Raw genomic sequence first — 144179 nt, forward strand, 5'->3', positions numbered from 1 at the left:
GCCAAAACTAACCTCCTTACCTTTAATCAGCCAATTGCTGGGAGTCCGGGTAGCCCTGCTTTTACTGGGTGACCCGGTGAACCTGAATGCAGTTCAGGGCAGTGGTGCGTGGGCTGCTACTGCTCATTGCGAAGCCGAGGTATGGTGAGGTATATGTCAGGGCGTTCTTCTTTCTCTCTAATAAATTCAAGGTGGTGAAGTAAGGCTGGGGAACCCCCTGTGCCCTGTGCAAGCACAGCCAGCCTGGAGAGCCGAGTGGCCGCCACTGCTTCTCGCTCATTTTGAGCCCAGCGTTCAATTTCTCAAAATGAGGACGGAAGGAAGCAACAAATGGGAAGGAAACGGGCCTGCTTGTGAAATCCAAAACCGGATCGGTAAGAAAAACATCATAAATTATGGATCCCCTGGAGCTGCCGTCAGCCTGTCATTGTGCATGATCTGTCTCCATTGTACTTTTCTGTGTGGGTGAAACTGTTGTAAACTAACACAGGGGCAAGCTTTTCTGCGCCGAGGATCACTGCCCGCTGCTGGAAGAGCCCTCTCTGCCTTGCAGCACAAACAGCCCATTGCGAACCAAATGTTTCGTGTAACCGATAGCGGCCCCAGTGGATAGGCAAGCCCTTGAAGAGAGTGAAGGGGAATGAGGGTTTCAGCTGATCCTGCTCACTGGAGCTTAGCACCGGTGGACGCGCCAGCTGCAAGGACGGGGACAGGCAGCCTGGGCCAGCACAAGGCCGCTCATTGTTCCCCAGTTCGCTGCTGGAAAAGACAACCGGATTAGGGTTGTTGAGCGGCAGCGCTGGGGCGCAGGACACCCATGCTGGGGAGCCGAGGGGGCTGCTCCTGGCCCTCAGCCCCCAGCTTCTGGAGGCTGTGTTGGGGACGGAGGGGGAACACCCAGGGTACACCGTGCCCGGAGTAGCAGGGGTTAAGGCGTGTGGGAAGGGGGATTTTCGGGCCCCCCAGCTGCACCAGCCTTCCTGGGATGCCAGATGCAGGCGGGCAGGGGGAGGAGGGGGGCGGGAGCAGGGGACGAACTCAAGGTCAAACGGCGAGGGGTGGGGGAGGAAGAGGAGGTGGCAGGGAGGGGAGGAAGGGTGTCCCCCACTCGAGCAGAGAATCGCTCTTTATCCACCCTTCTTCCCCCCTTCCCACACGCCAACCACAGAGGCAGCCTCTCATCAGGATATTTATGAACACACGCACAAATGGGAGGCTGAGGGGAGGAAAAAAAACACCAAACACCAACAAAACACACCACCAGCAACCACCACCCAACCCTATTTCGCTCATTCTCTTTCTTCAAAGAGCAGATGTGCTGTGGCCTGCAAACCGAGAAGGACACTCCCTTGCTGTTAGCTAATTTAGGCTGACATGCTAGGTTTTTGTGGTTTGAAACGAGAACTTCAGTAATCAGCTGCTAACATTAACCAACGCACCTCTCGCACAACCGCCCGCACGGGGCTCGGGTGTCCTTCAGTGTTACAGGGAAGAAACAAATAAATACAATTGTTTTTCCTCTTGCAGGGAAAAAATACAAAACAAAACCCAAACAAACAAACAAAAAAACACACACACACACACAAAAAATATGCTTGGCAGCACCAAGGAGCGCTGAGGAGCCAGATAGTGCTGTGGTGCCCCCGGCCGCGGGGGCCAAGCCGGCAGCCCGCTTTCACAGCAGCCCGAAAAGTAAATGAACAGCAGCAGCAGCAACGAGGAAAAAGCTGCCGCATCGCCCCAGCGCTCACCAAATGCGTGCCACCCCCATGGATTCGGTGAAATAAGTCTTACTAGCGGGTTTATATAATTTTAAGAGGTCTTGTTTCTCCTTTTAAGCCACTTCCCTGCTTATTTTTCTCTATTTCTGGCCACGGTTCAGCAGCTTGTCAGAAGGTGGGCCAGTCCCTCATTGCGGATTCAAACGCGCTTCTGTGCCAAATTGACCTGCTGTTATCCCCCCTTTCAGCTACTGTAACCAACACCACACAAACAATGAATTATGAGATTAGAGTTACAGAAAAACGGCCTCATTCTGCAGATGTTGTGTCTGGAACCGGCTGCTGCGAGGCCTTGTGTTCGTTGTGTCATCTTCCTCGCTTCCCCCTCCTCCTCCTCCCAGCCCCACCTTCCCTGGGTGGCGATTCCTGCCAGGGGCTCTGTTATGCAAAGGGTTAATTGGCAGCTTCCAACCCTGCCCCTGCCCCTGAAACAAAAAAAAAGGAAGGAAAAAGAGGGGAAATGAGTGAAGGAGAAAAATGGCACAGATAAGAGAATAGCCATTGTATAGGCAGAAAAGCAAATAATTGATCTGGAATAAAAAAGGCCATAGCAGAATTATTTTAGGATACATTGGATTTTCGCATGGCGGGGCCAGAGCGACGGTGCAGAGGTCAGAGAGGGCACAGGGTTTCTTTGTTGTTTGTGTGCTGGGAGAGGCTGCATGTGAGTGTGAGTGTGAGTGTGTGTGTGTGTGCGCACACGCGTGTGCATGTGCTGGAGCCGCACGGCACCGCAGCAGCTGGTACCTGCGAACTAAAAGCCGGTGCGCGCATCGTGGCAGAATGAGGATGCAGCACCGCAGCCTCCCAAATACATTTGCTAACCAAGCATCCGGGCGTTATGTGTTTGGGTTTTTTTATTTCACAGCAGATCCAAATTTTCAGGTTAAAAATCTGCTTTAAAGCAGGTTTGGGGATGGTAAATAAAATAAAATAAAATAAAATAAAACAAAACAAAATAAAATAAAATCAAATCTTTAAACTCTTGATGGTGTGAGAGTTTTGTTGTTGATTTCGGCTGGGTAAGGAATTTTCCCAGGAAGCCAGGAAGACTGATGTGGACCGAGCCTGGCGGATACACCTCATCGTTCTTTCCTTTCCCGCCATGCACGGTTTACACAGCTCAATGTTTATATCTTATGTGCAATTTTTAATGCACATCAGGGAGCGGTGAATGGCCCAAGGCTGTGCTCTTGGTTAGTGGTGGGACAGGGTGTTTTTTTTCAAGGGAGTAATTGATTTGGAAGAAAAAAAATGCAACTGTAGGTCAGCTGAAACTATTTGCCAAGTTCTCTATGTTTTGGTGAATAGTTTTGACAACTGAAAAAAAAATACTCCAGTGTTTCATTCGGAGTTTTCAAATAAAAATATCTAGAATTTTCAAAAAGAAAATACTCAATTCTGTATTTTAAAATGATGTTTCACTTTGGAAATTATTAATATTAAGGACTTCAAAAGGTGAAACAAAATCAAACAGCCTTCTTTGGAGTGAAATTAATCTCTAATTATTTCTTGTGTTGCTAAGCATTTTTTTCCAGTTCACTGAAACCTTTTTGTTGTTGTTGTTGAATTTATGTAAGAGGGAGAGCTGGGTGTCCCCAGCCTGCCTGGATCCCTCCCCCCACGCAGAAGGTGGTGTAATTGCTGGGGAAGGTAATTGCCCACGCACTGACAATAACTCTCTGTTCATGGGGATGCAGCCAGGAATCCCTACGAAACCACAGGTGTGGAAGTGGGACGAATGCAGTGCTGGCCAAGAGAGGAACGAGGGCCACCAAATCTGTCCCTCTGCTTTGTACCCAGCCTGGGGGACCCAGCCCACATGGGACCCCCCCTCTGCCTCCCCCAGGGGAGCCTGGTGGTCCTCTTGCACCAGAAGGACAGGAGTTTCTGCATCCAAGAGCAGGTGGCTCCTTGCCCCGAAGTGGGGCAGTTCTGTGTCCTCCAAGGAAGAGACCACAAGTGTCTCTCTGAATTGCCTCAGGTTTCATCCACCCTCCTGCTGCCACCCACGGGCACCCACTCGGGCATGCTGCGGTGCCGCCGTGTGCTTTTTTAGTAACTGGGACTGCCGAGACACTCCAGAGGACGAGAAAGCACAAAGCAGGAACAGGAAGGCAGCTGCGAGAAGAAGCCCCGTGGAGATGCTGCATCTGCTCCATCTTTTTCTTTTTGCTGGTGTTTTAATCTCTCAGCTGAAATGAACAGCAAGTTGCAGAATTTGGCTTGATCGTTTGTGTTTTCTGCGAATTCTCGACCTACCATGGCAGCCTGTTGTGCTTCAGGCTACGTGTATTTTTCTAGGCTTTGCTTGACACCAGACTGCTGGAGCTATAGGTAGGCTCCAATACATTAAAAGTACTTAGCATTCCTTGAGGAGAAACACACTTTTCTGAGATGCTGAAGCCCTGTTAGGCTGCAGGTTCAAGCTCCTTTTTTCTCCTGTGTTTCTGCTCTCAACTTGTCAACAGCATTGTTTCCCTTTCCATCCTATGCTTTTCCCCATTTTTTTTACTACCATTTCTTGAGGCAATTTCATACTGACATTCTTATCCCAGTCCTGTGCTGGTAAGGCATGCTATAAACATAAGTTTCCCTATCAGCAAATTCAAGTAATAATATGACCAAGAAACCAGTTACTAAGACCCAGCAGTGAAAGAAAAGGACCTAAGACTCCAGCAGCCTGTCGTCCTTACCCTCTGTTTCATTTCTTTAGCTGTATTCACGGAGTCTTCTACTATGCTATTAAGAAGTTTTGCATCCTCTAATCCACTTGCTTGGGACATTTTAATGGTGTTTATACCTATGTATTTCAGTGGTGCTCATCATGTTTGGAAACACTCCAGGAAAAGAAGATGAGGGGAAATAAAAATGAGAAAGGTCCTCAGAATCTGAATATGTCATAGCTGTATGCTAGCTGCTCCCCAGCCTATTAATCCAGTCTTTCCATGTCTATACAAAAAGAATTACTTCAGTTTGCTTAGAATTTGGATTGTTCCACAGAGATCTGTGAGGTTGTGCTGTGGCCAAACAAAATCTGTTTGGTTTTGTTTGGAATTTCAAGTCAAATGGTTGCATTTAGTTGAATCCCTCCATAAGAATAAAGGAAGAGAATGGATTTCTGGTTGCATTTCTGCCTTTTTTCCTCCCCTGCCCCTTTAAACAACAAGAAGTCATTCACAAGGAAAGCTCGAGTGAGGAAACCAAGAGTTAATTTGAGAAAGTCATAGGGAATGACAAAAAGGTCTAGTAATGGAAATTGCATTAACTTGAGTGCTCAAATCCACTATTATCACAATCCCAGTGTTAAGAAGGCACCATTTGGTGCTATGATGCTCTCAGCAATATCCACTGGTGGGTCAGGGGGTCACTCCCTGCAAGGGGACAGTTGTGGTAGCAAGTGTTTTGGCTGGATGGTGCCAGGGCCGCTGTGCCATCACCTCAACCCCATCGGCTTTGTGCTGTAGCTGTCTCGAGAGGGTGTATGTTTTCCTTCATGCTGGTGATATTTGAGCATCTAGGTATGTGACAGCATCCATCACTTGATTTTAAACTCTTTTTTTTATCTGCCTTTGAGTTACAGCTTTAACCTTTGCAGCAGCATCTTTTTTAACCCTTTTCAGAATCACCCCATGGCTCACACATGACATCTCTGCTATTTGGTATTCTCTCTTGTTGTTGCTACCCATACGCATTTTAATCTCTCAGTGCTGATATTGTCCTTATATAGAAGCCATACCAAACTCCTCCCCATCAACTACAGCAGTGAACACCTGTTCTCACATCATTAACTTTATGTGCTTAAATTCTTCACAAATATCACTCCTGGCCTATAGCACTGCTGTGTGTTGAACCCTGATGGATAATCTATGAAATGTGCAAAATAGCTTCAAGGATGTAATACGGAGGATTCTCCACCCAGCTTTACTTGCTGGTTCCCAGCTGTCCCATCTGAATGTGTAATATATATGCTTGTCTGTACAGGAATAGGTTTATCAAGCATCTGGGGTTTAAAAAAGCCCAGTTTATCCATCCATTATTCTTCCAGCTCAACTGGTGGTAAATCAACAGCCTTAATAAAGTGTTGCATTTTCCAAATGAACAAAAACCACTTCGGAACTCCTGGAGAACAGCACAACTATCTTTCTACAGCTCCATACAGCCGGCATCAACTTCATCACGTTCAACTCTTCCAGTATTTTTTTTTTTTGACTCGGATGACAATTTGCACAAGAGCCCGGTGCTGGCCGTCCTCATCTGACATATCTGCTTCCCATCAGCAGCAGTATGGCTGCAGATCCCGGGGCCAGACCCCCTCCCTCTTGTCTGAGCGTCCCCAGGAGGTGCCGCGTGGGCCGTCCCCACGTGACGGGGAGCAGCTGCACTCCTGCTCTGCCCCCCTCGCTCCCCCCCGCGTCGCAGCTGCAGCCCAGCCTGGCTACAAAGGACGAGGAGCTAACTTTTTGTGGCATATGCTGTTACAGTCAGCTTTGCTGCATCTTTTGTCTGGATTTGTTCTCTTCGAAATAGCTGAAGCCCCTTTGCTTTCTCAGCTTTCACTGAGCCTGAGCATTCAGCCAGCCGACACTTTAGTATTTTGTCTTCATAAGCACACATGGCTGCTATGGATGTGGTCAAGAGTCATTAGGCCTGAGACATCAGAGCACCCTCTTCCCTCCTCTCACAGCACGGCCAAACTGATGCTGCATGTGCAAAGAGCTGCCTGCTCTTGGCTAGCTGCCTACTTGCTTGTGGGGGCATGCTATCCCATCCCATCCCGTCCCATCCCGTCCCATCCCATCCCATCCCATCCCATCCCATCCCATCCCGTCCCATCCCATCCCGTCTCGTCCTGTCCCATCCCATTCCACACCATCCCATTCCACCCCATCCCATCCCATCCCATCCCATCCCATCCCATCCCATCCCATCCCATCCCCAGGCCATCGCCTGGGGTTCATACCTTCACCTTTGCTGCACCAGGGTCACTCTTGAGCCCTACAGAACCCCACATTAATTAGTGACTTGAGACCCTTCCCAGAATCTCCCTAAGCTTTGCCTTTGTGGGGTCACAAAGATGCCCAGATTAGCAACAGCAAATCTTCTGCTCTCCTTCTCTCATCTGTGCTGCTCCCTGAAAGGTTTAGGAAGACTTATTCAGAAATTATTTAGGAACGACAGACACAGCTTTGTCACAGCCTGGTGTGCAAGGGGGTTTCCCCATGACATAAAGGTCACCTTTACAGGCAGGGTTTATGCTGGCAGCCCTCTGGCCCATCCAGTGACATTTGTGCTAATGGTGGTTTGGGGCACTTGGGTGTCATCGGCCCTCGCAAGGGGCCCTGAAAGTGGCACACTGCCTGGGCTTGGCATATGTGGGGTTTTGGAAAGCTTCCACAGCCATAAAACTCACTGTGACTTCTGGTGAGATTATCTGAAATTATGATCCCAAACCTTTCTATGCTCCCGAGTATTTCTTAGACTACGTAGAAAAATATTCTTTTTCTAAACTTATGCAGTATTCAAAATACAAGCATTGCTTTTCTCAAATCTCTCTCTGAAGCCCAAGTGGGTGGGAGGGCTTCCTTATAGCACAGACAAATGTGGCTTGTCTGTAGGAAAAGAGAGACTTTACAAAATAACACCAAAACACCTCATGTGGTGTTGTCACATATGAGAATACAAACACAGCTTTGGTGCAAAACTATTTTATGCCAAGGAGTCTGGAAGTAGCTGGTGTAGATAAATGAATTTCAGAGGCGGTTAAGTATGTGCATATTAGGTGAGAAGTCTTATGCTCAAGAGAGCTTTACAGCGCTTCCTTACACACGTTAGCAGCTGCAAAAATCATGAATGTGCATTTAAAGACAGGAATTGGAGGAAAGTATGTTCTTTTCTTCAGCGTGTGTAGAGAAAATGAAACGTTTTTCATGCGAACTTTCACGCTGTTGCTATTATTGTGCATACCCTGTGCATGATACCGGTCTTATTAACCTCTGCCTCCCGCACTCACCCATCAAGTACGATAAAATGGATCCTCTGATGTCCTTGGTCTGCAGGGAGTTTCCAGAAATGGCATCTGTGCTGACATTGAAATAATCTGCAGTCCAAGGCAAGTATGCAAGTTATTGACGAGGCTGCCTGGCAGCAGTGGCTGGCTCTGTGAGCCGCTCCATTCTTGTTTACTCAAAATCCCTTTCCTTCCTCTCTTTATTTGAGAACACAGCATGCCATGCCACAACGCTATCTCATAGCAGTCCCGCACACAAGGACTGTCTGGGGACCATGGCATGATAGTCACAGCAGCACGGAGGAGTTAGCGCTCTCCGCTCCACAGGCAGAAGCTGCAGGCTTTCACCACCTCTGAAAATCAGGTTTCTGCTCTCGGTCTCCTGGCATCGCTCCCACGGCAGGGTCGCCGTGAGAGCAGATTATACCCACCGCATGACAGGAGTCAATTCCTACTGACTCCAGGTAGCCGCCGCTGCCACCGTTTCAATCAGTGCGCTGGTAATTAAAAATTGGTCAAGGTCCAGCCGCTTCCACCTGATACGGTTGGGCAAAAGCATGTGGATGATGCAGGGAGATGGAGCCTCGTGGAGGCTGTGCACAGCTCAGACCCGTGGGAGCCCGTCTCTCCCAGCAGCCTGCAGGGATGGAATGAACCCCCAAAAATGCATGTTGGGGTCCATGCCACAGTGAATGCAGTGCTGAGCGGAGCAGAGTGGGACAAGGGCAGGCTACGGGCAGGCAGTAGCAAAATGTCTTGGGGATTGTTTCAGCTGGTTGATACAGCCCTTGGGAAGGACAGCCCTATCTATTAGTAACTCCCTGTACTTTTTGGTACAACAGTAAAGATGTATTTATACAAAGACATTGGCATGAGAGACCTTTCTCTGATAGCACTCGTAGCCTGCTACAGCTGAGAAATAAAGTATCACATTTAACCCCTGCAAACATCACCAACAAAACCTAGTACTTGGCCTCTCAACACCATGGCTGGCTGTTCCCCAGTTACCCCTTACAGAAAGGGGTGCAAAACCAGCACAGGGAGCAACTGTGCCCAGATCTCCTGCAGCCACTTCCAGGCTGTCAGAAACCAGGGCTCAGACACAACATGTTGAAATAAACCTGGTTTGTGAAGAGAGAAAGAAGAAAAAGGTTAACTGTGAACAGCTGATACAGAAGTTGCTGGTCTGATATAAAAATGGCAGATTCCCTGTCACCAACCACTTCCCAGAGCAGGAGCCTTCACCAAAAAGCAACTTCTTCCCTGCTGCAAGACCTGGCTGCATGATGGGTATTTGCAGAGAGAAGAACAAACTGAAGTTACCATCTAGCCTGGGCACGGGCTCGTTAAGGATACCAAGGAAGGGGCCACAAATTGGGCTCACAGGTCTAGCAGGTGTTTATAATATAACATATGCTGCATGATTTTTCCAGCTAAGCCACAATTTGAGTTTCTGCCCCGGGGGTTACACCCTGAGAAGTTAAATGGGATGCTGAAAAGTTCATAAATACAGAATATATACTTGTCCCTCCTGTCTCTCACCTAGTTTCCATATGGGCATGTGTATCTGAGCACACACAGCAGCCCGGCCCTCGCCCATTGTTTCCCTGGCTCTTGGCACAGCTCAGCTCGGCTCAGCCAGCCCGGCCAAACCTGCCCTGCGTGGCATGTCAGCTCTGTCTTCTTCGGCTCAAAACCTTTCCCCAGCACAAGCTGTTCTCCACGCCTGCGCTGCAGCCTCTTCTCCATGACATCTTTCTGGAAAAAGGGTGGTAACTGGGGATATTGTGGAGGAGAGGGGTCAGAGCTGGGCTCTACTCAGTCTGTCATTCACTACAAATCCTGCTAAGGAGGAGAAGAACTGGACTTTGCACCAGGCTCAGGCCTTTCCCAGCTCCATCTCTGTTTGCCACCGAGGTAGGCAGCACCGGGTGAAACAAAGAAGGAGCAAGAGCAGCTGCGGGAAGCTTTTCCAGAGAATAAATATTTCTATTATTTCCCAGCCTGACTGGAAGCATTCATGGGCTGCGGGGAGATGGTTACTCCCTCCGCTGCTTTACTTATCTCAGCCGCTCTAGGTGGTGGTTGTAGCAAATGGCACGCTTGCAAGATAACAGGGGCTTTAAAGGGCTGCTGTCTCCCAGGGAAAGGGAGATGCTGACTCAGCTGCTGGAAAAAATCAAGCAAAATATGGAAAAGGCACAAAAGTTTGTTTGCAGCCTGAAGATGTGAAAATAAGGGAGGGATTCTGAGAATAGGAAGACGCTGAATTCAGGGCGCATCCGCTGGCGAGGCGAGGGGGGAGGCCAGGGAGGCCAACAATGGAGCAAAACACAACAACACAAAGGCAGGAAATGCAGAAGTTCAGGTTCACACAGAAGTTCAGATTCACACAGCGCGGCCGGGGCAGCTGCCCCAGGTACAGGACCACGTGTGGCCATGGGACCCGTGACATGGTTGCACCCGCCAGGGGTTTATGGAACCCCTGTCCCCCACCGAGCTGTTTGGTGGGTGTTTTTTCTTTAAATAAGCGTGTAACATCTAGTAAAGGGGCTGCGGAGCTGAGCTGGTGGTGCAATGCCACAGCATACAAATTATCTACACAAAGATGGTTTTTGTAGTTCACTGGAGAAGTGGAGGGTTTTTTTTCAAAGCCAAAAAATGATTAAAAATCAAAATAAAGGATGTCCCCTGTGACTTCTGCTTGCTGAGGTTTTGTTAACTCACTGGAGGGATTTTACAGTCCAGCTACTTTAGCTTTGACAAGGTAACTAGACCACTGTAAAATGTGAAATGTGTATTACCATGCATCCTCAGTGCTGGTATTTCTACAAGCATTTAGGCAGGTAATATTAAGCCCCAAAGCAGGAGCATATCAGCAGTTAATTTGCACTCACTGCTAATTGTGGGGGGCTTTTTGCTATGATGTTCATAGTAAACAACATTTACAGATGGCTTTTAATACGTGTTAACCAGAGGGTCTTCACAGGTTCATTTCCATTGCAGAAACCAGTATCACTAGATGCTGAGCAAGACGGAGGAGCTGTGGGCATAAAGGGCAAAACAGTAAGAAACTCGCCTCAGTGAGCAGACGTACTTAGACTCAAATATAAAATGGTTCGTGTAGACTTAAAAACAAAACATAGACAGGAATCAAATTCATCCTCATGACTCAGGGCCAAGTTTTGAAGGACGGCCCTTCAAGGCAGAGGGAAGGGACATGGGATGCCCTCAGGAACCACACTTGCAGAGCAGCATCTCCCTCGTCACCGTGGAGGTGGAGCACAGCTCTTGGAGCCCAAGCAAGGAAGGGCTGGTTTCCATCATGGGGCTTCTCCCTGTTGTTTCGGAGCTGCCATTCCCAGTGTTTTGGGGATTGCACGAAGCCCACAGCTGATCGTCCACCCGGCTTTGCTGCTGCCAGAACAGCTGACCTCATTAGCATGTAAAGGAAACAAAACTGCACCTCTGTCTGTTTTGGGTCCAAACTGGGACCCCTTAAAGCCGTGCAGAAGACACGCAGATCCCCGTGCATCTCAGACTCTGGCAGAGAAGCCTGTAACAATTTTTGATGGGGCGGCATCGTTTGCCGACGATTCCTTGGCAAGAGGGAGATGCTTTGCTCTCGTTTGGCTTTTGGGCTGCTGTGGGGAGAGGGAGGGCAGAGGCTGCGGAGGAGACCCGAGCCTCTCACCCCGGCCAAACCACAGCCTGCAAACTCCTCTGGGCAGGCAGGGCGTCTTATCTGGCCTCTGTAAATCTCCACGTAAATTTATAGCACTATATAAAAGTTTAAAAAGAAGGAAGAGGCTGCTGCTCTGTAAGGAAAGGAAGTGGTGGAGAAAGGAGTAGGAACAGGCTTAATTTGTGCAGTAGCCTGGAAAGAGTCCATAGGGAGTTTAAAAAGCAATTGTATTTTGGATCCTGAAATTAAGCAGCGAGCCACTTGCTGTTTGGCTGAGGGTGAAGTGGTCAAATGTCACGACACGTGAGGGAAAACAGCAGCTTTCCATCCCCCATGGGAGCTCTGGAGTGAGGAGTTTGGATGGGGAGGGAAGGTTACCACACCAGAGAAATACAAGAAACAAACCAACCAAAAAAAAACCCCCAAAACAAAACAAAAAGCAACAGGATAGGAAAGTATGGACGGAAATTTCAGCATAAGGCCCAAGACTCTGGCAGAAGCCACAGACAGAGGCTCTAGTGTGGCTGGAGAAAGGAAGAGGATGCGCAGGGGAGGAGGAGGGGCGAGGGGGAAGGAGGGCTGGGGATTATAAACCACTGTCAGCTTAATTTCATTTCCCAGGAAAATAAAAAAACTATTTGTAGGCACACAGATGAAAACAAGGAGATGAGATTCAGCCAAGACAGGTTTGTCAAGAACATATTGCATCAAATCAAATTAATTTCCTTATGTGGTAAAGTAATAGGCTTCGTGGATGTACTTGAGGTTAGCGAGGCTTTTGATACAGTCTTCCAAACATCCTCCTAAGTAAATTGGGAAGCATGCTCTAGCTCGAACTCCTGCAACACAACTGAAAATCAAATTGGAAACTGTACAAAGGGATTTAGTTTATGGTTAAAAGCAGATTCTGCAAGACATCCCGGAACTTGGTGCAAACAGTGTTTAGTAAGGTACAGAGATCACACTTTCACAGAGAGTCTTGAAATACTTTGAATAGCAATGTTCACACTTTAAAAAGTCTTGATTCAAAATGATGAAGTGGAGAAATACTCTTACAGTCCAATGAGAAGCAGCACAGTACTACAGTTCTGCAGAAATAACGCATGGAGGGACAACCAGCTAGGGGACCAGCTAGGGGACCGCTGGGGAAACGGAGCATCATCATCCAAGATGAGCGTGAACTGTTGCAACACATGGGGAAGATGAGTACCAGGAAGTCTGAAGGGGAAAAGCTGAGGTCCCATGTGAAGCAAGCTGGCTGCATGGACTGTCCCAGGCAAATCCTGCTTTGGGACAGATCGAATGGGGGAGTCTGGAAGGAGCAACCTGCAGGGGTCAACTGTGGGTCAGTCTGAAGACAAAAAGATGGAGGAGGAATACAATAATTGATTTCCAAGGTAGAAAACACTGCTGCCAAGGAAAAGGGATCCTTTGGTTCTCCTTCTTCACGGAGAATGGGAATAACAGGCATAGCAAAAACTATGGCAAGGAGAGTAAGTTGAAATGTGAGCAAAGCATGGCATGGTTTGTGGGAGCTGAAGGTCTTTAAGAACAGGTTAAGCAAACATGACCAGAAGAGCCTGAAGGGTGGTCAGACCTCTTTTAGGGCAATGGATTTTTTAGACCTCCAAAGGCACCTGCCAGGCTAATGAGAGGAAAATATACACTGAGATACTAGCGAAATAAAATGCTTGAGCACTAGCCCTTCAGCAATAACCTAGAATACACAGCCTAATAACCGAATAGCACAATTTAGATTATTTTGTTTAGGACTGGATGCTGTAAGACCAGAATCCAGATTCAGGGAGAGTTTTGTTACTGCCTTCCATACAGCCAGCTTTTCATCCTGGGATTCCAGCTCCCTCTACCATCAACCACACTTCTCAGTAATAATGTTTATATCACCTGTTTTTATTTCTCCACTGCCTGATCAGTTGTTCTATGAAATGCCTAAGACAGCCTGGCCTTTTAAAATCACACACAAACATGTAAGAGCTCCAACAGCTTTTCCCATACCCATAGGCACCACTGCCTGCACCCAGGTCAACGTGTCCTATTATCTTCATGTTTTGCTTTGCTGACATTTATGAATGCCACTGCTCAGTTAAAGAAAATTTTATTGGGCTAAGAAAGCAGGATATGGTGATGTTCATTACTGGTATAACTTCTCCTTTCATTCATCATAGCCATAATTAATTTTCTAGCATGGGTATAGGCTGAGATTTAAAGCCATCCTCATGAAATGAATTAGCCCCTTTTCTCATCTTATTTGGAGTTCCCTATTGTGAATATACTCCAAGTGTAATAGAGAGGCAATTTATGAGAATGAAATCTCATCTGTGTCCTATTCCTTGCCCTCTCTCTGGTGATTTTATTATGCCAAGGTGCCTCTTCCCATTTGTTTAGAGGGCAGGCTGCATTAGTTATTGTAAGTTCAACAGGTTGTTTAGCACACATCAACGCACAGCAGGAGAGTGGAGAGAAGCCTTGAATGCATGACATCCAACAATCAAAGCATGCATTTGAGGTCTGGCAGTGAGGGATGTCGCTGTACGTAGCATCTCAGCACCAAGGAAATCCTTAACAAGGGCTCCTGGTGGTCCAAGACTCAAATCCCTCTAAGCCACAGGTCAGTCCTGGAGGAAGAGCTGGATGCAGCAACTTGTGTGCATGAAGCCTGACCTAAACCAGGGCTGGCACCCCGGCACCAGAACACCTCCCATTGCCCCTGGTCTGATGGGCAACGCAGCTGAAAATGCAAAGATGGGATGGATCCACTGTTTTAATCCAAAAAAGAGTCTGCTGTTGCTGAATCTGCTGAGATTTAAAGCCATCCGTGTGAAATGAATTAGCCCATTTCCTCTTCTTATTTGGAGTTCCCTGTTGTGAATATAATCACAGCAGCATGTGGAGAAAGCTGCCGACTTCTGGGAATGAGCATTCAGCTTTGAGGGAGCTCAGGAAAACTGAACAGGAGAAGCAAAGGTTTTTGCAAAGCAATGCAATGCGATAATAATGCTCCAAGGCCCTGCTTGGGGACTCTGGTGTTTGCAAGCAGCTAAAGCTCCCCAGGCCTTAATAGAAAAGTTTGTACCTTTTGGTTGTGTCAGAAAACTCCAGTGCTGAAAACTTCCCTGTTCATAGAATCATTTTGGTTGGAAAAGACCTTTAAGGTGGTGTCCAACCATTAACCTAACACTGTCAAGTCCACCACTAAACCATGTTCCTAAGAACCTCACCCACACGTCTTTTAAACATGTCGAGGGATGGTGACTCAACCACTTCCCTGGGCAGCCTGTTCCAGTACCTGACAACCCTTTCTGTGAATAATTTTTTCCTAATATCCAATCTGAACCTCCCCTGGCACAACTTGAGGCCTTTTCCTTTCATCCTATCACTTGTCACTTGGGAGAAGAGACCAACACCCTCCATGCTACAACCTCCTTTCAGGTAGCTGTAGACAGCAATAAGGTCTCCCCTCAGCCTCCTTTCCTCCAGGCTGAACAGCCCCAGTTCCCTCAGCTGCTCCTCATCAGACTTGTGCTCCAGATCAGCAACCGGTTTTCCACATTGCTGGGCTCTAGGATTTTCATTTTGCAGGCAGTTCCCCAGTTAAACCAAGGTGCAACTATTCAGAAGCTTTAAAAAGGCCTGTGGCTTCAGTTGTTGACTCCAAACCTTTGTTGTTGTTTAAAGTAAACATCCTGCACAGGCGATCAGATCTTGGGTATCACACAGTTATGATAGTCCTCTTGCAGGACGACATGCAGGTGTAGCTGGAACCAGAGAGGAAACAACCATGGCCATCAGCGATGCTCCTACGAGCAGCTGGAGTGACTGCACAGGCTGGTGTCCCATGACCACCATCTCCACTGCTGCTGTGAGACTGGCATGCTGATGGGCATTGATGTCTTATCTTGATGGGCTGGGCTGCAAAGTACGGCAGCTCACAAAGCATGAAGTGCAACCGCATCTGCAGCCTAAACCATCCTGCTCTGTGTCCTGGGAAAAACATCATCCACCTTAGCACTGAATCTTTAGTGTGAAGTGACTGCTTAGGCAGTTTCCATTCAGGTTTCAGACAAGATGAAGAGGGTGTTTTGCTGGCTTAATTTCAACTGGGTTGAAAATCAAAATTAGCACCGGTAACTTTTCACAGATTTTACCTTGGGAAAGTGGTTGCATACAATATTCTAGATGTAGCTAATTAAAACTGCACATATCATCCTAACATCATATCCTTACTACTGAACTTCTAACCTGACATAAATGCATTGCATACTGTAACCTGTTTCTCCTGATTATTAACCTTGAACATGGCAACCTATAAATCATCAGTGAAACAGCTGGTGCTCAGCATTGCCCCAAAGGTGTATGATTACGATCATTTTATATATATCTTGGTATGCAGACATGAAAAATTCATTGAAGAGCTTGGTATTGTAAGACTTATTGTAATGAATTTTCTTAAAAACATAGATCATGCTTAAAATAGGTGTCTGCTCATTATAATGTAGCCATTTATATCTTCCTGAATTACTTGTGCCTAGCTTGGCTGGTTTCTTAGAGTCAAATATGATTCCTAAACAAATTCAGAGTGGTCAGTTTGCCTGTACTTCAGGGTGAGATGGTTCATTTTTAGCTTTATGCCTTTATTTTTATGGCAGCCAGGACTCAAGCTTGCAAAAATGTTTAAAGGATTATGGATTTTTCCCAGTTGGAGATTCCTCTGCAACATTTGGTGTTACATCCATCGCTACTGGGATTTCACTGGCTGCTGTCAGCATTTTAGCTGTGGGGATGATAGTTGTAGGCTCACATGAGGTTCGGTGCCAGCGAACACAAGAATTGTGCTACTGTAAACCAGTAATAAACCCAAAGTGAATAAACATACCGTAAAACAGGACATAAAACCAGAACTTTGAAATGAGCTTGTAAAAAAACACTAAATCTGCTGGCCAGGACCTCAAGGAACACGAAGAATTAGTCTGGAGGGAGTAGGTCACCTGGTGACATTTTGCTCTTCAGGACAGCATCCTCACCTTTTCCATCCTCCCAACAGCCAAGCACATGTGTAGCGCCTGCACCAGCTAAAAACGTGCTCTGTGATTTAAAGCTGCCCAGCAGCGATCTAGTGAGCACCGAGACGCCTGTGCCACGTGTTCCCTGCACACATTTTGCAGGGAGGCTCTAGCTGCTCCTGTCCAAGGTTGAGTGGTTGTTGGCAGGTGAAAGGAATCATGAGGGAAAGGCCCTGCATTTCACTACTGATTCATACCAGCAATTCATCATCTTGCAGACAAAACCCATTCTTTTCCCATAGGTTACGAGAGGCTTTTGTCCCCTCTGGCTCTCCTCCCTCCCGAGGCTCCTCTGTCAGAAACCCTGACAAGGATGGGATGTGGGGAGAAGCTTCTTGTGCCGGCCCTGTCCGTGCATTTTCCCCAGGATAACAGTGTCAATGAGGGAAGCTCTCCCTGCCCTTGCCGTAGTCTCCATTAAGAAAACACACCAATACAAGGAGGACTCCATACCCCTTCAGTCTCCACTCCACGCTGGAGGGGGGTCGCTGCCCCCTTGAACCGGGCAGGGAAATTACGGCATTCCCACAGAAATCTCCCCATTCCTCCCAGAACTCCTGGTTCTGATGTTCCCCGTGACAGTCTGTTTGCTGCCAGCAGCAGACACACAGACATTTGCGTGCAACCCCATTTTACGTTGGTCGTCAGAGAGATCAGTGAAGATTTAATTTGCTTTTGCCTGCCTATTCTTCCTTACTTATCAGAAAGAGCGAAAACAAACATAAAAAACAGCTCCACAATCGCTTGCAGATTATTCCTGTAGCGCAAACAGTAAAGGCTCAGCGAGAAAACCTGATACCACGCACGCAAACATTGCTTGGGTCACCGTGTGCATGAGGTCTAAGAAGGCATCTAAAAAGCTACCTTCATGAGGAATAAATTAAACACACAGCAGAGACGTGATTTGTTCTGATTTAGTTAAGATCCTCATGGCACGCCAACTTGCAACTGCTTTAGGAAGACTTCCATTAAACAGCGCACAAGAAAGCCTACTCATCTTTTAGCTTGTATACAATGCAAAGTGTTTCACAAATCGTATCCTAAATCCAGGTTAAAAACACCCACCTCTGAAATGGTTGTAGTCAAATGCTGTTGGTGCATAGTGCGATCCCTACTAGCCCTCAGTGCAGAAGCTGATCCAAATTCATTAGAGGCTGCTACATAGAAAGAGTGCCAAGAAGAGCTGACAAACATGAGGTATTTAGCAGCATGTACTGAAAACAGGCGGAAAGATCTTTTGGAGCTTGCCTCTTGTGGTTTCCAGCAAATTGCTTTTTTCCTTTGGATTAGATATAAATATATAGTAGGTAAGAAGTGATGGCAGCTCTTCATGTGGCAAGGGAAACTAATAGAGCAAAGAAAAAGCTTGCTCAAGTGAAACACTGAGTGTTTAAAGCCAGCAGATGCCTTTTTCTTTTCCCGAATGCTCCTTTTTAGTGAGGTTGTACAGCGCCAGTGACAGAAGGTGCTCCTTGATAGGAACGGGTACTTGGAAAGCTGGACTTAAGGCATTTGTAAAACTACCAGTTTCTGCTAAACAACATCATCTAACCACTTCTTGCTATCTGACATAAAGCAGACAAAGCTGGAAAAAAAAAACAGGAATATTATCTTGCCTCTGCCTGTCCCTGATGTGTCCACAAGCTCCCTTATTGAGGCAGCTGTAAATAAAGCCAAGGAAGAAATAAGAGGAGGGCTTTTCAGCTCTCCTGCATGCCTGCAGTATAGTAAAGCTTCAGCAATCTAACATTTTACCTTCAGATTTGCCCCATCAGTGGAGCAATGGCAAAGCCTTTTTAGACGAAGCTGTACTAACACAAATCCTGCAGCTTAAAAACAGTGTCCAAACATGCAGGTTTGGTAAACGCATTCATTAGGTGAACCAGATTCACTGTGGGATCCAGGTATGGCCAAAGAAGCATTGAAGAAACACAAATGACAACCAACCCTCCTCCTGCAGAAGCCTGAGTGCTGATCTGTGTACCCATTTCTATGATGGCTACTCAGCCAAAGCAGAAAGTGGCCGCAAGGTTGAGCAGCAGCAAGCTGCACAGCAGAAGCCGTGGCTGTAGTCAAGCCCTGAAAATGGGACTCAACAGGACAACAAGAAGCGAGACCCAGCACTTGACACGCAGTTTGGTGTGGGAGCAGGAGACAGCAGAGAGGAGTTGACAGATTTGGTATCTCGCAGTGGGGTGGCAGGTTTGCCATCGTGCAGTGGCAGCTATTGATTGAGGGGGGCTGTATTACGACAGCCCAAGATGTAATGAAGATTGTCATGTTCAAGGATGAGCTGAAGTCTCTTAAACCAGGCAGTCCTAATCAGGGTGGGTTGAGTACCGCATGATTGTTGCTAACATTAGCCTCACAACATCTCTGTGAAGAAGGCAAGTGTCACTCTCCATTCTGAAGATTGGAAACTGCAATTAAAGCAATCGCCTCGGGGAAGCAGACAGAATTAGAAATGGAATCTGGAGTCCTGGTCTGCCAACGCACCCACAGGCTCATCCTCCAAACTTGCGAGTGGGCAACTTAGATCAGTCAAAGGGCACCTTTTATGTGCCCCCCCGGACTCCAGCGATAGCTCCAGCCTAATCAGATGGGCACAAAAGAGCAAACACTGCTTACAAAACAAAGCGCGTACCCCACTGGTCACTAGAGTGCTACAAGCTGGAATCAATGCGATGATTGTGACAGCCGAGAACAAATTCAGCTATGTTTGACAACTTCCAGAAAATATTGGCAGAGGACAGGGAATCTGCACTGCCCAGCAGCACCTTTGTGAATTGATTAGCCATATAGCAGATGGCAAGCCTGCTGCAGACTGAGACAGCAGAAGATGGCCAGTCTGGTTGAGAAGAACTTGAAGACGACTGGGAAGAAAAAGCATGTCCGTACAGTGACAGCCCAAAATGATATTTCAGAAATGTCAGATGCATGGCAGTTGAGGAACAGGACTGATTTTTAACATTTTCTTCAACTATTTATTATGAGCACCTGTCCAGCTCATAAAGGAAAATTATATAGCTTAGTTTAAACCTTTTGCTTTAACCTTTTCACAAAAATCCTTAAAGAAAACACTACAAAAATATTATTGTTTAAAAATATTCTTCTAGTATAAGTCATTCAGGAATCAACTTATATATTTGAGAGAACTTCTCTGGAAGCAGGTATGGCTTGCAAGTTTGATTTTAGGAAAACATATTCTGGACAAAGAGCAAAGACTTTGCCTCCCTCCTCCTGCCACATATTTTTGGGAGGGGTTTGGCACATGTTTGGGGAAAATTCATATTTTTAATGGTTTTAGGAAATGCCTTAGGCTATTCAGAGCCTGCACAGCTGCTCATCAGTAGCCAGCCATGGCTGAAGGAACAGAAACTATGGATCGGAGAAATATGCCATCTTTGTCTGGTGCAGAACAATGCCGCTGCAGTGAAATACAATGGCCGTCTCTTATTTTCTACTAGCCCTTAGAAAAAAAACAACAAAAAAAAATAAAGAAAGGGTAGGCTCACGGAGTTTCCTTGCAGGGCCTCTGAGCGGAGGGAGCGACATTAGCTCTGTGCTCACAGATATGCAAATCCTTCCCCCGGCCCAACAATAGCGGAAGCCCCGTGGGAGGAGAGCGATGGCACAGACCAGGCGGCTGCTGCTCCCAACTCCTGGGCCTGCAGAGCCCACAGGTTCCCGGGACTTCCCAAAACCTGAAAGGTCAAAGCGTGGTCCACGGAGAGCTGCAGAAGCTCTGGTAGCAGAGCCGAGCTCTGCTACCGTGTTCGCGGGCGTTTTAAAGCGTATGGTTTGCCGGCCATCGGGTTTGTGGGTGCAACTGCACGAAAGATTGATGAATCCGTGGTTCAACATTTCTATATTGCCCCATAGGTTTATACAGCTCATGTACAGAAAGATGGAACTGAAAGAAAAAAAGTGTCTACAGTGAGAAGTGTAATCTTCCATCTACATACTCCCAGTGAACTTTCTAAATGGATGGGTTGGGTTTTTGTTTTTAATGTAGACTACGATTACCAGGATTTAATGAAGTCTCTGACTTGCAGCTATCACTGATATTTAAATTTTTTTAAGGAAAGACTGAGGGAGTACAAGTAACAGATTGGAAACTACCAGCATTGAGCTACTGCAACACAAATAGCTCACATTATTAAGTTCTGATGGCTTTACCAGTGCTGATAGCAATCTATAAGAGCTGGAAAAACAAAACCATTCAGTGGTTGCTATTTTGCATCAAATCTATCACCTAAAACTGCATGCGGACCGAGCTGGGATGTTCACCTCGTGTTCAGAAGGTTTTTCATCGCTTCCGAAATTCCTCTCAAACCTTGATCACATCAGTTGTCAGTCCTTCAAATTTCATTTCGTTCACGTATTTTCCTCACAACAGCTGACTCAAGCTAGTGATTAGAATGGATTCCTGAAACACCATCTCTCAATGTAAGAAGCCAACTTCAGGTCTCTCCAAGGCATCATCACTTGAAGCCAAGGAGGGTTACAACACGTTATTAACACAGCACTGCAGCAAAGCCAGCCACCAGCGCTCTGTCCCATTGAGAAGAGACAGAAAACGTCCATGGGGCGGCATCTTTCAGGCCCCCAGGGATGAGTCTGGAAGCAGCAGGACCGAGAGCCCCCAAATGTCCTGACATTACCAGACCCCCAGCCCTGACACCAAGGACGCAGAGGTAGCCAAAACGCGTGGTGCAGAGCAACAGGAGCCCTAAACATCCCAAGCAATTTTATATGTGACACAAAATTCAATGGGAATCTTAATATAAGGAACACAAACAGTTATCACTCCCCTGACCCAAATCTTATGCCTCTCTAAAATGAAAAAGTGGTTACTTTGCTGCACTAAATAGCAAAGGTCCTCAACAGAAACAGCGTGCGTTTTTGCAATAAGCAGTGCACTTCGGCATTTGACATAGCTATGAAATAAGAGACCGAAGTTGACAGAAGATGCTTGGGATGAGTTTAGTGGTTTGTCTGCTATTTCATCAGTGAGAGTTTTCAACACTCATGACTGGTTCTCTACAGTCCAGTTCTTTAAAAAAAAAGAGGTATGTCTTGAGTAGCCCGAGATTTGTTGTTGTTTTGTTGTTTCCCTTGGCAGGACTGCGCACCACGCACACAGAGAGGGCTGTGTTCATATGCAGAGCATTGCTGCACTTTGTGACACGGATGCTTCTGGAAAGCAACAAATAAAGTCACTTCTGTTCCTCGACAACCTCATTAACGTTTCTGCCACCATTAGGAGGTCCAGCAAAAACTGGTTGGTGGCAAAAGGCTGCTCCAGATGTGAATCAAGTGCAGAATAGTATCTGATCTAAGCATCTTAGTCACATAAGCTTTTATTCATTTAGACACACTTTAAAACTCCATCTTTGCAATAATTAATATGTTAAAAGTCTGTCTCAAATAAAAGAAAAACCTTCATATTTTCATGTAATACATTTCTTGGACATTAGATGGCAATCCCCCCACTTCATTTTTCATACCAGGGGCCCATATCCCTTCCAAAAATCGTATGTCACCTTCTTTCCAACACATAAGCAGTCCATTTGGTTTCTAGGATGCAAGGCTGTTTGGGAAGCCCAGTCACAGCACAGAGGCTCCCCCATCACCGTGGCATTCATTCCACTGCCACAGTTCTCCAGTTTTGTGTTTCCTTTGATTACGAAAGGCAGATCAGTTACACCATCATGGGGGAACACTTGTAATAGGGGTAAGATTCACTTTATTGTCACTTGGACACCCTATGCCATGACTTGGTGGCTCCCATGGCAAAAATACTGGTTACTGGAATTTCCCTCTCATTTCAACAGAGGAAAGTGGTCAGGAGAAGAAAAGGGGTTAGTGTGGCATTTAACAATATAATTTCTAGTCTTGCCAATTAAAAAGGGCCCTCCCAAGGGATATCATTAGTCTGTGTAAATCTTTGCTGGGAATTATAAAACTGAATTTAAAAAGAAAAGGCTATTCCACCAGTATGTGGAATACACACAATGGGAAGCACCCACCAACTTTTACAGTGCAAATTCTAAAGCAGAAGAAAAAAAAAACCCTAAGACACGAGGCATTTAAATGGCTTAAATAACAGCTCAAATTAATTCAACGGAGTATGTAACACCCCTGCTTAAGTTAGCGTACCTTGGCTGTCAGCCTCTCACTTTTGTCATGGTGTACGTGTGATGTTTTAGAAAGAGGCAGGAAAAACACACCTCATCAACTGCTCAGTGATGTACATGGTGGGGAAAATCCTTCCTGACCTTCATTAACTCCATAGGATCTATTTAAGTGGCAGTACAAGACATCCCGACATCTATTCAACAGTGCGTGCCTGTGATTCATTCACACAAAATTTGCTTCCTAAGCCTTCATTTCTCATCTACTTTCATCGTTCATGAAACGTTCTTTGCAGGCAAAGTGCATCCCTTTTCACATGTCCCCCTCAGGACCAAATTTTGGCCTTGCGACACTTGTCCATTCGAGCTCTCATGACAATTTGCAGCGGACTCAAGAGCAAGGTTTGCATGCTCCAGCATTCCAAAAGTACAGGTAATATTATGTCCTAAGATGGGGGTCCACCCACAGCTGGCTACTCAAAAAGCTAATTTTTCATGTACTCCACTGAAAATCTAACCTTTTATCCTCACTCTCAAGATGGTTGTGTATGTGTGTGTCAAGGTGACAACACTGTGAAAACAGAAGTTCTCCAGCGGTACATTATCTCCAATATCAAAAGGTCACAAAAGGGTACAAATCGGTAGCTCTTCAGAAGAGACACTGTTTTTTATGAAAAGTGGGTCAGTTTTAGTTTCATGTAGGTTGTTTGACACAGCGGTTTCTGGCATCACAAGCTCTGGCCTACAGGATACCACAGAGCCTTTGTATCCCTTGCTGTCACTACAGCATTGTGTTTTTCTACCCATTAACCAAGGATAAATGACCTAGATATTGTGCCTATTAAAGCCTCATTTTTCTTTTGCCCTTTTGTTCTTTAGTGTACCACATTATCACATGCTGAACACATTTTAAAGTATTCTCAGTCTCTCATGCCCCTTTGAAGGAGTAATGTAGGGGTTTTAGTGTGTATTTCTGTAGAGTTACTTAGAGTGGAAAATATGAAGGTAATTCAAGGTTTCTCCTCCTGCCTAGTCTCTCGAAGACAATCAGTTCGGCATTTACAGCCACTAATCTATAAAGAATATAGCAGAAAAATGCTATAAAAGAGCCACAATGCAAATAGAGAAAGTGAACACCGATTGTGATGTCCCTAAACACTACATTCTATAATTACATCTCTGCATATCATGGGTCACTTTTATTAAAAGCATCATTACTACAGTTGGCAGCAATTTACATCTTATCTTACATGATAGCAGTTTCCAAAGAAAAAAAAAATAAAAAGACATCACAACAAAGAAAAACAATACATTTACAAAGTCATGTCTGTAAACTTCAAGGCTAGTTTAGAGTTGAGGTAATGCTGTTTAGCTTTGTGGCTAAAGTAACAAAGTCCTTTAATTTAAAAAAGGTACCTGATTTTTTTCTTTTTGTTTATACCAGTGCATTACAAGATCACGAGACGATTAAACTGTAGCTTTATCCTGTAAGAACCTTCTCCGCGGGTTAATTTCCAAAAGGTACTCTTCACATTCAACAGCTGCCTTATTATTGCTGCGTCTCAAGACAGAGACATTCACACTATCATGAAGATTGTCAGAGAGAGAGTGTGTGTGTGGGTGTGTGCGCGCATGTGAGCGGGTGAACTCCCATACAGTCAAAATGAAGCGCGAGTACGATATGTATGGTAAATTTCATCTTGACCTTCACAGCAAAAAAAAAAAAATAAAATTAAATATATAACTTCATCCTTCCTTTAAGCAGCACTTCCTTCTATTAGTGCCACTTGATTACAAATTGCTGCTTAATTCATAATACCAATGGTACCAAAAGAAAAAAAAAGCAGAGCATTATGTCAATTTCCTTAAAAAGACATGATCACCTCTCAAATTTCATCTCTCCTAGGGATAATAAATAATGCACTGCACAATACTTAATGACCAAGATACCTTTTGACACATCTGTATAACATGACTTGAACTTTTTTTTTTTTGCTACACTATGTTACAGAACAGCTTATAAAAACTAAGTATGGACATTAACTGTGAGTGTAAACAGTAGGACTACCACTTGTCAAAAGTTTAAAACACTTTAACTGTAACTGGTACTGGTTATTCATCATTTTCATTGTTTTCTATTTCTTCCCCCCCATCAAGTGAGTCTAATTCTTCACCCTGTGCTATTTCATCTTCTAAAACGGAGGAATCTGCAGTTTTATCAAGGCTCTCCTCTGCATCGCTGCCTTCCAGATTTTCTTCATCTTTAAAGGCAGCTCCCTCAGTTTTGTCAGTAGCCTTCTCTTCAGTGGCGCCCACTGCGTTCTGAAGTCCTGCTAGTGCTGGGAAACCGGGCAGAGTCAATCCTCCCAGTCCTGGAGGTAGAAACATAGATGGATAGAAGAGGCCAGGAGCCATGGTAGACAGCAGGAAAGGATTGAAGGCCAGAGGGTTTGTGGGCAATCCAGTGTTGGTGTTGGTGGTAGTGGTGGCAGTGGCGGTAGTCGCCGCAGTAGCAGCACTGACAGATCCATTTGCAGAGTCAGTAGCAGAAACAGTGTCTGTGCTTTTCTCAGAGTCTTTGTTCTCCTCTTCATTCTCATTTTTCTTCTCTTCAGTTTTTGAAGCGCCATCCTCAGTCTCTCCTTGACCGGAAGCAGTAGTGGCATTTCCAGTAGTAGCCGTTATTGGGTTATTCAACAGTCCGCTTAGTCCAAACATATTGGGCAATCCTGCCATCCCTGGCAACATCAGAGGCAACATGGCAGCCGGATTTTTAGCATCCCCCCCAGCTGCAGCAGCTGTTGCGAGCCCTGGCGGGAAGCCCATGAGGCCTGCGAGCTGGAGAGACTGCAGGTTCTGTAGGTTCTGGAGGCTTGTGAGGTCCATTCCAGCAAACAGACTGTTCATTAGTAGTGGGTTGATTCCCGAAGTTGATGCTACAGCAGCAGCTGCTGCAGCTGCTTTGGCAATTTCACTTTTTGGCCTTCTTCCTCTTCTACTTGCTCCTTCCTCCCTCACAACAGGTCCAGTGAGAAGACGGTCAAACATGGACTCTGGAACAAAACCCTGAAAAGAGGATGCAAAAAACCAAGCTTTATTATCGATTAGCTTTTGAGCTTTCAGCAGTGAACTGATGACAATGGAAGAAATGGAGGGGATTTCAGCATACTCCAAAAACAGTTTGTTTTTCAGCCCTGGCAAATTGTGGCTAGCTAGCTACTGCAGTGAATGGCAGCAAACATGTAAGAAAAACTGAAGAAAGTAAAGTCATAGACTCTTTAAACACAACAGTAAAACACCACATTCTGAAAATCCGTAGCTTCATTTAAAAAAACCCACCCTGAGATACTGCAGTTATGGCTATATATACACCTTTGTACTTCATACTGAACTTCAGTATAGTGATATTTTATTAAAATGAGTATTTGCAGAATCATAACCTTTATTTTCAAACAAATGCTGCAAAATAAAAGGCAGAAAACCCAATCCTTTGATGCTACCTATTACCAAGATGATGAATTCTATTTGTCATACGACAAATATTTTCTTAATAGTTCCTAATGTATGAATACCTGTGTTTATAAAGGATTTTTGCTTACAAGAAGAAAAGAAGGCAAAACAAATGCTGAAGGCTGCGTTACTGTAGCTGATTTTTCGAGTGTACTTCAATCCCATTCTGCAGCAGCCTCCTATCACCACCCCCCACACTGGGTAACTCCCATCCAGACACTACAATTTCCTCAGCTCAAAACCAGCTCTGAGATAAAGACTTAATAATCAACTTACACAGCCTTCTACTTTCCGTGCTATAATCTACAGCAAAGCATAGAATGAGAGTTTCACTTACGGACTGTTTAACAATGTCAGTCCAATCTGGAGCAACAGCAAATTCAGGATTTTCTTCCAGCCATCTTGGCAAGTCCTTCATTGGAGGGGCCATAGCTCCACCCATCTAATGCAAAAGACAAGGTCAATAATTTAAAAACCAACCAACCAAACAACTATTTGTAGGGACATTTTCTATCTGTGCACTTCCATCTCTGAAGGATGGCAGTAAACACTTCCAGTTCAGACCGTGGAAAACTACATTGAAACCATCTAATGATACTAGAACTGAGAAGATCATGTTTTAAAAAATACAGTAAAATGCTGCAGCTTAGGTAGGGCTTGTAATGAAATTTGTATTTCATTATAAGGCTGTAATTCGTATTCGTATTTATTCGTATTTCATTATAAGGAGAAAAATGTGCCAAATAGTTTCAAAAAGTAAGAATTATTTATTCAAGTGGTTAATATGAACATATCAGAAGAGTAAAGAAGGAACTAAAGGAACTTGGTGGTACACTCCAGTAAGAACAACTGACAGTGCCAAATTATCGAGCTTTTCAAAACAAAGCCTGGAACAGAAAACGTGCTTTTCATGGGCAAAGACATTATTGAAGACTTCCACTGAACTAACTTCATTTTTACCTTCTTTCCATTTCGCTTATTTACAACAGGTACCCTTTCTTCTCCCGTCAAGGTGTTTATATCCAGTTTATTAGGGTTTCGACATCTGTGTCGTTTTTGTTTCGGCTTCTGAAATGGGGAAAACAGCACATCTGCACTCTTCTGGAAAAAAAAAAGAGAAATGTATTTTTTAGTTTTTCATTTTCTTGACAAAAATCACCAATCATGGAACCCCTTCTCACAAGAATTTTAAGAAGGGGCCAATTACTTTGCCCTCAGATTATCTCAGAAAAATGTGTTTATTTTATCCGATGAAGGAATTCCACAGAACCTGATGTCAGTACTGTTTTAACACATGGCTATATACAAATATTAAGAAGGGAAAAGCAACCCATACACTCTGGTGCCATCGATACTAAAGTAAATGTGTCTCAAGATAACACATCTACTGAAAACCAATAGTTACAAAATCTAATGACTAAGCCCTATGTGAAGAAAATAATTTTGATGTCTGTAAAACTAATGTAAGTATTAGTATAATACAATGACACTTTTAGAATCACATACTTACTGGTACATAACTCGGCATATCTACAGTGTAAGTAGGATGCAATTTAAGCCATTCAACTAAATCCTTGTTTTTAGGAGCATCCTCTCCCACCAGCCTGGTCCCATCCTCTAGATTGATTACAGGGATGCGAGTGTCTGGGTCCAGTTGACCAGGAGATGGAATGTTCCTTGCCGGTAGGGCTTCCATATCTTCTTCAAAAGCTTTGGTCACTTCTGCATCCTCCTGAAAACATTAACATCGGTATTAATTCTTACTTCAAGGGAACAGCTCCCTCAGAGAAATAATTTTAGGAACTGAAGCTAAATAGTTACGGAGATTTTGCATATGCAAGAGTTAATGGGGTTTAAATATTCCTTCTATGTAAAGCAATACTGTTACGTTAGGGAATTACGTAAATTTAGCATCCTTGACCATTAAAGGACATACAGCTAAAGACAGAGCACTTTTTGGGCCTTTCCAGTTAATGGCCCAAGACTTTCCCTCTTCTACAGAGTAAGAAAGATGTAGTTAAGCCTCAATATGTATGTTATAAATGCATTATGTTTTGTAAAGAAAAAGTCTTTTCGTCTTTTTAAAAGGACAAGCTACTTAAAATTCAGCCACAATTTGCTGGAGTGAAAACTTGATATGAACAATATGAACAACATTTTGTTTGGCTAAAAAAGACATCACAGCTATAAACATAAAGAAAAAGCTGGATGGGTAAAAAGTGTGCATTACTATTAGGGAGAGTGTAACACCACTTTAAACTCACATTCAGAAAGTACTAGACACAGAAAAACAAACATGAGACAAAAAGGTTGCTGTCTTACTACAGTCAATGATGTCCGTTTGTTGCTCATAAACAACAGATCAAGCCCTTCTACATTTTTCCTCCTTCCTCTCCTCCTCTTCATTGGCGGTTCTCCATCTATTAAAGAGCCATTTAGTAGATGCCTTGTGGGTGTGCGTGAAAGACCTGCTTGCAGCAGCTCCATTTGAGTTTTAAAGGCATCCGACACGGGTGTGGAGACATTAGGCAAGATAAACTTTGAAGTAACAGATGAAAAATTTGAGGTAGAACTTGTTGCCTCTCGTGAGGCCTTTGATAAATCTACAACCTTTTCTTGTCCATTTTCTGAGACCACCTGAGACTCACGTAACTGGGCAACCATTTCCATAAGATTTCTTCTCTTGGCAGCTCTCTCAGCCTCAATTTCAATCTTTCTTCGTCTCCTCCTCCTCTGACGTGGAACCGATAAATTGAGTGCATCTTCCTAATGAAAAACGAGCATTTCCAAACATTAGCAAAGCTCTGTTTGCTGTGCTGTGTTTAAAATAAAAGTCCAAACATATAACTCCGAAAACAAAGCCTTCATTTTATTACGAGGAAAAATTTCTCTATTTCTCCTATTTTAAAGAAATGCTATTTCTTATTTTTTTCTGTTATACAAAATAAGTACCCAATGATAAAACGTTTGATAGAAGGAAAAGAAAGATGCAGCCTTGCCTTTGATAACTGAGGAGAAGCAGTGATATCTTCACTGCCACTGACACTGGCTTGACCAACCATGGAGAGCTCTGCAAAGCTCCTTTTCTGTAGAGGGCTGTCCACAGCTGTCGGAGTATACCCAGGTATGAGCCCCTGGAAATCAAACATCTGGCGCCTATTTACTGGCCACTTCCCTTTCAGCACTGCTTCACAGATGTTGTCTAATCGGTTGATCATTACTCGGTCCTGCATAAAGGAAAAATACATAGTGAACCGTCAGTGTGAAGGTCGCCTTTTAAACTCAAATGAGTATAATTATGCAGTCCAGCTTCCAAAGCTTCAGAAATCCATTCACGAAGAACTATTCTTGCAGGTCAGGATAAACTGATCACCTTATGACAAGCTAATACACAATAGAATAAAACATCACTAGAATTTAAAAGCTGCATTTATATTGAGGGGAAGGAGGAAGACAGACCAAGTTTTCTATACAAAAATGTACTAAGTGACAAATTTAACAGAAACTCAATATTGCTTTACACTGCAAAACTTCAGTAGTTAGCAAAATCAACAGTTAGGAAGGGAAAATCAAAACATATGCCATCAGTATCTTAAAGCTGCAGTTCCTGAGATCCAAGAGGCTGGATCTGCAATTCTGTCCTAGGAAGTGGATCCTCATTAGCGTCACTATTAATAAAGTTCAACATTATGAATTGGGCACCAACCTAGGGACATCTAATGAATGTCAATTTTCATTCCACGCCCATTATCACTTCAAATTTCACTGAAGCGTGTACGCTAAAAATCTCTAATTATGTTTATTAGTCTACTTATGCTGAACCTGTACAGATGAGGGATTTTTTGTTTTACGCTATGATTGGAATAAGATTTTAGTCCACATTTCCAAAGCACATACTGAAAGCAAAGATGATGAGTATCATCTGATTTCTTCCACTTCAGTATTCAAGCACATTCTATACTAGCTTGCCTGAAGTAGTAGAAACTTCAGAACCACGGTAAATACTGCTGGTTAGGGAATATGAGCATCAGTTAGCTTCCTGAACAGCAGAACAGTGCAAAAGCCACTAGCAAATCTCAGCAGCTGCAACAGACTGCTTGCTTTCCCCAGGAATAAGCCTATTAAGAGCAAGATCCCCCTTCCCTGCCTCCCCATCCCAAACCAGATGGCCCTGTTATGGTGATTAGTAAGCTTAAGACTATTACTACTTTATTTCTGTTTCTAGCCTTTCTACAAAGGAGAGTACTAAATTATGTATGGATTTATTACGAGGTTATGGTTTCATACTTTTAAAAACATTTTATATTAGATAACTTTCCGCATTGTTATCAAAATAAGATACAGCTTTATCCTATATCTAAAACTGCTGCTTATGTTTGCAGGACACCTTAATACAATTACATCTGTCAACATTACATAATGGCTTAGATCATGTAGGTCACCAATACTCTTCTCTACAATCTCCTCAACCCAAAGTAAAAAGGTGATCTTACAAAATCTCTGCTCTTACCACTGCAGATGGCTCTGCAGATGAAAACCAGAATTCAAAAATCTAAGTTTGCCTCCATGAACAGAGGTGTGACTCTGCTGACATACAGTTATGGAGCCTAGTAAGAACTCATGTCTGTCAGTAGTTTGTTGTTTTACTAAATAACACTATTTACAGTAAAGCAATTCCTTTCATCTCCTCTGTTAATTTGTATGAAACTAAAGAATAAAATGTTATTCCACAAATCATTCACAGAAAAGAGTCCCTTGCCCACTATAAGTGCAGAATCATCCAAAGCTCGCTGTTATTTTGCAAACACATTTCCCATATTTTATCTGTACTGACCAAGACATGCCATTCTACCCCTAACCAACCTTAGGCCAGAAAGAGAAGGCAAATGTTCTCTCATGAAGCAGCTGAACCACTGAGGGATCTCCATCTTCCATGTAGAATCCATCGCGTGTTTCATCCCTCGCGGTACTCATAGAAGCATTGCTTTCTTCATCAAAATTCTTACCCTGAGAAACTGCTCCTGCTGAATAACAACCATAACCAGGCATTAACTACAAAAGCTCCCAACCACCCAATATCAACCCATCCACATAGGTTAAGGCAACCAGGCTCTATGCAACATTTTTAACTCAAGTCTTTGTTCAGCAATTACTACAGCAGAGCCTTCTGAATTTGACACAGAGACTGTGCTTACTGGCTCAGTAAGCTATTTTAGAGACCATCCCTTGTGGGGGAATACCCTGCTGATGCTGGATGGTTTTTGTGAAAGCTTATCAAGCCACCTGATACACGTCAGGGCAAAGGAGCTGCTACATGTAGCCCACCCATCCTGAGCTCCACAATGGCTGTGTGCCACTCACTAGCTGGCACAAGTTAAAACAGCTGTGGAGCTCATGCTAAGCACACGGAACTGGTCCGACCAACACATTACCTTCAGGTTGCGAGGATTCTTCTGATTTATCATCATCATCCAGTTTCTCCTCTTCGTCTTCTTCTGAGCCTTTCTCAGAAACAGATTTTGGGTCTACATCTGTACTCATTTCTATGTCTTTCAATTCACATTTAACAGAGCCAGGCTCAGCCTCAGCATCACAGTCTGGTTTAGTGTCCTTATCTGCAATATCTGTCTCCTCTTTGATATCAGACTTTTCTTTGGCTGCTGGATTTTCAGATCCTTCAACTTTAGACTCCGCTTGTTCTGTTGTCTTTTCTTCTTGTACTGGTGTGGATGGTACAACAGGTGGTGTTTGACTGCAGCCAGCACCCAGAGGGTTTACAGAAGAGACAGTATTTGCATTACCTGCCCCTCTGTTTTGAGCAAAGTTTTTGTGAGCCTCAAGAAAAGAGAGTTCAGGATCATTCAGAATGTGATAATCTGTCCTACTGACCCCATGTTTAGCAGCACCAATCAGCAAGTCCTTGTCATGTTTACCACACTCCCACCACTCTGGCAGGTCCAAGCTTGGCTGGCAAAGCTTTAGCCTCTCCCCCAACTGCGGGTGATGCAGAACCTGCTCACGGATTTTCCGCAACAGTTCTATGCGATATAAAGTTCTAGAAGCACGCTCTTCTGTGATGGGTTCGATCATCGTGGAAAGATCAGGCGGCTCTGCAATGACAACAATTTGTCCTGTTTAATATTAATTAAAAGTACGCCTATTTTGAATCATTACACCTGGGCATGAAGTTTCAACAGTCCCGCTGTCTCATAACAGTCATGTTGACTCCTACAGTCAGTTCAAACTCACCATCATCCGGTTTGACTGGCATTCGGCACACTCGTCTACACATATTCACAAAGCCATTAAAATACTTTTCCAAGCTTTCGTCGGACTTTTTATCAAGCCTGGCAAATGCTCTGAATTGATTCCAGTCAAATTGATGTTTTACAGGATCAAAAATAACTCCAAAAGTAGACACCACACGATAAAAATCGGCTTCTTCTCTTCTTGTCCATCTAGTCAAGAAGAAGTAAAACAAGTGAGGCCACTGAATGAATGAGAGTACAAACATAGTTTGGATGCCCCCAAGCCCCCTTCGTTTATTCTTTTAAAACAGAAGGGCAGTACTGGTGACACATAAGCTCAAATGAAATTTAAAGAAAGATATCACTGAGAAACTCACTTTTGTCGTTTTTCGGTTATTATAGCTTCCCTTTCTGCTTCTAGTGCCCTCACTTCTTCCCGAGGCCGACGTCTCCTGCGGTCAGTCTTCATTAGTGCCTCTTGCCTCATTTGTTGCCTTTTATAGCTGCGCTGATAGGCAGTAATGAGGCGGCGCAGACGGGTAGTCAGGGTTGAAGTGTTGGGCCAGTAGAGTTGGCCTAACTCGGTGTTGCTCTCACTGTGCTTGTCTAGAGAATAGAGAAGTACTTGTGCATTCCAAAACCACCACTAAAAGTTTCGAAGTTTTTATGGCTAGAACTGGATTCATGTTTTATCTGATAAGGACATATGCCTCATTAATACTGATGCATAACAGATTAGAAACAGGGTAACTACATTGCTAGGAAATAAAAAATAGAATGAAACCATCCCACTCTAAGAACTCAGAAATGCTTGTGAAGTGTTTAGAGATAATAATCAAGCATTATTATTCCATGTTATGAATGCAAACATTATGAATACTCTAAGTATTTAAATTAATGCAATGCATCTTTAAATATATTACTAAGAAGATCATTCTGCCTCTGAGGAAACACATATGCTTATGATTTCCCACTTTATTCTCACTTAAACTTGGCAATTTTTCTGCACGCTGAGAAAACAACGTATCTATAACTTCCAAGATTATCTCAGCAAAAACATCAACGGCTGCATTATGCAACATCCAGTCTTTATCATCACAATTTCGGCTATGTGATTAGAAACCCAGAAAGCCATAATGTGGATTATTCAAACACAATAAATAATTGTTTTGAAAGATGTGAAGCATGAAGACAATTGGCAGTAAAAAGTTTACCACGTTTTCCCAAAACACAACATATCCCCTCACAGGGTAATATAAACATTTTTGCCTTTTCAATTTCTTTGCTATAGCCTTACTTGGGTGTATTTCTATGGATTCCTCTTTGTCCTCTGGAGGTGAGTTTGCAAATTCCTTGGGGAGAAGAGAGAAGTTATTTTAGTTTTCAGTATTGACCATATGTTATCATTTCAGGAGAAAAATATATGTCATCTCTCAAACAGAGCAGCAAACAATCTTTGTAAGGTGTGTTTATCTGATAGCTCTCAAAGTTAAGAACTGCGTATTAAGATAAACACAGAAAATCAGCTTAATTATACATATTCATAATGAGAGAAAGTTGAAGTTCTTACATCAATTTCATCCTTGAAAGGAGTTCTGGTTGGCTTATATTCCGGATCTTCATCCTCTCTATCAAATTCACCACTATAAAATATTTAAAAGAAATATTTTCAAGAATCGTATTTTTTTTTGAGAGAGGGCTGATTTTATGGACAAAAGCCATCAGTATGGTATACCAAGTTACACATTTATATTTCATGCCCGACTGTGTAAACAATTCTAGGTACTTTTTACATCGTACGATCACTTCAGATCCTCAGGCAAGATGTAAGCAAAATATGACATATGAACTCATGCCAACATATACAGTGCCGATAAAGTTTATTAATTTTCTCATGTCCCCCTTACCCATCACCGCCATCTGCTAACATGTCTGTCCCTCTCTGTTCAGCAGCTATGGCCTTTGCATCAGGCATGCCAACCCGTTCCAGAAAGCACAGCGTTGGATCAGCTCTCATAGAATTGTACTTCTCATAACCTGCATGCAGAGTGGGAGACAATTAAAAAAAAAAAAAGCTATAGACAACTGTGAATATAATACGTTTAGGCAGTAGAAGTACAATATTCTGGATTAACTTATTTTGAAATAAAACAAAGGAGCTGTCACTGTGCTGAAAACAATCATTTCATTCATGTAATGAAATTTTTCATATTGGTGAATTCCATCAGCACAGAAACATTTTCACATCAATAACATTAACAAATAGTAGATACTGAAAGAAAGCGTTCAATTTAATGTCTTTATAAGGTAAAGTAAAAACCTTGCACAAGTGAAAGACTTAAGTCTCCTATATGGCTTTCACAGTGGTTCTCCACATTCAACACTCTCTACTGGAAAAACACAGATGTGAATGGAAATGCACACACACAGATACGCATTATCTATAGCTCCAGCCCTGCTGGAACCCTCGATGTAGGCTGCAAAAATGCTGTATACATGGGTTATACGTAAGGCCAACGAACCTGTCTTATTAGGTTTAGGATGATGCATGTCAGTAAGATGACACTGTTCCCTCTATGGTTTTCAAACTGCTGTTTGCTTTTTTACTGCCCAAGTTGACTAGATGGAAAATGGCAGATCCCAACAGTGCACTGCAGGAAAATGATTTTTAGACTAGACTTGCCTCAGCTGAGCCCACAAACAGAGCTGCTGTACATAGGCAGAACAGCACAATTCAATTAGGATTTGTACTACAACACACTGCTCCTAACTGCTGTAGAGCCTCAAGCCAAACTGTAATCATGAAAGGTTTTATAAGCCATCATTCTCCCCTTTAGTCAGGCTGGGCTGTTGAGAATACCTCTGCGACCTCTAGAGAATTGGGATTATAATCAGGAATCGCTCACTGTATATATCATGCCAGCTCTGCATCCCCAGCCTTTCAAAGTTAACAAGGCTGCATCCCACTCAAGGGAACCGGGAGTTCTCAACACTGACATTTGTGAAATATTGCTTGGAACAAAGCCCAGGAGGCACTTGTACAGATTAATAGCAGAGGTTAAGCCCACCGTCCACTTTGACACTGGTTGGCAGAGTTAGCAAGTGAAGCAGTGCTGGAAGCAAAGTTTATGGAGATCTATCTTACTATTTGGCTATTATTTAAACAAATATGGTTCTGTTTTATTTACAGCCAAGAAAGTAATGTTTTTTTCTCAAATGTTCTGCAAACATTTAAAAACAGCATCTGATATTTACAGCTCATATTAGGTTTTTAATGCAGGCAAGAAAAAAACGGGAGATACAAGCCAACAGTTCTTTGGAACAATACTTGTTAATATTATGACTGAACAGTCCCATACACAGAAAGCTTTACAACTGAGTTTTGTTCAGAGTGAGACATCACTTACCGTGTTTGAATACTCCAATTAGAAGGGATTTATCTGCCTCCTTATCCCACCAGTCTGCAGGAACTTCAGCATGGTATGGCTCAGGTATCCATACATCTATTTCACTGTAAATACAGCATTATTTACATTACAGGTATTACTCGACAAAGGCTTAAAAAAAAACCCAAATCACGGTGCACGCTATTTCATAAACGTAAATGGGGAGAGGCAGGGAAAAGGGGGAAACAGACAAAAACCCAACACAGAAATTCAAATGTCTGGAAAAAAAATTACAATAGTTAAAAAAAAAAAAAACCCAGAACAAAAACAAAAAACGCATCCAAAAACCAAACCACACACCAAAACCAACAAAAAAAACCAAACCACAACAAAACCAAACCTGTCCCACACACAAAAAAACCCCCCACAAAACAAACAAACAAAAACGAAGAACCAAAACAAAAAACCAACCACAACACTAGGCTATTTGGGGAGTGGAATGACAACAGTTATCCAAATACAATTCATTTAAGGTCTAGCATATTTTGTTTAATTTTTAAATTGAGACAGGATAACCCTTCAATATTAGCGGAACTGAAAAATCTGCTTCTGTTGTTTTCCACAGCATTCCCTCCCCAAACAAAATTACCCACGGCTCTCGACAAAATAATGAGGCTGCTTGAGAATGGACATTTAAGTGTAACAACCTTTAAATTCTGCACTATAATAGTGGGTGTATTTTATACAAGCCAGCGTCATAAAGCAAAAAAATAAACCTGCACTTGCACTAACCTTGAGTCAGCACCCTCTAAGATCTTGTCTGCTTGGTCCCCTATAACTTCTTGTCGTAGATAGTAGAGCATGCGGACACGCAGCAGGACCCTGGAGAGGAAGGCAGAGGGGGGAAAAAGTTCTTAACTTCAGGACTGTTTGCCAACAGTGGCTTTTGGCAGCTGCTGCTGTTCATCCATCATCCTGCCAAGGCTGATTAGCCATGCTGTATGGTAGGCTTGAAGCGTGACAGATGGTGGCACATAATCACCTCTGTGTGGTGCTTTCTGCTGGCTTCCAACAGGCCTGCCTGGCAACCGCTTACACTGCGCAGAGAGGGACCCAGCTCAGCCCGGCCCCGACGCATTTCATTTAGTTCTACCTAGCGCAGCTTGTGAAGTTTAGACACGTACTCTACCACTGCCTCTGAAGTATTGAAGCAAGTTTGTAAACAACTGAGCAGATGGCTTTCAGTAACTGTTCTGCTTCATTATCTCATAAAATTTCCTCAGCTGCTGCCTTAATACCATTTTTGGAAGCACATCAGAAGTTGCAGGAATAAACGAGATATAAAATCTGGTTTTACTACCTAACAATAAACCCTCAATATGGAATGTCAGGTTTTTCAGATTATACAACTTTTTGCTTCCGAGAATGGGGGGTGAAAAATAATCCCCCATTTCCCTTGGGAGATATTAACTATTTTTACTCTTTAAAGTTCAAACTGCTATTCAATTTTACTTGTGCACAACCTTACTGCTACAAGGAAGTGCAAAATCTTCATTGCCCATGCTTATTTTTCCCCATCTCTGCAATACCACAGTCATTTTTGGAAGCGCTGGCAAGTGCTGAAGCTGGCAGGAGGGAGAACGGCAGAGTCTGGCTTTTCAAGGAGACTAGAAAAGAGGTCATCTCTGCAGAAGTATCTACCTGAAAATAATTCTGCTCTCCTATGTTTACCCAATTCAGGGCACCCCCTGCTGCCTAGTTCACGAAGTAAAACCAGTACCAGCTAAAATGGAGATTACTCAGTCTGCCCTCTCACTGTCCCCAAATCCATCACAGCAACTGTTGAATTGCTGCTGCTCCTGAACAGCAAGGGTGACCAGGGCGGCAGTAATCTGATCACCCGCTCACATGAAAAATTTAGACCACCACCGGTTTTTGAGAGCTCCTCACTAGAGATCTGATGCAACCAGAGCAATACCCGGTTTTACGTGTGTTATTTGAGCAAACCTCAGAAGAGCAGGGATTTGAATGAAGGTCATGTCTACAATTCAAAACATGTCAGACATGCTTCTTTTTGTATGCATGATAACTGGGACCAGTAAGGTGTCCCTTCTCCCTGTGTGGCTACGTAAATAAGCTGTTGAGGGTCTCTGTCATCTTCATATTAATCAATAACAGCTGTTACATCAAGCCACAGAAGAGGAGCAGGAAAAAAACCACATCATCAACCAAAAATCAGAGGCTCTTTGCACCTTTCAGGAGTCCTATGAATTAAAACAGCATACATATTACGTAAGGACAGGACACCAGCTCTTATAAAACCAACTGCTACTGCCACCTTTTCAAGGAAATTACTGAGACTATTAATTGGCTTCCACCTCTGATTTTACCTGGACTAAACATGTTGCTTTTACAATTCACTTAGTCCTGGGGGATCTGGGAAGTGAACAAAGAAGATAGCAATTGAAAACATTCTTGCACGTTTGTCTTCCCGATCCTTCTAATTGTTCTACTGTACTATTACACAAACAATATTTTAAAAATGAATTTAAGTCTGATCTGCAAACTGATGTAACAAGTAACGAGGACATGTTACCTGGGAGACGAAAATAATGTTACAGGAAAGAATTTAATTACTTTAGGAGCAAGTGAAATGTAATAAGAAATTGAAGTAACAGTTTAGAAAAAATGAGAAAGTAGTTTATTTGGATGTGCGCTTGCTCACGTAATTCCATAAGTATCTCTCTTCATCAGCTGAGAATTAAGCTTGGTTAACATCTGGAAACGAGCTAATAAACCCCTTAAATGCCTTTCTTCCTTCACATCACACCCCCTATTGACAGGCCACAGGTACTTTTCAGATCAATAATTTATTTCCAATAAACAGTAAGACACAATATATATTAAAATCACAAAAGCAATGACCACCTTTCAGTAACACTGTGTTACATCTACTTGGTGTATATAAACAATGCAGAAAATAAATTTAAAACCAAAACAAACCAAAATCCCCCAAATCCAAAAAGCAGAAAACTTCCCCCAGCCCCCAAACAAGATATTTTTGGGACTAAGGTTAGGTTTGGTGTCTGTAATGAAGAATATGGTAAGCAAAACTAAGATGGAGAACAAGGGCACTGTTAAAGGAAGCTGACACAAAAATAACTAAGATATTACAAAACAAAAGCTAAAAGAATGCAAGAGAGGCTCTTAAAGAGACATTTGTGCAACAATAAAACAATGTAACATTCAAATCAAAATACAATTATCTTTATCCCCAAAGGTTTTCAGTTTAGTAACATGTTTAGAATTTCAAAAATCAAATCAGGGCACTGATTTAGGTAAGAAAACTCTGTGAGATATTTTATCTCAAACAAAGGAGAAAAGAAGAAATACTCTGTATAATGTGGAGAGCAAGAGAGGAAGTGAGAAAAAGAATGAAGAGATACACCCACACACAGGTGAACTACCACATGAAATTTTGAAACTAAGAACTGGATATCTAACATCTAAGGAACAGAACTCTAAGGAAATCAGCCTGAGAGACCCCACAAGAAGGGTAAGAAACAAACAGCTTTTTTAAAGATAGCCAATTGTCAAGCGAGACAGACAGCGTAGAGATATAGTCTTTTCTTTAAATGGTAAAAAGAAAAACCTCATCTGATTCCATTTTTATACAGTTAAGTAGAAAATGATTTTCATCAGAACTGTGTTTTAAGTGCTGATCAGTCATGAAGAGCTTATAGAAGCAGCCAGTTATCTGTTAAGATGATTATTCTCAAATTAAAAAGTAATAATGGCCTTTACATCCTATTAAATGGCCTTCTGTTCTATTAAAAACATCCAAATTAAGTTGTGAACTTTTCAAAAGCATGTAGTGGGAAAAAAAAAAAAAAGAAAAAACACAAAAACCCTACGAAACCTCTAAATGAAATATTTATTAATACTTACTTATTACAGTGATGTTTGAGATGTTTCCTATAGCTGTCTTCTTGAAATAATACATCTGGGTTACAGGTTGTGAGCCAATCGGCATCTTGCAGCATTGGCTGTGAACTCTGGGCTTTTACTTTCTTGCCTTTCCTCCCTCTGGGCACTGGTGCAGACAGACCTACAGAAAACCCCAGTATTTCTTACACAATCTGAATGGAAAAGCTCTCACCACAAACTGCACTGCAAACATGTGTTTAAAGCTAAGTATCACTGCTATATTAATTCCTGTGTGTGCAACACACCCACCAAAAACTGAACAGCAACATAATTCAGTACAGAAAACTGCAAATAACAAAAATCGACCAAAACTTTCATGCAAATGTGGTTGAGATCTCAAAAATTCAGAGCGCTAGCCAGAAAATGGTGTTATATAAATATTTCTTGCAAAAATTCTCACAAATCTGAATGGCCATAAGGAAACACGCTTTCTGATTTATAGCAATTTGAAAGAAGATTGACTCCAGCAGTAGGTGCCACTTAAAAATTATGCTAGAAGAGTTTTTCAAAACTGCTTTAAGGGAAAGAGCGTTGCATCCTACAAAGTGTCTGAGGGAGACTTCCCCTTTAAGCACGGACCAAGTCAAAGCCCACCTTACTCATAAAATCTGACAAGATCCAACGACATGTCAGAATGGCTATAGTTTAAACTAAATACATAGCATGACTGAAGCAATTCTTTCCTATTTACTAGCATCATTATTTGATTGTGGTAGACGTACCGGAATGATTAACCAAAGCTCGAGTTTGCCCATCTGCAGTTGGAGTGATCAGATCCCAGATGAAACTTTTGATATTTTCATCCCCTTTGTAATGATTAAGACAATACACCAGGATAGTCCGGCAGATGGTTTCCACATCTTGTTCTGTTAGCTGACGTTTATAGCGCCCATGTGAGAGGATGTCGGTCCATCGACCCCAGCTATAAGAAAAATATGCTCAATACAATGGCCAGGGCACTGGTATTTTAATTTGAGACTTTCAGTTTACCTCCTGGTACCAAGCAAGTTGGGACCTCCTGTGTTAGCACTAATGTATTTTGCATTTGCACGTTACGTCAGGGAATCTAACCTCCAGCACCAAAGAGTTAAGAATGTTTATTTAACAGAACAGGCAATAAGTTCACTGCTCGTAAAGCTGCACTTGAACTACACTCAGAATAATAAAGTACACATGTTTAACTCTAATGGTCTCAGTAAGCTATGAATAGGAAATGTAACCAATTCCTACAATCATGGGATTTGGGGTATCACTCTTATTTTGATCCTGAAATCCATTATTAGCAACTGTCGTATGCAACTCCCTAAAATAAAGATTCTGAAGCCCATCAGGTAAGCAGTCAAACATAGCTACTTGCTTGCAAAGATATAAAATACAAATTGGTTAATCCAATGTGGAAAGAAAGTATCAAACAGCTGAATTTAAGTGGTGCTGAAATACCAGAATCTATGTCGAAAATCTCTAGATCTACTGTTGATTTCACAGTCACATTATTCTTCACAAATACACTTTACTATTCCCCACAACACTTAGAAAAGAGAGATTAAACCTTGATAACTCAGGAATTCTTTATGCTATGAGAAACCAGAAACAAGTGTACTGTCATCACAAAACTGCATATCTTACCAGTGAGCTCACAGCCATCTGTGAGACACTGAGATACTTTAAGCTAAATAACATGTATATAAGCAATGTATATATACAGTAACTTAAAATCTCACCAGCATGTATACAGTATAATGAGGTAAAGGTTTACAGTAAGAAATTACATGAACATGTCCAAGAGAATGATGATTTATTTACTATCATCCCTGTATTTTCAGTTCTTTAGCTGCAATCAGTATATTTAATCTGTATATCCTTACCCATAAACCAGTAAGTTCTTCTCCACCCTGAAACATTCACTTCTTGCATAACCCTGGGATTTGTCCTGAGGCCTACGGGGCTTTGTGCTAGGCCTTTCTTCAGAATCACTTTCCAGGTCTGAGAACTCCATCAGTTCATCCTCTTTGACTGCACTGTAGAGTCTGGTTTGTTTTCTTACTCTTGGTGTATCAATAACTAAGTTATTCTAAAATGAAAGTGAAAATGTAGAAATTTAGGACAGGGGAAAAAGAAACCCTTCAATTTAATTGTACTAGGAACGACCATAAAGCTCTTACCCTTCCGTTTAAAGCGTCAATATCCAGCTCAGCTTTCTTTGCCCACTTCTGCCAAAAATTAGGGTCATCCAAGGAAATGTCTGTCCTGTTCCCAGATGCAACAAAACTAGCCTAGTAAATGTGAAAACACATGCATTGGTTTCTTAACTGCATGCCACAAAAAAATATCTGTTTTTGCTGGTAAGCACAATACTTAGGACTTTATGAAGTGGTAGCTGCAAGAAAGGTAAACCCGTCAACTACCATGACTAGAAATACAGATATCCCAACATTTGTAAGGAAAATACGTGAGACAAGTATATTGGAAAATTCAATTGACACAGAAGGCAAATTAATACTACTTGCATCTATCCTGGTCACATTTTATTAATTTTCCTCTGAATGTCAATGCACACCTTTGCAAATGTTGAGCCTTTTCCTTCAGATTCAATAGTAATTGTGTGTGTACGCCTTAAGAGAATCTGATCAATATCCTCTTCACAAAACTTAGACCCTTCATCTTCCTCATCCATGAGAGCACCATATGCCCCCTTTCGAAGAAGATCTTCTATTTCTTTCTTAGAAAGCTGTTGCACCTGTAATATGTAAGAGAGGTGTTTTAGTTTTTTTTTGGTTTGTTGCTTTGTTTTTTGTTGTGGCTTTTTTTTTTTTTTTTTTTACATCAGCCAATGTGTACATCTGACAGCAAAATCAGGCGGATTGTCCTCTCATTTAGCATTTCAGGAACTGAAACTCTATGGTGTCGGTCAATTAAACATTCATGCTTAAGTCGCCCTTCAAAGAAGAATATGAACAACAAAACTCTTAGGGTGAAGTTATACAAGTGGTTTAAACGATTTAATAATTCATTGTCACTGAATCCCTTTACCTCTGATGACTGCTAAGCTCCTCCTGGGAGCAGATTTATCTTACTAACCCGACAGAAAGCTAAAGCAAAAAAAGTCCAAAGCAAAAAGGCTACACCAGAAAAAGCTGACTAGAAGAACTCCCAAAAGTGCCAGGATCAACATAATGTAAAGGGTGGAATTATGAGAATGAATGAGGATTGAGGGAACATGACTCCACCTGCCCTCTTTTGGCAACAGGTGAGCCATTAGATAAGGCTGAGCCAGTCAGCTCATGTAGCCTTGCCCTGAATTAACCCTACTTCAAAATACATGCCATACTCCATCTGAAAACCACCGTTCACCAGCTAAAACACAAACAAGCAAGAGAAGTGTTACACATTCATAGCATTTGTTGATCATGCACCTTAATGTATTAATTCTCACCCCATTCGTAGCGTTTTCTCTTCCGCTCATAGATTGTAGCACAGCCTTATCAAGGCCAAGCTTCAAGCTAGCTTTGTCAAACATTTCCCTTTCATAAGAATTCCTTGTTATCAACCTGTAAATTTTCACTGATTTGCTCTGTCCTATTCTGTGACATCGTGCTTGAGCCTGATAAAACAAAGACAAATACTCAGTTACAGGTGACAAAAGGAAAAAAATACTAAAATAATAAAACAGAGAACTTACTTTAAAAGTTATTGGTTTCAGTATAAATAATCTTTATGCTTAAGAGAGGGATAACAGATAATTTCTCTTTTAGAAGAAGAAAATTTCACAGAAAAGGCAAAGAAAAATTTTCCATAAAATAATCTCTTGTAATATTACCTGGAGGTCATTTTGGGGGTTCCAGTCTGAATCAAAAATGATGCAGGTATCAGCAGCAGTAAGATTAATGCCCAAACCTCCTGCCCTTGTACACAGCAGGAAAACAAACCTATCAGAATCAGGTCTTGAAAACCTGTCAATAGCTGCCTGACGCAAGTTGCCTCTTACTCGGCCATCAATTCGTTCATATGGGTACCTGAAATTAAGATGTATTATAAAGAGAATTTCACTGCAATGGAATTGCCTCTTTCTAATATGCAATTAAAACAAAACAAACCCACAACAACACCCACCTCCCCTCCAGAAAAAAAAAAAAAAAAAGAAAAAAAAAAAAAGGAAAATATGCTACTATAGGGTCAAAAGAATGACAAACTGAGTGACTGTTCTCATATCCACTAACTTCATACTACTTTGTCTCCTACTTTGTGTCTTTTGGCAAAGAACAGACTTCCACTTCAAGGAATGAAATAAATATACAGGGTTAAGCTAAAAGACACTAAAGGTACCAAAATATCTAACTGAGTGGTAAACTAAGAGGCTAAAGCTTTCCATGTGAGGTCATTTTTGTATTCACCCAAAAGAAAAATGTCAGTACTCGCAAGTTACAGGCATGCTTTTCCCTTTAGTCAGATCACTACAGAAGATACAGTATAGTGTTTAAATTTCATCTCCTTTCAATACAGATTACTCACAGGTTAAATACTGTGGCCACTGAGGAAAGCACAGTTTATTTAGAATTGTATTATATTGTTGCTCTCACCGTCTCTGAATGAGGTAGTCTTCCAGTATGTCCAAGCAGCGCACCATCTGGGAAAAGATAAGCACCCTGTGGCCACCAGCCTTCAGTTTTGGCAGCAGCTTGTCAATCAGTACGAGCTTGCCAGCAGCCTGGATCATTGCCTGGAGCTGAAAATCTGGAGAGTCGGCATTGTGTGTTTCTTTAAACTCTTCCAAAATTTTCTCTTCAGCACCTGCAAAGATTGGACAGCAAATACATGAGCACTGCAAAGGGGTCTATTAATACACAATGAGCTTGCCTTCAATGCCCCATAGAAACTGCAGGAATGTTTCAAGCGTTATATGAACAAACATTTATAAAATATATTAAGCTTAAATTTAAAGCAAACATATACACAAATACAGCATAAATAAAAAGTAACTCTGAGCATTCATTCTGTTTTCCCCTTTTTTAAACAGGAGGAAACTCCTTCCTAAATAAATTCATATAACTATGTGAGGCATATAATTTAATGAAAAATTAAGAAAAAAAAGAGGAAAAGTAAACCATATTCCAACTGATCAAATGGGTCTTCTGTCTTTTTTTTTAAATGCAACAAGAAAGAAAAAAAATATCTCGTTTCCACAGGAAAACATTAATACAAGGAATACAAATCACATTGGATGTCTGTGCCTCCAACACCAAAACCAGGCTTAAATACAAGCATTCCTTGGACCTGCTCCTTCCATTATTAATTATAGAATCAAAATCCCAACAATGAAAAGAGTAATTTTGTAAGGGAAAAATAAGCAGCTATGAATTTATTTTACTTTCTATTCAGCTTTCTTTTCTCACAGAATATACCTTTTTTTTTTGTTCAGTTTGATGAAACTATCTGAAGCACATATTCCTTCCAGAACTAGTCGAAGTTCTTTCTTGCCATTCCTTTGCCTACGAACAATACACATAGCAGCAAATATTTCCTTGTACTGCTTATTACCTGACTACAGACCAAGTTCAAGTTCTCTCTTTAACCTCTCCTGTGGTTTTTTTGTGTTATGTTGCCTCAACAAACAGTGGGCTATTCCAAGAGTTATCAGATTACTACTCCTGAATACGTAAAAGGCTTTGTTCTAAGCTTATTTGTTCTAAGCTTATTTCACATCCAAATAATTTCTTTGTAGCTGTGTTCTTCAGTCCTCTTTATTTTTTAAAAAAACAAAACGTAGTTTATAAAGTATTTCTGATTGTATAATATTCAGCTTCAATACTGCTTTTGAATAACATAAGGGAAGGCGGGAGGGTGAGGGTAGAGAGGAGAACAGCTTACTGCCAGGCTTCTGCTGAGCATCTCTCTCATATCCCAGTTCTAAGTAGACGCCTGTAAACAAACATGCAAACGCACCCTCCCTGTGTGATCGCTGGTTCAGTGCCTACTGTAATGTGGTGTCTAAACTAGATACTACCCTAACCAGGCTGCCTGACAGCTTTGTATTACTCAGTGCACTTGCACTACTGGTTTTTACAGGTCTTAATGCACTGAAGATGTCACCACACTTCAAGGTAGTTTTACATCCCTGAATTTTCCTTAGCTGGATTTCCTACTCCAGGCATTACTGATCAGAATGGTTTCCACATAAGAAAAATAAACCCATGTGAAAACAGTATAATCACACAGACAGGCCTTCAAGTTCCCTTCAATCGTATTCCTTCCCATCTTGTAAAACATGTAGAATTTTGGGTAGTAAATCTCAGATTATGTACAGGGAGCTTAAGCCATTTCAGGACACAGTAGGCTGTGAAGTAGTTCACGTACAGTAACTTCAGTAATCATTCTAGATTACAACATTTCTCACTCAACTGTGATATCCAAATTTAAGTTTCACTACTATGAAGTAAACCTATATGCAAACTCAGCATCTGCAAAAGCAAACCACCTAAGCCACGCACACCACAATAAACCCACAAACAGGTCTAATGAACAGTGAATTTTCAGTATCAGTTTGGTCTCAGCAAGACTCTCTTGCATAACAGACCACAACTTCAAAAAATCTGCTTTCAATAACTCTATCCTAGCTAAACCCTGTGAAAGATCACCCTGTTCATTTCATTTCTACTTCAATTGCAATTAAGAAATGTACATTGAGCAGTCTGTTACCAAAAGGTCTGTAACACCAGTTCCTATCCTAGCTGATTTTTAGTAGGGGATGAAATGAAGGTATTTGAATGCGTGCTTGGTCCATCAGGGAAACCCTCACTTCCACTCCTAATTAGGAACAGCTTCTGGGGCTCAAGAGGACACAAGGATCAGAGTAAGAAACCCTGCCAACGTTCAACACTGTGGGATGTGCAAGTACAGAGGCACTTCCCACTGCTGGCTCTTGGAGACAGAGAAAGAGGAATGATGTATAATACTTGAGAATGGTTGCTAGGGAGAAAACAAGGAATCCAGCTCTAAGAAAAATGACAGACAATGCTTTGTCCAACCTAGTTGAAGAATATACAAAATGCAGTCCCTCCCTCTAGAAGTCTACTCAAAGACACTCTCAGCGAACCACTATTCATCTCCTCCACAGACCAGATCGACCAATCAAGAAACAAATAAAACCACTCCACATTCAACCTCTGCCATACCACTTCCATGGTACAACCTTCTGCAGCTCTTAAATGAAGATCATCCAGAAGACCTGCTTGCAACTTTTACATTAAACGAAACATAGTGTTTTACTTGGATATTCAAATACGCATGCAGTACTGTTTGCTTGCAAAACCTGTAAACTTGGAAGAAAATGAGTAGGATTCAGAGGCACCTGAAGCAGTTAAGTCTCGAGAACTTGCTACCGCAACACATCATTCATCAGGAGAACACCATGCAACATTATGTACTAGGACTGCAAGACCTCTTGGTAGAATTACAGCAAACTTGTGCTATCACTCTAAGTACAAAGATGTTAATTACAGATCAACAAAACAAAACCTCAGGTTCAGACAAGTACAGAATTTAAAAGTATTTTCTGTTCTAGAACTACAAAGGACATTTGTTCAGTTCCATACTGCACACTAAAAATAGTCAGAATTTATTCTTCCCTCCAATCTGAAGGCTTGACCCACCTGCCATGTTGATGCATGACATCAAGCAAGCCCAAATGTTTAAAGGTCACAAAAATGCTATAAAGGCAAAAGCACTCAAAAGACAACCCCACCTCCTTTTATTAGGGTTAAGATACAGTCATAAAAAAAGACTTGAAATTTTCTATATGGCCAGCTGGACTTCAGCAGTCTCTAACAGACACTAAATGATACAAGACTTGTGAGGGGGGGGGAAAAAAAAAAATCACTGTAGGTAACATTGCACGTATTGCTCATGAACTCTATTTGACAATACAAAGCAGTAAAACATTCACTTTATTTCTTTTAGTAAACATGAAATAAGGAAAAATAACAGCAATGCTAAAAGTCGCTGAAAACCAAGAAATGTAAAAAGCATCAAGGTAAGAAGCTCATAACCTGAACATCTTGAACTATCTTCTCTGGTAAACTCATTTATAAAATAGGTTAACTTAAAACAAAAAACCAACAAACAAAAAAAATCCTACCAGAACCACAAAGCTACTTTACCATATGCTCTTCTGAATTTAGAAACTGAGCGGCCCACCAGTATGGTTGGGTTGAAGTACTTTGGAGTAACCCTGTAACAAGCCTTTGCAATGACTGCTTGCGCATGGAATATAATTAGATGTCATTTTGTGAATCAGTTTAAGGCATTTTTCCCCCAGTTAAGCAAAAAAAAATGTCAAGGAAAAAAACCCAGCCGCACTGCAATATGAAGTCATACAATAAAAAACTGAAATCACATATGGTTCTTGAACGAAACCATCTTTCATCATGAAGCTTACAAACAGTATTAAACCAACTATAGCATAAAGCACATACAACAAGGAAGAAGAGTCAGGAAACAAGAAAACTTCAGAAAGAAGCCCTGTATAGAGGCTTGTGTTACATCCTCAAATAAAACATTTGACTTGACCAATCCATACTTCAGACACCTATAGCTAGCTGGCTCATCATATAGTACCTGCCATAGATAATCCTGATCTAAAACCAAAAGCATCACACTGAAAAAGAGTATTTGTCATTAAGTCTAATATGACATAGAAACAGATCTGACTAGTTAAATTAGAAAAAGGAACTGACACCATGTGACCATAAAAGCACGTGTGATCATCATTTCTTACCTCACAACTTTTATTCAGAAATTTAAAGTTACTATCTCATAGCTGCTATTTGTTTTCTTTCCATAGAGAATTAACTATAACTCTAAAGAAAAAATTGCCATATTTTATGCCAGCATCCAACAACATGCATGACAACTGAAGTCTTGGTTGGGAGAAATAATAGAAAGAAAAACTTGATAATACCAACACTAACTCTGTCAGGGCCAGGAAGCCTTGGGAAAAAGCAGCACAGCAAAAGCAGTAATGCTGTCCTGACTAGCCGGTACACATACCTAAGGGAACCTAAAAGGTTATCTTCACTTTTCTACTTAAAATAAATGAATAACACAAATACATACTAGAACAGAATTTCTAATTTACTGAACTTCCTTACAACCATTTTTTGAATAAGGAGAACAATTGGAGGCCTACCGTTAATAAGGTACGGATGATTGCAGCATTTTCTTAGTTCCATCATAGTGTTTAAAAGATTAGGTACATTTGCCTGACCTCCACCCTTGGAAAGAAATGTGAAGTTCTTTTCAAGAATAGCACGATAGTATTTCTTCTGGATATTTGTCAGCTCAACTTCAATGATGGTTTCCTCTTTGGGGGCCAAGTTCTTTTCTACATCCTCCTTGAGACGTCTCAGCATCATCGGCTTCAAAATAGCTTGGAGTTTTTGCACCTAGGAAACATGGGTTTAATAAATAACCAAATTAAAACTGGAAGACTTCAAATATTTCTTTTTCAATTTAATACTAAAATCCCTGTTTCCTACCCCAGATCACAACTAGAGAGCATTCGTAAAAAACTCTTTCCTCAACTGCCTAGAAACTGAGTTCTCCTTGTTAACTCAAAGAGTTAACACTTCTAAAGTAAATTTTTAGCAGGCATCACCTCTGTTTTGTGAATGTTATTAAGCAGACTTCATCAAGATTCTGTTGTATACATGTGGGAGTAGTTACACTCAGTCCTAAAATTACATTAGGTCCTTTGAAGGCAGCTGCGAGGCTGACGTGCCCCCCAGTGAAAATGAGTTTGACACTCCTGACCTAGAACTATCGTTCTAGACAAGGACAGTATTGCACACCAGTCATGCAAAGCTAATCCTGAGTAACCACAGCTATATAAGCAAATCTGACTGTATGATTAAGTTTTGCAGTTAACTTCTAACCACTAAACACAGTGTTCAATACTATTTTTTCCCTTCCTATACCTGCTTCTAATTCTTTTATTTCCTTAGTTTTGATATGCATTAAAGTAGAAAACTACTTAGGCCTAGTCTCAAAATGAAAACATTTTATCTCAGTACATTTTTAACACACTGATAATTTTAGTGTCGCCAGGTTTTGCTGCATATACTTTAAGATGTTCTAGATGGCAGGGAAGGGGCGGAAACGTCCATTTTCCTCAAAAAAAATAGCTACATTTTGTCAAGTTTTTGCAAAGTCTCCTCGCAAAAAAGCTCAAAAAATATTCCATCTAGAAAAAGAGTGGCATTCAGGTTGTCTCTCACCGAAGTACAAACCAGCTCAGTGTTGAAGAGCTGATAATTTACCCTGAAATTGATCATCATCTCTTGCTGAAGAACTGAAGAGCAGAAACATGAACAAAAGATACTTTCTCCTGAATTCACATAATTTCCTTAGTAATAAAGCAACTTCAAGAGAAAGAAGATAAATTAGTACAGAGGGATGAACAAGAGAAAACATAGCTGGAACAGGACTGCAAGGAATGGAGAGGAAAACCTAATTCACTAACACATAGTCTGTCTCATCACTTGAAAGATAAGTCAAACTCTAAAACATCTAATGGCATGTCAGGAAACGAAGGATTTCTTCCAAAACTTGTTGGCCCAAGCAACCCAGGCTCCAATTCTGCTCATGGCTGATAACATTATTTTACTAATATTTCCATGTATGGCTTCAAAAAATCACCAGTTCTGCTCTGCTGACATTTAGGCTGGCCAGACAAAAGCTATGTTGAGAGTTACGATACATTAACTCCAGCTCCAACACTGTATTAACAGGACAGCTTCTGGATCAGAGCTGGCTCACTTCCAATCAGGTCAGAGTCCATCCTGACTGGCATGCAACTGTCTGCACAATCTGTGAAAACATATCCTACGATTCCCTCAGGACACAATATGATTTTTCCAGGAGGCAAGGGAATGGAGGGAGAGCTGTTTTGTAATTTAGACTATTACCTATGAAAGAGCTGCTCTCAGAGAAAGTTAACCAATTCAAGCACTCGGAAGTTAGAAAGATCATAAATTGAATTTTCAAACAAAACCAACATAAAATTGCCCACAAAGACACATGCAATTGTGAAGCTGAATTATCACAGAGTATTAAGGGCCAAATTAAGGTGCCATGCTTCATTTAACTCCTAATGTAAATGTGATTTGACTGTTACCTATTGACTTTCAGAAAACACTTTCATACATACAAGAAGAAATTGAAGTTTTTTTATGTGACTGTAAGAAGTTTTACATTTAAGACTGAAAACATGCTGCATTGAGGGTCTCCTTTTGCAGACAACTTGAGAAATCTGTTTCTGACTCAGTAAAAAAAAAAAATCTCCCTCCATTTGGTTGCCTCTTGCTAAACTAGGTTTCAAATATGTTCCTGTTTGCACAAAAGTCATTGATAAAACTCCCAGGTGTTAACTCCACAGAAATTAGAGAGCATAGTCCCCTCTGATACTAATGCTTATGGAAGAAGGTCAACTGACACATTACCTCTCTTAGAGCAAATAAGCAATTCTAGAAGTATATTCATTCACCAACTGTAAGAAGACACCCAATTCACATTTTTAAACATCACATTTTAATGAGGGGAAACTTCCCCTCATTCATGTCTCTGCATGACCAACAAACAAAGGATAAGAAAAACAGCGATAATGCAAAATGTCTTGTGGTCAAAAGCAAAAAAATTCAACAAAATGAAAACAAACACAAAACCAGGAATAAAACTACTGTGGTCTTCCAAAAGCTAAATAGGTATTACTTATAAAAACAATTAATGAAGTTCAGATATAATCAAATGAATAAATTCACAATATCTAAACAGAAAACTAAGTGTGCAAGAGGAGTTTACCTGCTCTTCAGTTTTCAGATCACCAAATTCTTGCATGAATGTGGTTTCTGATGGGAAGCGACCTGGTTCCAAGAAGTGAAGCAAGCTAAATAGCTCTTCTACTGTATTTTGCAAAGGGGTTCCAGTAAGCAGCACTTTATGTTCCTGAAAGGTTAAGAAACATTTGCCTAGGAAACCATTTGAATTCATTTTCAATGGAGAAATACACAAAATTATATATATCTTTTTTTTTTCCCTATATGTGCATCTCACCTTTGCTTCCTCTCCCCTCCTGCAACTACTTACATATAGCTCTTTTCAATACATTTCTAAGTACTATTCTGGCCTTCCTTCAGCAATAGTCCAGAAACACACTTCACTACTTAAGCACCTTCAAAAGTCCTCCAGATAGAAGAAGAGATTTTACTGATCCACTATGTCCTTTCACAAATACAATGAACTTCAAATGGCAAAGTAACAGCTGAACTTATCACTTCCAGTGTAAATCCACCAATTTACTCTACCTCCAACAGATTGTGGTGCATGAATCCCTTTGGGGCAGGTGTAAGTTGCTAACATGGGGAACCTGAAGCAGAGTCCTACTTTCTATCTACACATGACAAATCAGAGGAAAAGTTGCATATTGCCTTGGAGGAGGTGAAACAACTAGCTCAAGGTCAAACATGAAGTTAGCAGAACAAGAACTGAACTGAGAGGTCCCATATCTCCACCTGTAGCCACACATACGCTCAACTTTCCTCTAGTAGCAACCATAATAAGGAAAATTAATTGTATACAGCATTTTTACAAACTTCCATTTGTCAGGACTCCTTAAAAAAAAGTATTTTTTTTAACAAACAGGGAAAAAGAAACTAAAAGTGACATATAAGTCACCAGTGCTTGTGTAAGCTAATGTTTATGCCTCTTTATTCTTATCAGAAAGAAAGGGGTTTGAGTTTTAAGTATTAACTTAGCACAACTACATTCCCCTCACATTTTTAAAGAATATTCTGACAAAAACACACCTTTTAAATTGTAAATACCTTTAAAAACCATCATCTTATTTTTCTCTGTGTATTTAATACACTTATTTTGTGCACATAACACAATACGTATTTATGTAAGCATCAGAAATCAACTTGCTCTTCCCTTCCTTAGCCAGTCTGAAAGAACATCCTTATAGCCACACAACAAATTAACACTAGAGCTGACAGTAATGCAGAGCCGTTTACCACTCACACCTGTATCTGGCCACCTGACCATATTATACCTTTACATAAATGCCTATGTGGAAAAGTAACTGGAGTAATCACATGAAAAGAGAAAAAGGAAAGAAAAAATTTATCTTGATTCTCTTAAGGGAATCCACATCGTTGTATGCCTAAATCAATGAAGAGACTTATGACACTCCAGCACTCCAACATTCAAGGATTCATATATTTCCAGGTATTTTGAAGACTTTCTCAGCTCCATTCCCTCATTCTTACTACTTCATGCTTTTACTTAAGAACAAGACATCCTATTTTCCATTTTAATAAAAACATAAATCAGGAATAATAAAGATACAGAAGACGCAAAGGTAAGGGGATGCAGACACTGACCAGGTCCATCATCTTGAGTCCTTCCAAAAGCTTACAGTTCCTGTTCTTCAGCCTGTGGGCCTCATCGATGACCACGCAACGCCATGGAATGTTACGCAACTCCGGGCAGTCAGTCAAGATCATTTCAAATGTTGTGATAATGGCATGGAACTTGTAGGAACCTTTTATCACACGACCCTAAAAAAGAACAGCAAAAGTTAAAGCAAACTCCCTGGCAAAGAAAGGAAGCACATTTCTGTCATCATTCAAGAGATTTTTTAATTTTTTTTAAATCAAAGGAAAGTGATGGTCCTCTCAAACAATCCAAATAAGCCAGAAGTACATTAAGATTTCATTTTTATGACTACTACTAGAATGTTTTGCTCCCAGTAAACAGTAATTTTTTCCTGGTAGACACAGAGTACCCAAAATACATACAATTCTAGTAAACAGCTCCAAAAAGCAGCAAATCTCTCTGAACTCTTACATGGAGAATGTGTATCTCTCCATACATTTCCTTGATATTTTTGTAAATTTGCACTAAGTAAAGCTCAACAGTGAAATATACTTGATATGTGGTACCCTATTCCCTGTTTATTTGATTAGCTGAGGGTCCCATTTTCAGGGCTGATACTAAAACTCTGCTTCAAAAAGGCACTCTGAATAACTTAAGATCATGAAACTAACATCTTTCTGACATTATGCTATATTTCTTTCCCAATCTTGTTCAGTAAAAATGTAACTTGGTATCTCCAGTGGCGCTGGGTCTGCACAGGAACACTGTCTCTGTTGGGCCTCACGCAAGTTCAAAGCCATTCTAAGTTTTCAAAGCAAGACTATGTCATAGGTTGTATATTGAATACATTTCAAAAGAAACAGATATTTTACGGTAAGGTGACCATTTCTTCCTTCAAATACATTCAAGTCTGAATCCTTTTATAAGTGACCTGCATATAATCCTCTCCAAACTGTGGGGATCAGAACTGGCTACTGACTCAATAAAATTATTTGAAACCTGATATCCTGAACTCAGCATTAAATCTGCCTATGCACACTAAGAGTACATCAGCAGAAGTAATGACCTGCTCAACAGTGCTTTCTCACAGCATACCCCAGAAACATTTATCTTATTAGGAAGAAAAGGAATTGTTACCTAATAAACAGCAGATGCAGATACACTAAGTGGACAACTTACAAAGCCAGCAAATTGAAATGCTGCAACCTGAAATGCTTGTGACCTTTTCACGAGCCAGATATAACTGTGAAGATACGAGAATGCAGCACAGGAGATTCTTTCCAAGTAGTGGAAAACACTTCTATGAGGAGCAGCCTCATGACTGTACAGCAAGCTCTTGATCACTACATAAAGCAGCACATCCAGGTGAAGGAAAAATAGTAGAAGGGACTCTTGACTATATATTTAGAGCTGTTTAAATCTCATGTTAAAATATGCATAGTGGTCTTGCCACAAGAGCTCACACTATTTGAAAGGCAGTCAAATGCTGTACTGAAGAACACTGGAGTAAATCAAGCAGAAAGTTCCAAGAGCTCTCAAGAGCTTTAGAAGGTGAATGATGCTGTTCTTCAACAGTTTCGGGACTCCAACACTTGGGGAAAGTATGGGAAAGAATCCTAAGTAATCCTATTAACGTCACATTTGAGAAATTTAAATGTAGAAACTATCAGGAAAGTGACCTATAGCATGGTCACAGGCAAATTCTTAGGCAACTAGGAATCAATTTATCCTGTTTCAGTGTGGCACCCAAAAGTTCTCTATGTCGGAACCACAGGAATTTTACATCCACTTACTCAGAGAAGTTCTTCCATTTGAGGAAATCAATCTTCCTAATAGGTAGCAGTTTCCCATTCTGTTTGGGAAATTCTTCTGGAAGTAACTCAAGCAACAGAGGTAGCCACAAGGTGCAACGATTATATATGAATGTTAGGTTATGGTTTGGGCTATTACCTCTTAGCAGATACAAACTGAGAACATCAATTGGATGTGTATAACAAGTGGACTTCTAAAATGACATACCTTCCACAAGTGGGAATTCTGAAACATTATTATGGTCTTTCCCACCAACTTCAGATTCCACTTTGTGGAACAAAAGAACAGGTGCAGAAATGCACATGTTAACCAGCTATAGCAGGAAGGCATCTGGAAAACTAAGTCACAGCCACTTTGTAGAATGTAATTCAACATCATCTTCGATGAAAGACATAGTCCCTACTTGTAAAATACTGCCTTAAACTGCTGCACGCTAACCACTCTTTGCAGAAATCTGAAGCAATCCTATGCTGATGACATGTTGATAGCTCAAGCAGCTTCTCAGCAAGGAAGAAAACCATGCAAGCAGACAACAGTCTCTTAAGCCAATATCCACTGAGTCCAAAAGGACAGAACCAAATAATCCAGGAAGTTCTAACATCAATAGCATTATTTTGAGTTAAAAATGAATGAAGGACAAGATATTCCATTTTTACATGTGAGCCAGGTGGGTTCTCTTGTTAGTCCTCACTACACTGTGAGGTAAATCTCTCTCATAAATAAGTCAACTCTTTTGCACGACTCTATTATTTTATTCAGCATATATGGTTTTCCTGATCTCACAGCAGAAGTCTTTCCCAGAGGTGGACTACTACAGAAAAGCAACTAGTTGATTTAGTATCCAACCAGGGAAGGTCTCCAGAAGGATGTTTCAGTTATATTGCTCAAGAATACCAGAACAGGCCTCCATGCATGACCCTCACAAGTAGTGGGGCAGGAAGGGATTTTAGGGGCATGTCTCTGGTAGTGTGGCGTTCTTAGTGTTAAGTCACACCATTACTGCAGAAATGTATTTTGGTATCAACTACTCTCTAGGTTTTCCCAACAGCTTGACACTGGTTCCTGGTGTTGATTCTGAAAACTACACTACTGCAGATGGGGTAGGTGCTTCTTATTGCATGCTGTCTCCTATTACTGTCCTTCAAAGCCACTCAGACTTTCTCACTGTTCAGTTGTCTTTTTGAGAAACAGCTCGGCTTGAGAGGTCTCTTTTCACATTAAGACCTAGAAAGCCAAAGATGCTGATGCCTGGGTTGATGTGTGTGGCAAGGGGACTAAAAAAATGATATTGCCAAAGCCTGCCTTCTTTCTCTCCCTTCTCATCCCCCATCGTACGCTCATCAATGGTACTTTAGAGGATGCCAGACTGTACACTATATGGTGATTATTTTTGTCAGAACACAAAGAAATTTTTTTTCCTGTAATTCAGTTTCTACCACGCATTTCACAGCTGACACAGTCTTACAAAGAATGGGACACAGAAGGTGATTTCACGACACATCTAAGCTAGCTGCCACCAAAAGGACAAGTTCACTCCAATTCTCCTTTATCATCAACCATGGCAATTGCCTGATTCTCCTCTCCAGCCAGTTCAGGGCACAAAACCAGCACAAAATGATTCATTTTTCTGTGCTAGGAGTGCTTTGTCATTATTCGCTATGGGGTCAAAACGACTGCCACAGTGATTACAAGGAGCCCATTAAGAATACGGTAAAAGGGGGAACAAAACTTTCTGCAGCATCTTGCTTCAGATCCTTCAGTTGCCTTTAGAACAATGAAATACCATATGTAAAATAACACTAATAATCTGCATGGTAAGTGGGGTTTTTTGGATGACGTTCCTTCAGGTTTCATGCTACATAATGGCTGCTTGCTAGAAGGAAGAACACACTATGAACTAGCACCGCCTAAATAACAAACACTATTTTTAACACAGGAAACACTTCAGTAGAGACAGTATTTGTATAAACTCAAATTTTTATATTTGATACAAAATATTTATGTCTGATAATAAATTTAAAACCAGAAAAAAAATCAATTCCAGTTCCTTTGTGTATTGTACCACCTAAGAAAGAAGCTAAATGAGATTATTATTTTGAGGAATACAAGCCATTAGACCTCAGTGTAGCATGTAGCAACTGTTATTCAAATCAATCTTCTTCAACAATAGCACATATGATTTTGATCTGAAAGTTTCTTTGATAAATTGCTCAGAAAATGGTTATTTCCTAGACCAAACAGATGTAACTTCTAACTACTAAAATTACTATGTGTTTTTCTACTATATCTAAGTATGTAATTCTATTTCTGTTTGCCCTAATGGCACGTCAAGTTGAGCCACAGTCATCACCTTCAAAACAGTTTTAAGTCAGTTCTTTCCCTGCAAAAATGTATTTTATGTCTCACAACCGCTCTCATAGCTTTGCTCTAAGGACTCCGCTTCTCAACACTATTTTGAGGACAGGAAGTGAGAAACAGGCAGAACTGGGCTATCCAGTACATTACTGACAAAAGGAAAACAGTGTAACTTTTCTAATCTTTAATGAAGAATTTCTTTCCTCCTACACACTTGCACTATACTTGCTCTTTTAACCACAGTCTCACAGTATGAACTCTTGCTTAACTGGTCACGTGCCATGACACAGAAGGATCTGGATTTCTCTTACAGCCTTCCCAGAACCCAGCTCTCCCTTCTGCAAGAACCAGTTCCATTCCTCGTCCACAGAGAGCCCTATATTTAGCTATCCTGAGTACTGTTAGCTTGGATCCAATTTATTAAGTAATACAGCTTACTGTGTATCCACAAACTGTCTTAATTATTTACCACTCTCCCCATCTTTGTGCCATTTGAAAATTTCCTCAGTAATGATTCTGTGTTTTCTTTCAGGTCATTGATAAAAGTGTTATATAGCTCATGGACACGAACCAATCCCTGAAGAACTACACTGGAAATGCAAATCATTTCTCATTTACAATTACATCGAGAAATACCAGTTAGCCAGTTTTAAATCCACTTAATGTGTGCCATATTGATTTTATATCATTTCAGTTTATTAATCAAAATATCTAGTGGCATAAAATCAAATGCTTTACAGAAAATCTAAATATATGAATTCACCACTACCACTTATTTAAGCTCAGCTGGAAATAACACTCCACAATGTATCAAATCAGGTTGAACCTCCACTCTTTTTTTATCTTAAGTGAGGATTATATTGTTTTACTATAACATTCCATGTATGCCCATTTTTTCCCCCAGTCCTGTTTACTTACTCTGAACAAGGTAATGCAGTTAAGCATATATATCTGTTGCTCTTTATAGCTTTAGTTTTCCAAATAATTTTGTTTCAACCCCCAATCTTTCCTGTACCCACCCTCTTTCTCTTTTAAGAACTACTCAACATAAGTGCAGTAACAGAGACCCAAAATATATCTGACTTATAAAATTTGATAAAGAAACATTGACAAGTTTAATTTCTGCAAGCTGGTCTTTTCCTGGAATGGTAGGCAGAGATTGATTTTTAACCTTAGTTCCAATTAAAGTAGTTTCTCCATTTGGAATCTTTTCTGCCAGCTCTCCTCAGAACGCAAAATAATGAAAACCTTGCATGAAACAATGAAGCCTTGAACAAGAGTTGCACCATCTCAGTAATTCTTGATCCCCCTCTATTTGCAGCTGATCTCTTGGCTACTGTTAAAAAGCACCCACTTTATTAATACATGTGCCTTCACTATTAGCTAAAACCTACTGTACCGGCACTAAAAATGTTATCAACGCTTAGATTAATTAACAACAGTAAAGCGTATTTAAAAAAAGAGAGAGAAAAAAACAATGAAGAATTTTTACCTGTGGATCTTTGAAATACATTTCATACAACTGAATGGTCCGCCGGCTTGCTTGACTCCCATGATACACCACCACATTCAACTCTGTCCAGGTGCGGAACTCCCTTTCCCAGTTGGGAATTGTGGACAATGGTGCAATAACCAAGAAAGGACCATGGATTCCTTTCAAATATATCTCATAGAGAAACGTAATAGACTGGATAGTCTTTCCCAACCCCATTTCATCTGCTAAAATGCAGTTTCGTCTGAAAACAATAGAAACAGTCTGAATGATTTATTCCTAACTTAGAACATAGCAAATCAGTAAGAAACTAATGTGAATAAACCAGCAATTTCTAAAACAGCAAGTCTACGCTGAAAAGACATCATGATCTTTTGGGATTTTACAGAAATGCCATGATTAGTGATGCAATAAACATGGATATAGTCATTTTAATATACCTCTCAAGTTCACATGGGGTAGGAAGGGGCAACAGAGGTGTGCATGAACATGTATACATACAAAAGCATTTGCCACAAGAATCTAACCAAAACATCCACATTTTATGTAACACTATGTTATCCACCCAGAATTAGTTTGTATCTAACTCCTGCAGCAAAAATGAGACATAAATAATTCTAAAACCTCACTTTAGAAGGTTACTTTAAAAGGTTATTGTTTCAAATAAACTATAAAAGTTTTTCCAAAGCAGAATTCAGCAGTAAGCAATATTTTACGTACGTGTTGTACCAATTGAAAAGAAGCCAGTTTACTCCCTCCAACTGGTATTCCCTGAGTTTGTTATTGTTTTTATACTCCCTGGAACTCTCCGATTTCTTCCAGTCATCGGCGGGAGGTCGCTCCTGTTTCAAATACAGCAAATCCCATTAGTGGTTTCTGAAAGACCACATTACTTTACTATTTTCTACTAAAATCCTCTGTACAGAGCCAATTCTTACCACACGCTCCATTTCTGGCTCCCTAGACATCAGTTTCTCAAATTCTTCTATCTTAGCTTGGTCGATGTCTTGCTTGAGCTCCCAAGTGCTGTCTTCATAAGGAAGCGAACACCATTTCACCAGATAATGCATTACAGGCTTTGTTAAGACAAAAATAAGATTACGACGCAATTTAAGAAGAATAAACGCGTAACCATTTTTACAGGAGATCTGCAGGCCAGATACAATTCAAAAAGCTTTACCAGACCTGAATGTCTGAATCAGCCAAAAGGATAAACCAACAGCAGGCTGACACCTTGACAAGCTAATGCAGTAAGATTAGAACGTGGAGGATGTGCAGGCTTACCACCAAAATGAGCACAACACTATGTTCAAAATCACTAAGGTTAAAATAAAATTTAGTAATAAAACCATATTCTCTTTCTGACTGTTCCAAATCATACATTTTAGCACATACTTAAACAGTGAACTGTTTTTTCTTGTCAGTGCATCAAAAACTTCCCAGCAGGCAACCCAAACACCACCATTCACTGATAGAGCAATATGGAAACACTGTCAGTGAAGCTCCCTATTATTCCAGGACCAAAAAGGAGCCTCCTGGAAGACAAAGTGATCTTGTTCTGCAGAACAAGTCATTAAAAAGTAAGAAACAGTGAATTCAGGGCCTCTTCTGTGACAGTCTAAACAATGCCTAGACTACTATGACATTCAGCTAAGATTCTTGCAATTTTCATTTAAATTCTGGATCACCTGCACAGACATCATATTTCTACAGTATTAAGTGCCACCTTGGACCTATATATCAGAGGGTTTTTTTAATTGTTGTTGGGAGGAGGGCTTGGTGCGGGGGGGATGTATTTTTTAAATATAGGTAACTTGTAAGAAATTCGGAATTCTCACTTTAACCCCTTTGTTATAGGGGGAAGCTGCCATATTAGGCAAAATTTTCCCAAATACATCCTTATTTTCTACACACACATACCCTGATAACTTATAAAGTGTTTAATATTTTCACTTTTCTAAACAATAAATTCTGAAACACAATGTCTATATGACTGCAAATGCACTAAAAGCTTTTTTTTACCTCTCCATTATCATCTGTGCTACGTGAAAAATCCAGGATTCGATCAACTTCCACATAATCTGGATTAAAAAGCTCATCATCAATCTGTTCAAGGAGAGAGGTAAAAATATAAAAGATATCTCTATTAGCCCTTCCTAAGGGGAAAAATTATTATATATTTCACCAGGCAGTAATATTTTGGGTCACAGTGACATAGAATTTATATTTGGCAAACTTCAACATGTTAATTGAAATGCTACAATTCAGCAAGATCATTCCCCGTGAGGGAATCAGACTTCTCAGACTTTGTTAACTGGGCCTCTTAATTACTGTGTGAAACCTTTTACTGTGAGAGAATGTTTAAGAATATTTTAAATGAAGTGTGAAATTACAATTCACTAATGAGCAATCGAAAAGGCTTATGGCATGCAATGCATTTAGCATTCTTGAAAACTACAGCTTACAATAAAGAAATTAGAGCCTTGTACACACTAAGTGCCTTTGGATTATTTTAACTGCAGGAACCGTCTAACTGCTTTGTAAAATTCAAATATTATTATTTCAAAAACAGAGAAAAGACACTGCCTGCATTCACAGTTTCTCCAAAACCCACAATTTGATATTTTCTTTCTTATCCCTTCAACAACTTAGGGAATTCTTTTGCATACTAAAGCATTGTGTGTCATCATATACTTTTTAGACCCCTCCAATAGAAAAGGCAGACAAAATGACTTTAGACTATACACATATTGATAGCTTTTCCTAAAACAGGAACAAATTTCAAGTATTTACAATAACTTGTGACCCACTTGGAAACCATTTTTTTTAAAAAAATTAAAAGAAGCAATTCCAGGCATCTTCAGTTAGAACAGATGGAAGTTTTCAATTTGCAACAGGTTTTGTTCGCATTGAACTAGACAGTAAAAATACATATAAATAAACAAATACAGTAGCATATGAATCTCTTTTTTTTCCTCAGAAGAAAGCATTTTACTGAAAAGTAAGCTTTCAGAAACACAAATCAGCAGATCTGGTCTTTTATTGACAGGACCCCTGCCACACTACTGCTTATGGCTCTAAGTGAAATTAAATTGATGATAAAAAGCTTAGAATCCCTAGTGAGCAGCAGTCCATAACACAGAAAAATGTGTTGCATTTTTCTGGCATAATCGGCTCCTGAGAAAAGAGACCTGGTACTGATTCAGTAAGTGTCTTGCTTACAATGCAAACAACTAACCACTTGCTTTAAGAAAGAAAAAAATACAGTAAAAAGCATACAGTCAGGATAGATCATTTGAGTTTCATAATCTTGCAAGACTTGCATCAAGCATGGTTATACTTCATACCACAATAAATGCTACTGCTATCATACAGCTGTTCAAGATCCTCTGCTTATATATAGAACAAGAATCCACAAGAATATTCCTTAAATACCTAAAATAAACAAACAAATAAATCGTACTTCTGAAAGGAATTTGTTCTGGCCCTGTTTTGCCTTAAACCGCTTAATCTTCTGCTGAATTCTCTTGTCTTTGTCCAGCTCTTCCACAGATGCCCACTGACAATGAAGGTAAGAACTAGAAGATGAAACAGAAAATCTTACTCAAAACTATGCTTCCATTGCATCCCCTTATGTATCCGACTAGTATAGCTATATATTTCCAGCACATTGTAGTGCCATGCTTGGAAAACTACACACTATCTTTTTCATCACACAGGTTATTAACAAATCATCTTTACTGGAAGTAATTATACTTACTAACGAAGAAACTTGTCAGAAAATTAAAACAACTCCAACTCAAAATTTAAATAAATACCCCGTACATTTAGTATTTGGCACAAAGCTAAGATGATTTTTATGGGGCATACTTAACACATAATTACGACACATTTATAATGAATGTCACTATTTAACAACATATTCTAGCAAAAAGCAGGTTTTTGAGAAGTTAAAAACATGCAAACATTTTAAATACTAACATGCTATACACTGCTTTTTGTGAGAAAGCATTGTAATTAAAAATTGCACGAGTGAGCTGAAGTTTTAACACTGATAGAAAGACAGACCCTTGTAAATGCAGTTCCACAGTAATAATTCATCTTTAAGAAAACACAAGGTAAGGAAGAGCATCTCTGCCAAAATGACTAGTTCCACTTTATGAATTTAGAGTCTTCCAAAAGTTATGTTGCTAACAAGTCCAAGACACAAATAGTTAATACAAAAATTACATGCCAGTATAATAAAACTAAACAAAGCATAATTAAGCTATTAAACATCATGTGATAATCAATATAGTGCAAAAGGTACAAAGGTGGCAGCATATTTAAAGTTGACCATCTGCAGTTAGCGACAAGAAACCCACTTTAAGTGAATTTGTGTCTTTCGGATGGAAAATTTGCTAAAATTAAACAAGATATGCTATTTTTCTAAAAGAAAAATGAGCTTATCCAATTGTGAAGTAATACTACTTTAAATACTGATTGCATTGCAGTTTCACAGCCCAGAAGTGAAACATGCTGCTCTTACCACTGTTACATCCCTCTTACACAGGGGCAGCTATTTGCTGGAATATCGGGAGCCAATTCATTTGTTACCGTAAGTCATTCTGTTGAACACAAATCTTGCTTTTGAAACAACGCTAAGGGTTATTTCTGAGTAGCTTGCAAGTACGTTACTTTACAGTTGCACTTAGAGCTACACAGCTACCTAAGTACGTGCTTATGAACCTGCATGCATAATAAGCCCTAGATTAAAGTCTTTAATAGCAATTTCACCTATGGATTTCATTTTGGATAGAACACGAATTAAGATGACACTATCAAATCCAGTACCTCTAGTGCAAGGTATTTCTCTGTTTATTTAAAGTTGGACAGTAACAGCTGTATCATTAACAAAACCAGTTTTAAAACTGTCTGGAAGTTACATGATCTTAAAGATAGTCAAAACTATAACTTTACTTACAAGTTTTTGTACTTTACATAGAATTCCTCTATTTCCACCTCCTCTCCGCTCTCCATCTATAAGAAAAAAAATTGTTGAAACGTGAATCAAACCACTAAACTGCCCAATTTAGTTAATGATTAACATTAACCGAAATACGGAATACGGTCCCCACACAGAGAGACAAGTGGAGGTGCGGGAAAGCGTTTGTGGGGGGAGGACATGGGTCAGGAGTTTCCTCCAGCAGCTTACCCAAGTACATACTGCACTGCTTACTACAACTTCCAAGACATGAATCATTTGAACTCCTCCCTAACCACATGCAGCTTCATTCACAACCTCACCCCAAATCTGGCTTTCTGCCAAACCCACAGTGTTAAGTAGAAGCCAAGTGTACCATTTTCTCAGGCAGCAGCCAATTAGCAACTGCACTCCTGAATGCCATATGTATTATTTTTGGCTGGCTCATGGCAACTTTACATTGTGGGTTTTGTAATGTTTTAAAAAAGGGTTTTAAAGGGGGTTTATTCCTCCATATAGTTAATAACTCCAAACAAGAAGCCATATAAAACTAAACCTTATACCTCTGCTAGAATTTTAGTGCATCAGTGTTCATGGCTTTAGTTTTACTCAATGGTGCAATTAAATTCACTCAGGCAAGATGTCTCACATACAGAGCAGCCAAATTAAATTAACACCCAAAAACTACATTTAAAGCAAGGTTAAAGTTGTGATATAAACCAGCAAAACCAAGGGCATTCAGTGCTAAGGGTTGAGACTACCCTTAACTCATCCCTAGTGCCCAAGTATTGCATAACATATGGCATGTAATACTTTGTTGAATTGCTCCTGAACCCAGCCATAGGACAAACTAAGGACAGTGCACCAGGCACGCATTTAGAATTCAGTTTATGTCACAACATTAGCGGTTTGTGTTTACTAATGAATTTTGGAACAATTTTAAACAGAGGAAGATTTTCTGTTTGACATACTCCATCAGGGACAACAACAGCTGTAATAAATAGTGTATGTAGTGCTAAAAAGAGAAAACAACCGCTGTAGAAGTCAACATCTTCCAGATTTTTTTATATATATATGTATTTATTTATATATACACACGAAAAGGGAGAGACAAAAAAAAATATATACATATAAAAGAGAGACTACACTGAAGATAGAAGATGAATTATCTTCCAAATTCTCTCAAAAGAAAAGTTGCTGGCCAGACATTACTTCTATAGCAGCGCAATTAAAGAACAGTAGCAGCTGCATTAAAGTCTGTTCTAGCACAGCAAAGTTAATGCATTCCTAATCCCTGATCTACGAAGTCCTCCCTCTCTTCCAGACTAGCAAGGGATTTCATAATTTTAGTGTTTATATCACTCCAGTACAGTCTGCTTGTATTCCTTTCTAGAGAGAGGAGCATCAATAGCTTCCACCTAGTTGTCCCTGAAGAAACAGAAGGAGATAAGGTATCCCTGGTGCCACTTCTTGGTCTTCTTGAGTCCCCTATTAAAGCAGATAAACTGTCATGGAAGAAGCTTCTCTGTCACTTACAAAAATACCGTCAAAAGAAGGCATCTGAAGACCATTAGGATTTTTTTTTAAAACAAAAATAACTACAAGGGAGTATTTCCCAAGAAAGCGTTCACATTTAGACATCAAAACTGCATTAAATTTTTTGTAAGTATTAAAAAAATAGAGATCTCATTATCTGAATCTGATTTTTGCCTCAGGGTAGTGAATAATCTGTAAGAAGTAATCTCTAATTTTAAAACATTAACTTTTAATTTTCTGAAATACATTATGGCCAAATCTCTTTGAATAGTTTTAAATCAGAACCCTTTCAAATACATCAATCTTACGACAACATGTTTAAACACCTTCATATAAGAGTTTTGTATTAGCCAGTTTAAATCCCCTCAACAGCATTTCAGTCAAGTGTATTTTCTGTCAACTGTAAACTTAATTTACAACACAAATCTTGATAAATCCTGTAACTAATGAGTAAAATGTACTTTTGTATTGCCTGATAGGTAATAACTGGTCTATGTTATTATATATTCTATGAGTGTGCAGCAATGATTCACCTAAAAAAAAGTACTTGGGAAGAAAGTAGTTTTTAAACGTTACTTAAGGCCAAAAAAAATATAAAATTCTTATGAAGTTACAATCACCAGCACACAATAGGGTTTAACAATACATCAGTCTAGGATATAGAAGACAGAAGTTTATGCTTCTGACATCACTATCCAACTCCCATTACACCTTTGTTTACATTGACCAGATAAAACGGTGAGACAGAACATTTATGCAAAATTTTCCCAAAACTAATTATACAGAAACCCTAAAATACCTCATGGCAGACCTGGGCAGCACAGAACACTTTGAATTATCATTGCCCAGGTGCAACCATAATTGACAATCTGATTCGCAGTCTCTGCAGATCATTGTGTGAATAAATGACCCCTTCCATCAAGCAAACGCTTCAAGAGCACAGAGTCCTGTACTGCCATTGACACAGAACTGATGCAGTAACACCTGCTAACACAAAAGTTACCTGAGCAAGCCACTTATAAAAAGGAAAAAACACATACAAAAACCCAACCACCAACAACAACAAAAAAAACCCCCACACATACATTAAAAAAAACCAACCAACCCCAAACCAACCAGAAATATCAACTGCTAGAAAAATAGCAGGCAGGACACACTAATAACAGATGCAAAGAAATTCATAAAAACTAATCACCTCAAGGGATACACAGCTCTAGACTGTAAACTAATCACAAGAGATGAAGAGATGTCGGCATTTGTACATAGTTCAATTCGATCTGATTCTCACCATGTATTGGTAGGCAAAAAGAAAAATTCAGATGTATAACATGCAGCTATAACATTCTACAACTCCACGTTTCCATAGCACATGCTGTTTGTGCCGAATAGCATATTTAGTTCTAGGCATTCCTTTTCAAAGTTAAGGAGCAGAAATTCAAAGGGGACTGAAGATAGCCAAGAGAATAATTAGAAAAATGAAAACTTTCCACATAGAAACTGAGGATATGATGAACCATGATGGTTTGGAAAGAGAGTGATACATAACACTCAAAAATGCTTGCAAGTACAGCGCTGCATCATATCTGCTAACTCCAAAGCTACACTAAAGCTAGTTCTGAGAAACCCAGCATAATTTTATGATAAGAATACTGCTTCAAAAGCACGTTCATTATCTAATGTCCTTTACTTGAATGCAACATCTTTGTTACAGCCTAATCCACTGTAAGGTTTCCTAGTGAAGCCTTTCCTCATGTTTATTTTATGGACTGGTCCTGATCGCAGCAATTTTACTTTGATTAGTAATCTAACAACCCGGGTTTTGATGACGTTAGTAAGAGTGTAAAAGACCTTTAATAAAAGCACAGTTGGATACTTCAGATGTTAAATATTAACATCATGAAATCCTTTTTTTTTTTTTTTTTTTTCCCCCATTTTGGAGAGGAGAGGGTTAGGGAGAAGAGTAAGGAAAGAAGAGACACCCCTCAAATCTGCAAATACAATCCATAAAAAACATTAAAGAAAGAGCTCAAAATAGAGCCTGCCTCCAGCAGAGCTTGCAATCAAAGACATGTAGGCAGCAGACCAACCACTTCCCACAAACTGCAGCAAAATACACACTCCCCATGAGTAATCACACCTTTGTTTGCAGGGGAGAGGAAGAAGAGAAGAATAATTGGTGAAAAACAGCTTCCAATGTAAAGACATTTATGAAAAGACCACATTCTCCTCTCCTGCCTAGTAGACCATCAGGACAACTAATTACCGAGTTTATATTACATGAAGTTTATCTGAAAAATAAGCCTATGGTTTGAACAACAAAATATAGCTCAAGACTTCAAAAAAAGCCCTAGAGGTTTTGTGCTATGGAAACTGCAGAAACGGGTCAAATTCAATCACAGCCAGTCATGACATCGCATGAATTTAGGTTTAAAAAGTTGTTAATGATGTAATGACAGTAGTAATAAAATTACCGAAAAAAAAAAACCAACCAACAAAAAACCAACCAAACACATCACCAAAAAACACACCACCAAAAACTAATTTAAAAAAAAAAAAAAGACACAGCATTAAAAAAAAATTTAGAAAATCCATTAATAAAGGCAACTTTCCCTCCTCCCATTTGGAATTTAACACTTCAAGGAAAATAAGTATTTCTGTTTACCTAAGATCAATACGGTTGTGCTAGGCACAACCACTATCAACAGATGGAAAAATCATGGGCAAGATTTTTTCTTTATTACAAAAGGCAGAAACTTGGGATGCAGGAGAATGCTCACACTCCTCAAACTCCCATGAAACACCACTCTGAAGCGAATAGCACCACAGATTTCACCCAGGTATTTGTATTTGCAAAAATCAAAATTCTCATCTGAAAAAGTGCAAAGTATGAGTAGAAGACTAAACAAATAATCTGGTTTATGTATGTCTATTCAAAAGCATGTTAAATACCACCTGAAGACACTTTCAGAGAACCTCTATACAATAAAACAGTTTTTGAATTTGGAATATCCAAGGTATTTTAAGAATAGGGACTTCAGCAAAAATTAAAAAAAAAAAAATATTAAAAATATGGGGGAAAGGGTTTTGTTCTGTTTTACCTTTTTCTTGACTGAACGGCTACTCATGATTTTCTCCACAACAGGACCTTCAGCATCAGCAGATTCCTGCATCATAAATACCATACAAGAGTTATGGGAGCACATCTTCATTACTTAAAGACTTCTTTCATTAGAAAAACTTCAGGTTGTTGTGTTTGTTTTTTTAAATAGGAGTTTAATACACATGAGAATTTGGAAGATCCAAATAGATTTAATATCACAACCAAGTACTGAAAGTTACTTGTTGAAGCCCATTTTTAAGAGCTAATACAACTCCAGCTCTCTCAGTTAGGGTGTCATGGACAGACACACAGATATGATCACATGGGCAGTTCACCTGTCCTAAAATACCAGACTTTCAGTACCATACAGTCTAAATATTAGAAGATGTTCAAAAACCCTAACTGGCTACAGAAGTGTCCACACAACAGCTATCAAAATTGCCTGCAAATCTCTATTACATTAATTCACTGTTATAACTACAGACAAACCTACCAAATTCTCCTTCTGATAAGACACAATTAACAATGGAGATCACATACAGTATTTCACAGGGCTCAACAAATTGCCAAATTAAATACCAAAGAACACATATGTATTCTCCAATAGGTCATCAGTTAGTTAAGTGAAGTAGTTCTTTGAAAAAGCACTACGAAACAATGAGATTGTTACAACAGTCATTCCTACATTATTACTCCTCATCTTATTCAAACTATTTTATCCATCATTTACATTGCACAGAGAATAAAGTGTACCCTGCTGGGTACTACAAGGCAGTAATTTCATAAAGGGGTTCTTATGGTGCCTAGCAGCAGGGGACAAGCTTGAGTGGTTTATTAAAGTCACAGAAGCCAGACCACTGAATTCATAGAAATAAATTCACGGCTCCTAGCAGTCCAGTTTAGGTTTCCTTTAGGCAGAGACCATTAATTTCCAAACTACATATCATCAGCTTGTAAATAATGCCATGAACTAATGTATTTTTTTTTCTACATAAATAGCTAATGCCTTCTGGCACACTGTGCCAACTATGGATGAATGTCATTCAGGAAAAGGGCCTGTATTTGAACTCTGAATGGTGCAGTTACAGCCACCTTTCCAGTCCACTCGTATCTGACCTGTTGCTCTGACTGAGAAGTATTTGAAGGAGAGTCTCTTCCAGCAGCATCAGCATCATCAGCCTCCTCATCTGAAATCTTGAACTCCAGGTCTTCTGTATAACGCTTCCTCTTCACCTGCCTGCTGGAGCGTCGCTTCTAAACAGAAAGCATTTGTATTTTTCATGAGAAACAACACTGATAAGCAGCAGAATAACTGAGAAAACTTCTGTGTTTCTCCAATACACTAGTGTGTAGAGAACGCTATTATTTTTACAGCACCCTGGTAGAAATAGTGGAGTCAAGACATGACCATTCTAAATCCCTGCCTGTTAGCTGCTCTTAAATTTTGTAAAAACAAACCAAACCAAACAAAAAGTCATTTCATGCTTGTTCTAAATTGGAAAGTGGGGTTTTTTTGGTGGTTTTGTTTGTTTGTTTGTTTTTTCAGCATTACTAAACCACATTAGAAAAATGAGAAAGCGTATCTCAGACAGCAATTAAAAACTAAGAAGTTGCACCTCTCAGTTTGCATCTACGACAAACTTTGACAGATGGCCAATGCAGGAACTGAACACCACCTTTCTGCAGCACAGGCCACAGGGTTGCTAAGCAGTGACAACATGCTCTCTTGCTCTCCCCATCCGCCCAGTTGTACCCAGATTATCTTGTAGGGGAAATACAATGAAATACGATTTCCTCACTCCACTGACCCAGCACTGTCCAGAAAGACATCCTGCAGCACCGCATGGGAAAAAACCCCAAACAGAGAAGAATGAAAAACTTGAACCACCCCAAACTGAAAATTTAGTTTCTGTGTCCCCATATCCTTATCTCCAGAATGAGAGAAAGCTTCAGAGAAGCTGCAGAAAACAATCTTTAAGGTACACAAGTATGCAATTTGACAGAATTTCCAACTTGATGCTCAGTGCCAGACACCATTTTCTGCAACAATAAAATTCAAATTCCCAGATAGTCTGCATCAGGCTCTGTATTTTTGAAAATCTGAGAGCATATGGTGTTGAAGGAAACAGTCAACTGAACATCAAATATCTCAATGGACTGATGTATGTAATAAAAACATTATACTGAATATTAACTGTTACAAAAATCTTTTTGAATTGATACACTACTTATTTTTACATCTTTCTCAGCTTAACACATCTTCACCAGTACATGCAAATACTTATGTAGCTTGTTTAACAGATCTATCAACCTGGGTCCCTCAATATACGAAGTCAAATATTTACTTTCAGATAGTTAATCATACTCTTTAAAACACAAATATCTGATGTACTTCAGAAAATTAGAAATTTTTTAACTGGAAATGAAATTTTTGAGCAAAGGTTAAGTTTACCTCACCCTTTTAAACAATGGTGACATGGCTTCTACCTTTAACACAGTAACTTACAGGGGTTCCCACAGAACTCTAACAGTATTTTTATATTTGAAAATAGATTCCACTTGGCAAATTTGCATCATCATTTCCATAATCACTGATGGGAAAATACCAATTTTCTTTTGGCTCAATAGGTAAGTCTTACCATTACTTTTGATGCCAAAAGTATCTTCTTGCATTTCGCTATTAGAAAGTATACTTTTTTAGGTATGATGGTAATCCTCTATTTGATTTTTATTGTCTTGGTTAGCTTCCTGTTTCCTCTAACATCCACATGAGGCTTTGCAATGGTTATGCACTGTTGTCAAAAATTGTGCATACGTTTACCTGCACCAGATTATATTTTACTCATTAACTGATCTGTAAGTGGAAAGGTAATAGGTTTGATAACGGACTATAGAAAATCGCAATGGTAACACACAAGTTACCAAAGCATCACTTCATGTGTTACTCCATAGTATCATTACAGAAGACTCAGTATTTAAAACTAAGAATGAAATGGTGTTTTAGACAACTACGTAATACCAATCCCAGTTGGGAAATGTATAACAAGTTTATTAATTCTAGCTGTTCTAGCGTATAGGGTTGTAACCCTTCCCTAAGTTTATGCAAAGACATGTGAGTGCAGTATAACATGCACAGTGTGAGGAAGTATTAAGAGAACAAAATTTACCTGAAATACTTTATAACATTTAATTAAAAAGTGATGCAAATACCCTGACACTGGTTCTTAGAGAAAAAAAAAAAATACTTCAAATGTAAAGTTCATTACCCAATTGAGTGTCACAAAGTTTTGTCCTACTAAAACAAAAACAAGCAACCATGCATATATATTGAACTGTAGACAATACAGAACCATCTGCAAATGAACCCAAAAAAACATAAGCTCCAAATTTTCTTCTACAACTTTTGTCAGCACCATTAATCAGGCTTAGAGAAATTTGTGGCACAGGACAGAAAACTCATTCTTCCAAGATGTTAATGTTTGCATGGTGTAACTCAGCTTTTCTAACTCATTATACATGGTTTACATGAAACAGGAATAACACTCTGTTGCTGTTGCTTTTGTTTTTAATTGCTTGCATTTCACTATGCTCTTCATCCTTCTGGAAAACAGTAAGAAGAGAGGCATAAACCACATTTGCCAACCTCTTCACCAGGCTGCTTTGACCAGTCTCAGCATCTCTCCTAACTGGAAGCAACACATCCACAAGCTGATGTGCAATGGATGAATGAAATGGATTTCAGTAATACCAGCATGACTATTTAGGAGTCCATACTTTCCCCATCACAATTTGCCTCTACCCCTTCATGAGGGAATTCTTGTTTTTAATGCCCACTCTGAACACAGCCAGCAGAAGCACGCCAGCTGACCACCTCTTAACAGGGCTAATAGCAGAACACACAGCAGTTGTTATATATGCTACTTCTACTTTCATATCTTCTTTATATGAAATAAAGTCTGGACAGCAAGCAATACGTGTGTAGTGGCCAACAGAAATTATCAATGTTCACCAATGACTGGCAGTCCTGCAAAAAGGCCCTTTGACCATTGAAGCAGTGTAGTTACAAGTCCCCAACATGCACATTTCTTATGTTCTTTGTCATGTCTTATTCTTGATTTCAGAAGGTTTGCAAAGCCAATGCAAGAAGAAACACAAGGCTTGTAAGCAAGACCTCGCAATGGTACACTCAGTCTACAGAGCAGAAAATTCAGCACCGTAACTGCAACAGTGACAGAAGAGAACATGTGAAAACTCAGCAGCACCGTACACATATCTGCAGGTAACAAGATTGCAAAGCAAAATTATGATGAAGAGTACTTGTTTTAGTAAAATATTCACCACAGTGATTTCCAGTTCTCATTTTCTTCATGTGTCATTCTGAACAACACAGAAAAATACCCAAATACCTTTTTTTCTGACTGTGAGAACTGCTGTTTTATGAATATAAATTGTCAAAAGCTACACTGAAGGACAGCATTACCTGAACCCCTGCGTCATCTTCGTCTTCAGGATGAGGTGATGGTGGTGGGGTTTTTTCCAAATCTGAATTTTCAGAACCTTCCTTTCCCTTGTTCACCTTTTTCTTCGCAGCACTAGTTTCCGATTCTGATTTCTTGTTACTGAAACAGAGGTATTTTTTAATCAGTACTTATACTGATGTAAGCAAATGTACGCAAAATGTGCTTAACAAAATAGTTAATCTGCAAAACGTTTGTTTTCAGTGACTTCATTATTTTCAACTGCCCTCCTTATTTAAGAATTTAAACATAACTGTAAAATCAATTATGCCTGGGCCATCACTATAAATTTCCTATTCCTTAAGAATGGACACCTTTCTGCTTTCCTTCAAGATTTTAGACATCGAGACTGAACATGTATTTAACAAGAAACTAAAAATGAGCCTGGAAAGAAAGAGCTGCTCTCTTCAGAACCTGCGCTTGCTGAAAGCGGTGTTTGGGCAACCTGACACATGTGAAGAGAAACAGGATTACATGTGCACTTGATACTAAACTATGCAGACTAGGTGAACAGAGCCAGAGGAAGTGTTACCAAAGCAAAGGATCGAATGAGAACATTATTTTCTTCTACCATCCCTGCTATTTCCAAGCAGGAAAGGTGCTTTCGTGTCAGCTCTGAGGGCACGCTAGAGCCTCAACACATGCAATTGCAGCTTGTATGGGGGCAGAAAAAGCACCCAGCTGGTATCTCAGCATCTGCACAATACTAGAAAGCTACATCCGCTGACGGCAGAGGAAGGTTTTGGGGACTGTTTCTCCCCTCCTTCCCCAAGGAAACATTTGCCACCTGAGGAGCTGGGACCACATCTCTCCAACTGCACTCCGAGGCCTGAAAATGGGTGAAGACACACATAAAAACGCAGCTTTAAATACATCGTCATGAAATTACTGAGATGACCTTCAGCATCGCGGGGGTTAAATTTTTAAATGGCAACAAAAGAAGAATTGATGGTACAAGTTAGTAATTTTAAACACCTTTACCCTTTGAGTCTCACCAGTCTTTTTTCCCCCTCTGTGGTCAACCCACCCTGGCCCGTTACCCATTTGACAGGCCGTTTGTGGAAAGTTGCTGAGATGTTGAAGAGCAGAGTTGTGTGCTGGTACCTGACAAATGGCAAGGACAGGCCGCCAAACATCATGACAGGCACTTTTATACTGCTTCTGCACCCTCAACGTTTTATTTTCATCCCCTTGATGCTGCCTGCCGTTTGTTTTTCCTTCATAATCCCCAGCCCTGTAACCTCCCAAACACATACCAGCTTTAAGCATGTTCATTTCAATCAGCTTGTTGGCCCACTGAAGGTGTAATTTAAAATCCGCAGAAACATGGTTACATGTCACTTTGGGACGGGAGACAATTCGGTTGTGGTATTGTTCTCTTCTGCAGCCTGTGTTTAAACTTGTGTTGACTTAAAATAAAAAAGTGAAATTTACAAGTGAAAAGAGTGGGAGTTTTGGAAATGAGTTTGTAGTCGTGAAATTACAGGGCGTGACACAACTTTCCTCTCAAAAAAAAAAAAATTAGAAAAATATTAGAAAAAAAAGGGAAACACCTCAAACTGTGACAATTTAAAAAAGGAGGGGAAAAAAGGGGAAAAGGGGCGGGGGGGAAGGGGAAAAATAAAAGGGGGGGAAGGGGAAAAGTAAAAGGGGGGGAAGGGGAAAAGTAAAAGGGGGGGAAGGGGAAAAGTAAAAGGGGGGGAAGGGGAAAAGTAAAAGGGGGGGAAGGGGAAAAGTAAAAGGGGGGGAAGGGGAAAAGTAAAAGGGGGGGGAAGGGGAAAAGTAAAAGGGGGGGAAGGGGAAAAGTAAAAGGGGGGGAAGGGGAAAAGTAAAAGGGGGGGAAGGGGAAAAATAAAAGGGGGGGAAGGGGAAAAATAAAAGGGGGGGAAGGGGAAAAATAAAAGGGGAGGGAAGAGGAAAAATAAAAGGGGGGGAAGAGGAAAAATAAAAGGGGGAGGAAGAGGAAAAATAAAAGGGGGGGAAGAGAAAAAAAAAAGGGGGGGGGGGGGAGAGGAAGAAAGGGGGGGGACAAGAGGGAAGTTTGACCCGGCGGAAGTCGCGCGGTGCCCGGCCAAGCGCTGAGGTGAGGCGGCGCTGAGGCGCGCGGCAGCGGAGGCGCGAGGGGCAGCGCGCGGCGCGGTGCGGCGCGGGTCCCCTCGCGGCGTTAGTTTCCGCTCTATGTGCCGCCAATGGCACAAAGCCGCAGCTGAAGCGGGGCCCCCTTCGCCTTTCATCCGCGCGCCGAGAGCGCTCGCGTCGCCCGGGCAACCCGCGGCCACGTGACCAGCACCTGCTCCGCTGGCTGGCGGCCACCGACTGCAGCCATCTGCTTCCCTCAATCAGCGCCCGGCGCTGCCGGCACCTGCGCGGCCGCGTCCTGTGCGACACCCCCCGCTCCCCCCGGCTCCCCTCCTCACACACACCCCCCCTCCGCCTTTTATCAAATCACCGCGAAACCGCTTCCAAATAAACCCCACCGAACATAAAAAGAAAAAAAAATAAGCCCCCTAACTTTACGTATTTCTCGAATTTGTTTAAATGAAAGGTGAGCCTGTCAGGGCCGCTGGACGGCCGCCAGCTGAAGTGAGCTGACAGGCTGGCGCTTCTCGCCACCGACCCCCTTGTAAATCGGAGCGAGGCGCGCAATTAAGGTCAGCGGTGGTCGCACCGCGGCCTGTGAAGAGCAGGCTTAAAGTCGGGGTGGACGGCGTGGCCGAGGTTTGGTAAAATATCGATTTGCTGAGAGGCCAGGAAGCGCTAACGAGGCCCTGCCTGCCTCGGACGGACCTGCCGCCACCTCGCCCAGGCACACACAAAGGCCCCGGCAGGTCCACCCCGACAAAGGTTTCTTCTCTCTAGCCTCTGTGAGACCTTTCCCTGCTCGCGGTGGCAGCGACTCAGACCTAAGAGTATTTAATGACCTCAGGATATACCCCCGAGCCCTGCCTCGGCATATCGAGTCAGCCCCAGTAACGGAGACACGGACCGAGCGATTCACAGTCGCAAATCTCACCCCTTGCCAGGTCAGTTAAAAACAGGCACATGAAACAGCCGCGGAACAAAGCCTGTGCGCAGCTCCAGCAGGAATCTTAAGTTCTAAACTCAGCAGAAGAACCACTGTTTTAAAATGCACAGCTACAGTTTCTTTCAAGGCAAGAAAAGCAGGTGAAGTACAAATAAACTACAGAAGAACAGCGCCGTCCCCTTGAGCAAGGCTTCCCAGTGCATCATGCACCCAGGAGCGTCACCTGGTCAGCAGGAGCCTCAGCTTCCTCAAATTGCCAGCAACTGTTGTTCCTCTCAGTCTTCCCACAGAGCCAGCGTGATCTGTTCCTAACAATTAAATGCACCTGCTCAGCCTTTCCACTTTCCAGCAGATCATACACTTGTGCAATTCAGGAATGGTGTTAGCCCGGACCAGAATTACCCTTTTGCCTTTAAGTATAGGTAGCAAAACCCTCTTCTTAGACACTTTGGCATTACCGTTAGCATCTGTGTGTCAATACTCAAACTCTGGATACACATCTGACAGCACTTGCCAAATCTGGCAACAAGGAAGGCAAGCTGTAATATACACATTTAGACAACTCTCTCTCATATTTGTTTTTACATATGCCTGAACACAAAATTTAGCCAAGTCCCACTAGAGGCAAGATGACATCCAGTCCCCAAACTAGAAATCTGAGAGAAACTAAAGTAGTATTTGCCACACATAAAACACTAAAATGTTTTAAAACTGTCAGTTAAAACTAGTCTTTCTATTCAAGTGACACAAACACAGACATTTCAGATCAGATGTTTTACAATCTCACTGTCCAATACCACTTTCTGGTTGCATCCTCTTATCACCAGATACCGCACAGCACGCTGACTGAAGGGGATCAGTAAGAAGACAACCTGCAGACAGTCAGATGAGAGAACATGAAGGAAAACAGGCCAAAGAGGAAAACAGTAAGAAGGATAACTGAAAATAAGGCTTGAATTACAATTTGACAAGTATCCTAACTCTGACAGTGTGTTCTGTGTCAGCTAGTCAAGCAGCCACCTACAGAGCTGGGTCAAAATCCAGGAATTTGTCCGGGCCAAACCATCTGACTCAAAAATACCTCAAAAAGCATGGCATGCTTCACAGGATTAAGTGGGAAAGTAATCAGCCTGCATGTTTACATTGTTCAACTACTTCATCGGATCTAGGTAACTGACAGATATGTTTATCACTGTAATTTATGATGGCTATCAGGATTTGGATGATGCTTTTTTCTGTAATTTAAACATCTAAAGTAAGTCAGACAGACTATAGATCCCTATTTTACTGTTTGGGAACATTATCCTGTGACAAATTCATTATTGGAACCTGGCTTCAAAAAAATGTTACACATCCGCTGTGGTCCATCAAAAGCAGAAAAAAAAGTAACCCCACCATCTCAAAACATTAAACCTGTCAGACTTTCTGTACTGCCTTACCTGAGGAAAATAATAATTATTTTTTAAAGCTCCTATTGTAATCAAAACTTTTTTAAAACCAGTTTTTATTTGCCACAAAAGTAGGAAAAACAATAGGACAACAAGTTTTTTCCCCACCCTGAAAACTCAGCCAAACCACTAAGAAGTACATTTTGGTCCCAGCGAAGCCTGCAAGGCTCGCCTGCAGCAAAGGGAGAGGTAAATATCTGGCAGCTGGGCAGGTTCAGGAGGCAGATGAGGACAGGTGTGAACAGGAACAGCCCCAATGGACGCGCACATGGAAATCTCGCACGGTTTCCTGTTCTCTCCCACAGGCACCCCCTTCCTGCCTTGCTCAGGATGATCCGCACTCGGGAGTGGAAACCACCACCACGGCCTCAGGACCTCTCTTCCTGTCCTCCAGCTCCCCAGGGCGCTGTGTCCTGCCGCCCGCACCGCAGCCTCTTCCCGCTTCCACACCCGGGAGCCACCCCTTTCCGATACAGCAAACAGGGAATCTGTGCACCAAAATACTCTGACTCTGCCTCCCTCCAGAAGAGGTAATGACGCTCACAGCTCGCACTCCCCTTGAGAGCAGCAAGCCACGCACCCTACTCTGCATCTCAGGCTGCTGCAGCATGAGTGGGAAGGACAAAGAGTTTCCCCTGCCACAGGGAGGGGAGGAGGAAGCAGATAAGAGCAGCCCTGCAAAGCACAGTACACTGCTTCCAAGAGATGGGAAGAGGGACGAGCTCCTGCAAAGAGCTATTTGGCCCTCACAGATAGTTACTGCTTCTCCCACCATAATCAGCGGCTGCTCTCTAGGGTTTCATAGGAAGCAGCAGGAAAGATATCAGCTGTGCTGCAGCCTGATCTTCTCAAACAGGTGGTCCCAATCTCCTCCAGGGACAGGCACAGGAGGAACAGACATCTGAGCCATGACTTGGCAATTCAGTAGGACTACTTGCCTGTCCATCTACTTTTGGAAAAAACTGCTTTGCATGTGCCTGAAGCTGGCTCCCTAACATTAAGAGTCCACATGATACTGAGCACCCACACTATTTAATGAAAAACCTTCATTTGTGATCCTAAGTATACCTACACTTTGCTTTCAAACCTGACTGGTTTGGTCCACAATAGATTTGTTTTGCAATTTTTTTTCCCAGCTACCACTGTATGTGTCTTTCTGTATTGGCAGGATTGGGTTAATATCCATTACAAGTGTAATAGTACAATGTTAATGTGTGATCTTTCTTTCAAAATCACCAGTATAACAGCAGCCCGCGTGGGTGTGTTTTCTTTCTTTCTAAGATGCCATGGGACACACAATTCAAACAAGCATGAAATTAATCAGCATCTTCCATTCTCTAATCTGACTGCTGTCCCTCACATGAAGGTGCATTTCAGTGTGGCAGGCTGCTCATTTTGTCACAATTTACACCAAAGACAAAAGAGATGTGAAGGATAAAATTTCTGGGGTTTTGCTGTTGTTTCTTTAAGAAAAGGATTACATTGTTAGTCAAAATTGGAACTGAAATAACAGGGTTAAATTCCGAGTGACAATAAATTACACAGTTAAGATACTTCAGTACTACTTTTTTATCTATGTGTATACTCTAATACAGCCTGTGTCAAAATTAACTATCATGGACTTGTTATATGCTCTGTCCAAGAAACTGTTGTTCTTCAATAAATACATTTCCTATGTCTGATTTTATTTACCTGAATTTTACATGAGTGCAAAACTCTTCTATTCAAATTGATCAGTTTATTCAGGAATGAAAACTGTTAGTTTTGCACAGCATTTAGAAATCTAAAAAAAAATTAAAAAATTAAAAAATCACACTACTCCTTTCAATGCTTAGAAACAAAATACTGAGCAGTATAAGCAGTAGTAGTAAACACATGCCAGATACTAACTTTATAAAAATATTTTACTTCTACATAATTATCCATAATCTATACTAACTTGCATTAATCTCACTCATGTCAGCTACTGTAATACTTCCTTCCTAGAGTTAGTGCTGCTGAAATGCTGTGAGTTGAGCGATAAAACATTTGGACTGTTGATTTATTTTAAAACTTGATTCAATGATCTATCACTGGACAGGTTCCCCAGTCTATGATATTGCCAAAGTAAGCAAATTTCTTTCACCATTTTAAAACTTGCTGGCAGCACAGCATCCCAACACAGTCTCAAGAGTTGTTCAAAGAAGTTTGATGGTGAAGCTGACAAGACCAGAAAACGAGAACAAACTTGTTTTCAAGAGAGCATTTGGTAATAAAGACACAAGCCCATTATGGGAAAAGTAGGACTTTCTCCACACATCTTAGTAAGCGTAAGAAACAGCAAATGCTCTTAATGCTGCTCCGAACACATTTCTCACAGGTAAAGCAACAGGGCTTAGTACTAGAATACTGCATGTCATCTAGCTACACAAGGACGAAACATGTTGCATGGGAAAGAAGATACTGACTCTCTTACAGCAAAGCAAGCAGGGATTTGTTCCTTCAAAGGAAACACTGCTCCTTTAATCTGCGTGGCATGACCCAAGATTCAGAGAAGATGCACAGAGAGATACTAGGATTGAGTTGACGGGACAGACCAGCTCTGAGCACCCATGTCCAGCACAGGCACAGGGACCCATGCCTGGTTTTGAGGAAGACACCTTCTAACCATTGCTTATTAAACAAAGCTTCACTGTAGTGAAGACCTTGTAAAACTGCACTAATTGAAAAGTCCTGCAGTAAAAGCTTTTTTACTTCTCGGTGCAAAAATTGCTGGCAGATGCTCAATACCATACAATATGGCTTGGTCGGCCTTTAAACCTATGAGTATAGGGAAATGGAACAAAAATGTTATTTTAGCCAATACACTATTTTGGTTTCAAAAACACATACTCTGAGATACGTAAGAGTTTTTCTATGTTGTGAATTGCTACATGTGGAAAGCCCATCTTTAGGACAGTCTGGAACATAACCATAGTAACTTCTGCAACAGGATAGGCTAATCAACTGTAATTTACCGAACAGTTAATAATGTTGTTCTCTTTAGGACAACATTTGATTTTACAAGCCAGTGTTTATAAATTCCTCAGGAAACAGTCTCTACTAACACAGAAACTTCTCTTTCTTGCCAAAAGAAACAGTAGCATCTTACTGTCCATGCCTCATTTAGCCATATAGCTGTATCAAACCAAACCAATAGTCAGTCTTGTTGAATATATGCAAAGCTGATTCATTAACTGCAATTTTAAAACCCTAATACAAATGGATTTTGCAAACTGATTTGGATTAACCAAGTCTGGCTGTGCTTCCATCTGGAAGTTATATTTTATAACGCTGGCCACATCTTGAAAAACAGATTCAGATGTTTGGAACAAATTCAGAACAGTTGTAAGAAATTCTAGGTACAAATGAAAAAAAAATTGAGCTTTAATGTCTTTTTTTCTCTCCGTTTTCTTTCAAGTAGGCATTTATAATCATGGTGTTTAGGGAGTTGAGGGGTAAGGAAAGAATCTGTGTTATTATCTGTGACGTATTTACTCATGTGTAATGGCAGTTTGTTCTTTCTCATACTACTCTGCAGCACTTTAAGCCTATTCTGATAAAGGGACACGACGCTGAGTGAAAACAGTTAAGAAACAGGGCTGAAGCATCTGGTCTATCCACAAAGATTTTCCGCTAGGAAAATTGTCTTTACATGAAACAGCAAAATGAATATAATCCCTATAGGGAGGATACATCAATATCCATATAAAAATGCCTTTTTAACAGCAGAGCTTATGGCCCATAGGTTGTGTCAGTATAAAATAGTGTCTGTAAGGGCTGTACAACTTGTAACAATGCTAAGTACCTAAATTCTTTATCTAGAGAAAAGTGTCGTCAAATCTATTTACTCTAAGCCTTCATCTCTGGATTTGGTCAAACTTATATTAGTGCTGACGCAATAAATTTCTTAATACACAAACCACATACAAGAATAGATGAGAATCAGAAGAGTTAGTTTTGAAATCTAACACATCCAGACATTTTTATGCCTTGAAAAGGGAGAGAAGGGAAGGAAAAAAAAGGGGGTGGGGGCACGTAAATCAACCTTCTGCCTTTCCACCTTGTTTAAAATAACTGTAAAGCCATAAACAGGAAAGCCAAACAAGAGAAATGTGCCCAAGTTCCTCAAAAACATGATGTTGTAGATGGTAAAACACAAATGACAAAACAAGATTTCCTCTCCACCCACGCCATTTAGCACAGATGCTCTAAAAATCCCACAAACACACTGTTTTTCTCTGATCACATATAGAAGTTTCCTGACTTACCTAGCCTTTTTGCTGGTCTTGGGTTTTGGCGTGGTATTTTTTGCTTTCTTTTCCTTTGGCTCTTTGGGGGTCTTAGGGACTTTGGGGGTCTTGGGTTCCTTCTTTTCCTTGGGTTCTTTAGGATCCTTCAGTTCTTTTTTTGCCTTAGGCTTTTTCTTTTTCTTCTTCTCTTCTTGGGAGCAATCCACTGAGTTTCTGCTTAGATTCTGACTGTCAAGTCCCCCAGGAAAGTCTTCCTTACCAAAACCTTTACTGGGACCTTCTGCAGCAATGTGATTGTTTTTCTTCTTCTTTTTCTTCTGCTGGGGCTGCGGCTCAATTGATGGCAGATAATCATCGCTTTTCACTAGCTGGGTATTCGGTCCACTAACCTGAGTCATATCCGGCACTGGTTTCTCTAAAAAGGGTTCCGACGGAGAATGCTGAGAGAGACAAATAGAAATAAACTTGTAGATTTGCAACTTTAAAACTTTGCTCTTTTGGAGCAAGATGTTACAGAGGGAGAAAATACTAACCAGAAGATTAACCTAGTAGCATATCTGAAACATTGTACAGTAAAACATTAGAAAAACAGAGCTTTCTGCCGTTACAACAGTAGCAAAATGACCACAAATTCTTGATATAGCAAGGGTAAAATTACTATAAAGCTTGTATATAAACTGGAAGTATTGAGAATATTTACAGTCTTCAACATTTACATGCAAAAGGAAAGCAATTATTTCAGATATTTCAAAATAGTTGTTAGTAGAATGAATAACTTGTTACAAATTACTCTTTTGCACTGGAATTTCATCTTCCAGGAAAACAAAACAAAACAAAAAAAAAAGTTGAGGTTTGTTTCTAGGCATGCAAAGGATAATAAATATATTCATAGGCTGTATTTATAAAAAAAATTAATCAAGGCAATTTATGTTGTTTCAGCTGTGACAGGAGGTATTTTGATCAGCACCTGAAGGATTAAGCCACTTTAAAATGTAATATAATGTTACATTTTACATCAAAAGATCCACAGCTCCCTACTTGTAATTGAAACAGATTTGTTCCTGCTACAGATTGGACAGAGATCTACCTTAACTGTTTGTGAACCTGTAAAAACATCCTGTTTCAAAGTCTGTATAGTGTATCAGGTTTACACCAGAGTTAAAGTACATTAAAATCTCTATATAATTACACAAATGTCAAGTGCATGGCCTAAACACACTGGATATATTTGCAACTCTTTTTCTCTTCGTGGTTCTGTGCTACACAAAGATTCAAGAGTACGGAATGAAAAAGATTCCTACCATGACTTTGCAGCAAAGCTCTAACCCACTTCTCCTCATTGCCTGTCCATGGTTATAAATGCAGAACAATGGTGATTTTTAAAAATAAAAGCAACAGCACAACACCCTACTGATGCTTTTCTTGTGACTGCATACACAGTCAGAGCATTTTCCCCACCCTCTTTCTCTCTCCTTTTCTCTTCCCTAAAAATTAAATTGGGATGATTCTAGGTGGAAGCGTTCTCCATTAGCCTTGGTCACAAAGGCTAGCCATTTGAGATGTTTGATCTATTGAAGTGGGAAGAAGAAGGGTTTACAGCAAATCAGAATTTTACTTCTAGGAATACCAGTGCCTGCGTAACTGTAATGTTGTTTGTTGTTTTCTTTTCTCTGCTTTTTATTCAAACTGGCCTTAGGAGAGGCAAGCGTGCAAATGAATGACTACAAACCCAACCCCTGAGCATATGGAGAACTGATGGGTATACAGAGACCTATACTTTGGCCACCTAGATCTAAAAAAAAAACAAAACCCAATCCACTTAAGATTTAGAAATAAAATTCTTAATATCATTACATGAGAAAGCAAAGGCATATGTATTTTTCCAAATATATTGATACACTTTTTTGAATGTAAACAAATGGAACTAGTGCAATGATAACTATTTGTAGCATTTCTTTACGGTAGCCAAAAAACACTGTGCCCTGCTGCGTGCACTCCCAGACTCAGAAGCTATCCAAGCAGCAGAAGGAGCAAGGCTGTCAAGAGTGAAGACGACTCTCTACCACCATTTGGCAGAGGTTTGAACGGTACAAGCAAGATACCACAGTTCTTCATGAAAGAGACTCCAGCACAAGAGCGAAGGCCTGAGTGATGGACTGAAGATCTGGGTCTACTTGTCTTAACCAAGGACTTCCAAGGTGACTTCTGCACATTTCTGTCCTCCACCTGTTTATTAAGATTCTCTTTAGTGCAACGGGGTCTTTGTTGCAGTGGAAACTCGGTTCTAATGCAAACCTGATACACCCATTGCATTAGCATCATATTAATCAGGCCCACCTCAAGGCAATCTCATGCTGGGCATCCTCAAGTATCAACCAACGCCTCTTCTAGAAACCTGCAGTCACCCATAACACTTATGTATCTTCATGCCAGAAAGTTCACGAAGACTGGATAACTGCATAGAAAACGCTGATCCCAGGAAGTCAGTGGTGCCAATGAGCTTTGCAGTCCAATTATACATTACATAAACTAAGAGATATTTTTAAATCTTCTAATTGGTTTTGAATTTGGTTGACTGAATTGAATGTCTCATCAGATTCATTCCGTGACACAGAACAAAACTGTCTCCTCTATACATCAGACCGTTACGCATGTGTACTGTCTAAAACTTCTTTTTAGGTAGGAAACTACAGGAATATTACACAGATCACCTCTAATTACTTCTTATCCACAGGCTTTCAGAGCAGTACTTTTAACCTACATTTTCCTAAGGTAGTCAATATATTTCTGTATTATCTGACATTTCACTTCACGCATCCTTCATTTTTCAGAGACCTCGAGTGCAAGTTTCATCAATGTCTTCACCAAGCTGTCCACCACAATACCCGTTCCTCTTTTTAAATACTGTTCACTTGCTGTGTCTAACATAAGAAATCTAAGTTTTTCTTTCCATTATTTGTAAAATTTGCATTGAGCAAGTACTTTGTGTTTGGCACTGCAGTGTTTGTTTGCTATATGAAGAGAGACTTTTACAACTATTGAAAAGCTTATGTAAAAGGCACAACTTTCTAAAACAAATCAGAATTGGTAGTTTATTTTTCCTCCCCTTAAGCACATGGAACAGGCAAGCCAACAAATGTTGAAAGCCGTAAGAACTCCAGTAATGCCCTGTAAATTTAATTCTATAAAATTTTCAAGGTTGCACCTTCACTAGTGATATGACCATGTCACTGAAATCAATATGATGTTTTATACGTGCCTGAGTACTCTCACTACCTTTTAAATCTAATTCAAAAAATTAATCCTTGTCTCCTTTCTAAGACTTGTGGGTTGTTTTTGTTTGCTTGTTTTAGAAGTCTGAATAATGACTTCCAGCACAGTCATAGGCAAATCCAAATGTAAGGCAGACAGCTTTTCAAGTCTCCACAATAGCAACATCAGCCCTTCATGATTTGACATTTGTGGCTTTAATGTAAGGTCTGGCCAGAAGGTAAAGGAGTGAGAATGGCAGCAATTGTTGCCGCACTGTAGGACTCAGTAACTCATTCTGGAAGATGTCATCCTATGAAAATTCAGATTCTTACTACTTCAAAAAGCTTATCCACAAGAGTCATCCTCAGGCTCTAAAACAACTTAGACTACACATTAGACTTAAACATTATGTATAAAAAAATTAAAAACAAAAACCAAAAAAACAACAACCCTGATGCCTTTTATTTGCAGTACCAAGTCATATGCATTAAAAAATGTACAAATTAAAATACTATGGTTTTGTTTCATATCATCCACAGTCTCCAAAACATTAAGCTACAAAAAGCTCACTCTGCCCTGATTAAGCTTTGGTTGTATTTCCTATTAACTGAAAATACAGTACTTTTACCACATGCTACTTGCTTTGCAGCTTGGCACATCTTGTAATTCTCTTACATGTGAACTTCTAAACTGTAGCACTCTTTCAAAGAAATGGGTGTGATTAACCTTATTTTTCTAGGAAGCCTGTGCCTACACTTTTGCAATATGCTAAAGCAGTTTGTCCCTAACTGACAACCCCACATTGCTCCCTAGTGTGAAGCTGTGTAGGAGCAGCACAAATCTAGTGAGGAGCTCGGAAGCAGCTTGGAAGATGCATTTTCTTACCTCAAACCAGTTGTCTGCTCTTTCTTAAGGAGGGAGAAGAGGAAGAAGAACAGGCTTTCACTAGTAAATATTAGATTAAGCCCACCATAGGGAATTATTTCAAATAGTTCTTGAAATCTACAAAGGATTAACTCTAGTTGGAGGGTCACAATTTCTAATGAAAGGAACCCATGTTCCATTTACAAAATTTTAAAAAAAGTATATTACAAATTTTTACCAGAAGATTGAAAAAACTGTTTGCATACCTGACAGAAATCACTTCTCTTGCTGCTTTTAGTAATAACAAAGCCACAATTCAGTATGTTGGTACAGAATTTAATCTTCCACAGGAAAGACACCAGTGAAGATTAAACACAAATAGGTATTCATCCTATTTGATATTGTAGCAGAATTATTTTTGGTATTATTTGAAATAAGGTGAAAAAGGTGCTCGAAAATATTGGTGTGTTTACTAGACCCACATCTCTTTAAATCTTTTAGAGAAAAGCTGTTTTTGTAAACATTTAACAAAGAACAGATGGCCTGTTTTAATCATGTGAAAAAACCTGGAGCTCACATTAATACTCCTACCATCAACTACTGTGGCTACTCACCTCCCTACCCAGCAGCATGGTACAGTCTGCAGTAATACCATTTAATTTTACAATGGACATTTTCTCATCAATTCCCACTGCTCGACAGTTAATCAATGCTATTAACATGCAATATCACAATGCAGGACACTCCTAAAGATTGCAGCTTATTAGAGGAAAACAGAGATTCTTCAGGAACTCCGAGGAGTTAAAAGAATCTACAGCTCAACAGGTTACCCAGTATGGTAAATATGCTCTTGTGAACAATATCCGATCAAATTTTAAACAAAAGTATATTTTGAGAAATTGTTTCTGGAGTGAAAAAAACAAAACAAAACACACCTCACTTTTCTGGAATTCAAACTTATTTTTAAACTTCCAAACATGTATCACCAAGATCTGAAATGTTAAGAATGATGCTGCCTGCATTTCCCAGCTGCTTACAGGTTTAGAGCTCATCTCGTTCTCTGCAGCCCAAAGCACAGGTAGATGCTTTGCCTCAACCCAGGCCAGTTACATGGAGTAGCAAGATGGACAAGACATAGGATTAATCCAGTGGGGTTTAGTGGCAGGGAGAGGGGTTAAGGAGGAGAATCCTTCAGCTGCTTGAATAAGGACTGAACCACAACCAACTGCACTTAAGCACTGGAAGTAGCTGAGAGTCCCTTCCGCAGCCGAGCAGCAACGTGAGCCAATACTGAGCTTTCTTTAGGAAGTATGAAGCAAGAACAGCAAAGTATGCAATGTGACTCAGCTAACTTTGCGAAATTTAAACATCAGCACCAAACTAAAAACTCCCTGGTCATGTCCATAATTTAAAAAAGAACTACTGTAACCATAATTTATTTAAATTTTCTTGAACTTTGGCTTATTTAACTAAGTTGTGTAACAGTAGAGCAAATGCTCAGTCAGTTCCCACTGGCTCCAAAATACAAACTTCTCCAATATGATATATATACACAATGGATAATTTCACGTTAGTTAAACCTTTAGTGAATATTCTAATTTGCAGCAATTGCAGTCCTATTAAATTATCACCTTCACTTTCAAGAAGTTATAGAAGCAACCTGCAACGAGGAAAGTTCTTTTAAAACAGAAGACTGGCTACAGCATCGCTTCTGGAAGTGGCTCTACCTGGTGCCACAGAGATCACTCATTTTGAATTTGTATCCTTCCTGATAGCACAGTCCCCAAGGTATTATAAGCTACCACATGTAAAACTGTTCCAAAATTATTCTTTTCAAAGGTTAATGAAAGGATTCATCATCCCTCTGGATTATTTAGAACAAACTAGTCATCTTGACTATCCTCCAAACAAATAATTTGGAAATTTTCTGTGTTACGTCCCTATACGTTGCCTTGTCCCTGCAATTCTCAACTTGTCTCATCAACACTTGGAGCATTAGGCCTGTCTTGGTGCTCCTCCATGTGCAGCACACTTTGGCTTTTCTAGACCAACATAAATACTTTCCAGACACTTTCTGTCTGCAAAGCTCACATTACTACTAAAAACTCCAGAGGAAGCTTCTGAAATCACAACCAAATACTAATACTACATTCAGCAACAATACAGCTGTACAGTATTTTTTCCTGTAGTAGCTAAAGTCCAGAAACATCCTCAAGACTACACTCACACCCATGATTCTTTCCAAAAATCTGTTTCACTAATCACTTTTTTCTCCTTCATTGTGAATTATGATCCCTTTTCTGTGAAATTACTGCCTTCAGTTGAAGATATGTCTTTTTTATTTACTATACAAAAATACTCAGTACTACCTTAAAATATTTTGGGCAATATGATGCTGTTTAGAAACAACCGGTATCTCAGCACTTCAGAAACCCCTCTCAAAAAACTGTAGCTCCAAAGTGACAACTTGCATTTATAAACAAACAAGTGTTGTGTTGTCAGTGATCTTCCCTGCAATAGAGGGAAAGGCATCCCACAAGACCAGAATGAAACAAGTCTATTTTGCAAATAGACTCCACAGGAATCTTGTCGTTTAGTAAACCTTGTGCCACACTTCTACAAAACACAGATGAAAACGTACGAGAACCAAGAATTCTATTAATACCTTCTTAGCAAGACACAATTTGGCAATTAAAAATCACTATGCATTAAAAAGTGAAGTGCTGCTGAAATACCACTTTATCTCTTAAACGAGTCTTAGAATTTTCTAAGTCTTCCTGCTCTGTTACTATTAATGAAGGCGATCTTTAAAAAACAGGTGCAACTGTTAAAATGCTAATACTTGCTGATCCAAAGTGTCCTGAAAACTCTGAATCAAAACTCTAGAATTCTGATGCCAGCGGCATCGTAACAGTGGAGTGGAAGTGATTAAAAGCTATCTTAATTCCCTCAGCCACCACTGCAGAAGTACAGTCATTGACGATTTGGTGGAGCTGAAAATATCACCCAGTTACTGTATATGGAAGAATAAAAACATGCTGTACAAAATACAGAGTTCCTTAATTGAGTCTCAGCACAGATAACAGTATAAGAATTATTTATTTTTTGGTCATGTACTCTGTGGAGTGACACAGAACATGAGTGATACTCATATGGCCACCCAAAAAGCAAACATCCCATTATATTTTACAGTAATCATATGTAGCAACACCATTTTGTGCTCCTATAAATTGAGAGATATTACTAAGCCTATGGAGTACCAGCCGGTGCAATGAGCACTGATGGTTTGTTCACAGGTCAAAAACAAGTAACTTGTCCCGTAAGAGAACTCTCTGGTTGCCATCCATTGATCAGAATCGACACCAGGGTTGATGAGACAATCTCAGACAACTGCCGCCTCTACGATAACGAAGCAAGTATGCTTCATATTAGCTTTCCACTTAAGCAACTGCAATAGCTACCAGATGGATGGTATATAACAACTGATGTGGTGGGCCACAGGACAATCATTTTATTACTACTGGTTTGTTACTGATGCCTTTGTAATATATACTAGCTTAGAGCAGTACACATTACCAAGTAATATATTAGATTGCTCCTAATGCAAGCAGGGCAGGTCCTAAATACTACACAACAGTAGCCAGGACTCTCCAATCTCCATCACCATGTAGAGTGGTGAAGGACTCTATTTTGGCAAATTTTTACTAGTGCTAGCTGTAGAGACGCATAGAAAGGGTGGGACAATCAGGTACTGAATTCGACAGGCAAAAGCCATATTGTTCATGCTGACAACTCGTCTACCTCAAGTCTGCCTTCCCTGCACAGCCACAGTCAAAGGAAACCTCACTTCTGTGTACACTCCGTTATCAAGCAGTCGACACGCCAGAACCATGCTAACGTGACATTTACCACGGAAGTTTTGAAGAGTTTATGCTGTGTAGTCTATAACACAGGTAGGAAAACGACAGGCAGATCAGCAAGAGTCCTACTGTAGAATGACCCATAAGCATCTTTTTCTTAACACCTAACTTCTGCCAAGAAAGGCCTGTATTTGAACATGTGGTTATTTTCTTTTTGGGAAGTTACGTTTATGAATTACACCCAAGCACAGCTATGAAGATGCACAGAGTTTACTACAGAATTCCTTGGATTAGAGAACATCCAGGAGGTTTACCACTAGTCTTTTCCAACCCCTCTAAAACAAGGTGGTGGCTGCAGATCTCCAGGCAAGTTAGGGAAGTCATACAGTAAAGTAAGAACACATCAGGATGAAAGAGCTTCCAGAGGACCTAGTGCCATACTTCAGCTTCTGTAGGAAAAGGGAAATAGGGGAAACACCTTCACATATTCAACCAAAACAATAATATTGAAACTGCTATTATTAAATACAGAAGCATCGTAAAGACTAACTGGACATTTTAGCATATACACAGGTTGAGCTGTTGCTCTTGTGCTTGCCTCCACACTCCCCACAGCCTTCCAGCTCCACTGCGAAAGCAAAGCAGTTGCTCTGAAATAGTAAAAACACAAACGTCCTCCCTCTTGGGCACGTTTCATAGCCGTGCTTTGACATCTAAGGTCTGAAGGGTAGAGGGGAAGCAAACTGCCTCGCGCAGCAGCCTCCTCCCTCCGCCAGCAGAATTCTCTCCATTCAGTTACTGAACATCAAATATGTCAAGATCCATCTTCCCTGAAGGGTAACCCGTTCCTTCATCACACTGTATCGCCAGTTATGATGCTCTGGTACCAACTTCAACTTCCACTTGACACTCTCTTCCCTACACAGAAAAATAAAACCTGACAAAACAGTCCTGACGTAGTGTATGAAACACTTACAGTCTGCCCATAGTAATTAAAGAGACAAATGTCCCCTAAAATTTTGTTTTTCTACAGAAGACTTAAAGTCACCCAGAGAACCATCTTAGGAGAGACCTTACTTAGCTCACATCTACTTCTGTCAATATGTTCCTCTACCATTATCAGATCTAAACTACAGTGGCACAGAACAAACAGCATCATGTTTATGACTAAGGAAAAAAATCAAAGACCAACATACGTGGTGCAAACGCTGCTTCTGACCGCAGACAACCAAAAAAGTTCCATTTGTGCTTTCACTGCTGCAAGCAGCAGTAACAGCAAAAGCATTTCTATTCTGGTACTTTTTTCCCCCTGCCCTTTAACCCCAAAAGAGTTGACAGGAAACCAGGTTATATATGTAGAAATACAAAATGAAAGGTAATAAGACAGACAAGTATATGTTTATATAAGAGACAGATACTACTAAATCCCGTAACAATATAAGGTGTATACATAAATTCAAACACGATACCTTTTTTAAAAAAATTGTGGAACCTCTAATGAAAGTATGCTTTATCTGAATTCAGATAAAGTACATCTTCTCAAACGTTACATCAAATAAAGTGCACTTTAATCTAAGGAAGGAAAAACAATTATTGAGAGAAAAGCAGCATGTCTGGGTGGGCTTTTTGTGGTATTGTTGGTGGTGGTTTTGGGGGGGGTGTTTGTTTGTTGAGTTTTTGTTTGTTTTGCTTTGTTTTTACTAGATGAAGCTGAAGACTAGCAGGCCAGAAGATTTTTATTTCTCCTGCCTGCTCTGCAGCACCTAAGGGTCAAGTAAATAGAGGCTTCAGAAATACCACCTGTTTCATGGACATCCTGTGAGCCCCAGTCTGTTGCTTGTAAGAATACAAAAATGCTTTTCAACAAATCAAAAGGACCCAACTGCACTGAAGACTGGAAGCAAGCACACTAGCAGCACAGATAAGCAGATGGGAGCAGTGTGGATAAAAGTGCATATTGCCCCAGTTTATTTACTTGGCACCACTGCATGTGTTTTTGGTTTGTTTTTTTCACATTGCACCTGTGCCAGAAAGTCCTGGAACTCAGCTTTACATACTTCATATGTCCATGACTACATGCCACACTTGTCTATCTGTACCATCACCACCTTTCTTCTGGGCTTGGTTATCTTCTAGTCTCCCCCTATCAGACACTAGTCACAGCCCATTGTTTCATCCTTCTCCTGGTGAGCCACCTTCGTTTTGCCAGCACAGCTGCCCCAGGGCAGCTTCTGGCCCCTCTTCTGAGGGCATTCAAACACAAGGGTCTTCCCTGGGGCCAGCCCACCTGGGGGAAAGAGTCGGCAGGCTGGGGATCTCCTGGGGATCTCGGCTGCCCACCAAGCCCCTCTTGTAGAAATGCCTAAGGGCAGCAACTGAAGAGCTTTGCTATATCTCATTGTTTTATGAAGGTATGAAGTAACCACCAACAAAATGCTTTCAAATGTATTCTTAGGTATTTCTTAGCATACAGTGTTTGTTCCAATACATTAGGAAGACTTTTGATAAGATGTAAGTTCTCTCTATCACTTTCCTAACCCTCCCCTTAAACACATAGGCCCAATATTTTTATTTTTAAAATTCCCCCCACCAGATTCCAGAGTTGCTAGACACATGTTTAAGAAGTCCACATATAGCAAAACTGTATCAATCAACAGTTTAACAGCAAACATGCATTAAATTACAAGGCTGGTGAAAAGGGGATGCAATTCACAGAGTCTTTACTAAGAACTTCATCACTTCTCCTATTTCTAAGTCCTCATGAAAAAAGAGCAAGTTTTCCCCAAAGCTATAAATATATGTCATGTTCTAATAGTTCAAGAAAAGGGCAATGGCCTTAGATGTTTAAGATTTCAACAGATGTGACAAAGGACTCAACCCCCTGAGTTCTTACTCCTGTCCCTAGAAAGGGAGTCCCACCATAATTTCACAATAACTTCAAGTATAATGAAATATTCCAAATTCTTCCATGATTTGCAGCAAGATAATTTTTCAGTTTCAGCAGGATATCTTGCAGATAAAGCATACCAGCTTAAGAATAAAATCAAAAGATGAAATCTTTTTGATTCATTACTTGAGCTGGTGCCTTCTTAAACAAACAAACAAAACCTACAACTTGTACTCCAGGCTTTTCTGCAACAAATTTTTAAAAACACAGAATTCTCCAATCCCACAGACTTCTAATATCCTAAAATATATAAGGCACCACCAAGGCAACAGAAGTTTAACCAGTCTAAAACAACCTTTTTGGTTTTTTAAATTATTTTAATCTTTAAATTTGCTAACTTATTCTAAGCAAAAGGGCCTCACTCAGAATTTTCTCAAAAAGGCCATATTTGTTAATGTTTTTTTGATATTGTAAGATTATATCCACAGTAGCTCAATCATGCTGTATCTACTGTTTATGTCTACTCCAAATCTCAATGTCTTTCACTTGTTGCTGTTTCAATTTCACAGTCCAGGTGAGCACACAATAATAGGATATACTCACAATTTAAATTATTTAAAAGTTAACGTTTTGTTTTTACATTCTAAATGCCATTTCGTTAGTCACAAAGAAGTTCCACATCACAAAAGAAACTCCAAAATCCCATTACCACTTTTATTTTCATTACTTGTCCCTAATAAATTGGAGTGACTTTCCCTAACCCATTTTTATCCAACATTAAACTGTTCCTGTCCAGCAGAAATTCAAAAGCTTTCTTCAGAAACTGAGCAAACAAGTCACCCTACAAATGAAATGGTAAACACCCAATGTTGTCTTGGGAAAATAATGTTTAAAGTTCACTGTAACCCTAAGAAAAACTATTATAAACTATAAACATATTTTTCTTTTTTTAAATGGCAGTCTAAACCATTCAGCTTTTCAAATATTCAGAAACAAAGAATAAATGTTGCTAGTGTCACTTAGAAAACAAATTCTACTTCCTAATACTTCAGTTTTTACAATAATATCTCTACCATACAGGGTGACTCCTCCCTAGTTACTTCCAGAATTGCTGCCTCATTCAGCATACAGGACGGATGAGACTCCTAGATTAAATCAGATCTGAATGACTAACGTATTATCCTGAAGAGAAGACTCAGGTTACCTTGAAAACTTAAAGGGAAATTCTATCTGTGATGAAAGCATTGAACGTCAGACTAGATAATTTACTATCCTTTTTTTCCACCAGCCTCAACTCACTATGATACTTTTTTTTTTACTTTTTGTTTGTTTGTTTGGGGTTTTTTTGGTCTGTTGTTGTGGGGTTTTTGTGTTGTTGTTTTGTTTTTTTTTTTTTAATTATTTTAAATTACATACTCATTTATTTCTAACATGGAACTTCAGCAAAGGCCTTGCCATGTCCCCTATACTTGAGAAGCTCTCAACCACAACTGCAAGAGAGCACCTACTTGGAAAACTCCTGGCTTCAGCATCAGGGCAATACACTAATAAACGCACACTAAAACACCAAATTTCATGTCTATCACTCTGGCGTTAGGCAATAACCTATCCCTCTGTCCTAGCTTCCTCCTATGTAAAATGAAAAATATACATTATAGAAGAGTTTAGAAGATGAATGAATGAGAGGTTGGTGAGGTTTTTCTGTGTTATTATTAAAATTGCCATTTAAAAAGTTGATTTAGTTATTAATTCTTTACCAAGATATGAAGAGAGGCAATGTTTGTAGGAAGAGTCTGTTTGTTTCATGAGATTCAGTGATATTCAAAACTGGGTTTACTGGATGACGGTAAATAAATTATCAGGGCATACGTCAAATAATAAAAGCAAATTAAACAGCTATCTATATCAATGATCATTTTCTGCAGGTAGAAGCAAGGGAACAGAAAGAATGTGGTTGAATACAGAGATTACATCCTATTTCACAGGCATAAGGAGTATGTAGCAACAGTCCTACTTCGGATCTTTCTAAACCTCCAGCTTTGCAGCTTGTTACCATTCTGTTAACACAACCACTTAAAATGTGTATTAAATTACACAGTTTAACATTCTCTATAACTTTCTTTGCCTGTTGAAAGTCAGTATCAAGAAACCAAAGCACATACAAACATACCAAATAATGAGTTCTTGCCAACTGTAGATGGAAACAAGGCAGACTTTGCAGACAGTAACAAACAATCTCTGTTTTCTGGATGTCCTCATCACACCCCTCATTCAGAGGCACTGATGCTTACATCAGTATAAGTACTTAAAACCTCTAAGGTGTCACATATGAAGTTTGTGAGGAGACAACAAGAGAAGAGTTAAAAGCTACTTTTCTTTCTTACATAAATATATTTACAAATATATACACATGTATTCAAACATTTAACTTCCACTGTTCTTCAGATTCCCTCTACTGACATCTGACCCCTTTCCCAAACTATAGCTGTTTTCAAGTTCATTTTCCAATATATATAAAAAACAAAACAGAAGCAACCTGCAATTAAAAAATCAGCTAAATCATGTGGTGTCTTCCCTGTACATCATACTCAAGATTTAATGTTTTCCATCCTGTCATATAGAAAACATCCAGTCCTCAGGTTAAAGAAGATCTATGAAGATAAAACAAAACACAACAGAAAAGCAAGCTTTTCTTTTCCTTCTCCTGTCTCCAAAAAGAAAAGAAAAATAACCTGAAAAACATTAACAACTTGTGTGATGGCTTTCTTACAGTTTGTTTTAGATACGCTCCTAAATACTTATGGAAAAGTAGTAATTCCAGAAAAGTCTTTCCAATTAATCAGCCTTTAAAAACGCTTAGTTGATCAACTCATGGAAATCAGAGGGCAAAAGGTACAATATATCTTCAGCAGTGATGCATTTTACACCAACGATGTCTATTTTATGAGAGAAAAACTACTAAAGATTTAATGGTGCCAATTAAAGAAGCCAAGAGTTTGCATGGCTCAATGGCTGAGTCACAGACCTTTTGCCTCTAATAGGTTCCATTATAGTCCCCAGCTCAAGCTGTAGGAAGAGGATTGCAGCTAAGAAAGAATTAGTATTTTTAAATGTTATTGCAATGGAAGGTGTCCTTTAAGCATTACACAGCTGTGATTCTAACAGCACTAGAGCGGCTTGCATTTATTCAGAATCCTAGTTTTATATGAGACACTCAGAAATTTTTGGACAGCTCACGACTTCAAACCACTACCAAAGACATTAAGCCAATTAGTGTAAAGCCCTCACAAACTCAACTAGTATTTCCTATGCATTTCCAAACTTGAAATATTTCAGTACTTGTAATTTTTGTGCTAAGTTATTACCCCTGATTTTTTGTATTCATTTATATTTACACAAAAGAAGGTACGACTGGGTAGCTGAAGACTAAAGCAGTTTGCACTTAACTATAGGATGTCTATAAACAACTGGTGTGATGTACAATGAGGAAAAGAAAATTAAAATGTTGAAGTGTCTCTCAAGATGGCTCCCAGTTAACCTGGGGAAGTATGTGTGCCACAGTACAATATCATAAAAAATTCTACCATCCACATCAACAACAATTAGACCTCAGACACAGATACAGATTATGTTGAAGGAAAAGTCTAAATGGAATTTAACATACTTTAGATAAATTGCTATTCATGAAAGCACCAGCAGATCATAACATACAGGAAATAAAAAGAGGTTAGATGGGTAAAACTGGCACCAGAGCAAACTAGGTACAAAATCAGTGACTAATAAACTTAAGATAGACAGTCAGATGCCTGTTCCAATATTCAGAGTAATCCAATTTGGCTAAGAATTTCACAAAAGGAGTACTGGGAGGAAAAGCCAAGTGCTCTTTAAATTGAAGTCTGATAAGCTTACGAACTACTCTTCATAGGATGGTACATGTGACAGCTGAAGGCTCAACTCAGTGGGCCAGACAATCTTTACAAGTAGTATGCTCCTAATGCCAGGTGACAGTAGAAATCAACAGCAAAATCTTGCTTAGATTGAAAAATAAATGTGTTTTAACAAATGTAATCTGGAATATGACAAACACTGAACAAATTAATTCAGAAATAACTTAAATATGCTTAGAACAACCGTTTATGTTTTGTTTTCTAGGGGAAGGAAATCTCTTTTAAGCAGACTAATAAGGCTGGTAAAACAAGCTTCTGGTTTCAGAAGTTTTATGTTCAAATCTGAAAAAACGGTTTAGTTACCCAAAAGGCTTTTATAGTTACACTGGTCAATATAGTCAGAAAAAACCTTAAGTAATATTACCTCTTTTATAAGCCTCATTTCACAGATACCTCACAGAAAACCTCTGATTTCAGATGCTTGTATTTATAACATCTTTCTTTGACTAGAAATTGTCTTCATTCATATCACAATTGTCATACAAAATGCAAGTGTTGTTTAAAACAGTGTTACTTTTTAAATAAAAAAAGATGCAACAGTCCCAGGGCCCTTTTGCAATGGCTTTTCTATTCCCTGGTTTGTACAATTTTCCCAAAATAATGCAGAAATAATTTTTATTTTTAGGTACTCTAGATGACAGAAATTTGAGAAAAGTAAAAATGAGCAATTTATTAAATTACTTATCAGTTGTTCATTTACACAGTTACACTATTTAAATTCAGTGACATACTTGCAAAGAGTGGCTTAGTGCAGGAGATGCTCATACCCAACTGCTGGATGTATTGCAACTAAAAAGGCTTCTAAGAGAATTTCACTTCTTTATGATGTTGTTTTGAAAAATTTGTTCTTCCCCAAGAGCTTCCTACACATAACATACCTAATACAAGAGATTGGAATCAATGAGGATAAATTAAGGTAGAACAAATTCTTTCCTCAAAAAAAGAAGTGTTTTCCATAGAAGCTACCCAGGAGCTCCCAGACCAGAATCCCATGGCCTGCTTTGATGGCTGTCCAGACCAGTTAATTAACAATGTAAACCCCACCCAGTGAGGCAATTAGGTGGTTTACAGGGCTGGTTTCTTTTGGAGTAAGTTCACACAAGCTGGTATAGAGACACTTAGAAGAAAAGGAGAGGAGCAAGAGTTTTATCTTGTACACCTACTAGTAAGCACGTCAGACTCACAGCTAATAACTCAAAGAGTGAGACACCTGCAGATCATTCATACTCCAACTACTCAAAGCCCAGGTTTTCTTGTATAATATACATATAGTTTCCCCACACGCATAACGTTTTCTTTGCTTTAGTTATGAATACAAGCATCTATAACTCACCAAATACATTCCTGAGTTAAAAGGAAAATAAGCTTATCAAATTTTGCATAATTCTGTGTTTGTGACTTCCAAGAAACAAAATGGTGGGTTTCTAGGATTAAAAGAGGTAGGTATCTTCATGTGCACCTCTAACATTCCTCTTATGTGTTAGTCCCCACAGTTCTGCACGAGAATTTTTGATTATCCAATTAGATGTAGTTAGTAAAAGCCCTTTAAAAGCAGAAAGTTGCTTTCTGAAGCTGCAGTGGTTGTATTTTGGATATCCTACAAGACAAAGCAAACCAAAAAACCACATCCAAAGGCTTTTTCCCTTTTTGAGGACACCCAAGTGCACAGGAGAAGCCAACCTGGCATTGGGTAGAGCGTGCAGGAGCTGAAGTGGCGGCAGTTCTGGCTCTGCTCGGAGGAGGCCCCATGGGCAGCACCCCGGCAGGGCCTGCCCGGCCCATGGCGGCGGGGGAGGAAGAGGGAGGAGGTTTGTGGCCGCGCATTACCGGCTGCACGTTTCCACCCTGTGAAATGGAAACAGTGATGGGGTTTTGCCTGCCCTGCTAGCCTATTCCCACTCACTCAAATTACTCAAAGCTTCTCTGATGGAAGAAGTTAACAGATGAGGGGGGTACACACCACAGGCTAAAGCCATCTTTTTCTAGCTGGCTTACTAATACTAACCTGTCAAACAGCTCAGGTAACTGTGGTTTCATGCTGTCACTTTCCACTACAAGACTTATAGTTCCAAAGAAAGGCCCAGTTATGACCAGCACCTTTCAAATCCAAAGGCAAAGATAACATTTTTAGCATACATTCTCTTCAGTCTCCATGTCCCTTCCAAAAAAAGGAGGCACTACACAATCCATTACTTTTAGGTGAGGTAAGGATACTCTGTCTTGATCAGGCAACACAGAACTCACCATCGGGACCACCCTGAAGGCATCGTAAGAGTGGCTTCGGTCAGAAAGGACCTTCAAAGGTTATCTAGTCCAACCCTCCTGCAATGAGCAGGGACATCTTCAACTAGATCAGGTTGCTCAGAGCCCCGTCCAGCCTGGCCTTGAACGTCTCCAGCGATGAGGCATCTACCACCTCTCTGGGCAATCTGGGCCAGTGTTTCACCACCCTCACTGTGAAAAGTTTCTTCCTTTTATCCAGTCTTAATCTACCTTCTTTGAGTTTAAAACCATTAGCCTATGTCCTATCACAACAGACCCTTCTAAAAAGTCTGTCCCCATCTTTTTTATAGGCTTCTTTTAAGTACAGAAAGGCCACAATAAGGTCTCCTTCTCTTCTCCACGCTGAACAACTCCAACTCTCTCAGCCCATCCTCACAGGAAAGGTTTTCCAGCCCTCTCATCATTTTTGTGCCCTTCTCCAACAGGTCCATGTCTTTCCTGTGCTGAGGACCCTGGAGCTGAATGCTGTACTCCAGGTAGAGTCCCACCAGAGCAGAGAGGGGCAGAATCACCTCCGTCGACCTGCTGGCCATGTTTCCTGTGATGCAGCACAAGATACGATTGGCCTTCTGGGTCGTAAGTGCACATTGCCAGCTCATCTCCAGTCTTTCATCCACCAGTACCCCCAAGTCCTTCTCTGCAGGGCTGCTCTCAATCCCTTCTAGTCCCAGGCTGTACTAATACCAGTGGTTGCCCCGACTCATGTGCAGGACCTTGCACTTGGCCTTGTTGAACCTCATGGGGTTCACATGGGCCCACTTCTTCAGCTTGTCCAGGTGCCTCTGGATGGCATCCCATCCCTCAAGGTGTGTCAGCCACACCACTTAGCTTGGTGTCACCAGCAAACTTGCTGAGGGTGCACTTGATCCCACTGTCTATGTCACATTGATGAAGATTATTAAACAGTACTGGTCCCAATACACCTCACCAGGACAGGGGGTTACTACACTTTACACTGAGGTGTCACTGCTGTCATTTCAGACACCAGCTTGAGCAGATCTCATTTGAAGTGAGATTTATGTTACAATACAGAACTCTGTTCTATCAGTTCTGTAAGCCTCTAGAAGCAGAGAAGTAATTCTCTGCAAAAACTTCCCCTATGCCTATTGTTGCTTAGCATATAAACCTGATCTCCTTAACCACCTTTCCTAGGCCACTTAAAAGCAGTTCACAGGGGACTTCAGAGATACACAGACCACAGGTTGAAACTACTGACTCAAAGAAATCTTAGTGGATACAAATGAGTTACAAAACCAAAAGAGAATGTCAGTAATCAACTCTATTTTTCTCTTGGAGTGTGAAGACAGCAGTTCTCCAAATAGCCTTTCCATTGAAATATTTTATAAACTTCAGCATGACAAAGTGGGCTTGAAACCACAGAAGTGTTAGAAATCCTTTGATGTCATATATGCTGCCCAAGATCCATTTATGTCAAAGAACCCAAGATAGTTCTCAAGCTCTAGTTCTTTAGTCACAGCAACAAATGAAAAAAGCCTTGGAATATGTTATCTAATAGGTATGTATGACATGTCACAGGTAGGCCTTTTCCCAGCTGCTCTAGTAATTGAACTAAACTAACAATTAAATCAGAAAGTGTCATTAGAACTGGAGGGAAAGGAGGAAAAAAGGGAAAGAAAAAAACGCAACCAAAACCCCCACACTTTTCTGTGGACAAACACCTCATTTAGCAGTACTAATTGAGATAACTCTTCATTATAATGTCTAAATCATACTTCACTTCTCCAACAAGTTTGATGAACACTGGTCTATGAAACACTACATAACTTTAGTGCAGAAATCTTTAGTATCCTAAAGATTCTGTGTGTTCTGCACACAACCTATAGTGAAGTGTAAAAATCCCTATACGCATCTTAAGTCAGACATGCCTACAACAATTTTAGCTCTATATTTCACGTTTATTGTAATATTATATTATAAACACAGAGATGTGTCTGAAGCAACCCTTTGTACCTCATCCCTCCCTGTCGCTAGCAGTTTCTGAGTTACATTTCGAGGTGTTTCTGCACAGAGCACCTCTCAAGTGCACTCCAAAGCAACACTGGTGATACAAACAGGCAACAAATGGTTAAAAAGCAACCTAAGAGAGCAAAGATTCCCCAAATCCCAGCCTCATGTCGTAGTTACACAATTATCTGGTTCTCAATAAATATTCCTGAAATATTTCAAAGGTGGCTGGCAGAGAGAAAGACTTAAGAACTAAGCAGTCTCCCAGTATCACAGGCATCTCTCCCCATGTCCACACCTGACAACGCTTGCTCCAGTAAACATTTGCAATACCCTATTAGCAACCTGAGATACGAAAACCAACTATAAAGTCCGAAGTTTTAGACTAGTTTTAATGACCATACATTTCATACACAGCTGTACTGTAAACTGCAAGGTCAACATTCTATGGTAATGTGTAACTTTAAATCCAAACATCCAGGGTATATTACAAGCTTCCCACTATATTTAGCAACAATTGGCTGGTACAAAAAGATTTCTTCCAAAAATAAAATAAAGCACTCCATATCATTCAGTGCTCACATGTAAGGAAAATTACGGTGTTATCACCGTTATCGGAGTCTTGCAGGGCCAAAAAAGATAGGGAGTACCAGAATGCAAGTGGATGGAGGGCCATCTGGAAAGAAAGGAGATGTAAAAGGACAGTGGTAAAAAAAAAGAGTTCATATTGACTACTAGACATTAGGAACACTAAATCCAAACATCTATATAAGTATTAACTTCTCAGTTACTGTGGTCACTGTGTTCTTTTGGTTGCAGGAGTTACAAAGACATAATAAACCACAACTTAATTAGCAGAATTAAAATTGACTAATGTTTTCCTAATTAAACTGATAAAATTATTCAGCCTGTTTTAAGAAAAAAGCTTACTGTACGTGGGTATACATTCCGTTCTGGAACTCTTGTATTACATATGAAAATTTCGTCTCTGATTAAAATAACAAGGGTTTATATTTTGCAAAACATAAAAGAGTGAAAGATTAAACTTGTGTGTGTTTGGCACTCCCTGCAACATGTTATATCAATAAAGCAAAGACACACCTGGGGTTGGAAAAATACTTGCAATTTTCTAAAATTAAAAGGTTAATAATTTTCCACAGAAACCTGTCATGCTCCAGAAGTTATGATTTCCTGGCATTTGATTTCTATAGCACAACTCATGCAACATGAACCTATTCCCAGAAGTTCCTAAATTTTGTGCTTGTTCAGTATAAAGCATGAGCTGCTGTCTCCTAAGTTTGGCTCCAGAATAAAGCCTCTGCGGAGGAATACCAGCAAGAGGTGCATCCAGACCCTCGGTATCAATTCAGGGATGAACAGGTGATGGAACAACAGAAGCAAAAGAACAAAGACTCCTCCCAGCCCAACAGTGGAAGATCAGAGAGACATCCACTTGTTTTCTTTCACAACCTGTACAACTGCACTACTCTCTGGGTAACCTTTACAATTACCAAGTTCCTACAAAAGAAGTGGGACTTCCTGCTTTGAACTGGTCACCTTGGTCTTCCCGAGCTGCACTCCTAAGCAAGAGCAATACAGGAAGGAGTGACGAGGAGAGCAGGAAGATGGCATGTTTAAGAGTGACAAATAAGAGAGTAAGAATTGGAATCCGGAGTTTTGTGAATGTGAGTTTTGAATAAGTAACAGTCTTTCATGCCCATGACCTACATGTTACTCTTCATAAACAAGGGTAACACTATTACCAACCTCGCCCAGTAACTGAGAAAATTCTAACTAACTAGGTGAAACGTCAAAGTCAGTAAAATCAGAAAGAATGCTGATTCAGAGGTTATAAACCAAACCCATACTCAGATCACTAAGCCATTCTACCTCTCAGCTCTGTTTCCTCATAAAGAGGACTAAGAAATTCATCTGAGTTTTATTTCTAACTTCCCATGCTTTTAAATGATTTTGCGTGTTGAAGAACAAAATCTGTGCTCAAGGAAAGCAATTCATTGACAAATATTGGAGGCATCTTCCCTCATTTCAATGCACAAGATGCACATCTAAGGAAATTGTGCCAAGGTCTCTTTGCTAGAAAGAGGATGTTCTTTCATCTCTTCAATAACAAAATAGTTGGATGTACTTCAGTTGGAAGAGGAAAAAAGTTCTTCTTTTCTAAAAAAGAAAACACACCTCTGAAATCAAATCAGTCATTTATATTTGTGTGAAAAAAAGGAACAAAAGGTCAGAGTGAAACTTGTAATGTGACCTGTTTGTCACTAATTTGATAAAACAAGACAAAGCTTTGACTTCTAATGGGAGTTTTAATTTATCAAAATTGGAGGGAGAACTCAAGGGCTGGTTACTGAGGCAAAGTGCTACAGACAGTTGAGCTATGCAAGGGTATTAAAGGGCCTGAAAGCTCACTGCCAGGAGGCAATAGTCCCCATTTTCCCTCACCATGCACTCCTACACCACTAGCTTGGGTGATCTTGTGGTCACACAGTGAAGAGATGTGGGGAGCACGACCTGGCCAGATAAGCCAGTTAGACCAAGTGATCAGGTGTGCTGATGGAAGTGACCTCCACCACTTTTATTTGTGTGGATTTTTTTTTTAAAACAGATTAGATATTGAGAGTTATTGACTTCTCACAACTATGCTGCAAAGCTCCCAGGTGACTGTCTGCCCACAGGATGGTGACACAAAGGTGTATCCTCTGGCGGCACGTGCAAAGCACTGATGGGTACCACTGCGTTTGGACGAGGTTCTTAGGGACATGGTTCAGTGCTAGAGTTGGGTTATGGTGGGACTCGATGATCCTGAGGGCCTCTTCCAACTGAAATGATTCTATGATTCTATGACTGGGCCGAATGGCTGCCTCTGGCAAGGGCTCCAGTGGCAGGTGACTCCCTGACCTCCTCTGCCCCCATTTTAACACAGATACTGGCCATTTTCTCTCTTTTCCTACTGCTGAGCACTGGTCCATCAGCTCAGCCTTTCGCTGCCCCCTCCCTGCTGGCCACATCCTGCTCATGCTTCCCACTCTGCTCCCACCAGCTCCTGATGATGAGCTTCAAACCACACCTGCAAACTTGGGAATTTTTCAAAAGAAAGATCTGTAGAAACAGATGCTTTAATCACCGTGAAACATTCAAGGGTGTTAATCTCACTCCTTAGCTACCAAACTTTACAACTCTGTTGACAAAAGAAAGTACCAAATATTTATAGATGACATCTCTAAAGAAAAAGCTAAGCAATTTGTTACCCAAATCCAGACCACATTACCATACAATTAACAGAACACTGATACTTGGAAAGGAAAGATCTCAAGGAAAAGGAACAGGAGGGGTACATACATCCATTCTGATACATTGTTCAGGTGAGACCATCCCTGTTTAAAAATAACATTGCAGTATTTTAACTTCATAATTATTCGGTAATCAGTTCTTTCATTATAAGACAAATCTGAAAAACCAAAAGTGAAAAGCACTGGCTCACTGAACTGAGGGAGAAGGTAACCTTGACAGACAGAAGTTAAAACTCCAAAGTGATGGTGTCCCATCATCATGGGGATTAAGACATTTACTCTACCCAGAAGAAAAGAGAGGACACTTAAGCATTTTGTGACACTCACATTCAAGATACAAGCAAAGGCAGATTAGTTTAAAACAAATGGAAGCCTCAAATTCCACATGAAAGAGCAGGATGGAAGACCAAGAGGAGGATCCATAATAAAAAGGCAGCAAATTATTACTGTGCCTGCAACTTGTTCTGTATTAAGATTGCCACTGTATTTAGAGAAATTTTAAAAAATGTTAAAAAAATAAATATATACATATACATACATATATAAAGTATATATATAAAGCATTTCTCCTTCCATCTGCCCCAGTCTTCCATCCTTGCAAGTTATACAGGCTGCAGATGACACAGACGTGAGGGTTTGTATTAGAGTATCAGCTTTCAGTCATGAAAAAAAGCTTCTCTGAAACAACAGATATTAATTTGTTCAAATAAATATAAAATAGGAAAACACATTCAGCCATGGGAAAATAAGATGGTTGCCAAATCCCACGGGAAGTGACCATTAGTAGGTAAGAATACTATATTGAAGTACTACTGACAGCAGCATAAATTTCAAAATGTTTCTAGCTAGGCAATTCCTCAGATAATGCTAATGATTTCAAGAAAAAACACATTCAGGTCACCAAGATATCATGGAAACTTTCAACATATTCATGCTGAAGAACAAGTCTGGTAACTCTTAAGCCTACAGTATCAGTATGCGGATGCAGACGTGTTTTTATGCTAATGCTGCAAACAGGTTTTACCCAAAACTCCAGAGCAGATAATTTAATGGTACAAATTATTTTCATCATAGTCAAATAATGGCACCTAGGGGAAGAATAATCCTTGAAGGTGCTTGTACCTCCTCAACAGTAAAAAAGACCAAAAGATTTATAGCAAAACCACCTCAAAACGAAAAAGCTTTGGCCCAAAGGCCTATTCACTGCAGAATCACTGCAACCCCTTATTTACAAAAGTACATGTAACCTTCTCAAGGGTGAGGAGGACATAAGCCCTTGGATATGTTATTAACCGTTAGACTGGAATATATCCGAGGAGTTTTAGAACATGAACCTTTTGTTGGACAAAGTATTTCATATTAATTATTATATCCTTTGAGACCTGCATGCAAACCAGTTCAGAGATGGATCAGGTTATCAGCCTCACAGACTAATCTATTCCACTGAGGTAAACTTCAGTACTTTTAACCAAAGGTCGCTTTAACAATCTACTTTTCTTTTATTTGGAAAATCACAGCTTATTGCATACATTGCTCAAATAAAGGAGTTCTTCAAAGCCTCAACAAAATACAGCAGAAGCCTGTAAACGTTTAAGAAAAATGTACTATTATCAACCTTTACTTTCGGATTAATATTATGGATTTTCTTCTCAGCTTTTTCTTCATCATTCTCCACAACTTCTGATATGTTTTTTTACATACATTTTGTATAAATATACACATGCATATGGAGATCTATAGATATAAACAATATACAATTATAATTAATCAAGGTTCAGTATCAACGTTTTTTACATTCCATTTAGGCTGGCACCTTCAACAATCTTGCCAACACACACTAGTTTGCTGGGCTATGAACACGTGAAAGGGCAAACCAGAATTTCCAGGGGCAGACATGAGATTTTGCTGAATGTGCAACACATACAGTACCCTTAAAGACCAGCCAGCAGTCACGTGAAATAGCCTCTGGGTCAAAACAAGAAGTACCAAATATTGTTTGTAAGTTTTTAAAAAAATTTGGAGCTGTTATACTTATCGTCAAGAAAACGGTGGAAAAGCTAAACACTGAAGGGATGAAAAAGCTAACAGGTCTCTCTGGAGCCGTGGGACATTGCTTAGGAATGTTAATTTACAGGAAAAATTCGAACCATCAGAAATTATACCATTTCTTACTAAATAAAGTTGTAGGACACACATTGTAAGGTAATTGGTTATATGAAGGTAGTAAGGAGATAAGTAAGAAGCCAGTCTCTTCTTACTACATTTAGGCATTAAAACAATTAAATACCCTGGAGAAAAGTCAACTTCATTTTAGTGTGCCAGCAGTACTGACTTAACTTGCACGCTCTGCCTGGTTAGAATATTGCGTCAAACCACTCCAGCTGACAGTAGTTTTCCATCAACATCCCTCTCCATTCAGGTATATCCAAGTATGAATTAAAGTGAGGCAGCACCACAGAGTTTGCAAATGCAGGAAGGGCCCATGACAGGGGTGACCCAGCTGGTGACTCAGCAGGAAATTTCCAAAGAATGTGTTCACACCAAACACAGCTCTGAGTTATGATTTAGAGCAAAGTCACATGCCCATAGATAGCAAGTCCAGCAGAGTAAACCTCGCTGTGAACTGGTAACACACACAAAATGAATTCCTCCTCCACAAGAAGCTGGACACCGCGACCCAGCATCCTTCAACACCGCTGGTGCCCGCCGTTGAGCTCTACCATTCAGTCGAGCATGGAGGCCATACCACAACTGTTTGCCATTTAAGTACTCATATGTTCGACTATAAATAATGCAGATCACATTTGCGGAACATGATTAATGAACAGGACTCGAAACTTCAGCCCACACGGTAGCTGTAGGTAAATAAGTTATGTTTAACAACACACCCAGGATAGCCTATTCTTGGCATTCCTACACTCACTTTATCACTAATAAAGGTATCTGAAAATAATGATACATTAACTCCAACTGCACAACATCAGGCCCCTGGCAGCCTGTCTAACCTGACATCCCGTCCGCGATAAAGTCTGGGGAAGAGTAAAAGACCTGGACACACACACAGCAGATGTACCCCAACAACAAACTCTCAGTCACTACTTATTTACAGCATAGATATATCTGCTAAGCCGAATGTGGTGCCTTCACATTTATCAAATAATGAGGCATTTTTCTGCAGGGCTTCTCAGAGATCAGCATCTTAATGTGTGGTTCTGAGCTCACCACTCAATCCATTTGCTGAAGACCCTAGAAGAATTCAAGGAGACAAAACCAACTGACAACAGTCCTTGTTTCACATTCAACTTCTTCATGCGCCCACATCACTCACAATACTAGAGGCTTTCACCATCTCTCTCCTTCCCTTCCCCCCCAAATCACTTTTTTAAGTGCTTCTGTATTTTCTGAGGCCTGAGGAAGGGACCCAGAGCTGCACAGCACTTGCCATAACGGCATACCACACATACATGTAGCAACATAACAACAATCTTCAGTTTGCTCTCTACTACTTCCATATCAATTCCTACAGTTTTATTTCTTCTACTGTCACAGCACATATTCACATAGCCATTTAGTACCAAGACTCTGGTCCTAAGGAGAGGTTTTTGCCTGCCATTTCACTGCCCAGCCAACACAGAACCACAATCATTCTGGTCAGAAAAGATCCTTGAGGTCATCGAGTCCAACAGCAAACCTAACACCACCAAGTCCACCACTAAACCATGTCCTTAAGTGCCACCTCTACACATCTTTTAAACACCTCCAGGGATGGGGACTCAACCACTTCTCTCAGCAGCTTGTTCTACTGCTTGATAATCCTTTCAATTAAGACATTGTTCCTAATATCCAATCTAAACCTCCTTGGGCCATGCCCTGACACACAGCTTACAGTTCAAGCGATTGACATTCCTGTTGTATTTCTAATTATGGAGTTTCATTTTAGTTAGGCTCTTCATCACATCTGCACTTGGCACTCAGCTTTGAGTATGTTATCAGCAGCAGCAAACTTTGCCATTTACTCTTTTCCAGATAATTTATGGGTATTTTGGAAAGCACAAGCTCATGAGCCCAACACAGATGCCTTCACTGTGAAAACACGCAAGTTACTCCTGCCCACTGCTTTGCACCTTGGCCCATTACCAAGCCACAGCAGAACCCACCTTCCCACCCCACAGCCACAGAGCTCTTCTGAAAGCCTGCGGTGAAGAACGTTTCAAAAGAGGGCTTGAAAAAAATCAAGCACACCGACTGAATGTCCCAACGCTACAGCGGTTCTTATAAATCTATCAAACTCCACTGAGGCCAGCAACTCACTGCTAACAAGGTCCTAATAACCATGTCTAGTTCTCAGCTATTAATCTAAACCAGCTGAATTGTCAATCACCAGCTCCACCTCCTAACCAAAATAATTTGCAGTTCTGCACACACAAAAATAAATAAGCTCTAGAATCGACCTGGCAATTTCTTTCAAGTTAAAAGCAAAAGAACTCCACTTTCCTTCCAACATATCTAAAACCAAGACAGTAATTTGGTTAACCACAAGTAATACAGCCTTCCCATGATAAGGCTAGCTTCAGATCACTGAAAAATAGTAACTAAGATGGCTTTTGTTGAGTTAAAAGTTCATAGTGATTTCCATTTCACTGACTATATTAGTTTTGTTGATTCATTTAATACGAATAAAAATGAACCAGTCATTTAAATAACTGTTCTTCAGTGAAGAGTTTTCTGCCAACTGACTTGAAGGGAAAACCATGACACAGGCAGGAAAGCTACAAATTCTGTATTCAGTCTGAAGAGTGGGGGTTTCACACATCTGCATTCTTCCCCAGAGGGTGGGGAGGAGTTGAGTTTTCATTGACTTGAACAATATTTATTTCATCCAAACAGTTTTCAAGGGGGAAATCCCTGCCTGTCAAGAGTTTTCATTACTACAATCAGGTCTCAAACTAATTACTTAATGGGAAGGTATGTTAACAGTAACTTTTACCAAATAAAAACTAAACAGAAGTAGGTTAACAGGAGTTATAACTTGGCTAGCTATAACTCTTCGGATTACTGATTTTAATCAAATAACTTTAGTTATCATGCGGTTTTCCTCTAATTATTTAGTGTCAGCACTTACCTTTGTTCAAGCTATTCATCTGCAGTTCAGAACTTTGTAATAGGTTGCATAGCTCATTTAAGGGTTGAGCTGTCTGCATTTTAGCTCTTCACTGATTAAAGGGAAATTAATGTTCCAAGAGTGTTTAACAAGCCTGTCCATTCTACCAGTAAACCTTTTCCTCCCCAACCACCTCTTGCTGCCAAAAAGAAGGTTCACTAGATGAAAACAAGGAATTAATGCCAGTGAAGAACACCACAGCTTCAGGGCACAGTTGATCTCAAGTCTTCCCACACCCCCACCATCACTAGGTTGTAAAAGATCCCAGTGATGCTGGGTTTTGCTCCTTTACCATCTTAGAAGTCTTATTTCAGCATTTCTACAATTTCCTTTGAAGCTTTTTCTGCTAGATGTGTCGGCTCTCATCTTCAGGGTAAAAACCACACCTCATACTTATTTTTCTGATCCCCAGTCTTTCTGTACTGATTTTTCTGTGCTGCCATTACCCCTTCGCAAATATTTGCTCGTTCTCTCATTTTTTTTTTTAATATAGTCTTGAGCTCTTTCCTTTTCAACCTGCTAAAATACACAGTAACACAAGAAGCATTGTCAAGAGCTGCTCTCTCAAGGAAGAACACACAACTCCACATTGGTGTGAGAACTGTAATTTAGGTTCTCCAAACAAAGCCTGTGTGTGGAGGTGGGGGGAGAAGAAGGACCACCACAGATATAAAATTTCACACCAATTTTTAGGGAGACAGGGGAGAGAAAGATGGTCTTGAAGATATTTTTGGCACCTTCAAGAGAGCTTCCTCCTCCGTTCCAGAAGACAGAGTCCTTCCCCTCACCCAGCCTAGTCCCTGATCTCCCTCCCTGGGCTTCCCAACCCTCTGGCACCTCCAGTGCTCCTCCCCATTCGCTTCCATGGGGAATGTGGAAGCCTCTCCCAGCTGCCAAGCTGCTCCATCCACCCCTCCTCGTCAGCTGCCTCTCCGCAGCACATACATCTGATTCCCAGCCGCAGCTCACGCTGTGCGGAGCAGCCAGCAGAGCAGCCGGCAGGCAGCAGCGGAGGGGATGGAGCAGCTGCCTTCCGCGCAGGCCGGGGACACAGGCTGGGACAGCTGTTTGTATGATTTATGAAGCTTATTGTAGCTTCGTATCATTATGACTGCATTCCAACAATTGTCTCCAAATATTTATGGGCAGAGCTACTTGGCGTTAATTACTGACTGGTTTATAAAAGAAAATAAAATCAAACCTCTTGGTATCTTGACTACCTATTCATTCAGTACCAAAACGTCTTGAATGATGGCTGGATAGAACCAAAGGCAAGCAATGTCAAATGCAAAGATGCCAAAAGGGGCTTTTTCAGCTCAAGCTTAACATACAAGCATGTAGTAAAACCTGCTAAGCTACAGAGGATCAAGATGTTTTACCCATTTTAGCTTTTAATTGAAAAATGACATGAAAGTAATACATCTTCATTGAAACCTGGCAGATCAGAGACTCAGTAAAATAAAACTTCTATCCTATTTGAGATTTCATTTAAGCCTCAGAAGATTTGATTTCAGACTATGATTCACATCTGCTGTCTTCTCCTTGCATAAACTGTTGCCCAATCACTTCTCAGTTGCACTACTTAGCACTGAAGAAGTTTATCCTGGAAATTTTTTCACACGTAAAAGTTTCAACTTTAACTGAAAACCACAAAACATTCCCTTAAAATTCAAAGGAAGCCCTTGTTTTGACCAAAACAAACCCATTATAAGACACACTTCTTTCTCCCCGTTGCATATACGAAAATTAATAGTTTAAATGACAACTCTCAAACATGCTTCCCATTATCCCCTCAAAGGAACCAACACAAAAAAAAGAGCAGGTATTCAGCTTGTCCTGTTGCTGTATCACATTTCAGTCTATCCACTACTGTTATCCTGTAAAAATTACTGTAAGGACACAAGCAAGATACTTGAACATCATTTTACCTTCACTTTCTGTGCACCAAGAAACCCACATAACCAGTAACAAACAGGGGAGTCAAACAGGAGCTCAGAAACCATAGATCTTGTGCATCCTCAAATGCATTTACAGTTAATTTAAAACATTTTCTACTCATTGCAAGCAGCTTACCTGAAGGACAGGCACTTTTTGTGGTGTGTTTTGTGGTGACTGGTGAAGCTGTGCCCAAGGCTGATGATGAGGATGTGGGGGTGGTGAAGACTGATGATGTATCCCTGGATGAGGCTGCATGGGAGGACAGGTTGGCATTTGCTGTTGAAAAGACTGCTGTTGACTAGGAAGCTGCTGGCCAGAGATTAGTCGGTCTTGTATTGCTTGTGGATCTGCAAGGCCAACACCTGGACAACCATTTGGTCTCATGTGCCCACCCATCTCCCGTGGTGTTGAAGACATACCCATAAACGGACGATTCTGTTGCATGTTTCGGGGGCCCATATTCCTTTGTCCAATTCCCATGGCACCAGGGGGCTGGTGTGACGGCTGAGGATGGGGAATATTTGGATAACTGCCAACTTCCATTGGTATTCCAGCGCTACCAGGTCTAACCTGTGGAGGAGGTGTACCTGCTGGATTACTCATTGCTTTCATAGGTGACATGGGAGGTGGAGAGGCATAAGTTCCCTGAGGCTGTGAAGGGTGCATAGTTTGTGTGTTCATTTGGTTAAGTGAGCCACTCGGGTGGATGGGCTGCTGGTGCATTAGTCCTTGACCACTGTTTGATGGAAATCCGACAGCATTTGGGTATCTTGGTACAGACTGATTCATTGGAGTGTTATTTGTAAGGCCTAAATTCTGATTCATCCCTGTATTATTAACTAATCCCTGATTAAGGTTACTGTAAGGATATCGAGAATACTGCCCTGAGTTGTTTATAGTAGGTGAGGGTACCGTCTGGCTCCGAGAACTAAAATTAAGTGTTTGCGGCCTAACAGCACCCTGCTGGGGAGGATTAGGGGAGAATCTGGGACTGTGGGCTACTGATTCTCCATGGAGAGCAGTGGGGGGATGGTGGTGAAATTGCTGGACTGAGTGTCGCAAGGAAGGTGCCATACTGGGATTCTGCTGGGGCACATGAGACAAGTGGCCAGGTCCTGAGGTGGCAATGAAAGGGTTTCCCTGATTGAGGCCTTCTTGGCCTTGAGAAAACTGGTTCATCCTCTGCTGTTGCGGCTGACCGTGCTGCTGCATCGAAAAATCACCACGAGCCATGTAGTTTCCCATCTGCTGCATGTGCTGAGGATGGCCCTGCCCAGGTGGTCCGGAGGGTGCCTGGGGCGGCTGTGTCGGCTGCGGCTGCTGCTGCTGTTGCTGCTGGTATGGTGCTCTGATCTGGTCTGGCACTTGAACTGCCCGTGGTCCCCACATGGAGCCACTGTCTACGAAGGGTTGCCCGTGTCTTTCGTTCTGCATGCCGGGATAGACTCCCATCTGACCACCAGCACCACTGCCATGAGGAACCTGAGGAACTGGAGGGTTGTGGTACTGTGAATGAGGAGATGCTATACCATTCCCAGGGGCGTTGCTTATCATCCTGTTCGGCTGATCCATCAGGTGCATTTTCTGCTGTTCATATTGATTATAGTGATCAAAATGGGTCAACTTGGCTTGGTTTTGATTTGCAGGGGGATGATGAAGAGATGACTGTAAAGAGGGAAATCCTTGATCCATGGGCATTTGCTGCCCCATAGGATTTACTGTATTTTCAGGATATCCACATTCTCCAAGACCTTCCAGCCCTTCACTGAAAATATTCCCATCTTCTCCAAACAGACTCATCATTCCTGGATCTGCCATCTTATTTCAGCACACAGCTCCTCAGAGCTACAACTAGAATGCTAGTCTGTGCTTCACCTCGGCGAGGTGTTTTGTCCTCAAAGCCTTTAATCCTCAACTAATCTCCTTCATGTCATTCCATATTTCCTTAATTCTTTTGGACCACGCAGTGTCAGGCAAAGTCTGGTTACTGCTCCTAGAAAAAGTGGGGGAAGGGGGAGAAAGAGAGGAAGATATTAAAATAAATAACATCAGGCAATATTAAAAAAAAAAACACCACATACTTGACAATTTTAGACAATGCTAGCTAGTTTCAGCCCCTGAAATGCATCTTTAAAATCTAATTCACTTTATGAAGGACTCATTAGCTTTATCAGAAGCTTTAGTATGATACAGAGTTAGGAAGCAAGCAAAACACTAGCCTCAACCTTAAATTAATCCATTCACTACACTTCCTAGTGCTCCTTTCTTGGGTGGAACAGAACAAAAGAACACAATATGCAGCAGCAGCAGCTGCCACAGCAGGTAGGCAGATGTATGAATATAGCCAAGCAGCCCATCTGCCGAACTAAAGCTCTGAAAACGCTCTAGTTACCAACAGCACGTCCTTAACCTTATTCCCTTGAGCTGCGTAATCAGATGAGCAAGCAGAAGCACCAAGCCCTACGACAGGCTCAAGTTAGTTACAGGGACAACAGATTTTTCAATCGCACACACAGAGATGACCCTCTAAAACATACCAAACTCCAAGACTTAACACTTAGGAAGAAAAAAAATAAACACACAATTTATCTCAATTTAATGAGCTTGTAAATAGAAAGACATGATACTTCCCATTTATGCAAAACTATATGCTCAATTTGTGTACAAAAATTAAATTCAAAAGCTGCATCCTATGTTAGGGCAGATTTCTCAATCCATGCCCTAATTTCTCTCATGATGATAACAGGGAACACCGTCACTGGAGTTCATTATTCATCGTCAGGCAATCATGCTACTAACTGCAACTACAGCACTTTAGAAGATCACACCGAAGTTTTGTTCTCTCCAGAATTACAACCTTGAAAACACACTCAGGAGAATTAGTAACGGCAAAAGAGTTTAAATAAGAAATCGCTAACCTAACAAGGTACGCACTCAAACTTGAGAAAAAAAAAGAGAAAAGCAACACACAGTAAGAGAGTAGATTCAGAAAAGTTCCCATTCAGGTTTTTCACATGGAGACTGGCATGTTCTGAAACTTGTCCCCCATCCTCTTCCTGCAATAACTTGAAAGACTTTGAGTCTGCTTATTTGGAACAAAACTAGTGTAATGCTATCTTTCCGCAGGATCAGAATTTTAAATGCTATGTTTTATATCTCCAAATAAAGCCTAAGGCGATAGTAAAGGAAGCCTATCCATGCAGCAAATAAAAACTATTTTTGCATCTTTGTCATGATTTAGTAGCAACTGTACTTGCAGATACCAACCTGCCCTTAATCAGTGATCAAAGAAAAGAAGATTTACAAGTTTGTACTTTCACATCTTGCATTTTGTTGTACAGGAGGGATGCTTTCAGTCACTCTGGATGCAAAATGCCAGACCAGACTATTTTAACTGCAGGCAATTTGTCCCAAACGAGTTTTTAGGAAGAAAATATCAGCACATTTATTATACTACTTGTAGCCATTGTCAAGAGAACCTTCTACAGCATGAAGCAGAGGGCAAGAGGAAAAGCACAAGCATTTATCACTTCTCTTAAAATAGCATTTGAATGTCACCTTTAAAACCACACTCTTAACTCTCTTTTGTGCTCAGCTGGGATATTAACACTTATATTTCTAATTCTCTTGGGGCTAAATTCCTATGAGGCACCTTCCGTTCTTTCATATCTATTTCTTTTTATTTCATTTTCCTTATTAAACAGAAGCCACCTGTAATATCAGTTCATCAAAGCACAGCATAAGGAAGTTCCAGCAACAAGGTAGAGAAGGAGCTTCCTTCACCAAGACAAGCTTTCGGTATTAGCTTGCTCCAGAGGCAACCACTCTGTCCTGGTGAAGATCCTTCCAGTGGTTTAAGATGACTCAAGGACTTCTAACACTGCTACTTCTGCTGATGCACACTGCCACTAGGAGCTGGCAAAGCTGGACATCAGTGTGTACCGACAGTCTCCATCTAACGAACAGCCTCTTCGCCTGGAAATGCTAAAATGCACTGTGCAGATCCTGTTACCTCCCAACCACTGACGTAATCTGGACAATATCAAACTTGAGTCAAGTAGGGGATCTCACATCAGCTAACCTGTGTACAGCCACAGGATTATAAACAGGTAAGAACTTTCAGTCATTTTATTATAGAAATTACCCTAAATGAACCAGCTGCAGGATATAAACGACGGAGTTGATGCCTACCAAAAGAACCATTTTTGAAGACAAGCATGTTCTGCTCTCCTGAAACACTAGTGAACCTCCGCAATAAAAATTACTGAAATCTACAAAGAAGAATTCTCTTTGCTCTCTGTCATAGACAAGCTAACAGAGCATCTCCAGAAACAAGGTCACAAGCATCAAGCATGGATCTGAATCACACTGCTTCATTTGCTGTTGTTCAGCTGACAGGCTTCCAATAAAACTCAGGCTGGAGTCAGCCACCAGTAACAGTCAACACCGGCCCATAGTAGTTAGGACCTGCTACTATACCCAGAAAACCAAATTAAAATAGGGTAGGAGTTTTGTTAAACACACCTTATTTCTGGCCAGTTGACTCCACACCAATTTGCAGGCTTGGGCCAGGGACTGTCCCTTACAATGAGAGGGACATGCTACAGAACCCAGCACTCACCTGGCTTCCTCAGCACATGCTCCTCCAAAAGAAAAGGAACTTCTACATTTATGATGCAGCTTGTAAGCCAACAAATCCATCACCTAAATTAGGAGCAAAAACACTGTTTCCTGCTATTTATTATTTTAGTTCTGCATTTTTAGCTGAAGTATGAATTGATTGCACATTTGAGCTGTTGATGCTAAAGCTGCTAGGTTTGAAACACAACGTGAAAACGTGTCTGAGAATATGTCTCAAAATCATTTTTGTATTTCTTCAGATTTACGTCTGGCCTTAAATTTAATGACCACAGCCCTTTACAGTCAGTTGTGCTTTTGCCAAACCTTCTTATAGTTCCCCAAATAAAAGTCACACCTCTGATGCAATATATGGTGAACAGCACATGTTGAAGACTGAAGGGCAGTAGCAGCTACAGCCTGATCAAAATAACTACTGTTTTGATAAGAAAACAGTCGATACTGGAATTACCTAATAAGCTCTCAACCTTCTACACTAACAGGATAGATGTCTTCTAGATAGTTAAGCAAGTCATGAGAGTCACAGCTTCAAGTTGTGAAGTTGCAATCATTTCTTAGCTTCTTTCACTACAGCAATGTAGTTTCTCTGCTGAAACCATCAAGGCCAGACCACGCCACCCCCCCCCCCAAAAAAAAAAAAAAAAAAAAAGAGAACAAACCCCAAAACAACAACAGAGCAACAAACCAACACAAAAAGAAAACCCACACACAAAGGTAGGATCTGCATTAAGCAATGATTCTAGCTAAAATTTTTGCTAAGTGCCATTAGTCACTCTCCCATGAAAGCAGACATACTAACAGCAAGACTGGCCAACATAATCTCAGCTTAAATTATTTGTTTTTTAAATTAAATAGTTTTAAAATGAATTTGTGTATATTCTTCTCTATCCTCTAAGTTAAAATCAACAGACACTCATGGAGCAGTGACTACTTTCCAGATACGAAGACTATCCGAAACCTTGGAAAGGTGAGCTGAATAAAACTGTGACTGTACAAAGAAATAGTGATTTGAAAAAAAAAAAAAAAAAAAAAATCTTAAAGTATATAGATTCTGCTATGAAATTCTATTAGCTTTTCTGTTCCTGAAAATGAAAGCTTGCACCAACAAGACTGAAGTAGAAAGTCAAGACTCCTCCTCAAGACTGCCTAGACAACCTGTTTCTTTCAAAGCAATGGTATGATCCCAACTACCAAGACACGGTGAATTGCTTAACAACTCTGTTGTCTCAACAGACAAAGCTCACATTTACTTCAGTCTGCAACATTCCAGTCCTAAACAGCTAGATCTCAAATTTAAGTAGTAGTTAACCATTGCTCAACTTAGTATTTCAGAGCTACATGGACTCAGTAGCCTTGGGCAGCTTCCCACTTTCATGAGTGGAACTAAACTGGCTGCTACACACGCATAACTCGACCTAGGGCTGCAAACACTAAAACCTGAACTTCATTAGTCCTGCTCCCAAGGCAGCAGATCCAGGCAGTCAAGACCAGGAAGCAGCAAGGGCAGCACACAGACGCACGCGCCCTCCACAACGCCACTCTCACCTTCTGCCATTCACAACATTTTGTAAATCAACAGGTTCCGCAATTCAGCTATTGATGCTTCTAAACAAGAAATTCAGCAGTGTTTCTTGATGGCCATGCAGGAAGTAAACTGAATAAACAGAATGTGAGAAGACAGCTAATACTGGCTGCTTCAAGCTCTGAAGTGAGATGTCATGCAGAGTTGTTGCTTTTACAGCTATCAGTTGATATCTCAGGCAAAACTTCAGTACTCGAAACACACAAAACAGTTACTCAAATAATGGAACTATGCACCTACAACAAAATACAATAAACAGTGTGCTAAATACTGTGCTGTTTTGATCAACTAGGCTAAAAAGACCTTTCATGCTAAAAATCAAAGCCATGCCTAAGGTTATTTTGAGACAGGAGCCCCAAAATGTGGGATTAAACATCAGGCTACTAAATCTGCATTTAAACACTACGTATTTGAACTGCTTCTCAAAACTTCTAAGCTCCTGATGACTGTTAGGGGTAGTAATTTAAGCACTTGCTGCATGGAAGTAGATCACACAAATGACAGCAATTAAAGTCACATTTGTATTTTACGAACAAAGTTGGAGGAAAACATTTACAAAGAACTTCATAAACACACACTCTGACAACATAGGAAAAGTCATGCCAAGACATTCAAATTGGGGAAGATGGCTGATGAGACTTCTGCCTTTCAGCTCCTCTACCCATTGAGTGGATTGTGCTGCTGATGCCAAGGCAGTTACGCAAGTGCCTGTGTCCGTGGGAAGCACAACCAGTCTCCTATGTGTTTAATGCTTAGTTCTCACTGCATGGTACGTTTCTCCTCCATATAAATAAGCCAAAGTAGAAGAGTAGATTTGTAAAGCAATTGCAACACAATTTCTGACTGCAACTTCCAAAGAAACTTTGTTTTTGGAATGTCTAAAGATAATTTTTAACACAGCTGTACTGTATGAAGTGCATACTAGGAAAGCATTCTATATGAAATAAAAAGTAAGTCCATACACTTTGTATCAGATCAAAGGATGGCAGCAATCTTGTTCCCCCCCTGCCCCAGGAATAGGAGACAGGACTTGCAAGGATGAAAAGAATCACAGAGTGTCCTTAGTTGGAAGGGACCCACAAGGATCATCAAGTCCAACTCCTGTCCCTGCATATGGCAACCCCCAAGTCCACACCATGTGTCTGAGGGTGTTGTCTCTTCACCGCATTTCTAACAGTTTTTCAGAATGCATGACAGAAGGATAATCCATCGGAACTCCTACCAAAGGATCCCTTCGCTCCTATCACACTAACTCATCGACTACCAGGACCTCAGCAATATATGGAAAGCATACAAAGAAAAAATAAAATACAATCCCCATTACAGTGTGTTTCTTCCTTGTCATGCTCATTTCACACAAACTTTCTAAAACTATACACGCCTCAAACAAAAAGCAGCATGACCTCACACACTTCAGGAATACCCTGCCTTCAGCGGGAAAAGTCATAAAATATGGTGTAAGCATTTCTGAAAAGTTTAATTTCATATTTCTCTTAGCAAAATTCAGTGAGTTCTTCACAGAAACACATCCCTGCAGAAATCTGCAGCGGCAAATTCAATCTCTCTTGTTATACTAGGAACTGGGAAGGAGGGTAGGGGTGAAAAGGTGATGTGCCTTTCCTCAAATGTCTCCGAGTCAGCTAAACACCATGAATGCTATTCAGCAACAGCTTTTTGGCAAGAATTGCCTACAATTGTAAGTTTCCCATACAATACTTCAGCAGAAACCAGATTGCATTTTATTTCCTTAATGCACAGTATACTTTGGCAAAGCACAGGCTTTCACGAAGGCAACTGAGGGCACGACAGCCTTCGAATACTTGGCAGCTCGCTGCTGTCAAGCAGCTGATGCAGGAATGACCAGCTAGAGTTCAGTCTGTGCCACACATTTGGAAACAATATCCTACGTCATTCAAGTTCACGGGAGCTCCGATACCAGACGGCAGCAGCACCGCGTAGAGTCCTCTCTCTGATGCAAAGTCCTGTCGTTACATCATACATGCCCGATGGGAACGACCTCTGCGTTCCTCGGACCAGCCGGGAAGTGAACTCTTTTCCTAACATGGGGCACTACTAATTTTAAGTCAGCTAGAACACTAAATAAGAACCCTGAGCATGTCTTTTCTTTCCAGTGACCAGAAGAGAAAGGGGAAAGTTTATAGCCATTTCTTAGAAGTATGTGCTTGGAGGTTTTTAATGAAGTAACCAGAGGAATAAAAATGGGTTTTTTTACGTTTAAGTGTATTACGAGCATGTGGTGGGAGAAGCCTAAGCCAGAAACACTTCAGTTTTAGTGTTACGTAGCCTGGAATTTTAAGAGGCCTTTTTTGGTCATACGACCACCCTCTGTCCCAACACCAGTTTAAAATACAGATGCGAGAAGGACGTTTATCTAAAAATAGTCCTAGATAACTAAGAGAAACAATCGCAGCCACAAAAACATTTCAGGAATACCCCGTAAAATATTTGATAGCGGTGTTATCTTGCGAATTACTCTATAAGGAGTAACAGCGGCAGGTTTAACATAGCCCTGGGTGAGGTTTGAAGCCCACAACCGCGGGTGCCGCTGGGCCGGGAGGTCCAGGCCAACACAAAGCCCCGGCAGGGCCGGGCTCTGGGGAGGAGGGAGGTGGTGTGAGGGAGAAGACTCGTATTGTTGCCATCAGTCAGCAAGAGATCTCCCCGCAATTACATTTCTCTTATAAAGCTGACACTAAACCGGCCCTGGGATTCAAGAGGTGGGGCCAGCGGCGACCCGCTGGGGCGCTGAAAAAAACAGCCCGCGCAACTGATGACTCTTGTTAAGGGCCGTGCTTTTTGTGCACCTACTGCAGTTGTCACTGATTAACCAACTGATCTGGCAATTTCCTACATTCTTTTGCATTTAAAAAGGATCTGAGAGGCCGAGAGTCATCCCCCTTTCATATTCCGGGGGAGGCTGCGCCCCGTCCGGCTGTGGTGCGGTGTCCGGCTGTGGTGCGGTGCGGAGGGGCCCCCGCCGGCCCCTCTGCCGCCCTTCCTCCCCCAAGCACAGGCCTGCAGCTGAAAATAATTTATCTGTTGGCTCTGCCGGGCTCCCGGCACATGCGATTGGGGAGGGAAGCGTATCCATCATGAATAAACTTGAGCACAAAGACAGGCTGAGTGTCACAGGATACAAAAGGGCAGAGGTCGGCGCGGCGAGCGGGAGCGGGCATGGCGGCCTGGGGCAGCCCCCACACCGCGGCCTGGGCCCGGAGCCCTTCCCGTGTGTCACATCCCCTCCGGGAAACAAAGCCCCGCGCGGGCCCAGACACCGGCAACGCTGTAAACAACAACAACGAAAAATAATCGGAAAGGTGACGAAGCTCCAAGTAAAACGGCGCCTTTTCCTTTCGCTGGAAGGAGCGCGCTGTGTTTACGCCCAGAAAGCGGGGAACTGTAAAAATTCACGAGGTGGATACTCAGATGTTTCCCAGGGTTTCTGAACACGTGATTTTCACCGAAATGTATTTTTCTAATCACGGGCAGGTTTTAAGACTTAATCGTATCCCAAAAGGCTATTTCCAGCTATAGAATTATGAGCGCTTTAAAGCAGCCAGACCCTATATTTTACTTTACCTGTTACAAGGCCAATACAATCATGTTTCATTCATAGTTTATGAAGTCTGAAAAACCACTTGATGAAATTACAGTCTACCAATACCACACATGGTATATTTGTCCACGTATATTCTATAATCATTTCAATTTATGACTTGTACTTAAGAGTCATTTTCCTGTACATGTGTTCTTCATAAATACTGGTAGATCCCAGTCTGCGCTTGTACAGGAACCACATATCCACACTCATTTCTGTGAAGATAAATACACCTTATACATCCAAAGTGAAAAGCCAGAGTTTTCACAGAACTAAAGAGAACATATTTCAGGATTGTGGAGCAAAATGGTAGTACTCCCTTTACGCTCTTTACGTGTAGCAAGATGAATCATCCTACATCTGAACTTAAGCCCTCACTTCGCTTCCCATATTGATGATAATTTTTTCCCAATACACTTAAGCATACTGTCTTGCACATTTTAGCAAAGAAAAAAAATATATATTAGGAAAAGATATAAATTACCTTTTTCAAAAAAAAAGAAAAAACACATTTTATAAAACATTTCAAATGAAATAGCACATTTAGTTTAACTATCTTAACTCTGTTAGAAAAAAAAAAGACCTGTAGTAGCAGACTATTTATGTATTATATCATATGCAGTACACGGCTTAAAAGAAGCGTTAAATTATTTCACCAACTTAAAGTTCACCATATAGAAAGAGTTGGGAAGGAGGGGTGAGGAGAAAGAGAGTACACTGCAGGACCCAATACAGTACATGGAGTGAACAGATTTCAGGAACCTTCATTTGTTGCCTGTACCATTAAGTAGGTCAAACAATGTCCCACAGAACATGGGGGATGGCTGAGATACAGGACAGATACCAAAAAGACCTTCTACAACAACTGTTTATTGAGCTACTTATTTAAGCTTTTTGTTTGCTTTAACAAAAGATTGCATCTTGAACATCCTGTTCTTAAAAAAAAAAAAGGATATGCCAAAAAGGTGGTTTATTTTTGGCCTGTGGAATGGTAGCAGGCTCTTGCATGTACAAATGAAGTTTGATTTTTTTCTTTGGTTGGTGTTTAATGTAATACCTGGCTCACAATGATCATCAGTGCTCAGTGCTTATTCAGACCACAACATAACTATACCGAGCTGTTCTCTGCAACAGAAAATGCCGCAAGAGTTCGGAGCTCTCAACAGCTCCCAGTATATAAGACTAAGATATTTAAGAGTAAACAAGCTGCTGCATTCAGGTTCACTTAGACATGGAAAAAAGGTGCCTACACAGTATAAACCATGGTAATAGAAGTGGTAAGTGGGAATTGGGAGTGTACTGACAGAGAGTGCAACCCTTATCACACATCGTGTACAGAGTGGCTTTTCTTTCCAGGCAGGACTGAGCTAGAAAGCTTTTCCATATAAGAGCGAGAAGGATTCAAAAGGAAGAGGATCAAATTTTCTTATGCACAACTTTAATGGCTCTCTAGTTTCTTCTTCACAAAGAAGAAAACTAACCGAGTGTTTTTTCAAGTGTGTTGCTTAATCAACATGCACTTCTAAAATGACTCCAACGTAGTTATGTCCAAACAGACAAACAAAGCAAGCCTTCCAGGGGAAAATTTGTCATCTAAAGTTTTAGAACTGTGCAATCTCACTCACCTTCTGATCAAGATTTTGAAAAACTTAAAAGTAGCCTGCAAGTCAAAGATAATTACTGACCCAGTACCCAGAGCTACAGTCATTCAAGTTATTTCAAGTAGTAGAAGCAGCTGACATTCATCTACCACAAAACCTTTTATGCCCAACAGGAAAGGTCTTGAGCTACCTTCAGTTCTCCACAAGCTTCTCAGGGATTGATGATGAACATACAAGAGCAGTACCGCATTCAAGGATGAGACATGATAGGAAATTTTTACTGATCTGAAAATAAACTTTGAAATTGGTTCCATTTCACAGTAGGTAGCTCTACCTTCTCTCACAAAGCACGGTTAAAATTAAATTATTCACTTTCCATTTAAATTTAGCTTTCAACTGTATCAATCTTGTTGTAGCATCTACAGAGAACTACAAGTTTTTAAGTCCTTTTAAATGAACAAAAGCTACATTCTCACACTGCCTCAGTTCAGCAAAACCAAAAAAAATTATTTCTACTCACTAGAAACCTGTGAGGTTAAAATTTAGTGTATGGGGGTTTTGTGCTTTTGGTTTGGTTTTGTTGATGTTTGGGGTTTTTTGTTATTGTTGTGGTTTGGTTGGGTGTCTTGTTTTGTTTTTAAGCAGGAAAAACAAGCAAATTAAAGGAGGGGCAAACTGACTAAAAGATCAGAGTACTATTGTACAAGTGTGAGAAATGAGAAAGCTTATTTTGTAGAATGGTTTTGGTTGGAAGGGGCCTTTAAAGATCAACTAGAGCAGGGGTGTCAAACTCATTTTCACCATCAGCCTCATGGTTGCCATCAAAAAGCCAAATGTAATTTTAGGACTGTATAAATGTAACTACTCCTCCCCTCAACTAGAGTTTGGAAAAGTTTATGCTGCAAACTTAGTTAGACTAGCAATTTCTCTATTTTGTGTTTGTAAATCCCTGAAAAAGTGAAAGTCTGACCCATAAACTGGCTCCTAAAAAAATAACAAACAAAACCACTTAAGTAGCAAAGACCCCAGAACAACAGAATTCAAGACTCTTAATCAAGTACTATATATGAAGACTGCTGCCATACAGTTTAACCAGCCAATTTCAGAGCTACTTCAGTTACTGTTCAGGGTTTGGTTGTCAGAACAAGACCTAAACCAGCTAGTCTATTATCTGTGCTACAGTGCAATGCAGAAACACTACCAGGAAAATCTTCATTTATTGAGGGTCAGAAACCTGCTAGTCAAAGGTGAACAAACTCAAACAGCTAAAAATATATTCCTTTGTTTACAAACTATGTTGAGAGAGAAGTTAGAACAGGTACAAAGAACTTGGAAGTTCCAATGCTAAACAACACTTCCAAATTTATTTCATCTCTACAAAAACACTCATTTAGAATAAAACATCCATCAAAAGACTAAAAACATAAACCCCTACCTGTGTTTTACTTAAGAAGCAAACCATAAATAGCATTATTATAGCATCCTGAATACATCAAGAACTCTCTCCTCAATGGCCTCTTTCTACGTTAGCATGCAAAGACTTCTATAACCTGAACCAAATAATACAGTGCACAGTGGAAGAAAAGGCATAGATGAGGCTCTGCTACAGATGAATTGATTTAGGAGTCACAGGAATTAAGAGGCAGATGAAAAGCTTATGCTGTATAAGCAAATATTATTTGAACCTACAGCTGAGATTAAGGTAACTCTTTCATTAATGATGCTTGCAAAGCAATAAAATCTAGCTCCTTGTTGTTGTCTACCCCCCATTATATATAGTATATGAAACTAGTTATGAAAATAGAAGTACTTATAAGTACTGAAAGGGATGCTGGACTGCCGGTTGCCATTAATTAAACCTCCACAATGAGCTTTCCTGACAAAATTTTTACACCACCTTTTAAATTACCATATCTGATCACAAAGCATCACCCAAAAACCTGAAATGGGCACGGTTCTTCCTCTCCTGCCCTGCTCAGCACCTGAAATCCATGTACCTCTGTGTTTTCAGACAGCAGTGATCTCTGAACCTTGTTTTGAAATAAAAGCAAGAGAGCAGTTGACCTCAATAAAGTACATGTCCTCAAATGAAACTGCAGCTTCAAAGCAAGCAATGAAACCTCTCATGTCAGTGACGGCCAGTCATTGGAATCAGGTCCCCTTGGACACTGTGTACCTGTGTGCCAAGCACAGTCAAGGAGTTGTTGAGGAAAAAGAATTCTATTTGAGAAACTTCAGTCAGTCTCTTACCACTCTAAAATACATGAAGGCTTAACTTGATAGACTGATTTTCTACCACTTGGCCTTTGTAAAATTGTTAAGGGGGCCCTTTGTATTTTTCTAAAACCCAGATCTTTACTTCTCAGTTTAATGGATGCTAACAGGACTTAACACCAACTGCACCCATCCAATCTCCAAAGCACCCAACACATTCTGCACAGCTCTGCGATTTACACAAACGCCAAAAAGAGAACAGTTAAGCAAGAGAAATACCAAGAGTAGCTTAATCAAGAGATGTCTGCAAGGCTGTAGCAAAAGCAACAGCTGTCAACCGCATGTGTTCATCAGGATTGTTGGGAGTCCCAGCCTGCTCCTTAGCACCCAGGTAAGCCCAGCTGCCACCCTCCCTGGTCAGCCCTGCCTCTCACCGCAAGCTTGGGTTACCACACAGGCTGCACTCTCAATGTATTCAAAAGCCGTTGCTACCAAACACTGGAATTATTTATTTAAAATTAAGATTTTGTGTGTGTGTGTGTCTTTTTTTCCTTTGCGGAAGACCGCATTAGTGTTTAATTTGTGGCTCCTTATGAAGTAACTTTCTAGGGGCAAAGTGAAGTGTTTTATCCAACAAATTCTAAGCCTCAGACTTGACAATATCAAAAGTATCTACACTTACCCAAAAACATGAATGGAAGACTTAATTTTTCTGATTATTCAATACCTATATTTTTAGGCACCTGCATTTAAAGAAGCAGTGGTTAGGTGTTAGTAACACCAAATGGTAAATGGTGTATGTGCTCTAGAACCTCTTCCTGACACTTCCACATAAAGAGGATTTTCTTTAAAGGGAATGCAACATGCTATCAAACAAGAATTTCTATCTATCTGTAATTTTTTTAGTAAATAGTAATTGAAGTACTAAGTAAACAATCAACAAAACAAAACAAAAACCACAACAAGAAAAGCCAACAAAACCACTTCAATATCTGACTGCTTAAAAGGAAAAATTCCCCTGTTCTTTAGGGATCTCAAGACTGGAAGAAGCATCACATACAGGAGGTATTATTAATTTTCTTCACAACATCAAGATGTTCTACTAACAAACAGGCTAAATAACTTTTGCTGTCTACAGTAAACATGTAATTCAATTTAAATCGTTTAAACCAGGAGAGTCAACTCTGTGCTATCAGTCTAGACTGCAAACAGCCCTTGTTGATAGTCTGGGAATTTTAGATTATTGGTATGGCCATGATATATTACTTTACCTGAGGATGAACAGTTAATTCTTCATGTCCCACACCCGTTCCCTATGTCTTCTTCACAAGGACAAAAACTGAGCTTCCTCTCACACCATGTAAAACACTGAATGAAGTAACACCATTGAAGCTGGACTGAATTTACAGATAAGGTCCAGAGCAGTACTATGAAAGCCTTTTTTTTTTCTAGAGCTGAAGCCAATGGAAACAAGTTTAAAGACAGTTTCATTTGAGAAGCAAGGAGGAAGTATACATCAACAAAGCAGCGATGCAAGGAACATCTACAAGATAGAAATCTATGTAGTGCCTCTATTTCAAACCTATGATGGCAATATAGTCCAATCATTCATACTTTGTTAGAAAAGCAGCATCCGTTACTTCACAAAAGACATAACACCTTTTATGAGAACTGATACAAATGAAACAAGGCTGAAGAACACACTCTGAAATATTTTTACAGTTTTGAGAACTAGACTGAAGATTTCAGTGTTTATCACAAACTTCACATTTCACTGGAGCCAGGAGACTGTCCAGCCAGTTGCCCCAACTTCTTTTTAACATAGGCATCTGCAGCTTTGACTGAATTCAAGCCCAGATAACCACTAATTCAGTCGTTTAAATGAATTTCCTGTTTCTGCTTCACCATACAGTAGCTACATAATTTGAGAGTCCTGTAGCGAGACAGACTAGCATACCAAATAACCTCACTCCTTAAACCATCTGTAGACACTCCACTGGTTTTTGTCCCTGAACTTCAGAAATTGCTTCCCCTTGATCCTGATTTTGTACCTTCCCCCAGTAATTCTCCACATGCAGAAGATGTGATGGCAAAAGTTCCTTCCAAAACACTGCAGAGCCCCTTACCTGACATCTCCATACCCGTTCTCATTGCTCAGCTCAACTGCTAAACTATTTACAACATGGCAGAGTTGCTCATGACTGAGCACAGATGCCGGGTCACACAACTGTTATCCATCAATAAAAATATTCCTGTTTCACGGAGACCTCTCCTTCTCAGACACTGTTTCATTCGCTCCATGTTTTCCGTGAAGGCAACACATCTCATGGGCATGGAGCTTCTCTTCTCGCGGTGCACAGAATGACATGTGGCAGCTGCACTGGCAGTCACACATATGCACAAAAAACCATCCAGAACTATATTACATCTCTGATAATGCAATACATCTATCCTCCCAAAAGGCAAACAACTGTGCCTATCAGCAACTCTGTAATATTTTATTTCTCCGTTATCAATTTCTGCCAACATCAAGCTAATAAACACATGATCCCCAGTTAGAAATCAGTGGTTAAGTTACATATACCATATTAGCCGGGATCTGGGGGCAGAGGGAGGCTAATTTGAAAAATACGTTGAAACCTTGCTTTCAGGAGAATGAGCATTAGCACTTTTAATGTGCTCTGGGATTTCAAGTTGAATGTATGAACCACTCCAAAAAAAAAAAAAAAATAAAATCACTTTACAATAATTTTCAACTGGTTGCCTAACACCCATCTCCTAAGTGACTATCATCAAAACACAACCAGAACACTAGTGATGAATTAATATTAAAACCTTTCAGCGAGATCACAGAAGTCCTCAAAAACCAGCCCAAGCTGTCAGAGCATGCTTTTCCCACACACTGAGTAGCAGTCAGGTTCTGGAAATAAAAGCTTAGTTCAATTACAAAAGTGGGTGCTACAGGTAGGTTTCTCATTTACACATATAATTTTGCAATCCAAAACAATTTGACAGTGTTTAAACAGATTTTAAAAGCCAAGAATTAGTATTTCCAAAAGGAATAGGACGCAATAGTCAGAAAAAGGAAAGCTAATGACTGACTGGGACAACTTGACTAGGAAGGGATGGCGTTCTGACAATTTCACGTACTTCGGCAGAGATAATGAATGAACTTTTGCCAGGCTTCTGTGTATGGTCAAGCCAGCAGTGGTTACAGTTCTTCACTTATGTAAAATGGGCATTTTGTTGTTCACTTGTTTTGCTTTACAGCAATACTTCTCAGTTGCACACTTGCATTGCCACCATCTCTGCTGCCGTTGGTAACTTACCGGTATCACTCAAGAGAGAGCAACAGCCCAGCAATCTGTAAAAGGGATAATCTAAGCGACTGCAGGATGGAAGAAGTGCTAAAGACAAGAGCAGCCTAAAATAGCAGTCTGAAGATGGGCAGCAGGCATCTGCCTGCCAAAAGAGAAGGCACCTCGCAGGGTAAAGTTCCCCAGCTCCTGGGCCAAGGGAGCGATGGCCCCTCCAAGGTTTTTTAATGCCTCCCTTGGCTCCCTCCTGCTTCTTACTAGGTGCATATTTTTGTCTTCACAAATACAGCTTCAGCTATTTCTCCCGCTGTCTGCTCCAAGTTAACATTTAGCATCGCTGGACGCTTCTGAGCCCATCACAGACCAAAGCACAGCACAGGGGGCAGCTGCCGCATATGATATGCCCACAATATCACATATACGGCTAAGATGAGTAAACACGTTTGCTACAAAGAAATGAAGATGCACCTAACAAAGTTTTTCAAGATATTAGATGTGCATGTCTTGCATGCCAAGTTTCTGAGAGAAGAGGAAAGGAAAATAAGCATGCAAGCCATTTTCTCCAAAACCACAACCCCTTAATTCCCTGGGTCAATGCAGTGTCTGGTCCTTCAACATTTTCCTCAGCTCAGCAGATGAGGAAACAGTCGCACCAGAAGGCCCCGTAACAGATGGAAACCAGAGCAGCTGGAGAGCAGGGAAATGTCTGTGGGGGTGCGGGGCGAGAGGGTGGGGGCAGAAAGCCCATCCCCGCTCCGGAGCATTCGAGCTGCATGCAGCCATCGCACCGTACTGCAAACTCAGCCCACGGGCCTGCTGGGGAGAAAGCTGAAGGAAGCGGTACATGGCCAGATGATTTAGTACTTCCCAGACTTGCCATCAGGAGAGCAACACCGAGGCGCGCAACATGGATCCGCCAACAGTGGGTGCGAGATCCGCAAGGGAGCGGGAGGCAGCAGAGAAGAGCAAGCTGGGCATTTGCCTTCTTTGTCAAAAGCACAGCAGGTGAAGAACTGCCGGCTGGAGAAAGCGTGGAACTGGAATGGCGAGGAAGGAGACAAAAGCTACACATACTAGAGAAACAGGTAAGGAAAAAGTAGGTGAATTAAGAGCAAATCAACCAAGGTTTGAGGAATGATTTTTCCTCCCCTTCTTTTTAAAAATAAGAGTCATTAACAGAACCAAGCAGGACAGGAATACATTTTTAAAGAGGAAAAAACAAACATGGCAAATGAGGAAGAATAAAAATTGAAGAAAAAAAATCTGACATATGGTACCATTATTCCACTTTAGTTTAGATTCACAGCTTTACAACACCTGCACAGTTAATAACCATATTAAGTCATACATGATGTCACCAGTATTTCCCTTCTCAGTTTACTTGACTATTAGGGAAATACATCCAACAGAGGTTTCTATACTTTGGAAAGACGAGTGACTGTCCATGACTACAATGCCCACCCCCCGGGACAATCTGGACTGCAACCCAGCCCCAGTCCCCACACAAGGGAACAGGACCAAGCCCTGTGAGGGAAGAGCCATTAAGCAGGTATAGTTTTATAAGCAAGAGCAGGGTGGGGTTTTTTTTTGTTTGTTTCTTTTAACCCTGGTTGGAACTACCTCCTGCAATCCTTTTGGCTCCCCAAGTCAGGAGACAAGACACTAAACTGATCAACATGTAAGACAGAAGTCCTCATATGAGAGCAGCAGATTACAGCGTTAACCCAGGTAAAGCAAACAAGGTCACTGAATGCTTGTAAATGGCACACAAATTCTCCGTAATATGTATATAACTGTTCTTTACCTGGCCTGCTATGTAGAATTAGACTTTGAACACTGATTTTCAGCAGCTGTGAACAACTGCAAAATTGACAGAGCAGTCGAAAGTTTTCATGACAATTTTTCCTCCTTAGTTATTCCCATTCCTAACCACAGAAAAAAAGCTTTCATTCTACTGCTTACCCCATACATCTCATGAAAATGTTTGGGTGCAGTCTGACACAAGAGATATAAGCTGATCTAACTATTAGTTGCCATCAGAAGATTGTCACCACAGGGGCAGTTGCACGGCAGTGACAGCACAAGGAAGAAGCAGGAGGAGTACAGCTGATTTCGAGCAGCACGACCCACTGGATCAGCTCATTACTGTACCGCTCATTCAAAGTGCCTTCAGGCCACGGCCAGGTGGTTCAACAACTCAGCCTGAAAAGCACAGCATTAAAGCAAACCAGGCCTTTGCTGTATAGAAGGAACATGAGAAACCAGTGTCTGCTGGAATGACTTCCAGAGGAAAAATAAAGGAATTCAAATTTGATGGAATACATGGAAAAATATTTTGCATCTGACTGATCAAACAAGCAATCGAATCAACACTGATCACTACGCAAAGCGTGGAAAATCCTGCTGTTACTGCTAGCTACTCCTGCTGGCTGGAAGGGAAGATTGCTGACTTGGAGTCATTTCATACCAATGTACAAGCCCAGTGAAGGATGCTCAAATATTCTGGGATCTGGCATTAGAATTTCTCTTAGACAAGAAATGTCATATCTCAGTGTGATTGAGGAAAATAAAGCCCATTTGTGAATACTAAGGATATTTGTCTAGAGAGTCAAATAACAGGTTTTATTTAAGACATTCCAAAAGCAATTAATCCACCGTGCTCAGAGGACTGCCTCCAGCAGTTCAAGCCAAGCACATGCACAGTCCTTCCATAAACAGCTGTGACTGATAAACACAGTACTTAAAGGGAAAATATTTCATCTACGTCCATTCAACACCTAGGAAGCCTTCTGGACACAGAGAGGTAAAACTTTCTTAGGTTTCTCGTAACACTTTCCCCGCTCACATTGTGCTTTTCTCAGTCTCCCCTAAATCCCCATACTAAAAGTCCATTAGGAGAAGATTTGGTTTTACATATTCTTTTTTGTGAAAACATATTCACCACCGGAATTTTTAAATATATCCCACTATTTGCAACACTTTTGTTCCAAGAGCTGACCATTACAGACTATTTTCTAGATATGGCAGGACAAATTCCTTCCTGTCTGAGAGTTTCCATGGTAATAAAAGTCCCCTTTAAACACATTCACGGTGGTTTGGGCAGGCCAAACAGGCAGCCTTTGTACTGAAAAGCTCCCTCTTTGTACTCCTCTGTGCTGATCCTGCACAAACTACCGTAAAAGTGTATTTTAGTGGAGGCAGAGTAAAACTAAGGCTCACATCAGTTTCACACGGCAACTGTTTATTCCGCAGCACAGATACCATCCTCTGGAAGATCCCCTTCCCAAAGAATTTCAAGTGGTTGGAGAAAGGAACTATGGCACAGTCTACGCCACATTTAGCGCAGATCTAACCAGAGCAACTTTGCCACTTAAACCATTAATAAAGATGAACTGAAATGACCATCCTCCCTTTCCCTTCCCCCTTCTCCACCATGTAGCCTCACTGCTATTTGGAGATGGCATATTTGCACCCATGCATCTGTCCCTAGTTAAATAGTAGTCGCCTTAATTGCTACCTCCGTATCAATATGCAGACCTGTCATGGGAAGGGACTGAGAGAACAACCCAATATGTGGTTTAGCTTCCCGTTTGGAGGAACAAACAGAAACAAGAAACATTTTTAGGATGTTCAACAAAGCACCTCCCTTTAAATTTATATCTATTCACATTTGTGCTCTGACAACTTTGAGTATTAGCACAAATTTTGGCGCATTTAGATCTTGCTACAAACGGAACATTTTTGTATCAGGAGTTTACATTTCAGTAAATCTCACAGTATTTCAGATTTGTATGACTTTTTATTTCCCCCCACTATCTTTACAGCAGACATTATAGAACTTGGACCAACTTTACAGGCAACAGATTCTCCTAAAGAACTAAATCAATAAGCACAAACATGCAACTTTAATTCACTAAGAAAATTATTTCAGCTGTCCTTTAGGTTTTCTTTCATTATTTTTGACATTTTGTATGCAGATTACAATTTTAGATAAAACATCTCTACTTCTTGAACAAGTTTGTTCCCTGGAATTTTCAACCCTGTAGCTTCACAGACATCTCTGTAAGATTTTTAGGCACAGCTCAGTTCCCAAAGCAGTATTTCTTTGCTTATAATAAATACAGAGAAAGCTTTCGGCATCGTAACTTAAACAGTGAGCTTTTCCCAATGCTCCTGTTAAAATTTGGGAGGGGCTTTTTTCCCCTCCATCTCACCTAGTGGAAATTTCAAGGTAGCACAGACTCTCATCCAGGCTACTGAGAAAAACGTATGAAGAAGCAAGAACAGCAGGAATAGCTCCGAGAAATCAACACAATGCTTCACATCTCCCATCAACAGTTTTAAACCACCCCTCAAATGCGCACACATACTGTCTATCTCAAATCCCCTCCCCAAATTTTCCTGTTGGGTGCCCCTGCTCCTGAGACGTTCAGTCTTGACTGCAAACTCTCTTTGCTTCCCAAGAATTGAAGGAGTTTGTATGGAAAGCATTATCCAAATGAGTGAAAAATCAGTCTCGTGATCACTTTCACAAGCGTAAGAATGAAAAGACCTGATTTTTGTCAGATCTAATTTAGAGGCATTTAAGTTTCCCTTTTGGCAACAGAGGAAGCAGCCTTAAAATTACAGCAAGTTTAAAATCGTGGGTGGCAGTCCACTAACATTTAAAACAAGAGACTGAGTAGAAAGGAGAGGTTTGAGAAAGGCATGTTATGCAGAACTATGTGGACCCACAAAACCGAGCTATAGCTACAACCTTCTGGAGAAGCTTTTCAATAGGCTGATTTTAAGAACAGGACCAGAGCAGGCACAGAAAAGGAAAAAAAAACTCCAACAAAACACGGAAGATAGCAAAGTATTAATGAAAACCCTCTCAAAATAACAGGTCTAGTAGCTCACTGACTACTTGCAACTGAAAAATTATGGTTTTGGCTTAAGCAAAAGAGCATTTATTTTTCCCAGCAGAAAATTTCAGCTCAGGAACAGAAACTGAACAGAATTTGTTTTGGTTGCCAGCAAAACCTGGTCTATCGCTTTCGTTGAAACTAGTCCAATTTAAACAAACATCAATGTAACATCCCACATTTATCATACTAACAAATCTTATTAAGAATACTTTCCACAAACACATGGTATTGCTCAGTTATTAAAAAAAAAAACAAAACTTACACAGTCTTTAAGGATAATTTGTCATAAACCCACCTACTTCAGCCATCTAGAAATGAATCTCCTTAAACAGATGCAACGTATTAGATGATTTTCACTGTAGGTTGCAATATTTGTGAATACATTTAAATTGCCCTCAAATTATGCCTTATCAAGCTATCATGCTGACTGTAAGATAACTGAATATAATCAGAAAAGGTAAACTATAGCCTCAATTTCTTATGCACCCACCTCTTAAAATCAGTCATCATACGACAAAGATTTCATTACCACCCTGTTCTGACAGAAACCAATATTAATTATTATTTGAATTAACCTTTGAGCCATAGTTTTCATCAGTACTCAGTAAAGACATGGACAATTTCTAATTACATTCTACTCTCATTATAAGTCACTAGGCTGTAAAGCTGTATCTGACAAGACTGCTATACTTGGCCTTGAAATGCTTTGGACTTCACTATAAATCTTTCAGAAACATCTAAGAACTCACTGCATACAAGAGCTATCACACAGGATGCTTCTCCAACAATTTAGAAGTGTTTTTAAAGGGATACCAACTGTGATATCATGGAATTTAAATGCTCCCAATGAAAGAAAATAAATTATTAGTAGCTTTTTCATTTGGCATCACTATATAGATCATCACTTAGGTAAAGTTACATACGGTGGATCCACTCAGCCTATCAAGTGAGTTTTGCAGTGATCAATTGAATCATACTCAACCAATAGTGTAAGATGAAAATGTACAGACTGACAAACATCCGATACTAAAGCTATTTTTATAGAGCAGAGAGAAATTTTATTCACTCAAGTGAATTAGTTCTCTAGTAGGAAACATGAACTTTCAGGGTCATAAATGAACAATAATTAATATACAAAAACAAGTGCAAGAGGACAATTTTTCTTTCATAATTTTTCTACTTTACCCCACATAATCACTTTGCTGCCATCAGCCAACAAAAAATGAAATATATACATGCATATAGGGAAAACTAACACCATTCTGGAGAACGGGTTTCTACCCTTGACTATGTCAAATCTCTTGAACGAGCAAATTAAACTTCTAAAGGAGTGATTTCTGGCTCTATAACCCAAGCCTCATTTTTGCAACTTCACAAAGCTCACATCTGTGACTGACTCCAAATGTTCAATCCCTGAGCAAAAGACAGTTTTATTTGAAGAAATACCAGAGGCTGGGATCTATCAGGTTTCAAAACCAGAACTTGACTTAGCTGCTGGCTCAAGACATAGCTCAAGATAACAGGAACATATTTCAAGATATCATTTTTAATCTTCCACTGTTGAAAATACCTCTATCTTAAAACAGAAGCCTCAGTATGAAATCAGATTCATTACAGTTAATGACACTTCATATTACAGAAACCTTGACTGGAACTAAGATACAAAACAGATATGACAGAATTTTGTTCAGCTCAAAAAAACCCCAATGATCTGTCCTTCACATATCACTTTTATGGACACTGTTAATTACACAGTAGATCCAAGTTACTAATTTCACAAATATTTTGAAGAGAAATTACAAGATATAAGGAAACCATTCTGTTTTGTCATATTCTGTCTTGTCATTTTATCTAGCTATTCTTCTGGTCATGGACCATCATTTACATGTCATGGATTCCATCAGTTAATGCACAACAGTTTTATAATCACATAGGGTAAAAGATGGCCCATGACCAGAAGAATAGCTAGATAACATCAGAAGACAGAATATACTAACAGAATTCAGATCTCTCAATTTTTGTTCAAGGCCAGAGACAACGTATGGGACTTCAATCTATAAAAGTACAGCGTTTGTAATGTTGTCAACAGTGTGACTCATTTTAAATATGCACCTGTTTAAACATAAAAGTTGTATTTTCCTTCCAAACTAGGTGACTAGGACTCCTGTTTTAAACTGCATCCCCATATTCTGAAACTATCCGAACCCTCAACCTTAAGACCCCAAATTGCTTGACTTCTCAAAAAAGCAAGAATTGGCCACACTAGTTTGTTGTTGTTTGTTTTCTTCCTTGCAGTTGCATGATTTTCACAAGTTAATCCAAATTTACACCACCTTGGTAATACAGTAGTATCTACCTGAATATTCACATAAGCATCTTCCTTTTATATTTAATATACTAAATGCCTGGATTATTCTTCCACTCCTCCAGCTAAAAACACATAACAGGTAGTTTGCCTCTTTCTTTTGTAGACTAAATGGTAAAAAGGGAAGATGAGAGGAAAGAGCATCATTCCTAACCATGCAAAACCAGAAACAATTTATTTCCTTCCACTTACTCTTATCTACCTCATTAACAAGAAAATGAGATTGAGTAATGGGCATATGTAAATCAACTCATGTTCCAATCACATAAGTGTGTCTGATTCAGATAAATAATCATATGGAGGGGGAAAGAAGCAGCAGAACAATCTTTATGAACATTTTAGAGTACTTCCCACATAAAACTTCCACGAGCTTGCTGTTGTAGTTAAATCAGGGTGAGCCCTACTGCCCTGTCAAACTTCAGGGTAGACCAGAAGGAACAAATATGTATCCAAGCCTTCGAAAAAGCAAGGAAAACAGACAACTTACTGTCAGAGAGTCAATTCTGATTTTATGCTACAACAAACCCTACACTGGGACTCTATTCTGCTTATAACTAACTGCTCCATAAATCTTCAAAAACAGGGATATGGAACCCAAAGTGCATGATTTAATTTCATACCACTCATCAATACATATGCTTTTTTGATTAAAAATAAGATCATATTAACAAGATCATTAAAACATCAACACCAAACTTGACTTATCTGGCCTGCAGAAAGGCTGCCCTGCCTTTTAGTATCTTTTTGCATAATTCAGCCTTAAAACACTGAGCTTCTAACATAGTTTAAAACAGTGACACCTAATATACAGTTGTCTCAGCTTTCAGTGATTCAAAGTTACAATTTAATGAGTAATTGTCATTCGTGGTGCAGGACCCAGCTACTCAGAGGTCTGTGTTAAGAATGTACAGCCTTCAAAAAAGCCTGTTGCCAGCCCCAAAATGTATTTACTTATTTCTGTGGGGTGGGGAAGCAAAAAGTGATATATACCCTTGACAAGGATCACAGAAACAGGAGCAGATACCTATAATCCATAGCTTTGTTCACACTACTAGATTAAGACCTGCTTCCTCCTAAAAATGCCACTTTCAAAATCCCATGTGCGTGGGGGGATGGGGGACAAGGAGGTGAAGGGAGGAAACAGCATCATCACAGCACCGCGTTGTGTTTATCAGCTATTCATAGACCATGATGAAATCTTCTCCAACTGTCTTCATGCCGTTTTTTTCATATCAGATTTGCTAGTGACACTTTTAAACAAGCCTATAAGCAACGTATTCTAATAAATCAGCCTATAAAAGCCCCTATTCCATTTAAATCTGGGCAATAAATGACTGATAGCTTCTGATCTTCCAATAGCAGAGATATGTTGTACTAATTCACAACCACCACGCAGCTTTTAAACAAATTCCAGATTTCCGTTCTATTCTGCATGAAAGTTACTTGGGAGAAGAAGTTCAAAATGCATTAGTTCAGGAAGAGACACAAAATAAAAATGGCAAAAGCACCCCTCATTAAACACCACCTACGAGAATTTACCATCTCGCAACACGCTGCTATTGACTGTGCCCAGGCAGGATTACTTTCAACCCTTGTAATTTCAAATTTCCTTACCAAGCCTTACTTTGCAGACAGAAAACCGTCCTGCTGGGTGCTTTGCAAGTATTACTTGAACTAAGAAACAATCCCATCCTAAAATCTGTTTCAGTTCTTTCTTCAGCCAAAAACCTCTATTTCTATACAGTTTCTTTCCATGTTACCCTCAATGAATTAGTGCGATGAAACTTATTCTAAGAAGGAAACGAAGTAACTGATGAGCTTATCTTGTATATATGGCATGCTATCTACAAGCTACAAGTAGGTTTCATGAAAATGTTTAAAAATTAACTTATCAAAGCACAAACGTGACTTCTCAACAACTGGAATGGGCACAAGTCTTTCATGACACCTGCACTCTTAGTAGGAAAAAAAATAAAGAGATATCTTAAAATTCTGTTTATTTCTAAGTGTTATGAACTCATATTTGCCACCTTTGGAGCATCCATTTTGAAAATGCAACTGTTCCTTCTTTATTAAATCAGTTCATCTACTTTTATGCCTATGAAGTCTCAAATATTTCACTATCTTCATACAGCAAAATTTTTTCCATTACTGAAGTGTCAAACCCCCAACATTCCATTGCTTATGATGAAATACTGCACGAGTGCGTATTACACACTGCTTTGAAAGTCCAAGTAACTTTCAGGATAGCCTCTAACAGAAATTATCAAATGAAACACAGAAGTAACCATTGATGCCTGTGACTTTAGATTTACAGTCTTACTGCTTTCCAAGTACTTCTCAGGTAAGCAAAGCAACATAATTCTCAAAACTCCCCAGTACGAAGTGGTTATTATTTGTGCAAATGTTTCTCTAAATATGGTACTCGCGTATCTATACATGGACGCATGAATGAACTCTCACTGTTCCACCACTGCTTCAAGCACCAAAGGTTTTTATACAGAGTGGTACTGTAGCTTGTCACACACTATGATAAAACAGAGAGACCTCAGTACTAAACAATTAAATAATATACTACAGAACGGTTTTTCACATAGGAAGCCAAGAAAAAGAAAAATTTATGGTTCCCATGATAACTACAGCTTGATTGTGATACTGTTTTACACCGTATATTTGAACAAATGCATCAATTTACGATTGATGGGGAATTATAACTACAGGACACAGTCCCAAACTTTGTCTCACTCTTAAATAACACTGGCATTCAAAATGATTTTCCATGCCACTTGTACAGCTTGGTAAGGTGACTGGTTTACCAGCAAGAAGAAAACAGGCTATAAAAGCATATAAACTGTATATATCAAACAACTCCTCTGACGTTATGGTGAAGCACACAGGGCTAAAATGCTGCATTTTAACTAGATTATGGACTATTTCAACATCCAAGAAATCATATTACATTCAGATTTGTCCATGTCATATTTGACTTGACTATACCATGACTCACAGCTACTACTAATGAAATCCATTAAATATATTTAAGCTTTGCATTTCTAAAAAAACATCAGTAACAAAAAACATTATTGGAGTTATTACTTTCAAAGACAAAAAATGCATGGAAATTAGGAAGTTTGGTAAGAGAAGCGAAATGAGAATGTCAGACAAAACATCTGTAGACAACAGACAAAGAATACAATACTGAAAATGCAGAGACCCAAGACAAAAAAAATGGTCACAGTTAAATGGCAAGCTTGGGAGGCTATCGGGAAGAGTATTTTTCATCAAGAGGGGTGAAAAAAAACCTTGCAAGTAGAATTGCAAACAAAAACTACGTTCATAAGAGTGCAAAGTAATAAGAAGTCCTTTCACTAACGTCAGGTACATGAAGCCTGCTTGAAAAATCAATCAGGCTAACATTTAACCAAGATATGAAATAAATACTCCAAGAAAATAAACAAAAAATTAAGTTTTTGGGATCTACTGTCATTGGAGAGGCTGAGGAAGGTTTTCATCTCTTTCTGCTGCATAAAGCCTCAGAGGTAGTTCTGGTCAAACCAAAGCAAACAGTAGTAAGATGGTATTCGCCCAAAGAGGTCTGATAAGCTGAAGGATAAAACAGGCTCTCTGTCCACTATACCACATAATATCTTGGTGCTTTCGTGTCAATGGTGCACCAGTTTTGAAAGACGGTCACACCTTTAGACTACCAAGAACTACAGACCAGCAAGTCCAATGTCTCAGCAGGGCAAACAGGTAGAAGACACAAGAAACAGTGTTCATGGGCATGTAGCAAAGTACAGACTACAGAAGTGACAATGATGTTTCCCATAGAAAAGTTCTGTCTTACTAGTACATGAGAATTCTTTGAAGCAATTGATAAGTGGTCAAAGTCTGAGATAACTTGGATGACCAGAACACATGCCAGCTACTGAACCAAGGTCCTCCACTAATGGTTCCTAAAGAAACTAAGCTAAAACAGCGCAAGAGGGAAGCTCTTCACATGGGTAAGTAACCAGTTAAAAACAGGATTAAAAACATTAGGAAACACCATTTGGCTCTTTCCTATGACAAGACCTGTGTTGTTTAGTGTGGACATAAAAGATCAACAAACAGGTGGTGAGCCTTGAAGTGAGTTTGCCAGTAATATTAACAATTCATTTCGCTAAAACTGAAAATCAACTATGCAGGAAGCAGCAGACCTTCATCGTACCTGGCAGAGGTGTAATAAAATGCAGATGAGATTCAGCACAGGGAAACAGAATGCAACGCACCTGAGAAAATACAATCCAACTGTTTTACATATATTTTACTGAGCTCTGGGCTGATTACCTCATTCTCAAAAAACATCTGGAAGCTAGAACAAATAGACCTAGGAAAAGTAGATTTGTCAAAAGAGTAGAGTGAAAGCCAAGTATACTGAAGGAAAAAAAAAACAAACCAACCAACCAACCACAGAATGGTAACAGAGATGAGATGTACCAGTCTGTGTGGTGCCCATATCTTGCCACAGTGCCAGTGTTCGCTCTGCCCACCTCCACTTCAAGAGTTAAATTACCAAAGGACCAAAGCAGGGTGACGGGCATTCAAACACCCTTCAGAATCTCCAGCCTCAAGAAGGGACAACCAGGGAGAGAATAAGAGAGTCTGCGAAGTCAGGAGTGGCACAGAGCAGGTAAGTAGGGAACCATTGTTCCCTTCTTCTTTTAACAAGGAAACTCGAGAACATCAAACAAACTAGCAGGTGGTAGGTTCAAAATAAAACAAATAAAAGGAAGCAGTTCTTCATACACTGTGTACTTAAGCTGCAGAACTCATTGCCACGGTCCCAATGGAAGCCAAGAGTTTACACAGACCAAGACGACGAGATTAATTCATGCAAGAAAAATTCATTAAGTGTTACCTATCACTTTTTCCGAGGTGATTCTGAGCCACAAAGTTGCGGAGGCGAAAGGGGCTTGCTCTATTTCTGGATAGCCTCCACTGCAGCCACTGTGAAACAGGATTTTGGATGAAACAGACCCTTGGTGTCAACTAGCAAAGCTACTCTCTGGCACTAAAAAAGCAAGACTGTATTCGTAACATGGTTTTAATAGCTCTTGACAAATACATTACTTCAATAATACACAATTTCCAGTATATCATTTCACCTTCCTTTCATGAAGGAACTGTATTTCAGTCAATGTTATCAGTAGAGATTACAACATTTGAGAGGACCACAGCATCAATGAGACAAAGATGCCCAAAATAATCATTATCAGACTCTTCTGAAGTTCTACCATTCCTGTATAAAAGATTACCCTAGTGAAACAACAAAAAAATTCAAGGAGTTTATGATCTAGTTTTAACTCCTGAGGAAGAAGTAAAAAAAAGAAAGTAAATAAGGGTAGTAACAAAAATGCTGAAAATACTACATACTGCAGCACAAGCATTATGATACTCAGTACCTACAGTGGTCCTTAAATTCAGTGGGGGAGTAACTGAAAGTTGTGTTATATGTGGAAATTTTCAGAATAGTGAACTTGTATTAAAAACATTTTTTCGCATTTGAAGGAGAAAGAATGAAAAACAACACTAAGTGGTGAAAAAATTAAAATAATAATAGTTTTTCTGATTTAAACAGCAGTTGTAAGAGATAATATCAACTCGAAGCACTGGCCTGAAGTTCTGCTGCTGTTATAAAAAGGTACTTAAAATAACTACAACATATTTAGGTTAAGCACTTAAAGGAATTACTGGAAGACCGAATTCAATCCTTCTCCAATCCACAAGTCACCGTGCAATGTCTTAGCTGCTGAAAACAAACCCTCTGTGTTACTTGTGAAGTGGGGATCATGGTCATCTCCTAAACTAGGGATACAGTTTTTTTTCTCCTTGACAAATACAGAAGACACGGCGCTGATGGTTGCGAATGCTGGAAGAATTCCACCTCTCGGCATCTTCCAGCCCTTGCTGCTTCCTCCAACACAAGAAAGGTGCTGCTGCCGTTCCATGCAGAGCACAGCCCAAGCCTGAAGGCAGCAGCCTGTGCCCAGTACAGGAGAGGTCTTCTGCTAAACCTCCCTCAGATGCAAGACAGCACAAGCCAATGGTTTATTTTCAAGGACTCTTAATGATCGAAGTTCTCACAGGTACAGCAAAACTCACCGTAACCCCCATACCGCACCTGACAAATTCCCTACCCTTGCCTGGAACCACACAGTTCTTCAAAGAGATTGGTTGGTTGTAGTTGAGTTTAGCCAAGTTAAATACTTGACTTGAGATGGAAGAACCTCACAGAAAACGTAAGTCAAAATGGCTAATAACACAGCATAGAACAGAAAGTATATTATCTAAACTCTTTCCACTCCTAAAACTAAACTCTGTGTATGAGAATCACAGACTATTCAGCAGAGCTTATTCAGGAAACGGTGTAGGAAAAGGGGAAAGCTTACAGTCCCTAAACTTGATACACAAAATATAATTGTTTAGAATTGACTCCTGAGAAAAATATTTAAATGAAAAAGATGTAAATTCTGAAAAATACCAAACTAGTCAGACACAGACTCTTAACACTTAAAACAGATTTAAGTGTTAAATGTCAGACCAACTCTGCTTTTAAGGATAGTATTTATCTACTTCATGAGAGCAGTAGTAAGGCAAAATTAACACTTGGTAAAGAACCAAGACCATCTGATGAGAGCTGCTAGGTAAACAGCAACTATTACAAACCCCAATATGACAGACCTCAAAACACATCATTATGAACCTGGTTTACCAGTCTGGAGTAGTGCTCAGGTTCCTGGCTTCTGACCATCTGCTCAGGCCACCAGCCTTGAGAAGAAGAAACATCATCCAAACACTGAGAGGTGCATGCACTAACCAGATATTTTTGCCTTCTATCACTTCCATGCATAACTGAGACAGCACCAAATTCATGGACTGGATGCGAATGTACTTTTCCTTATGTATATACGTATGTATAGCAGAACTAAGTGCTCAAAACTCCTCCTGACCTTTCAGCGAGCCTTGCGCTTTTGCACAGACCATACATCACCAAGTCAGCATCAGCAAGTGGGAACACACCCCCGCTGCTCCTAACTTCCCACACACACTTTTTTTTAGAGGCAACACTGATTCTCAATTCCTCTTAAGCTCTTCCTGTAGCAATGCCCACCACTCCAGACACCTCCAAATTTAATCCACTGGAATAAGAAGCCTTTAAATTAAGGTGTTATAAGGTCATATAGCAAGCAAGATGATCGGATTAAAGAGGAAGTGGAGTTAATACTGAGTCACTATTTTAAGTTCTGCCTTCAAGACAACAGCATGATAGCCTTTCAAGTGCAAACCAGTCTTCAAGCAGGAAGGCTAAGAGCTTTTTTTTTTTTAAAAAAAAAAAGTTTTCTTTCTTTTTTAAATCTGAACATGAAATGCAGGGCAAAAATTCATCAGACAGACAAGATCTGGTCCCAGAGACAGATGTTTTACAGCTGTGCTTTGCGCTTCCTAAAGCCCATTAGAGCTAGCACATACAGTTCCTAATGTAAACAAGCTGCTTTTAGTAACTACAATATTCACTCTGAACACACACAACGCTAGTTAGGGCCACCACTCCTCACGGTTTTCACCAAAAGCAGCTTGCAACACCCTCAATGCCTTGAGTAACTCACCCTCCAGCTTCCACTGCCATCTCCAGTAGGTCCTGAAAATTAATTTTTTAGATTAAACCTGCAGAGAGGAATCTAGATGATGTACCACATCGGGGGTTTTTTGATAACTATGGCAAGTATTTACATTCCATTAAGGCATGTACAATTGCCCAAATCTTGAGAAAAAGAGGAAAGAAAGCATGAAATTCTACTCTTCCACCTGCTAAGAAGCTCCCTTCTGTCATCCTGCAGGCAGGTCGCACAACTGACTTCACAGAACAGCCAGGGCTCCTCAGGAAGCCAGCAGCTCCACATGCCACGTTCCTGCTATGCTGAAAGAGTCACCTCAAGTGGGCAGGTGGCCTGAGCAGGAGCTGCAGTCAGGATCCCTGATTTCTTTCAAGGTGTTTAATACCTCTGCTGAGCTACACGGTGTAAACTGCCTGTTCCTCTCTCTGGAGAACAGCAAGAGTGTAGTATTACAAGAGTAACTAAGCAGCGTGTTATTTTACTCTCAATATAATTTTTTACCTACTTTAAACAACTAACAGTGTGCTCATTTTGCTGTGAGAAAGCTTCAGACTGTGACAGGAAGTAACAGTTTTAACCATCTACTATGACCAAGAGCTCTTATACCTTCTCAAACCAACACCGATAATCTAGATACTTAAGATAAAACTCTGAATAACTGAATCCACTGAATTAAACATTAATTTCATAAAATTGGAGACATACAAATTGACTCAGAAGGTCGATGTACCTAATGTAGAACTTCACGCTTGCAAAAAAAGCAACCAAAACACCATACACCCCCCCCCAGCAATATACTTTCTTGTGAATAAATTGTTCTAAAGATTATATACATTAAATACTTTGAATCTGAAATCTCAGACAAGACATTTATACATTAGTGAATCTTTAAGGCTTCTGTAGTACCTCAAGAAAACTGATTTCTGGGCAGCAGATTATTAATTCTAACAAACTGTTTATAGCATGCAATCCATACCATCACTAGAATAAACAAATTTTAATATCAATTTGAACTCGGGCCAGCACATTTTTCTTGTGGTG

General features: G+C 40.3%; 1 protein-coding gene across 2 annotated transcripts; it reads right to left on the reverse strand.

Annotated features, from left to right (window-relative positions):
- Positions 1-23721: 23721 nt before the first annotated feature.
- Positions 23722-113055, reverse strand: CHD7 (chromodomain helicase DNA binding protein 7; the record flags this gene model as incomplete). 2 transcript variants are annotated; one of them, XM_080340634.1, is made up of 37 exons in its annotated part: positions 23722-25760; positions 26542-26646; positions 27165-27305; positions 27715-27936; positions 28527-28970; positions 29204-29431; positions 31068-31228; positions 31637-32314; positions 32454-32662; positions 32830-33058; positions 33750-33804; positions 34023-34095; positions 34360-34489; positions 35860-35963; positions 36631-36720; positions 39787-39946; positions 40548-40747; positions 41691-41896; positions 41988-42098; positions 42383-42562; positions 43259-43426; positions 43643-43838; positions 44403-44613; positions 49007-49262; positions 51676-51819; positions 53256-53432; positions 58910-59153; positions 59630-59751; positions 59848-59985; positions 60932-61015; positions 62373-62487; positions 63873-63928; positions 68507-68572; positions 69625-69762; positions 72989-73127; positions 81788-82209; positions 111373-113055. In XM_080340634.1, 37 exons carry the CDS (start codon positions 113053-113055, stop codon positions 24807-24809), a joined length of 9039 nt encoding a protein of 3012 aa, XP_080196760.1. In that variant the 3' UTR covers positions 23722-24806. The 2 variants fall into 2 exon arrangements, with proteins under 2 accessions (XP_080196760.1, XP_080196761.1); XM_080340635.1 differs by lacking the exons at positions 27715-27936; positions 28527-28970; positions 29204-29431; ... (27 more) ...; positions 69625-69762; positions 72989-73127 and having other exon boundaries at positions 27165-27272; positions 82159-82209.
- Positions 113056-144179: the final 31124 nt, after the last annotated feature.

This window comes from Nesoenas mayeri (genome assembly GCF_963082525.1).
Source record: "Nesoenas mayeri genome assembly, chromosome: 2".
Taxonomy (NCBI): domain Eukaryota; kingdom Metazoa; phylum Chordata; class Aves; order Columbiformes; family Columbidae; genus Nesoenas; species Nesoenas mayeri.